General features: G+C 41.6%; 1 long non-coding RNA gene across 1 annotated transcript; it reads left to right on the top strand.

Annotated features, from left to right (window-relative positions):
- The first annotated feature begins 69,796 nt into the window (after nt 1–69,796).
- Nucleotides 69,797–115,108, top strand: LOC120394429. Its single transcript, XR_005592289.1, has 3 exons — nt 69,797–69,929; nt 91,959–91,979; nt 115,087–115,108. It is a non-coding gene; the product is annotated as an uncharacterized LOC120394429 (long non-coding RNA).
- Nucleotides 115,109–126,708: the final 11,600 nt, after the last annotated feature.

Here is a 126,708-nt window from a genome sequence, read left to right as displayed (position 1 = left end):
TGATAGACCCAAGGATCTCAATATGTTTAGTTTAACAATGGGAAGCTTAAGGCGTGATTTGATCCCTGTTTATAAGTAACTACATGGGGAACATCTATTTGATCATGGGTTCTTCAATCTAGTACACAAAGATCTAACACAATTCATTGGCTGGAAGTTGAAGCTAGACAAATATAGCCTGGAAATAAAACATCATAGGAGTAATTAAGTATTGGAACAATTTATCGATGCTTGTGGTGGATTCTCCCTCACTGGATGTTTTTATAAAATATCTGTTATAGTTCAAACAAGAATTATTTTGGGGAAGTTCCCTGGACACTGTTATACAGGAGGGCAGACTAGATGATCACAGTTGTCATTTTGGCCTTAGAATCAATGACTCTTTAGGTGCCTAAATACTGTTAATAATCTGTCCCTCTCTATCTTAGTTCCCATCTGTAAGATGGAGATACTACTACTTCCTTGTCTCACAGGGGTGTTAGGAAGATGAATACATTAAATATGCAAAAAGAACAGGAGTACTTGTGGCACCTTAGAGACTAACAAATTTATTTGAGCATAAGCTTTCATGGGCTACAGCCCACTTCTTTGGATGCATAGACTGGAACATATATTGAGGAGATATATATACACATACAGAGATCAGAAAAGGTGGGAGTTGTCTTACCAACTCTGAGAGGCCAATTAAGTAAGAGGAAAAAAACTTTTGAAGTGATAATCAAGATAGCCCAGTACAGACAGTTTGATAAGAAGTGTGAGAATACTTACAAGGGGAGATAGATTCAAAGTTTGTAATGGCTCAGCCATTCCCAGTCCCTATTTAAGCCTAAATTGATTGTATCTAGTTTGCATATCAATTCCAGCTCAGCAGTTTCTCATTGAGTCTGTTTTGAAGCTTTTCTGTTGCAAAATTGCCAGCCGCAGGTCTGTCATTGAATGACCAGACAGGTTAAAGTGTTCTCCTACTGGTTTTTGAGTGTTATGATTCCTGATGTCAGATTTGTGTCCATTAATTCTTTTGCGTAGAGACTGTCCGGTTTGGCATATATATGATGGCATATATCACATTGGTAGATAGACCTTCACAGACAAGGTCAGCTCCCAGACAGCTGCACTCTGCAGCACGGTACGGGGAGGAGGTGACCAGCTCTCTGTGGAGAAAGAAGTAGTTCGGGACTATTTAGAAAAGCTGGACGAGCACAAGTCCATGGGGCCGGATGCGCTGCATCTGAGGGTGCTAAAGGAGTTGGCCGATGAGATTGCAGAGCCATTGGCCATTATCTTTGAAAGATCATGGCAATTGGGGAGGTCCCGGATGACTGGAAAAAAGCTAATGTAGTGCCCATCTTTAAAAAAGGGAAGAAGGAAGATCCAGGGAACTACAGGCCAGTCAGTCTCACCTAAGTCCCTGGAAAAATCATGCAGCAGGTCCTCAAAGAATCAATTTTGAACCACTTAAAGGAGGGGAAAGTGATCAGGAACAGTCAGCATGGATTCACCAAGGGCAAGTCATGCCTGACTAACCTAATTGCCTTCTATGATGAGATAACCGGCTCTGTGGATGAGGGGAAAGCAGTGGATGTGCTGTTTCTGGACTTTAGCAAAGCTTTTGATACAGTCTCCCACAGTATTCTTGCCAGCAAGTTAAAGAAGTATGGGCTGGATGAATGGACAGTAAGGTGGATAGAAAACTGGCTAGATGGTCGGGCTCAACGGGTAGTGATAAATGGTTCCATGTCTAGTTGGCAGCCGGTATCAAGTGGAGTGCCCCAAGGGTCGGTGCTGGGGCTGGTTTTATTCAATATCTTCATTAACGATCTGGAGGATGGTGTGGACTGCATACTCTGCAAGTTTGGTGATGAAACTCAACTGGGAGGAGTGGTTGATACACTGGAGGGTAGGGATAGGATACAGAGGGACCTAGACAAATTAGAGGATTGGGCCAAAAGAAATATGATGAGGTTCAACAAGGACAAGTGCAGAGTCCTGCACTTGGGACGGCAGAATCCCATGCACTGCTACAGTCTAGGGACCGAATGGCTGGGCAGCAGTTCTGCAGAAAAGGACCTAGGGGTTACGGTGGATGAAAAGCTGAATATGAGTCAGCAGTGTGCCCTTGTTGCCAAGAAGGCTAATGGCATTTTGAGTTGTATAAGTAGGGGCATTTCCAGCAGATCGAGGGATGTGATCATTCCCCTCTACTCAGCACTGGTGAGGCCTCATTTGGAGTACTGTGTCCAGTTTGGGGCCCCACACTACAAGAAGGATGTGGATAAATTGGAGAGAGTCCAGCAGAGGGCAACAAAAATGATTAGGGGGCTGGAGCACATGCCTTATGAGGAGAGGCTGAGGGAACTGGGATTGTTTAGCCTGCAGAAGAGAAGAATGAGGGGGGATTTGATAGCTGCTTTCAACTACCTGAAAGGGGTTTCCAGGGAGGATGGATCTAGACTGTTCTCAGTGGTAGAAGATGACAGAACAAGGAGTAATGGTCTCAAATTGCAGAGGGGGAGGTTTAGGTTGGACATTAGGAAAAACTTTTTCACTAGTAGGGTGGTGAGGAACTGGAATGCGTTACCTAGGGAGGTGGTGGAATCTCCTTCCTTAGAGGTCTTTAAGGTCAGGCTTGACAAAGCCCTGGCTGGGATGATTTAGTTGGGTTTGGTCCTGCTTTGAGCAGGGGGTTGGACTAGATGACCTCCTGAGGTCCCTTCCAACCCTGAGATTCTATGATTCTATATGCAGGTGAATGAGCCCTTGCTACTCTGAAACCTGACATTAAATATGGTGAGGTGCTCAGATATTATGGTAATTTGGACCAAATAGGTACCTAAGTCATCTAGATGTCTTTTTTATTGTCTTAGATTAATAATGAATACAATTTGTTTCTTGTAATTGAAAAACTGTATTTAGATCAGGGGTAGGCAACCTATGGCACGTGTGCCAAAGGCACGTGAGCTGAATTTCAGTGGCACTCACACTGCCCGGGTCCTGGCCACTGCTCTGGGGGCTCTGCATTTTAATTTAATTTTAAAATGACTCTTCTTAAACATTTATTACTTTACATACAACAATAGTTTAGTTATATATTATAGACTTATAAAAAGAGACCTTCAAAATGTTAAAATGTATTACTAGCACATATGACCTTAAATCAGAGTAAGATAAATGAAGACTCAGCACACTTCTGAAAGGTGCCGACCCTGATTTAGATGTTGGAATACCTGATAACACTGGCTTCCTGAATATCAAAATCTGGACAAACTTTTTCTTTAACATTTTTTAGGTTTATTTTTATTTTATGTCCAGAATTTCGATTTATATTTTATTTATACGGTAATAAAGCAGTCTAAATTTGCAAAGCTCAATCAGAACATTTTAAAAGATGTATTTATTATATTTCCATATTATATTATATTTATTCATGAGGTATCCCATTGCTGGTAAGTATGTTTATTAACTTTTTGGCTGTGCTGTATTCTCTCTCTTCTTCCATTTACCTACTACTATGAATAACTATGGGAGAAGTGACACAAATTTCTTCTTACAGTGCAGGCTGATAGTCAGCAGCATCCCAGTATATGTCCTCTGGATCTTGTCTCCTGTAAAGAATGAAAGCACATGAGCAATGAAGTCTGGTAGCCGCTTTCTCCAATTTTTTTAATATTTCCAACACGATGGAAAATGACTGGGCGCTGAAATTTAGTGACCAGTGATTGCTATAGCATGGAAGCTACACCCAGAAGAGATACATATGCTCCTGATTTTATAAAAGGTAAAGTTAGTGCAATCCTGCAAGAAAATGCCTTTGAGCTCCCTCCAATAAAACAGATACAATCTCGCTTCTTCAAGTATCTATTCCTTCTCCTCACATTCCAGTTACTCTGTGCATTCCTTGGCACCAAGCTTTGTTTGTTATGCTTATTTAATACATGGGTGGAGAAAAATAATATGTTAGAAAACAAGGAAATTCCTACAGCAGGAATTATTAGCAATATCCAGTTAGGTTTACAGATGCTATTCCTCACACCCAAGACTTCCTATGACAAATGTTAAAGTTCAAAATGTCTACATGAGCATATTAGTTCTCTCTCATTTCACAGTGTAGTTCTGTACTTTAAAAGTGACTAAGTCAAACCGTTATTGTGCAGTTTAATGATTCTCTCAAAGCTTTCAGGATTGAATTGACTTGATTCATGAGAATAGAGCCCCCACGCAAGTGTTAGACCTGCAAACTCACTATGAAATCAAAATCAAGCTCATGCACAATCTTCAGTAACCCCTGACACAAATGACACGTTATAGATGTGGAAGTTAAGAGCACACACCTCTACACCCATGATTGTGCAAGTAGAACTTGGAGTTAACAATTCTGTTGAAGATACCCAAGAATGCAATCTTGGTATCTTCTTTAAAAAAACAAACAAACTGAAAAACGGCATAACTATGCAGGCAGGAATGGAAAAACATGAATACATTGAAGGAACTGAACCTGCTAAATAAGGCATTGAAGATATCACAGTCTCTTTTCTGAATGATTTTAAGGTTTCAGTTGACAATTTGTGGGACAATTTTGAAAAGCATCTAATTTATGTGAACTTAAGTTGTATTGACTTCTCAATAGGACATATAGAACTCTAAAGCTACTTATGTCCTTTTGCTATCCTCACTCCCATTCTCACTCATTGGAGCCAGTGAAACACATATCTATCTCTCCTAAATCGGGGGTGGGCAAACTTTGGCCCAAGGGCCACATCTGGGTACACATGGAAATTGTATGGCGGGCCATGAATGCTCATGGAATTGGGGTGGTGGGGGGGGAGGGCCTGGCTAGGGGTGTGGACTCTGGTGGGGCTGGGGATGAGGGGGCTGGAGGTACAGGAATCATAGAAACATCTAGGGGCTTGGAAGCAACCTCAGGAGGTTATCTAGTCCAACCCCGCTGGCCCAAAGCAGGACCAATTCCCAACTAAATCATCCCAGCCAGGGCTTTGGTCAAGCCTGACCTTAAAAACCTCTAAGGAAGGAGATTCCACCACCTCCCCAAGGCTGCAATCCTTCCTTCCAGCAAGCCTCACCACCTTCCTAGTGAAACTGTGTTTCCTAACATTCAATCCTCAAACCTCCCCACTGCAATCTTCTGGAGACCATTACCCTTGTTCTGTCATCTGCTACCACTGGGAGAACAGCCTAGATCAGGGGTGGCAAACTTCTTTGGCCCAACGGCACACATCTGGTTGGGGAAATTGCTTGGCAGGGGATGGGGGTAGGGGTTGGGGTCTAGGCAGAGTGGGGTTGTGGGAGTGTGTGTGCAGGAAGTAAACAGGCAAGGGGTTGGGGCAGAGGAGGGGTGTGTGTGCATGAGGGGACCCAGAGAAGGGGGTTAGGTGAAGGAGGGTGGAGGCAGGAGGGGCTCAGGTCAGGGCTGAGGTGCAGGAGGGGTGCAGGAGGGGTGCGGGCGGAGGCTCAGGGCAGGAGGCACCGCTACCCAGAGCGGCTCCGGGATGGCAGCGGTACGCACTGGAGCCAGAGCCGGGCAGACTCCTGGCCTGCCTCTGCCTGCCCCACTCCCCAGCCACTCCCCCTGTGCCATGCCATCCCTGGCTGTCCCTTATGCGTGACAAGCTGCTGGGGTACATGCCACTCAAAGTTTCCGGGAGCCACACAGAGCAGGAGTTCAAGGATTAAAACGTCTGAGGGCCGGATGCATCCCCATGCCATAGTTTGCCCATTCCTGTCCTGTAATGCATCATTCTTTTCTACCTGCCACTTAACACATCTATTTAGAATCCCTGATATATGACAATTTATGCGCAAGAATTCTCTTTCTCTCTTACCTTGTATTTCTGCATGTGTTTTAATTATACCTGAAAAGAGAAATAACATTACTGTGTAATCCTAGCAAAAGTGAAGGGGAAAATTTCCTCACCCCCAATCACATATGGTGTTTCTTCCCTTTGATCTGTTTCAAGCTCACACTAACCCAAAACTCCCCATTGACTACAGTGGGGATTACTTTAGCTGATTTCATATTAAAGGCTAGTCAATGTACTTGATAGGAGCAGGTGAAATGACTCATTATTAATAACAATCATTATGTGGACTCAGAGTCACAGAAGGGACTCTAGTCACACCTAATTGCCACATTAGGGTTGCCTTCCAAATCCCAGAAACCACTGATTCACAAAGTCCCCTGCTCAGCTACCACAGAACCCTGTATGTAGCCATAAACTCACTAGGGTGCCCAAGTTTTTCCAGTAAAATTCCTCAGAGGCCCATGTTTCTGTCTCTGGGCACATGGAACTGCTTATTCACTCTAGGTATCTGGGGTAGCTAACTACTGGGAAAGTGGATACAAAAATGGAGGGAAGACAGGAATTCTCTGCCTGGACTTAATATTGCAGGGTCCAAGCCAGTAAGTGTGCCTGCAGTGCTCACTCTACTGCATCAGACACCTGAAAGCAAGCTCAAACAAAGCAGACATGGTGGACAGGCCTTCCTTCATAATAAGTTTAGTTCAGTGGTTGATGGCGAGTGCTGGCTCCAGGGTTGCCCAGAGGGGGGCAAGTGGGCAATTTGCTCCCACCCCAGACCCGGGCAGGGCCCCCACGAGAGTTTTCAGGGGCCTCCTGGAGCGGGGTCCTCTCACTCGCCTCCGGGAGCCCTGGAAAACTCCTCACAGGGCCTGGGCCCCCAGAGCTTTCCATCAGCAGGTCTTGGCGGTGGGGAGTCCTTCCGCCCGCCGCCGAATTACTGGGCCGAGGACCCGGCCGCCAGCAGGTGCCCAGTCTTATGGCGGTAATTTGGGCAGCGGGGCACCTGCTGAAGCCCTCTCAGGGCACTTCGGGTGGTGGGTCCCCATGAGCGGAAGTGACCCCTGCCGCTGTAAAGCACCCCAGACCCCAGAATCCTCTAGGTGGCCCTGGCATTGGCTCAAGACTCACTTTGTTTAAGGGAGAAAACAGATTTGAACTGGGCTCCGCCTCTTCTCAGGTGAGGGAAGCAACTAACTATTGAGCTGCAGGATAGCTTCTGATATGGACCTCTCTCAGTCTCTCCTACTGAAGCTGTTCCAGTGTCTAATCTAATGAGAGAATCGACAGGGTCAGGTGGACTGGATCCTGGGGCTCCTGGCAGCCTGGAGGGAGTGCTCTAACCAACATGGGTACAAAGGCATTTTTAGCTTTATTTACTCTCGCTTCTCTGCCCCAGTTACTCTTTGTTTATCCACAGGAAACAGATTAAACAGGGGAGATTTGTGGAGCCCTCAACAGCAGAGAATAGCTTTATAGGTGCCCAGTGGTTAGGGCACTCACCTCACAGGTGGCAGATCTCTGTGCTCTTTCTCTTCTGACTACGATGTAGAGTAGAGATTGAACAAAAGGGTTTCCCCAGATCCCTGATGAGCACCTAAACCACTGGGCTACGTGGTTGCAAGGGAGGTCCCCTTGGCTTCATTGTAAAATGGGCATCGATGCCAAACACCAAGAGTGGATCTTGGCAGCTAAGAATCCCAAGCAGAGAGGGGATGCTATCACACACCCCTCAGCTTCATATATCTCATTGGCTAGCTTCTAGGTAGGGAGCTGTTGGAGCATGCTGGCTTCTCATATGGGAGCCCATTCCTATGCACCTCTCACCCACCTTGATTCATTGCACACGTGGGGGAGCCTGGGCCCTACACCCAGACTTAGTTAATCTCTAAAGTAGATTTTCCAGGCACCTAAAAGTGCTAGGTGCCAGGACAGCATCACCACACCCACCTTCGTGAATCTAGCCCTCTGAGGGTTTTGCCTCTTTTTGACCAATGACTAGTTTATGAATCTGATTCCAATTTCTTACATTTTTGAAAGAGTGATTTGCCAAATAATTTGGATGAGTAATTTTCTAGCGTATTGGCTATTTGTTAATTGTTTACATTTTAACTATTCACTATTTGTTTTGTGATGTGCAAGCTGAGGACAGGACAGGCCAGATCCACAAAAGGATTCTTTAAAAGCCTGACTGCCACTTTTGGTGAGTAAGTCCAACCTTGGTGCCACTCGAGACTGTCGAACGCTTTTTCTCAGCTTCTGCCTAACTCCTGCAGGCACCCCAGAAAACCCAAGTGCCTGAGTTTCGCATTATGAAAGCTCACCAGACCTGCTGCTGACTCTCAGGGACTACCATGGATTGGAAAGGTTAATCAAGCATGCATGAGTGTTTTACTAGTTTGGGACCTTTGCCACTATTGACAGCAATCACTACCTGGTAGGGGTTGGTGTCTGAAATCACATTATTTGCTTACATTTGTATTGCTTCATTTGTGAGATGTCCATCACTATGCCATACTTTTTACTTTGTACACACAAATCACTCTCTGTCCCATATGCAGTGGTTTTAAAACAATTATTCAGGTTCTATTATTCCAAGAGGCTCTTCACTGCAAAGATGTAAAGCATTTAAAGATTTCAAAGCATGCAATTTTAATGAAGGTTTTGAACAACTGCCTGTACAGACACAAACACTGATCATTACCATCACCTATTGTTACCTGGTTTTTCCAAAATGTAACCACCAAAAGTAGACCAGGACAGAAAGAATTGTGTAATTCCAAATACTTCAATATAACCACAAACCCTAAAAGAAATTGTACATGTATCAGCCCCAAAAGACAATAGAATGACAAAGAATAAATCACAAAAGAGAAATTCTGGAAAAGGATACTATTAATAGTGGGTGAAATTTCAGCAAATTTAATAGACTTTGGAGCATATGAATGTGGAAAATGGTTTCTAAGTTACAGAAGATTATTTTGCAAATGTTACCATCAAGACACATTAGCTTGAACTAGGAAGCAGGAATATTTGGGGACAAGTATGAATACAGTGGTGAAATTAAGTATGACGTTAACTTTTTAGCAGCCACATTTTGGGCAGAAGTGGATGAGGAAATATGAGCTCAAGGAGGCCAGAGAAGAGGTAGTTTTCTACCTATTTAGTTGTTTGCAAACATGTCTGCTACAGACAATTGGCTTATCAGTTCTTTCTGTTAAAGCTATGGTTGATCCAGTGCACAATTAGACTGAGCAAGGATTGGGTTGTGTTACTGAGTCCATATAACAGCAGGAAGGACATAATACAGTTTATAATTACAATATTGATGGGGTAAACAGGACTTAATGTTTATATGACAAACTTTTCTGTGATATTTATTACCTTTAGCTTCACAATAAGGACCTTTTTGAAGCAGCTCAGACATTTCAGTCTAATTATTACTATCTATTTCTGAGGCGTTTCTTTCAATCAAATAGTGTTTGGTGTTGTGACACCAGAACATGCTTAATTTGTACATTTCTCATTTGTCTCATGACAAAAGTCATATGGGCCCAGGAGGGTGTTAACATTCTGCTATGCTCACCCCAGGCCTCACTACTGAATGTCTCTAAGCACGTCTTAACTCCCATAGGATTATAATATGTCTTCCTCCATTATTCCTCATGCAAGGATACTGGCAATGTTTGAGTTTGACCTGTGTTTCTAAACTTATGCACTCAGCCTTGTGTAATGTAAGGAGAAGACTTATGTTCGGGGTTAGGGGAAGGGATTTGTCTGTACATTTTAGAGATGGGATTTGTATACTCTGAGGGCCACATCTGGAGACAATGGGTGAAGTGATGTATGTGAGCCTAACAAAGTCTTACTGGGCCAGATGTAAGACAGCAGAATTACTCTACATTTACAGAGGTTGTGAGTGGGAAGAAAACATGGCCCATATTTTGCTATAAAGGAAATGTGCCAACTACATTTAATAATCTACTCCCTTCCCTTTGGACTAAGTTACAGGATAAAATTCAGCACTCTGACCATGGCTAGCCAGGTCCTTGTCACAGTCTACTTTCTAACTAATAAAATTGCTTTTAGGACCAGGGACAGAGGGGAGGCATCTCATGTGTCCATTATTCAGGGTTGCAAGGCCTGGTCCAGCTCCTGGTGCAGGTTAGAGAACCTCAAGCTGTGCCCCTAGTATAAAGGCCTCTGTGGGACTTTGCAGGAACAGAGAGAGGCTGGGGTACAGATCCACCCATACCACACCCCTCACATCTTCAATCTTCCTCTTCTGGCCTAGGCCCTGCCCACACTGAAGCACCAAGGTATTTTAATTCCTCTTTACTTGAATAAAGATCCCCAAATATTGTAAAATCGTAGAAGAAGAACTATAATCACTTACCATAGGAAGCAGAAAAGCCTTTGAAATCTGTGGAAAGGATGCAAAACATCTGAAAAATTACTATCATAATCTGAAATCCTTACAGAAACAGGATTGGAACCCACCATGTCATGTGAGTAAGCATGTGCCCGAGTCTTTTGTGCTTGAGGCAGATCATACAGTAGGAGCACAGTTAGACTATCTACATTACACACAATGCCTGGGTCTGTGGGACCCAGGCTTGTGGACTCAGTATTTCCAAGCTCTGTGCTTTAGCATCCACACTGCATTGTAAACCAGGGTTTACAATTGCTGGACCCAAGTCTCACGGCTGTGCTAAAATGTCCATCTTGCACTACGCAGACCTTCTGACTCAAGCTGTGAGCTGCGGCCACAATGGAAAATAACAAGACTTGGACCTGAGTCACTGTGGCACTTGGGCTCTGACCTGCCACAGTAGCAGGGTCCTAGGACCCAGGTCCTGAACGCTTGATGTCCCAAGTTAGCCTGATTTGTGTCTAGTCAGGATAAAGGCTTGGGCTCAAACCTGAGTCAGAGCCTGGGTTTAGTGTGCAGTGTAGACACACCTTACAGGCAATTTTACTTTGAGGAATGAGGAGAGGCACAGAAAATTGTCTTGTGAGGAGAATTTCAATGGCACAAAGGGGAGTTAGGTATCCAACTTCGGTTAAAAGTCCCATGTTTCCTATTTACTTTCAGTAAGTTGCTTTTATGATCATGCCTCAGAACTAATGTGTGTGAGCTACGGTCATAAGCTGCTTAGCAGATTAAGATCATATAGGCCACTTATTGAAAATAAATAACCTCCACAATTCCCCAAAGGCTGAGGCCGCTTTTGCTATTGTCGCTCAGCCCAGATCAGAACCTGAGTTCTGTTGGACCTCGCTCCTCAGGGATCCCACAGAAACATTCCACTTCTGTATGCAGCTCAAATCCCTTTATAATCCTGCTTCCTTCCTTGTAGTTGGAATAGCCCACTTGTGCCTTTCCCAATTACTCCCAGCTGGGTCTGCCTCTCCAAGCACAGTCATTCTCAGGAAGTGGCCATTTTCACTCACACTGGAATTTTCAAAAAGAAATTAAAGGATATGGGTGCTGAAATCCACTGAAAGTCAATCGGATTTGGGAGCCTTTAGGCTCCTTTGGAATCCCAGCCTCATGTTGGTGTAGTGTCTAGCATGGTGGGTTCACAATACAAATAATAAATCAACTCACCCACCCCCAAATAGTTTCCAAAAATGCAAATGGACCCACCAAAAGGAAAATGGAGTAAGTGGAAAACAAAAATCCAAATGGAAAGACCTGCTCTCCTTTCTACTCTGGGGCAGAAAATAGAACATGGATTCCTGCGGCAATCTGGAAAGAACCCATATAACATTCATACCAGCAAGGTTCACAAAACCCTCCTGGCAGCATAACCCAGTGGTCCCCACCTCCATTCTTTTAGAGAAGATCCCAGAAGGAGTCACACTGAATAATTAGGGGTGGGGACTGATGCTAAGAGCCCCTTGCCCAGAATCTGGCTGCAGTAAGTGTTCTGCACACCACTTTGCAGGGTTCTGCCCATCAGACTCTGCAGGGCAGGACTGGTTATGGCAGCTTTGGAGACTTCTGGGTACTTTGTAACAGCAGGCACCTTGTAATTGGCTGATTTTGTTTTTTACAATGTGCAATTCTGCACCATGCAAACACTTGCCTGTATGCTTAATTTGAAGTCAATGAGACAACTGAATGCATAAAATTAAGCATGTGAGTAAGTGTGTGCAGGAATGGGGTCTTACACCATAAATTCCTCAGTGCAGGTTTTTTTACAGCACCAAGATGAATTGGGCCTGCATCTGACTGTAGCCTTTGAAAGGTAACACAACATAGGTGTTAAGCAACAGTAGGGGAGCCTACAATTAAAGGGGAATATTGCCCCAGCATCTAGGAGAGAAGGAATGAAAACCGGCTTAGCCCCCAGCTAAACAAAGTGAAGACATCTGGTCAGTCAGGTTCCTCCTGTGATAAAATACAAAACACAAGTACAAAATATTCCATACAAAAGGCATCTTCTATCTTCAGTTGAGTCCTTAGTTAAAATGGTTCAACAAGAAGGAGAAAATGATTGTTTTGAAATGTGGATTTGAAACAAAAATACTCTGTTTCAATTTTTGTTTTGGCATTTCTGAATTAAAATCTTTCATTTCAGGAATTTTTTGATATTTCAACTTTTCATCCCTGACAGGATGAAAATAAATGTGAAAATATCAGAATTTTTCACGGGATGAACATTTCATTTTCCTGTCAGCTTCTAGTCTCAAGGTCTGACCAATATTGCCATCTATTCCCAGGCACATATGGAGTATTCACTTTTTGTAGACCAGTGATAGACTTAGGAGAGTGCAGAGTAACGTTATACACCAAAGACTTCTTTCCTGAAATTCCAAAGCTGAGATTTTCTCATGAGCCAAAGGGAGTTTGATGTCAATTCCCAGTGAACTGGATTTGAACATTTATGATCCTTATCATAAAATCATAGAAGATTAGGGTTGCAAGAGTCCTCAGGAATTCATCCAGTCCAAACTCCTGCTCAAAGAATGAGCAACCCCAAATAAATCATCCCAGCCAGGGCTTTGTCAAGCCAGGCCTTAAAAACCTCTAGGATGGAGATTCCACCACCTCCCTAGGTAACCCATTCCAGTGCTTCACCACCTGCCTAATGAAATAATGTTTCCTAATATCCAACCACACTGGAACTTGAGATTATTGCTTCTTGTTCTGTCATCTGCCACCACTAAGAACAGCCTAGCTCCATCCTCTATGGAACCCCCCTTCAGGTAGTTGAAGGCTGCTATCAAATCCCCCTTCACTCTTCTCTTCTGCAGACTAAGTAAGCGCAGTTCCCTGAGTCTCTCCTCGTAAGTCATGTGCCCCAGCCCACTAATCATTTTCGTTGCCCTCTGCTGGACTCTCTCAAATTTGTCCACATCCTTTCTATAGTGGGGGCCCCAAACTGGACACAATACTCCAGGTATGGCCTCACCAATGCTGAATAGAGGGGAATAATCACTTCCCTCGATGTGCTGGCAATACTCCTACTAATGCAACTCAATATTGCCGTTAGCCTTCTCGGCAACAATTCATATCCAGCTTGGCAACAATTCATATCCAGCTTCTCGTCCCAAGGTCCTTTTCTGCAGAACTGCTCCTTATCAAGTCAGTCCCCAGCCTGTAGCAGTGAACTGGATTCTTCAGTCCTAAGTTCAGTAATTCCCAGCATAAAAAAAGTACATATGAAAATAATCAAATTCAGAAGACCTTGTATATAAAGATGTGCTATTTCTTAAATTATTATTTCTAAATAATGTTAACATGAAGAAAACAGAAATGTACTCACTTGGATTACATGAGATCATTAATAACTTTCTATAAATATTGTGATTTTAGTGTCTTACCTGTTAAGTACTGAGGGGCACTTAGACGTGAGTTATTAACTTGATTATTTTCATTCTTGTACTGATACATACAGGACAATTCTTCCGAGCTGTCTGTGGATACTTTATAATTAAAGTCATATGCATATTGCTTTTCCTGCATTGGTAGGACTGCAATTTCTACCCCATCTTTACAAAAAATAACACGGGTGAAACGAAACAATGAAGGTATGTTACATTTAATGACAACTGTGTCCCCTTCCTGCCTGGACAACTTGTAGAAATATCTCAGGAGCAGGGAGATCTCCTAAGAGGAAAATTACAATACATTACATTAGAAACACTTCAGGTCAAATTCTTTCCTGGTAGATAGTTGGCTCATTATATTTCTGTAAGCAGAAAGTCTGAAGACTTAAAAACATTCCAAGTGCAAATGGACAACTATTTCTGTTGGCTGATGTTGTTTTAGTGGTTGATTAGACAGAGAGAGGATAATGGAATAATAATGGTGGAATAAACTCAGGGAAAAGGATTGAATCTTCTAATTTTCCATAGAGACAACTGAAGCCATACAACCCCATACAAGGTGAGGAGGACAAGAGATGATTAAGGCAACTTGCTGAAGCTGTAAGCACCTCCAGAGAGGTATTGTTCCCTAGGGTGGTTTGCATACACTAGCACAAACTGGGCTTTGGGTACAAGAAGGCTGACTTTTAAACTGACACGGGATCTTCTTTTTGATCCAGCAAATGGACATGAACTTTTTTCCAAGGAGGAGACGGAGGCAATCCTGTAAAGGATTGGAAGGACTTTGGCTTACTAGGGCCACCTAAGAAGGATGAGTGATGCCTGGTATGTTCAGTGTGTGTTTAAATAGGTTTATTATATTTGTTGTTTTTTCTGCAATGCTTTCATGTTAAGAATACATGTGCTTGCTTAGAAGGAGCTGTGTGGTACCTTGTAACTGCAGGCAAGACACTGTCATAGGCCTTGGAGAAAAAGCAAAGCATATTGACTGGTCAGTCGGCCGACTGGCTTGCTGGGGATATAAAGCAGAGAGCTGTGCAGCCTTAACCCCCCCTGGTCAGAATGCAGTAGGACAAGGTCCTCACCCAGACAGAGGTGATGGCACCTACAATCTTACTCCTTCCCCTCCCCTTGCCAATCTATCTATACAATACCTGAACTGGCTGTCCCTCCCTGCCCCATTTAAAGGTCTAATCCTGTAAACATTTACTAACAAGTTCAATGGAACCACTCATGGTAGTAATGCTAGATGTTTCCAGGATCAGGGCCTGTGTTTGTAAAATGTCATGTATATTTGCTTTACATAGGACCAGATTTTTCAAACATGCTCAGGCCCAGTTGTCAAGTTCTCAGCAACCACAACTGGGGCCAGATTTTCACAAGAGCTCTGCCAATGTGCACCCAATGTGTAGAGCTCATTTTAAATGAGGAATGGATCCTCCAAGGTGCTAAACTCAATATATGCCCCTTGAAATTCAGATGATTTTTGTGTTGCTCAGCAATTTACACTGTCAGGCCATGAATTAGTACTTAAGGGAATGAGTCTGGCTCCCAGGAAAGTCACTGTGAATTTTGCAATTAAATTCCCAGTCAATGGGAACGGACACATTGATGAAATGTGTTCATATTATCCTTGCTCTGTGATTCCAGTGAAGTTAGGTCCACTTGTGTGACAGAAATTGGGGAATCAGGGACTTCTTTGGCAAAAAGATGTGACAATCTGTTTAACAAAGTTTATATATTAAAAAGATTTCCAGACCTATTTGTTGAGAACTCCAGCATGATTTAATGAGTTAAGATATATCCTGAAGTATGAGTGAGCAGATGTTGCATGCATTGTTTCTAAGACTAAGATAATTTGAAATTGTAGAGATCTAAAACAGTTTTCCCATACTGAAGTGAGCTGCATATTGTAGTTAGAGTTCTCAATCTTCATTGATGCACAGAAAGCAGCTGGGGAAAGTAATCAGAGTGTGTCATAGCTAATGTTAAAGCGTAAAATAGGTGAGCCATTTTTAACAATACAGAGAACTTGTTTGAGCCAAACCAAAATCATGTAAAATGTCATTTTAAAAGTCAGAGCCAGAAAACAATTAAAGCCTGTCTTATTCTTTCCCTCTATAGAAACCTTGGAAAAGCTGCTGTTTCCGGGCAGGTAGAAGCTTCTATGGTGCAGAATTGTGATAGATTAAAGATTAACCATGTTTGGTTTGCATTTTCTCAAAATCTGTTTGGTTTGTATTTTCTCCAAAATTCAGAAACTCTTCTCAAATGTTTTATAAAACACCCCAAAATAGTGTTAACTTCACCAATAGCCCAGGCCAAATCTTGACTTCGCTGCCCAGGCAAAATGCTCACTGGATCAAATTCAGATGGTTTATCCTAGATGCACACATGACCTATTTTGGAGATACTTTGTTTAGAGCTAAATGCAGCAAACTTTTCAACTGTTAAAGCAATTGAAGTTAGCTAGAGGAATCTTTAAATTAAATAAAACAAGAAACAAAACCAAACCTCCTAAGTATTCATTTTAATCTAATTTTTAATTCCTAACTAGTACACAGAATTACATGTAACTTCCCAGAAAATTCAGACTGTCCACCAAGCATTTGTCTACAAAATAAAAATATTGTTTGTTCCTGTTTTTTTAGCAGTGACATGGGAGCTATGCAACATTTTAAGTGCCTTTGTAGATGGGGCTGAATCCAGGTTAATCATTTTTGAGTGCAGATGAAGCCTAAAGTAAGTCGTGAATGTTTGCTTAAGATGCATCTTCCTCCTTATACATACTGAGGCATTAAGCTTCTACTATAACTACCAAGCACTAATGACATCCTCATGCTAAATGGATATGCCCAGCCTTAGAAGGTGCCAGGTACTTCTCAATTCCCTGCAGCCTGCAGGATTGAGTCCTAAATAATGTGCATTCTGAGGGAGCGTAAACCCACAGAGTACCTTGCTCCTTGAACACAGACAAGAGTCCCACTTGAAGCTAAGAGGAAGTCAGGTCCAGGGCTTTTCCTTGTATTTAACTTTTGAATGGTGCTTTCCTAAGTGGAATAACTTAACTTTTACACTGAGCTGCTCTCCATCCTTAATAAAATGCCTTATGTAGCACTGTGGTCTTCCTATTCCATTCTATCCCTGAACCAGACTTTTTACATGTTTTGTTTGCTGTATTGTTACATTTCTCACTCTGGTTATACAGTGCAAACACTCACACACAGAAAGCTGCACATTTCTTGGCTTTTTGTAAGATGAATACCTTTAAAATGAATAAAGTAGTTCTTAGTAGAAAAAATGCAGGGCCAAATAGTGGTTTCCATTATATGGATTTGTAATCAAAGTTACAGGTTCTTGAGTACTAAGTATAGATAGGTAATGTTGTATATTTGTAAAGGCCTCTCTTTCCTGATAGAAACAGGAATTGGGTTGATTGACTCAGACTTGCTGGGTCCATCTAGGCCCAGCATCCTATCTCTAACAGTAGCCAGTGCCAGACACTTCAGAAGAAGCTGTGTTTGCTATTTTTAAATCAGGAGATCCAGATAAATTGGTATCCAAGAGTTTTAAAAGTGTCATCAGAGGAGCTTCACTGGACCATTAATGTTGATTTTCAATTAATCTTGGTGCACCAGGAATGTTCCAGAAGACTGGAAGAAAGCTAATGTAGTGCTAATATTTTAAAAAAGTGCTAATGGGATGACCTGGGTAATTATAGGTCTGTCAGTCTGACATCAATCCTGGGCAAGATAATGGAGAGGCTGATGCAGGATTCAATTAATAAAGAATAAAAGGAAGATAAGATAATTAGTGCCAATAAACATGATCTTATGGAAAATGGATTCTGTCAAACTAATTTGATATCTTTTTATGGTGAATTATAAGTTTGAATGATAAAGGTAATACTGTTGATGGAAATATTTAGACTTCTGTAAAGCATATGACTTTGGTACTGCATGCCATTTTGATTACAAAACTATAAACTATAAAATAACATGGCACACATTAACTGGATTAAAAATCTAGCTAACCGATAGGTCTCAAAATTTAACTACACAGTGAATCATCATTGAATGGGTGTGTTTCTGGTGGGCTCCCTCAGGGATCAGCTCCATCTGGCCATTTAACATTGTTATCAATGACCAGGAAAAAATATAAAATCATCACTGGTAAATTTCAGATGACACAAAAATTGGGAGAGTGGCAAATAATGAAGAGGACAGATCACTCCGATACAGAGCAATCTGGATTGCTTGGTAAGCTGGATGCAACCATTTTAATATGGCTAAATGTAAATGTATATAATCTAAGGAACAGCAGATATGTAGCCATAGTACAGGGTGGTGAAGCCCAGTCCTGGGGAAGCAACAACTCTGGAGAAAGATTTACTGGGGTTGTGGTGGATAATAAGCTGAACATGAGCTCCCCATGGGAGCCTGTGGCCAAAAGGATTGATGTAATGTTGGGATGCATAAACTTGAGTACAGTGGAGGTTATTTTACCTCCTGTATTTGGAGGTGGTGTGACCACTGCTGGAATGCTTTGCATCCAGTTCTAGTGTCCACAATTGGAGGGAAGGATGTAGATAAATTGGAGAGAGGTTCAGAGAAGAGCCACTACAATGATTAAAGGAGTAGAAACCTACTTGAAATGGCAGAGACTCAAGGAGCTCCATCTTTAGTTTAGTTTAACAAAGAGAAGGTTAAGAGAGGGGACAATCAAAGTCTATAAGAACATACAGAGAGGGACCAACTATTTAGTAATGGACTCTTCAATCCAGCAGTAAAGGGTCTAACACAGTCCAATGGCTGATAGTTGAAGCTAGACAAATTCAGACTGGAAATCAGGTGTTAATTTTAACAGGGTAATTAACAATTGGAACAATTTCACCAAGAGTTGTGAGGCATTCGTCACTGACAATTTTAAAATCAAGATTGGATGTTTTTTCTAAAAGATCTGCTCTAGGATTTATTTTTGGGGAACTTCTATGCCTGTGCTCTGCAAGAAAGTCAGATGAGATGATCACAATGAATCTATTAACTCCTAGCAGATGTGGGATAACCTGACCCCACCCCACCCTTATAAAGGCTCTATCCTGGTTAGAGATTGGCTTAAGACCTGTAGGATGAGATTTAATATCCTCTCCAAAATATTTGCTAGTGTTAATTATGGTAACTCTGGATAGTCTTATTATCCATATAAATGTCAATCCTTTTTGAATCTAGACAAGTTTTGGCCTCAATGATTTCCTATGGCAATGAGTTCCACAGTCTTACAATATGTTGTGTGAATAATTAGGTCTCTCTCAGTTATTCACAAATAACTTTGTCATCTGCAAATTTTGTTTACCTCACTACTTATCGGCCATTCCAGATCATAAATAAATATATTAAAAAACATTGGACCCAGTTCGAACTTTGAAGTAACCTTTGCTGTGTTAGTACCTTTGTCATGATGAAAATTGACCATTTAATTCTACTTTTTGCTTTCTTTCGGTCAGTTTTTGATATATTGCTATGCTTTGCTCTCACTTTATGACCATTTACCTGCTATAGTGGCCTCCTGTGAGGACTTTGTCAGAGCCTGTTAAAGTCTAAATAAATTATGCCAACTGGCTGCCTTTATCCATTAAATTATTGACACATTCAAGAATTCAAAGAGACTGATGAATCACAATTTTCCTTTGCAGAAACCATACTAGTTAAACCATGATCTTCTAAGAATTTTAGTAGTCTGTTTTAATTATCCTTTCAACCAAATAGCTAGGTGATGTAAATATGTAAAGCTAACTGGTCTATAACTCCCCAATTCATCACTAAAGCCTTTTGTTAAACATTTACTACCTTCAATCCCTGGAACACTGTTTTGAAGGAGATGTTGCATATATTTGTTCACAGTGCAGACACACTTCATATCTAAGCTACTTAGAGCTCTTGGAAGTAAAAATACATCAGACTATCTTAAAATACTCACAGCAAAGCCAGAGACCCAGCAATGGAATCATTGGAAGAATCAGAGATAAATTCAGTCTTGAAATTATGCAGATGTTTCTGCTGCTCAGGATGTAGGCTAGAAGTCCAGCTTCTCTTTGCTCTGAGCCTCCTTTAGTGGGGTGGATTTCAGAGAACGGCAGTAGAAGTAAGTCTAAATTGAGTGGCCATATGCTCTTTAGTCTGTGGGTATAGTAGTTGCTGACAGTCTGCTCTGAGTTTCCTTTTGCTCCTTAGGGTCAGACCGACAGGTTGGTGTTGCTCTGTCTTGCTGTTTGTCCTCTTCTGCTACAGCTCCTGCTCTGTGCCACTGCTCTATGTATAATATGCTTATTCTACTCTGTGCCAAACCAGAGCTAAAGCATCCTAATTTACTCTGCAAAACAAAAACTATTTTACTGCAATATTAAAGTTGAAAACGAGTTTTTGCCTTCATAGGCAATAGGTGTCTATGATGAATGGAGAGCTGGTGAAATTGTGACATCATAAAGAGAAACAAATTGTAATTGAGCTAATAAGGGAAAAGATTTATAGTCAAACTGCTTTAAAAATTGTTTGTGGCATGCCCATTTGATTTCAAGGACTAAATAAATAAGAGGGTATAATTTTCAAAAGCACCTAAGTGACTTAGAAATTTTCCCATTTTTGAGAGTGACTTAGATACTTAGTTCTCGCTAGCGGTTTTGGGTGTCTCATTTTTTGGGGTCCCAACATGAGACACCTTCAAGGAAACTGATTTTCAGAAAGTGCTGATCACTCACCCCCGATGTTGAAATACTCCATCACAAATTATTTCCTCTGGTGAGAAACACCCTGCAATGCATAGCAAATTAGGTTTATTTTATTAAAATTAGTAAATTATGAAATTTGGCTTTTAAATGGAAAATAGGCTCCAAATTCCTGTATGCAGAGATGATGCTTCTTTCCATAATAATAAGAAAACTTAAGGAGTGGAATGATTCGTGCTTTCGTGCAAGAGGTTGTGATAATTGGTACACCATTAGTGTAACATACTGAATAACCCAATATATAAGGAAACAGGCATTATGGTAAATTTAAGACTGAGTCAGCGCCCAATAAAGTCACTAGAAAGACTTCCATTAACTTCAGTGAGCATTGGATCAGAGCTGGTGGTTGGATAGTTTAGACCTATTTTAAAATACTTTAATGGCCATATGAGATTTTCTGTTTTTCAAAATATATTGCTCTGTCAGATAAGGCTTGGCTTGAAAAGCATGAGTAAAATTTCTTTGAATTTAGTTTCTTATTTTTGTAAACTAAATGTGTGTATTAGCGTCTTATCCATGAAGAAGGCATTCATTTATTGGATTAGGGCCAAAGAAGAGGTTTAGACTCTGACAAAGAGCCTATTCCTGCTCTCAATGAAGTCAAAGAAAGTTTTGCCATTGACTTCAGTGGGTACAGGTTGGGCCTTGATTCAGGAAGCCAGCAGCTGCCATTCTCATAGGTCAGGAAGATCATGTTTACAGGTGTAATATGTAGTGAAATTTATTGTATTTTAAGTGATAATTGAATGTAGCCAGTGTGTGAAACTCAAGTTTCTCAGGGCAAAATATATAGAGTTGATTTAATAGACAAAAGCTAAAATATTTTGATTCCAAATAAGCGTCATGATGTCTCATGTGAGTTACCTATAGGTACATTATACTTCCATTGTCCTCTATGAGCTGGACTCTCTGTCCACATTACATCTCTAATAGCAGCAAAGAGTCCTGTGGCACTTTATAGACTAATAGATGTATTGGGCATGAGCTTTTGTGGGTGAATACTCACTTTGTCGGATTCACCCATGAAGCTCATGCTCCAATACGTCTGTTAGTCTATAAGGTGCCACAGGACTCTTTGCTGCTTTTACAGATCCTGACTAACACGGCTACCCCTCTGATACATCTCTAATGAGGCACCAGGTACTCTTATGATCTACCCCCTTCCCTCACCAAGAGCGGAGACCATGCTGCGTCTCAGGTTTAGTCTCAAAAGAAGCCTGGTCCAAGGAGGATAAAGGATCGGGGAGGCACACAGACTACAATTCCATGAGGCACCACAGCACCATTTGGAATAAAAATATTTCAATTTTCTGTATTTTGACAAAACATCAACATTTTCCAGAGACAGCAGATACTCTTTGCAGAAAAAAAAGAAAGTTTTTTTTTAAAACCCAATTTTCTATCATAAACCATTTTGATTGAGAATTTTCTGTCAGCCCTCATCCCTTCTCAATGTACAAGGAGTTAGTGTCAACGATTCCTTCAGAATAGTCTGAAAAGTGAGAGGAAAATGCCAAACAAAATATTTTAGCCAGGGCAACAAAAAATCTTCACTTACAAATCTCCTGTAAGCAGTGAATCTGTTCTGTATAAGGAAGATGGTCAATATCCCAGTTACTCTGTGCATGTGCTTGGAGGCATGAGTGGAAGGGCATGGGGCAAAGTGCCCTCTGTATTATGCGGCTGCTAGCAGGGTCTGAAGCATCCTCATGGCTACCAAGTTCAGGGAGGCCCCCTACACAGTGGGATATCTCCTGGGGACATTCTTAACCACTTTAAGGTCCTTTATGTAGCCAGAAATGCCTAATGGAAACCAGTTTCCATGTGGCGACCCCACCAATAACTCAACCTCTATCCTCACCCCATCTTCATCCTTCTGACAACAAAACTGCCACTCCCTTGACCCTGACCCAGATTTTCAGTCACACTCAGGTCTGTCAGCCAGCAGTGCACTTAACTTGTTTAGCAGCCATTTGCTCTGTTGACACAGGATAATCGATGAGGAATTCCTCCTGCTTCACTCAAAGTCCCAGATTGGGCCTCTAAGGAGGCACAAGTATCAACACCTTCCACACCCATCCACACAATTCTGTGTGGGCTACAGCCTTCTAAAAATACTCATCCTCTTTCCATCAGGATTCCCTCAATCACCTTTGTACCAAGGCATAAGGCCTCAGGTGTCTCTCAGCTCCCCAGTTCTCCTGTGAAGGGAACTCAGCCAGTGCCATTCCAGACTCCAGTGAATCTCCAGAGAGACCTTCCCCAGGACTTTCTTATCCCAGCATCTCCTTAAGCTTCAGTCTTTATGTGAGAAGGCTGTCTCTTATAGAAACCCAGCCCTATGATACCTGCCATGGGAAAACCCCCTCTCACTTCCCCACAGCCTGGCACAGCTCTCCCTCCTGCAGGAGCAAGAGGACTTTTTGAGTAGGGGATGGTGGAGATGGTGCATCCAACACTGTTCCCACAGGAGGGATGGGAGAGGAAGGAACAGAAGATGCCCAGAAGCTCAGGAAGCTCTGCTCCCTTCACACTCTTCGCCCTCACTCTTCTCTATTCCACAACACTAGGCCAGGGAGGAGGTGCAGAGACCCTGGAGTTGCCCCTCCCTCATGTTTGGAAAGGGAGCTGTAGAGACCTCACAAGTGCAGCAGAAGCAGAGGTGTGCCTGGGGGGCAAGGAGCATGCGTGGATGCAGAACTGATGTGAGTCTGAGGCAGATGTAGAAGCAGGGAAGAAAATTAATTTATGTGGCTTCGGGGGGAACAGAATTAATTAACTGATATTTTGGGGGTGGGCTGGGGTGAAGCAGAAAGCTGTGCACCAGCAGTCAATACTTTGTGCAAATGAGTGCATTTTATCTGATTTGGATCCTTTACTGAGTGCTCCTGTACAAGGTAGTAAAAGAATCTGGCACATATAGACTAACAAGTTTTGCAGCATGAGCTTGTGGGTGAATACCCACTTCTTCGGATGCTTGCATCCGAAGAAGTGGGTATTCACTCACGAAAGCTCATGCTAAACTTCTGTTAGTCTAAGGTGCCACAAGATCTTTGCTCTTCTACAGAACCAGACTAACACGGCTACCCCTCTGATACTGTACAAGGGGTGAAATTGGTCTCACTCTATAAATTTGTGAAAGTTGGCAACATTGCACTAGTCACACAAGCATTGGGGGTGAGAAGAGGGAATTTAAAAAAATCTGAAGACACCCTCCAAATCACAATTTAGTCTCTTTAAAAACATCTCATCATTTTTGGGTGACTTTCATGAACTCTTTGGAGTCTAACTCTTGATCTTTCTGGGGTGGCATATTGACTTCCACATTATGAGATACTGAACATTCTCCTCACTGGCCTGACCACAAAGACTGTGCTGTTGAGATGATTTGCTTGAGGGAGATTTTTGTCTCATTGCAAAGCACACAACACAACACAACTGTAAATACGTATGAACTGAGCCTAAGCTGATGTAATGCTGTAATTATGATGACTATCTATGGACACAATTTATTTCACAATAGTTCACATTCAGCGAGGTGGTCACAAAAACCACAGGATGTGGTTAGAGTAAAATAAAAAGTGCATGAGAACCAGTGAAGAAACCTGTTTCCTGCCTGTCCATAATAGCCTCAGTTACTCCCCTCAACGCACTCACATTCAGGTTTCTGTGCTAGCAGCAGAGAAGATAATTTGATGGACTGTCCTGTCTATTTATTTTCTGATTCACATCTGCTTGCTCATAGTCACTGTTTGAGAAGGAACCAACCTTTCTTCCTTGAAATCCATTTCTAAAACTCATCTTCCTGGAAGCCTGTAACACTTACTCTCACAACAGCTATAGTTACACACCAGTCAGAGAACAGATTTTTAAAAATCTAATCAAAGGTCATGGAAAAAAATAAAAAAAAATACTACTAAACTTCACTGTTTTAGCACTTTGATATTATTCTATCCTATCCAAAACCCTGAGCTGTAGCTTGTCTATTTAGATAGTAAGTATTTAGCAGCAGGAACTATGACTTCACACTCATAGGTTTGCAGATATTCAGGTAAGAAGGAACCATTAGATCATCTAGACTGAGCTCTTGTATATCACAGGCCACAGATTTTCACACACTTACCCCTGTACTCAGCCACATAACTTATGTTTGGCTAAAGCATCTTCCAGAGAGGCAGCCTGGATGTCTGGATCTGAAGACATGAAGAGATGGAGACTCCACCACTTCCCCGTGCAGTTTGTTCCAATGGTAAATCAGCCTCACCGTTAAATGTCTGTGCCTTTGCATTTGTCTGGTTTAACTTCCAACCACTGGTTCTTGTTTTGCCTTTCTCCACTAATTTAAAGAGTCCTTTCTACCCGGTATTTTCTCCCCATAAAGATACTTCTACACTGCAATTAAATTACCTCGATCTGCTTTTGATACATTTTTTTGCCCTCAAATAATTTTGGTGGCTCTTTCTGTACCCTCTCCAATTTTTCAACAGCCTTTTAAAAATATATATACCCTCGAACTGTATGCAATGTTCAGATATCAATCTCACCAATGCTGTATACAGAGTTAAAATTACCTCCCTTGATTATGCATCAAGGATTGTATTAGCCCTTTTTGCCACAGCATCACAGGAGCTCAGGTTGAGTTGTTTTTTCCACTATGACTCCTGCACACATTTCTGAGCCCTGCTTCCAGGATCCAGTCCCCCATTCTGTAGCTATGGCTTGCATTCCTTGTTGCATTTGGCTATATTAAAAAGCATTTTGTTTGAATGGACCCAGTTTACCAAGTGATCAAGAGCACTCTGAATGAGTGCATTGTCCTCATCATTATTTAACACTACACCAATTTTTGTGTTAGTCACAACTTTTACTTTATACTATCTTTAAATACCATAGAACAATCATGGTTCTAAATAAATACATGTTTTATTTCCCTTAATATCCTTATAAAAATTCCTGGTCTTTTTTTTTTTTTTTAACTTTCTTCTTTTTTTATGTTTAGTTTTTGTTTTCTCTCCCCACTGGAAAGGTAGTGAGGGAAAATTAATTGTTTTGAGTTTAAATGTCTTGTGCAAAATTGAAATTCTTCTTGGAGTTCTTGTCTCTATGTGTCATCTACTTTAAATTGCACATGTGTGCCAGGTTCCTGAGACCACAGATTTTTCCCACCAGTACCCCTTTGGTCTGCACATGCATCTTAGCTTTACTTGTGCATCATTCCAAAGGTATGAAGTGCAGTGTGAGACTAACCACAAGGCCAGTTCTTCTCACCACCCTTTGTTTGAGATGGGTTGTTAGTGGTGGATTCTCTGTAACTTGAAGACTTTAAATCATGATTTGAGCATTTCAGTAACTCAGCCAGAGGTTATGAGTCCACTACAGGAGTGAGTGGGTGAGGTTCTGTGGCCTGTAATGTGCAGGAGATCAAACTAGATGATCATGATTACCCTTCTGGCCTTAAACTCTATGAGTCTATACATCCTCAGATTAGCATGGAAAGCTTAGTTTACTCTTGATAGCATCCTAGGTTAATATTAAGAGTTTTAGCTTTTGTATAAATGTATAATTAGTACAGAGTCAGCTTTGTATTGTTAGCAAAGGATTTCAGTAGGATACAGCCAGGGTAAAATTATGAAGGAAAGAATAAACAGAATCACTAAGAGAAGGAGGACAAATGTCCTCCCAAGTCCTTGTCATAGAAGAGGTGAAGATTTCCTTCACAATCCATGCATAGTGAGACTCCATGTGCTGGTATGGGAACAGCTGGAGTCCCTGAGAAGCACAGTAATGGCACTTCAGCAAGTAAGAATAAGGGCCATTTGGTGATCCTACTACTGAGTCTAGCAGTACAGGGCCGTTTGTGGTACCTACATGTCTGGAACCAAGTGATTGGATGCGGACGATGTTAGGATATAGATATTCAGGCCTGTCTGTAAAGGCCTGTACTTTAAGAATTTAGGTGTATTCTTAGCACTTAGCTAGTTATAGAGGTATAAAAGAAAGACTCAAAATCACTGTCTGTCTGTGTAATGGCCTTCTCTTACTGTGACAGTCTGAGGCCTGGTTTTTCGGCTAAGCAGCAGAGGCAGCCATAAGCTGCTCTGCCCGAGTGTCTTAGCTCCTAGACTCTTTATTGCTCTGCTCAGACTGAGTGCTGTTCGGCCCAGCATAGAGGGCCTTAGCTCCACAAGCAGCTAATTTACCCGTTTAATAGATTGCCACTCTAAGGGCGTGACAGGGAGAAGGCGTGGCTTCCCTCTGAGATTGACGGGAAGGGACAGCCATGCACACCTACAGTAAGGTTGCAGCAAAGTTTTGCAGAACAAGGCATTTCTTCTGCAGGGATAAATGGGTGCAAAAATGTATCTATGCATTTACTATAGGGTATGCAGTAAGTCCACATACAGCTTTTCAGCTCAGCTGAGTTAAAGGTATTCCAATAAAATAATAAAACATGCCTGCCAATAAACGTATGGTTGACTAGTACTGTTACAAAGCATAGAGCTGACAAGATCAGCTGATACTCATTAGCTCTTGTAGGTGGATTATGGCTGTTAGACTTTTGAACCTTCCCTCTATCTATGATGGCTGATAAATCTGTACTAATAATTTACAGAAGAGAAACTATTTTCTCAGTGACGACAGACACAGAAAAGACAAAAAACGTGAGTCTGAACTGCAACATTTTTAACATAATGCTGTTTTCTGTGGTACTTCCTATATGCTGTTGTTTAAGTTCTTGTGTTATCTGTTCCTGTCCTGATACTTGAGAATCAACAACATTCCTTTTAGTCGGAGGGTCTCCTTCTCTCTCACACTCCATTGAATTAACTGGATTCTGGAGCTTCTGTTAGTAATTCTTGGAGCATTTCTGCCTATTTCTGAATCTTAATTTAAAACTTCTGGAGATAATTCTGTGGAACCCTCCACAACTGCCAAAGCTAGCTAAGCCAGGAAAAAGCCCAAAGATTTTGATAGTGACCTTGATTTATTTTTTAGTTTACAAGTCATTATTTCCCCCATTATATAGGAATAGGAGTTTCCAGGCCAGATCAGACTAGGTCTGGGGTCGGCAACCTTTCAGAAGTGGTGTGCCGAGTCTTCATTTATTCACTCTAAGGTTTTGCGTGCCAGTAATACATTTTAATGTTTTTAAAAGGTCTCTTTCTATAAGCCTAAAATATATAACTAAACTATTATTGTATGTAAAGTAAATAAGGTTTTAAAAATGTTTAAGAAACTTCATTTAAAATTAAATTAAAATGCAGAGCCCCCCGGACCAGTGGCCAGGACCCAGGCAGTGTGAGTGCCACTGAAAATCAGTTTGGGTACCGCCTTCGGCACCCGTGCCATAGGTTGCCTACCCCTGGACTAGGTGTTCATCTATTCTAGTATCCTGTCTCTGACAACGGATTAGCTTACCCCCCATCAGTTAGTGCTTGACTTGTGAATTTATGATCTCATTATCCATATGTGTCTAATCATAATCCTACTAAGCATTTGGCCTTAGTGACATCATGTGTTGGTGAATGCAACAGTCAATGATTTCCTCTTCTTCAGCCACTATTAAACGTTTAATTCAGGCTATTTTCCAACAGTTTTTATTGTTAAAGCTGCATTATGATTGAACAGTGCTGACATCATAAGTAAGGTTGCAGTAGAGCTTTGCAGAAAAAGGCATTTCTTCCCCAAATGTACCTGTGCATTTACTGCAGGATAGGTAAGGCTCCATGCAACTTTTCAGCGTAGGTGACGTAAAGATCATCCAATAAAATAATGAAACATTCCTGGGAATAAACTTCCAGTTTACTGGAACTGTTATAAAGCGCATGTCTGACAAAATAAATGGTTAATCACCAAAATGGTGTAATGACCATATAGGAACAAAAATTACTTCCTGTTCTGCATCCAGTGGGTCCCCTTTGTTCCACCTTTCACCAATACTTAACTCTCTTTTTCTTTCCCTGATCATTAACTTTGAGATGTGCCTCCCTTAACATCTTGACTCCATTCCAATATAATTACTAGTCTCTCTTAAGAACACAAGAGCTGCCATACTGGGTCAGACCATGGTCCATCTTACCTACTATCCTACAGTGGCCTGTACCAAAGCCTCAGAGGAAGTGTACATAATAGCGCAGTTTTGTAGTGATCCACCTGTCTTCTCTTCTTGGCAGAGAGTCAGAAGTTTAGGGTTGCCCCATTCATGGGGTTGGATCCATGACCATCTTGGCTAATAACCATTCATGGACCTATATTCCATGAACTTATTTGAACCAGTTAAAATTTTGGCCATCACAGCATCCCCTTGCAATGAGTTCCACAGGTTAGTTGTACATTGTGTGAAAAAGTACTTCCTCTTGTTCATATTAAACCTGGCTGCCTATTAGTCAGAGGACCTCCTTTTTATTTATTATTATGTGAAAGGGTAAATAACAATTCTCTGTTCACTTGTTCCACACCATCGATGATTTTATAGACCTCTATCATATCCCCCCTTTAATCATCTTTTTTCTAAGATGAACAAAACAAACGTCTTTTTAGTCTCTCATTGTATGGAAGCCATTCCAAACCCTTAAAAATCTTTGTTGCCTTTCTCTAAATATTTGCTGATTCCACTATATACTTTTTGAGATGCGGCAACCAGAACTGGGCACAGTATACATGGTATGGGCACACCATTTATTTATATAGTGGCACTGTGATATTGTGTATATATATTTACTACCCCTTTCCTAATAGTTTCTAACATACTGTTAGCCCTTTTGACCGCTGCCATGCATTGAATGCAATTTTTCAGATAATTATCCCGAGTGACTTTGAGACCTTTCTAGGCTGGTAACTGCTAATTTAGAATCTAGCATTATATATTATTATTTTTTCCAATTTGAATTACTTTGAACTTATCAACAATGTATTTCATCTGCCATTTTTTTACCCAGTCACTAGTTTTGTGAGATCCTTTGTAACTTCTTGCAGTCTGCTTTGGACTTAACTATCTTGAATAATTTTGAATCATATGCAAACTTTGCCACTTCACTGTTCACCACCTTTTCCAGATCATTAATGAATATGTTGACCAGCACAGGTCCCAGTGCAAATCGTTGGGTTATCCCATAATTTACCTCTCTCCACTGTGAAAACTGACCATTTAGTACAACCCTTTGTTTCCTATCTTTTACCAGTTATTGATCCATGAGAGGACTTTCCTTCTCATCCCATCACTACTTAAGTTCTGTAAAAGCCTTTGGAGAGGACCTTTTCAAAAGCTTTTGAAAATCCAAGTACAGTCCATCTTCCACATATCCCATCTAGTTGTCCTCTGTTTCCTTGTGGTCTCCTCTGTCCTCAAAAACTTTCAATCCTAACTGCTTTTCCAGCAACTAACCCATCACTCTCCACCATTTCCTGTCCATTTTTGGTTCATCTTGCCTGTTTCCACTGCCTCAAGTTACTCTCTTCCATTGCTCTCTCCTTGATCTCCATTCCACCAAAATTGCTCTTAACAAAGTCACTTATGACCTCTTTCTAGCCAAGTCTAAATGCCTTTTTCTTATTTTGCTAATAGGCATTATATTATCTTCAGCAATTTAAAGTCTTGTGTGTATGGGGGCATCCACTAAACTTAATTCAAATTAACTAAAGGTGTGAATTTGAAGTTGATTAGCTAAACTTTGTTAAATCCCTGTGTGGACACCCTCATTCAGAATTAAAGTGACCTTAAAATGTTAAAATAATTAATTAATGTGACCAACAGAAGCTGATGATATTGAGCATATTCCTTGGTTTAATTCATATCTTAAGCTATGAAATTTAACTAACTAACCAACTAACTAACTAAATGGTGGCAATTCATTGCTGACATGAATGTTGTACTTCCTTGGAGTTGTACTTCTGCTTTTCTGTTGTTATATTTCACAATAATTGTTACACTCCTCAAATTATATTCTCTTTTGCCCAATTTAGAATAAAAATAATTTTGCAGACGTCATCCAAGACGAAAATGGTAAGTGTGTTTTTTGGAACATACACATACCAAGGCCTCAATTCAGCAAACCATCCCTAGTTGGCAAAGCACTTAAGCACATGCTTAACATAAAGTATGTGCTTAAGTTCTTTGTTCATTTGGGCCCAAAATAGGAATATTCTATGACATAATTTATTAACTCACTGCCCTTTGCTGCAGAAATGAAGACTTGGGTCTTTCACATGAGTTTATAGCATTATAACTGATCCCACAGTTTCAAAACAAATAAAATGGGTGTTTCCTTAATTTTTTTCCATTTTCAATTTTTTTTGAAAAATTAAATATTTAATTGAAAACAATATTTTCCAGATGAGAATTTCATTATCAATGACATATTTTCTGATAAAAAATGTGTTCTACAAGCTCTAAAGGTGAGCATGTGCCTATAGCTAAATTGATTTCTAACGATTTCTGGGAGACTGCTAGGCCTTTGCATCAATCTATCTTACAGTTTTCTACACTGTGGTATGTGAATACCTTCCATGTAAAATCCATAGCAATAGCAAAATCCCTAGTAGATATCATTGAATTTCTGTTACTTCTCCCTTTTGGGGGGTAAAAAAGCTGCTCGATGTAGTGTGTGTGTGTATATATATATATATAATTTTGTTATTAAATTTTATTCAGGAGATTTTGAGGTTTATTTGTTTCAGATTTTTTGTTCGTGTTTGCTTTTGTTAGCTTCTTTGTCTTGTTTTTGCTTGGTTGTTTTTTACTTGATTTTTTGGGGGTTAAATGGTGGTGTTAGTACTGGGAATGGCATTCTTCTCATGGAAAGGCCTTTTCAAAGAGGAAGATTTTCAGCCTTTCCTGAAAATGGTCAGACTCTGGATGCACCCAATCTCCTCTGGAAGTTCATTCCATAGCTGGATCCACTCAGCTGCAAGTAGTTGTATCCAGTTTTCACATGCTTCATTTTTGCAATGTGATCTACATTGTCCCAAAGGAGCTCAGTTGTCATAGACTCATAGCAGTTCAGAGATCAAAATTTGGTCCTTAATGGATCTGGGGCTTGATCATATGGTTAATCTCCCAATGCCTGATGGGGCAAAAACATTGTCGCAGATGGTTTTGGGTACATGTCGTCAGTCGCCCCTCCTTCCTTGAAAGCAATGGCTGTCAATCATTTCACACCTTTTTTTCTGGGTTACCCATGCAGATGCCATACCACACCACAGCAAGCACGGAACCCATTCAGCTCACCGTCATGCACTTTAAAAGCTCGCTGATGCTGTTTGCTGACTAGGTCAGACCTCAGCGCAACCAACATTCCCATTGTTATTGCTGCTTGCTGTGTGCTCCATAATATCTGTTAGAGTAAGGAGGAGAGGTTTATGGCGGGGTGGGAAGTTGAGGCAAATCGCCTGGTGTCCAATTTTGAGCAGCTAGAGACCAAGGCGATTAGAAGAGCACAGCAAGGCGCTCTGTGCATCAGAGAGGCTTTGAAAACCAGTTTCATGACTGGCCAGGCTATGGTGTGACAGTTGTGTGTGTTTCTCCTTGATGCAACCCCACCCCTTTGTTGATTTTAATTCCCTGTAAGCCAACCACCCTTGCCCTTTCGAAATAAAGTAAGTATTGTTTTGAAACTATGCATTCTTTCTTTATTAATTACAAAAAAATGAGATAACGGACAAGGTAGCCCACGTGAGGTGGGGGAGGAGGGAAGGGCATGGCCACATTGCTTATTGTAGCCACACTAAAAATCAACTGTTTGAAGACAGCCTACTGTTGCTTGGGCCATCCTCTGGAGTGGAGTGGCTGGGTGCCGGAGCCTCCCACCACATTCTTGGGCATCTGGGTGAGGAGGCTATGGAACATGGGGAGGAGAGTAGGCGATTATACAGTGGATGCAGCGGAGGTCTGTGCTCTTGCTGTCTTTCCTCAGCATCACGTCCTGCCTCCGCTCTTCGTGCTCACTTAATTCTTTCCTGGCTTCTGCCACTGAATGCTTCCATGCATTAAGCTGTGATCATAAGCATGAGCTCATAAAACATGTCATCATGAGTGCGTTTTTTTGTCTTCTAATCTGCGATAACCTCAGGGAAGGAGACAATAGGGGGAATGTAGAAACATTCTACACTCTATGATTCTGGGGGGTCTGCATGGTCACCTGTGCTGCTGAGTGCTGCTGAGTTCACCACGCTGACCAAACAGGAAATTAAATTCAAAAGTTCCCAGAGTTTTTCTTGTGTACCTGTCTAGTGCATCGGAGTAAAAAGTGCTGACCAAAGCGGTCACATTGAAGCACTCTGGGATAGCTCGGAGGCCAGTACTGTTGATTTGTATCCACACTACCCCAAATTCAATCCAGCAAGGTTGATTTTAGCACTAATCCCTCGTTGGGGAGGAGTATAGAAGTCAATTTTAAGAGCCCTTTAAGTCGATGGAACGGGGTTGGTTGTGTGGATTCATTTTAAAATCGACCTAATGTGGCTAAATTCAACCTAGCCCCATAGTGTAGACCAGGCCTATGACTATTAATTTTCAGATTAATTGCAGCAATACAAATATCACATTTTGCATTCACATACAGGTTGCTGATACAGAATTTTCAGTGTGAAAAGAATGTTATGTGGTCATGCTGCAAATTTCAAACTGGTTGGTTAGATCCAGATTACCACAGAACCTGCATTATAAGTCAGTGAAACAAAGGAAGGGAAAGCAATGAGATAAAGTGTATTTTTTATGAAATAAAAATGAATATGGAGTTGTTTTAACCTCTCACTTGCAGTTACTTTGTAATGGAATATCATGGGTTGTTAAGCTTGTTTTTCTTTCTCTCTCTATTAATATAAAGGACCGGATTGTGTCACTTTTCTCATTCTGTCCATGTAAAATATGCAAGAAAGAAAATCGACAAGCAGGTCGTTCAGGTAAGGGAGACTGCATGGTGCATGATTCTGACTGTGGGTAAATTACCAGAATGTAAATGATGCTGACAACTGCTGTTTGCTGATGCTCCATATTCCCACTAATGCAGAACGTCCCACTGAACTTGTATTCAAAAGTTAGTTTATTTGCCTTCTCCATGACCCGTTCATTGTAAATTTTCTCCAGTCAGACAGAGGACCAAACTGTGATGCAATTACTCCAGGTCTCTCAAGTGACAAGTGCACTTGGGTCTGACTATTTGTGGCCATTTAATCCTACTGTTTCTTATGAATGTCCCACTGTAGATTGGACTTTAACAAGTCCAGTCAAGACATCAAACTGCATCCCATAAACAACATCACTGATGTCTGATTTGTAGTTCCATGGGCTGCACTCCTATAGGCCAATAATATTTTTGCAGTTTTGCGCTAGAAGCTGCCTTTATCCAGGTTCATAGCATGGACCACTTGCTTGAATGTCTGAATTAATCTTTCTACTAAACCCATGATGGCAGGATGGAAAGGAGCTGATGGCATGGCTGGTGGCTTATTTGATACTATGTTTTTAACAAATAGTTGGAATGCTTTGGAATTGAATTGAGTCTAATTGTCATTTATGATGTGTTCAGGAATTTCTGTCCTTGAGAAGGAATCTTAATGCTCCCACCCTTTGGGCTGAACTAGTTGAATTCACACAGAATAATTCAGGCCATTTAGAATAGCTCCCACTACTGTCAAAAAGATGCTTCATAAATGGTCTCGTGTTGTCTATATGGATTTTCTGCTGACAGGGTAGCTGGTCAATCCCAAGGATATTATGGAGCATATTTAGGCCTGAGTTTCATTTGATGAAAATATTGTCATTGTTTTGCTATTTCCTCTATTTGTTTGACAATCTTTGACTACCACACACAACTCCTGTCAAAGTCTTTAATTTTTGCAAATCCCAAATGGCCTTTGTGTAATTCTTTTAGTATGTGTGACTCATCAAAATCGCATGCACTTTAGCGCCTACTGGATCATTTTTAGTTTTATGTTATACCATGGGATTTGTCATTGGGAAGGGTTCAGTTTGCACCCTATAGAACATATTGACTGTCTCTGATTCCACATCAGAATCCATACCTACCTCTTCCAATGTCCAGAGTAAAAGTGAGCTGTATTTGCTGTTGCTAACCTTGAACTTAGTATCAGAAGAGTGAGTGCCAAGAGTATCACCCATGTTAGTAACCAAGCCTTAGTCATTGCCAGGATTCCTTTCTTTGGGTTAATAATTGAAATTAGTGGTTGGCACTCTATAACCAGTCAATCATTTCCAATACAGAGATTGGGGAAACTTTTCAACTACCCAGACTAAACTCAGAACATAGTTCTATTCTGCAAAGGTGAGAGATCTATAAGCAAAGACAGTCTTTGAGTACAATCTTTCCTCACTGCTCCCATTGCGTAACTTTAAAGGTAAAGATGTATTGTATCGTGTAAGGACCATTTTAGATGGTATGACCTTCTTGGCCTCACCAATCGGCTTGATGCACTGTGTGGACCAACACCATTTCTGTCCATTGTGCCACAGCTCATTTAGGAGCTATAACACTGTTGCTGTAATAGGCAAGAATCTGCGGTAATAGCTGACCAGCCCCAGAAAGTAGTGTCATTGTGATACATTTTGTGTTTGGGGCACCTTAAAGACAGTTTCAGCTTTATCTTGTGATTTATACAAACCACATTTATGGATGGTATGGCCACAATACATAACTGAGTTGGGGGGGTGGCATTTCCCCATGTTTGCTCTGAGCCTATACTCAGACAGTGCCTTTAGGAGGTTTCCAAGGTGCTTTTTGCCATTAGTACAAATGACCAGTTTATTATCCAAGTAACACTGACTAGCAGGAATGCCATGTAGCACCTGATATGTGGCTCACTGCCAAACAGCAGGTGTGGACATTAATCTAAACACCAACCTTTTATATTGGAATAACCCCCTGTGTGTGTATTTCTTGTCACTATCTTCAATCTTCAATAGGTTCGGGCTTGGTCAGTCTGGAGAAATGCCTCCTACCAGCTAATGAAGCAAGTATATCTCTAGTCTAGGTAAAATATACTGATCCTCAGGCAATATTGCATTGTGAGACTGTTTCCAACAATGAATTCACCTAAGGCTAGATTCACAATGGGGATTTAGGGGTTGTAATGCCTGACATTTAGACACCTTGCTGCTCAGTGAAACTTATAGCTCAGTTAGGCACCCAGGATCCCGATGCAATGCCTGGTCAGAGCTGGATGCCTAAAAAGGATTCACAGAAGCCAGCAGCAGAGTGGTAGACTGACTCTATACCCGAATGCTTAGGGCTTGTGCCTTCAAAATAAGAGTTAATAACAATTTACTTGTTTTGTTTTTTTTTCTTCAGAAAAGGCTGACCTGGCTTATGCACTTAATTCAAAGGAGTCTAGATTTTAAGGCCAGAAATGCCCGCTGTATCTGTCTGACCTCCTGTAGTCACAGACCACCAACACCACTCAGCACCTGCACACTAAACCCACCAACCAAAATTAGAGCAATATATTACAGCCCCCAGAAGACCACACTATTATGTGCCACAGACAAAGAATAGGAGGGACCCAAGTGTGCCAGTGTCAAAAACCCTGCAGTTGCAGGAAATGATTAAGTGAAAAATACCCTGGTAATTCTGGCAAGTGCACCCTGCATCCTACACCTCCACATGTTGCAGAGGAAGGTGAACCCCCAGCATCCCCCAGTCACAGTCAAACTGACCTATGGGAAAATTCATTCCTGACCCCACTCATAGTGATCACTTAGAGTCTGAGCTTGTGAGCAAGAACCAGCCAACCAAGCTCCTGAGAGAGAGAATGCTCAGTGCCGCCTCAGAGCCAATCACACCCAATGTCCCATCTCTAGCCATGGCCATCCCTCATGTTTGAGAGGAAAGAGACCAGCCCCATCCCCTCCCCAGAATATGCTGTGGGGAAATCCCTTCCTGACTGCTACAGGTGGCCAGCTGAAACCCTGAAGCATGAGCTTTTAGGAACATAACACGTACATCGGAAGTGAGCCCCAGAGCAGCTTTCTTAAAACTAATTATGTTATTTGCCCCTCCAACTTCTTTTGGGAGGCTTTTCACCCTTCTGATGGTTAGAAACCTTCTTATAATTTCCATCCTGAATATTTCAATGGCCAGTTTATATCCATTTGTTCTTGTGCCAACATTGTCCTTTAGCTTAAGTAGGTCTTCACCGACCCTGGTGTTCACTTCCTTAATGTATTTATAGACAGCAATAAGATCCCTTCTCAGTCTTCTTTTTGCTAGGGAAAACAAGACAAGCTTCTTCAGTTTCCTTTCATATGATAAGTCCTTCATTCCTTGATCATCCTAGTAGCCCTTCTCTGTACTTGTTCCAATTTATATTAATCTTTCTTGAACCTGGGTGACCAAAACTCTGCACAGTATTCCAGATGATGTCTTATCAGTGCCTTGTACAACAGCATGAATACTTCTCTCTCTCCTGGAAATGCCTCACCTGATGCATCCTAGAATTGCATTTGCCTTTTTTCACTGCTACATCATGTTGGTGGCTCATAGTCATCATATATTTGGCCCACATACCCAAATCTCTCTTGTCCTCTGTCATTTTCAACTAATGAGCCTGTAGCTTATAGCAGAAATTGTTATTATTAGATCCTAAGTACATGGTCTTTCAGTTTGCATTATTCAATTTTATCCCTTTTCTGTCACTCCTGTCCTCAAATTCTTTTAGTTCTTCCTGTGTAATATTCCAAATCCTCCTCTTTATTGATGATGCTGTGATGGATCGGACTGCCCTTCCAGGGTGCCATAGTGGGGTTCCACTAAGCCCACCTGTTCCACCAGCCTGGGCTCCTCACCCTGTCCTGCTACACACACACACACACACACACATATGTAGAGCCACACCCAGCTGCAAAAGGACACATACACTGACATCAGCTCTGTATGGGAAGATTCAGCTCAGGGATTGCCCAGTACTCAAGTGCACATCCCCTCTGGAGTATAAACCCAAAATTATGAAGTTCACTCCTCTCTCAATGTAGAAGAAGATATGCACAACTTATTACATAATTATTACATAGTCAATATTCCTAACTTCAGATGCAGAAATCATACATACATACAAATTAGATAATTATATTAAGTAGATAATAACCTCCAATGATACCTCACATGATCCATCTTGCATAAAACATATCTAAGTTATGCCATATTCATATTATAAGCATATCTTTGTGAAGAATATGGGGCATAGCATCACAGATGGCTCCCAACCTTGTATCATCAGCAGATTTCAATATCAAGTGAGATTGGTCCCAAGACCAATCCTTCAGGAACACCATTAGTAACCTCCCTGAAGTACAATAGTTCTCCTTTCAGCACAACCCATTGCCTTCTCCCTTTTAGTCAGTTTCATATCCACTTACAATTTTTGTACTAACTCCCATATTTTCTAATTTTACGAATAATTTCCCATGTGTTACCATGTCAAATACTTGACTGAAGTCCAAGTATAGAGCTACTTCCCTTCTTTTATTTAAATTATCAGTTATGTTCTCAAAGAAGAAAATCAGGTTAGTCTGGCCTGATCTACATTTGATAATCCCATATTGCATTACATCCACTTTTCCATTTACCTCCATGAATTTCATTATTATTTCCTTCACAATTTATTTTAAAGCCTTGCATACTAATGCTGTAAGCCTGGTAGGTCTGTAATTGCCTGGATCTCTTTTTTCCTCCTTTCTTAAATATAAGTATTATATTAGCTATTCTCCAGTCATATGATGCTACCTTCAAAAAGATTTTTTTTAAAACTCCTTGCTACTGGGTTGGCAATCTCATTTGCCAGTTCTTTCAGTATTCTGGGATGGAAATTATCTGGTCTCCCTGATTTGAGAACATTAAGCTTTTTAAACTTTTCTTCAACATCAGATGTAATATTTTTAATTTGTATGCATGCATTTCAATCAGCCATCCTGCCTACATGCCCACATTCCATGTTAACTTCCTTAGTGAAAACTGAGGCAAAGTATTATTTTAGGTTTTGGGCCATGTCTAGGTTATTTTTAATCTCCTCCCCATCCACACTGCATATCAACCCAAACTCACCCTTCCTTATTCTCTTTATTTATACAACTAAAAAACCTCTTATGATTTATTTTAAGTTTCTTAGCAAGAGCTAATTCATCTTGACTTTTTAGCAAGTCTCACTTTATTCCTACATTTTCTAACCTCTAAGATGTAGCTTTCTTTGCTGGTCTATTCCTTTTTTCTATTCTCTATAGGCTTTCTGCTTAGTCTGGATAAACTTTTTGAGGTGGTTAGTAGGGCTGTCTATTAATCACAGTTAACTCATGCGATTAACTCAAAAAAAATAATTGTGATTAATCACAGTTTTAATCACACTGTTAAACAAAGGAATACCAATTTAAATGTATTACATATTTTTCTATATTTTCACATATATTGTATTCTGTGTTGTAATTGAAATCAAAGTGTATATTATTTTATTACAAATATTTGTACTGTAAAAATGATAAACAAAAGATATAGTATTTTTCAATTCATCTCATACAAATACTGTAGTGCAATTTCTTTGTTGCGAAAGTGCAACTTACAAATGTAGATTTTTTTTGTTACATAACTGCACTCAAAAACAAAACAATGTAAAACTTCAGAGCCTACAAGTCCACTCAGTCCTACTTCTTGTTCAGCCAATTGCTAAGACAAACAATTTTGTTTACATTTACAGGAAATAATGATGCCCTCTTCTTATTTACAATGTCACCAGAAAGTGAGAACAGGTATTTTTGCATGGCACTTTTGTAGCCAGCATTGCAAGATATTTATGTGCCAGATATGCTAAACATTCGTGTGCCTCTTCATGTTTTGGAGGACATGCTTCCATGCTGATGCTCGTTAAAAAAAAAAAAAGGGTTAACTAAATTTGTGACCGAACATTGGGGGGAGAATTGTATGTCCCCTGCTCTGTTTTACCTGCATTCTGCCATATATTTTCTGTTATACCAGTCTTGGATGATGAGCCAACATATGTTGTTCATTTTAAGAACACTTTCACTGCAGATTTCACTAAATGCAAAGTAGGTACCAATGTGAGATTTCAAAAGAAAGCTAGATCACTCATTTAACTAATTATCTTAATTGCCCAAGCTCTGTTCTTTTGAAATTGCCTGGTTTTGATTATCCTTCCATTTAATTTAAACTGAATCAATTTGTGATTGCTCAAGCCAAGGTTATTTTCTAGGGTCAGCTCTTTTATGATGTATTCACTACTTACCATCACTAGGTCTAAAATTGCATCACCTTTTGTTGATTCAGTGACAATTTGATGAAGAAATCTGTCATCTATCACACAGGAATAACCGGACCCTATCAGTATTAGTAGCATTTATTCTCCAGTCTGTATCCAGGAAGTGAAAAACTCCCATTGTGACATAATTCCCAAAAAAGTATTTATCTTTCTAATAATATTAATGAGATCTCTAGCCATATCCAAGACTGACTTTGGAGGTCTATAACAGATCCCTAACACTGTCCCAATAGAACATTTTTTATAATCCTCTTCCAAAGTGATTTTAACCCAAACAGATCCCATTTTGTCCATATTGCCACTTATTTCTTTACCGTTTACCACTTCATTGATGTTCAGTGCTATTCCACCACCTTTATTCTTATTCCTATCTTTCCTAGACAGTACATATCCTTCAATACCTGTATTTCAGCCATGAGCCATATTCCACCATGTTTCTGTAACCCCTATAATAACCAGTTTGATGTCCTACACAAGTCATTCGAATTCCTCCATTTGATTGCCCAGATTTCTTGAATTCATGTACAAGCATTTCTGTTTCCCTAAGACCTCTCCCACTCTTCTTTCGGCTTAGGTACAGTCCTGTCCCTAAGTGTAAACCCTACGTGGCTATTACTCAATCACTATTTGTACACCTCATACAAATACTGTAGTGCAATTTCTTTGTTGCGAAAGTGCAACTTACAAAAAAGGATTTATTTTGGGAATGTTCTGTGGTCTATTATCATAGAATCATAGAAGACTAGAGTTGGAAGCGACCTCAGGAGGTCATCTAGTCCAATCCTGTGTTCAAAGCAGAACCAACACCAATTAAATCATCCCAGCCAAGGCTCTGTCAAGCTGGGCTTAAAAAAAACCTCTAAGGAAGGAGATTCCACCACCTCCCTAGGTAACCCATTCCAGTGATTCACCACCATCCTAGTGAAATAGTGTTTCCTAATATTCAACCTAGACCATTGAAATGACTATATAACATATATTATACAGGAGGTCAGACTAGATGATCACAATGGTCCCTTCTGGCCCTGGAATCTAGGAATTGCTTAAGATTCAGCCATGGAGATGGTGATGTCATGTAGTTCCCTCTTCTTGTCTGGTCTGCTCAAAACATATTTCAGGTTCAAGAAAAAATAAGGCTTAGTGGTAAATGCCAAGGCTAAGTCAAGACTGTCTAGGGGCCCAAGGGGCATGTGAAGTTTGAGTAAGACAACATGCATATAGGTCTTCATTACTTCACATACATTTCTCTAAATCTGAGCATTGTTTGGGGAAATACATGATACTTTGTTTTGGAAAAGCTGATTCAGCATCACTGCAAAGGTATATTGATCACAGGCTCCTGTAGGAGATCTCTGGTAGCATCTAGGCCCAGTTGGGTTCTAAGGAACACGTTTGACAATGTGGAGAGGGGTGGAGTTGTGATCCAGAGACCCAATTGAAGAATGGCTGGGTTGCAGAATCCCATCACTGAGTGAACTGGAGGTACGGGTATACAGATTTATGTCTGCTCTCTGCCTTTTTTCCCTTGGCACGTGATTAAAAAGGAAAAAAATTGAATGACAGGAAAGCAGTTTTTCCTTTGAAACAATTGCAGGTTTGCCCTGTGTTCACACCAGTACTGTTTTAAACTTTTTCAGTTGCAATGCCTTCTGGTTCCCTCTCATACAGTTCCCCAAACACCCTCAACCAGCAATGGATTCTGAGAGATTAAGAAAGGGCCTGAAAAGGGGCTGCCTGCCTAGGGGCCATGACACATGCTAATAGATCCTGATGTTGGCTCAGGGCCTTCATTTGTTGGTATATTCAAAAAAATGTGCATCCCTTATGCTGAAATATTTATTTGTCCTTTTTTAGTATCATTGACACCAGTGCATAATGGTAAGTTTATTCATTGCTGGAATTTACATGCAGGGCTCTAGCGTAGATGTAACCTGAGTGTGAATATTCACTTCAGGAGATTTGTATGCTCTGCACATTAGCACTTTCGTCCCACCTTTGACTACAAGTATCGGGTCACAAGAGGAATTATTTCAGTAGTGTGAATGGTGCAGGCAATTTTGAGGAAGTTCAGTACCCCAAAAATATATTCAATCCATACATCATTGCACATGTGTCAGTCTCAGGACATGAAGAATCTGGAGGGCATCTGAGTCGAGGAGGTGAACATGGTCAGCAATGCAGATTGCATATTGTTGAGAGAGATAGACAGTAGGATTTCAGGAGATGAGAGGTAGAACTTTTGGCCTAAGGTGCTAAATGACTTTCTCTCTCCTGCCCAGCACCACTCTTTTAGACACTGTGCCCCTTGGTTCTTCCCCTGGAGAAGTGTGGTTCTCTACCCCCAGTTCATGTTTGCCCCATTCTAAAAGCACAAATCAAAGCCTCCATTCTAATTACTTTGAAAAAGTGCATATATTGAAATGGTCTTTGATTTTGTTTTGTTCTGTTTTCAAGAGGAACTCCAGAGGAGAAATGGTGAGTTTTCACTTATTTCTGAATATTTATTATTTTAGTTGTATTATTTTTAATTATTAGGGAAGCACTTCTCATGGTTCCATAGCAAGGACTGAGTTGAATTTTGCACCTAAAGCAGGGATTCGGCCACTTTATTATTGATCAGTTTGATTTAATCTACAAACACTACTGTGAACTGCAGAAATTATGGATATTCCATAAAAACATCGCTACAGGATGATTTAAGGTTATTGATGTCTTAACTATGCATTTTCATCCTTTAAGATGTTTGGATTTCTCTTAAATTAAACCTAAACTATTTCTTAAATTTGCAGTGCTTGTTTTGACATTCCTGTAATGTGTTAAACTATGGTTATATCTACTTTTCTTCTTAACTCCAATTCAGCACAGTTTTTTTGAGGGAGAGGCAGGGGAAATACTGCTTGCACTCAAGCAAAATAATACTCTTGAAGTGATATCTTACCAGTTTGCCCTATCTGCTCCATAATGTGTTTATTTTCCATTGAATTGTAAGCAAAATGTAAAGTGAAATGCCTGGTGTCTAGATTATTTCATAGGAAGAGGATAAAATAGCAATGAATATTTCTGATAAACATTGAGTAATTTTGTTATTATATAAGGCCAGATTGCTATACTGATTTTTTTTTAATGTATAATCTGATTATATTCAATAGTGATGTAGACAATTGATAAGGTAAACATGAAGTAAAAGTGAATATCTCTGGTTCAGGATAATAAATGTGAATATTTAAAACATATCAGTAACAAAAGCAATCCTAGCAACAGTATGGGACAGTTACCACATGGAAATGGTAAAATCATCATGATACTGGCCCAGAATGAGTGTTCAATATATATTGGTCTTCTCTGTTTGCAAAGAAGTTGCATGACATATTCACATGACACAATGGCAATACATTCCTTTCTATTCCAACAGTAACTAAGAAAAATGTTAAACACCTTACGATCTTGTTAAACATTTTTTAAATCAACAGGTCTGGATAACATCCACTCAAGTATTTTAAAAGAGAAGGCCAAGGAGCTCTGGGCCATTGATGTTAATTTTTAAATAAACCTTCAAATTCTGCGGAAGTTCCAGAGGACTGGGAAAAAAGCCAGTATCTTGCCAATATATTAAAACGATGAACAGATAATCATGTTAATTCCAGGGAAAATAATGGAAAAGATGATATGGGATTCAATTAACAAATAATTAAGAAATTTAAATAAATACCAATAAACATGATTTCTTGAGTACTGGTTTTTATCAAATTAAAAAGATATTGGGTTTTGATGATATTACAAATTAGATTGATAAAGGTAACTGTGTTGATGTAGTATATTTAGACACCTGCAAGGCTGATGACTTATGTTAATCTGATTTTTTTTAAAGAGTAGCACTTCTCAAAGTTAATGTATCACATATTGAATTGATTAAAATCTGGCTAATTGACAGATCCCAAAACATATTTGTAAATGAGGAATGATCATAAACTGGATTGCTTCTAGAACAGTCTCTGAGGGATTGATTCCCAGCCTAACACTGGTCAATTTTTTTTCCAATTATCTGGAAGAAAATTCAAAATCATTGCTGATAAAGTTCGCTGAAGTTTATCAAAGTTTGGTATAGTGGTAAATAAAAATAAGAACAAAGCACTTATATAGAGAGCGAGCTGGATTGCTTGATAAACTGGGTGTATTGAAATAACAAGGATACACATCTAGGAACAAAGTTTGCAGATCACACTGACAGGATGAGGAAATGTAGCCCGGAAAGCAGTGATTCTTATTATTTAGTATATGTGCTGCAGTAGTAGCTAGAATCCTCTGTCATGGACCACGCCCCTGTTGTGCCTCGACCAGAACAAAAAGGCAGTCCCTGACCCAAACAGCTTACAGTCTAAGTATAAGACAAGAGGTAACAGAGGAATACATAGAGACAGACACGAGGACACAAGGAACCAATGGGATAGTAGTGGTCAGCATGATAAACATTGGTCTCACTCTCAGCACACAAGCTGCTTAAATGTTGTCAAGTGTTTTTTAGACATTGCAAAAGATTCTTAAGGAGGGTTTTGAGGGAGGATACTGCAGATGTTCACAGGGAGCCTCTCCCAAGGGTGAGGGGCAGTGTGGGAGAAAGTATGGAGATGCTTAACTCAAAATTTCACAGATGTGCAAGGAAGGTTGGCACCATCAGCTGACTGGAGGAGGAAGTCAGCTTCTTTATGGTGAATGGGCTCTGTGGGGAAAGGCTGTGAATTCAATTAGATTCTGTATGATGCTATAGTGAGCTAAGGGTGGTATGCAAGGGAGGGATGATATAGCCAAAGCAACAAATTAGGAAAATGATCTTTACAGCAGCATTCTAAATGGATATGAGCACAGGAAGATGGGATTTGTTGGGTTGGAAAGGAGGATATCGAGTAATCAAAATGATGATGGCCTGGGCCGGAATATTAGCTATGTGGACAGACAGAAAAGGCTATTTCATAGAAATGTTCTGAAGAAAGAATCAGAAAGATTTGGATGCAGCCCAGATATGAGTATCTACATAGAAGGACACGTGAAAGTTGATGCCCAGATTATGGGCCAGAATGATTAGAAGGATGGTTCTTTTGTTCACAGTGATGGAGAAAAGATGGAGTGGAAGGGGATTGGGGGAACAGATGAAGAGCTCTGTTTTGGCCATGTTGAGTTTAAACTGACATCTGGACATACAAAATGAAAAATCAGAGCGGTACTATTTCAGTTTTGACAGGAGACAGTTCTGGAGTACAGAGGTAGATCTGTTGAGTTATAAGCATAAGGTAATAGTACAGTTTTGTTTTGTGGATTAGATTACTCAGAAACTAAGAGCAGAGGAAGAAGAGAAGTGGACCAAGAAGAAAACCCATGGACCCCCCTTCCCAAAAGTTGGGGGTGGGATAGTGCCAGAGAAGGAGCCATTAGAGATGTCAGAGGAAAACTAGGAAAGAATGGAGTCACAAAAGCCAAGAAAGGGCAAGATTTTGAGAAGAGCATGGTTGACTGTATTGAAGGAGGCTGACACGTCAAGGGGGATGAGGCTGGATCACTAGTTCTGAGCTTTCACCTGGAGGAGGTCATTAAGGGCTTTAGTGAGAAACATTTCCATGCAGGAGGTGGAAATCAGATAGAAGACAGCTTAGGATGGAACTGGAGAGGAATTCCAGACGGAGACTGTAAACAACATGTTCAATGACCTTAGAGATGAAAGGGAGAAGAGACATGGGCCAGTAGCTGGAGAGGCAAGTGGGGATAAAGGAGTTTCTTTGTTTTGTTTTTTTTAATATGGAAGAGATTAAAACATGTTCATATTCTGTGAAGCCAGGGAAGAGTGTGTTAAAGTGAAGAGTAATTGTGAAATGAACATGGGCACAATGAATATCAGGACATGGAATGGGATGGGCTCACTGGGACAAGTGGAAGGGTTAGAGGAGGCGATCAGATGGGAAACTTCTGCATTTGTGTCAGGGAGAAGGAAAAGACAGTTGTAGGAAGGGAATGGAAAGGCAAAGTCAGAATAGGGGAGGTGGAAGGGAAGGAGAACAGAGTGGAGGAGAAGGGTAGTCGGGTAGTCAGGTAGAGGGGAAGGGGAAAGTCACATTCTATTTTGTCAGTTTTCTTTTCTAAAGACCAACAAATTCTTGTGCAGAGAAAAGTATAGGCAGTGCAGGGCAGAAGGTGTGAGGAGATGGCTGAAAGTCAGCTGGGGTTATGGGTGTGTGGGAGTCAATCAGGGTAGAGATGTAAAGTTGTTGGCTAGGAAGATGTCAGAACTGAAGAAAGAGAAAACAAGTTTGTAGTGGAGGAAGCTGGTTTTGTCACAGGATTCCCACCAGACTCTCCACGGCAGGAGTGGAGGAAGTAGATGTGGTGATCTTGGGCAGGGGGTTGGCAGAGGGGTTTTGTAATGGGAGAGCAGAGCAAAAGAGTCAAGAGTGGAGGAGAGTGAAGCATGGAGAGAATCAACACCATATCGGTGGAGGAAAGGTCAGGAGAAGAGGGCTGAGAGCAAGAAGAAGTCACCAGCACTGATGGATTGGAAGCCACATAAGAGTCAGGTGACAGAGTGAGAGGGAGAGGGCAGAGGTCAAAGAAAGAGAACTCAGCAACACAAAGATTAGAGAGATCAGTGCTTAGTGACAACTTGGCCAATGAATACCCTTTTGGTGAGTGAGTGGATTAACTTGGGATGTAGATTAAAGGAGGAGGTGAGTGTGAGGAACCATCTGGCTTAGATTTCAAATGGGCCATCAACATGAAAGTTGAAGTCACCAAAAAGATTGTGAAGAGAGGAAGAGAGAGAACCAGGAGTCAAAAGATTAAAGGAAGGCTGGTGGGGATGAGCTGGGTGGACAGTAAATGACAGGAACATGGAGGCAGAGAGGAGAGAAGCATCAGACACAGTGCTGTTCAAAATAGGAGAAGGAGTGGGTCAGAGGAGGAGGGAGGGTTTGGAAGTGGCAGGAATGAGAGGGGAGAAGCCCAAGACCCTGCCATACAGGTTGGGGAGTGTGAGAGGAGAGGCCTCCATGAAACAGGAAAGCTGCAGGGGTAGTGCCAGACGAAGGGGTCCAAATCTCTGTGAGAGCCAGGAGATGGAGGGAGTGAGATATGAAGAGGTTGTAGCTGGCTGTGATCTTTTCAGAGATGGAATGGGCATTCCAGAGTCAGCAACAGAAGGGAAGGGGAAGGGGTGGGGAAGATGGGTAAAATGCCTGAGGTTAGAAATGGTGGGGTGAGAGGGGGCAGAGTGGTTGGTGAGAAGGGTATGGGAAATGGAAAGAGAAACAGAGCTGGGGCAGATGGCACCAGATGGGAGGAGAATAATACAGATCTGGGACATAGATTTCCGCTGGTAGGAGGAGAAGGGAGATTGGGGTGAAGAAGGGAAGAGGACTAGTAAGAGTTACTGACAACTGTAGAGTGGTGAAATGGAGCCAGTGGTGGGAAAGGGAAAAGAGGAGACTGGAGGAAAGAGGAGGAGGGTGAATGCTATTAGGGAAGGGTGTGATGAGCAACATGAATGAGTGGCAGATGGAGAGGATTACAAACAAATTCAGCAATGGATAATCAATGGGAACCAATAAGATCAATGGCAGAATACCATCTACACCCTGTAATGTTGAGACCCAGAACACCTGCAATTAGTTACAGATTCTGTAGGTCAGTGATCTCTAGTAGTTGCAGTGTGAGGACATAAACGTAAAGAGCCATGCTTGAAGCAGTAACTAGAGAAGTCCCTTTCTTTACTAGGATCCCCCTGCAATACACCCTGGTCCTCTCTGGTTACTATGGAGGACCAGGAACTCTAGAATCACTCCAAATCTCCCTTTCTCTATAAGAAAATATTAAAATTAAGATTATAAATCATTGTGTATATATGCAACAATTCAAAATAAACTTCAAGTTCCTTAAAATTATTTACATTGATATGTCCCCTTACTAGTTGTTTTTAAATAGTCCTGAGCAATGTTTCAAAGATAAAATTTTTGAGGGGGTCTGATGAATCTTTCAGACCATGTTCTCACTTCTGTTGAGTTTGTGCATAGAGTTCCCCATGGAGAGCGATCACTTTCTGAAAGAGTACATGTAGGTCACAGATCTTCTCTTTGTTGTGTTGGGGAAATAATGAAGATGAACCCTATTCTTCCAGTGAAGTCCTTCTGTAATCTCCTTTAGGTAGGATCTGGGAGTTTCCAAATGTCTCAGAGGTTTTGAGCTACATTTTATTCCCTGGTCTTAGTTGAAGTAGTGCTTTAGTTCTGTGCTAAATATTTAAGTTTTGTTGCTGATGAATTTTTATTTCAGCATTCCATTTTTGAAAGTCCTTCACATAGGCCACTTTGGTTTAAATTGTATTAGTGCAACAGATAGGGCATCTTTAGTCATATTCCTGTCAGAAGTTATGCTGGAGATAGCCCAGGTTCAAGCCGTGTTGATGGATATGTTAGTAGTGCCTTATTTTTGCAGAAGTCTTTTAAAAGTCTGCACTACTCTCTTCACTCTTGTTGCTCTGGGGGCACTATGGAGAACTAATATGGTGTTCAAAATTGATGTTTCATGCAAATGCTAGATGTGTTTCAGAGGTAAATTGAGGCCCATTAACCGAGGTGAGGACTTTAGGAACTCCATGTCTAGCAAATATTTAATTTCTGGATGACCTGTGCCGGCAAAGTCTGTGTAAGTATAGCCAAGTCAATGTACCTGGAGAAATAATCAACAACAATAATGTTTGTATGTCCTTTCTGTAAAAACAAATCTGTTGCCCAGGTCTGTCAGGTAGCTTTTTAGAGAGTAATGGCCTTCCATTTATAATTACTTTTTCAAAGTGCATATTATTGAAATGATCTTTGTTTTTGTTTTTAAGAGGAACTCCAGAGGAGAAATGGTGAGTTTGCATTGATTATTGATACTTACTTTATTCAGCTTTCTGGGGCTATAAGCCCATCTAAGTAAATCTGGTATACGAGTTACCTGTAATTACAGCATTGGAATGTTGGGAGTAACATGAGAAATGATTCTTCCCAGGAGCAATTCAGCAGAGATGAGTCAGGAAGCATGGACGGAGGAATGGATTAGGCCAAGGGTCCCCAATGCAGTGCCCGTGGGCGCCATGGTGCCCGCTGGGGCATCTAAGTGCACCCGCGTACTGGCCAGCAGATGAGCATCTGCCAAAATGCCACTGAATTTCGGAGGCATTTCGGCGGCAACACCTCTGGATTATGCTGCTTGTTGGTGGCATTTCGGTGGATGCTCGTCCGCCACCATAGTCCTTCATCTGGCACCCGCCAGATGAAAAAGGTTGGGGACCACTGAATTAGGCAGATCTATGGCTCCATAGCCCTACAACTGGTCAGCTGAACCTTTTAAAGGGCTGAGGTAAATCAATGGTTTTCTACCTTTCCAGACTACTATATCCCTTTCAGGAGTCTGATTTGTCTTGTGTACCCCAAGTTTCACCTACTTGCCACAAAATTAGACATAAAAATACAAAAGTGTCACAGCACACTATTACTGAACAATTGCTTACTTTCTCATCTTGTCTGTATGAAATTTTAGTTTGTACTGACTTCACTAGTGCTTTTTATGTATACTGTTGCAAAACCAGGCAAATATCTAGATGAGTTGATGTAACCCTGGAAGACCTCTGTGTACCCTTGGGAGCACGCATACCCCTGGTGAGAACCACGGATGTAAATTACTCCTCCACTCTCCTGCCCAGCACAGCCCTGGGAGACACTGTGCCCTTTGGTTCTTCTCCTGGAGAGGTGTGGTTCTCCACCCCCACTGTATATATTCTCCATGCTAAAAGCACAATCTAGACCTCAAGTTGTAATTAGTTTGAAAAAGTGCACATATTGAAATGTTCTTTGCTCATTGAGGTGTTTGTTTGTTTGTTTGTTTGTTTGTTTGTTTGTTTTTAAAGAGGAATTCCAGAGGACAGTTGGTGAGTTTGCATTGATTTCTGACCCTTTCTGTTCTCAGATTTGCAGGGTAAGTAAATGCGGTATATGAGCTGCCTGTAATTATAGCATTGGAATTTTGGGAACAGCATCTGAAATTATTCCTCCCAGGAGCAATTCAGCAGAGATGAGTAAAGAAGCATGGAGGGAGGAATGGATTAGGCAGATCCACGTCTCCTTAACCCTACAAGTGGTCATCTGAACCTTTTTAAAGGGATGATATAAATGACTCCTTCATCTCTCCTGCCCAGCACACCCCTGGGAGACACTGTGTCCCTTTGTTCTTCCCCTAGAGAGGTGTGGTTCTCCAACCCCACTCCATGTACGTTCCATGCTAAAAGCATAATCTAGCCCTCCATTTATAATTATTTTGAAAAAGTTCAAATATTGAAATCTTCTCTGTGTATTTTTTTTGAAGAGGCACTCCAGAGGAGAAATGGTGAGTTTGCATTGATTTCTGAATATTTGTTATTCTATTATATAATTTTTGTTGTTATGGAAGCACTTCTCATGGTTTCATAGAAAAGAATGAGTTGACTTTGGCAGCTGAGGCAAGGATTCAACCACTTAGGGCTGGTCTACACTTGGGCGGGGGCGGGTCGATCTAAGATACGCAACTTCAGCTACGTCAATAGCGTAACTGAAGTCAAAGTATCTTAGATCGATTTACCTCTCGTCCTCACGGCACAGGATCGACATTCGCGGCTCCCTCTGTCAACTCCGCTACCGCCGTTCGTGCTGGTGGAGTTCTGGAGTCAACGGGAGCGCATTCAGGGATCGATATATCACGTCTAGATGAGACACGATATATCGATCCCCGAGAAATCGATCGCTACCTGCTAATACGGCGGGTAGTCTAGACATACCCTTGGATACTGATTTGTTTGGTTTAAGTTGGGACTACAACTACTACTGTGAACTAATCAGAAATGTGTGGTTATTTCACATTAATATATAATTGAGCTAAGGTTGTCTGAGTGTCTTAACTGAACATTTTCATCCTTAAAGTCTTTGCATGTCTCTTAAATTAAACCTTAACTCTGAATTTCTTGGATTTGCAACATGTTTTGGAGATTAAAACATTTCTGTAACATATTTGAGCCTCAAACTACTGATATCTACTTTCATTCTTAACTTCAAGTTAAAATAGTGTCATGGCTGGATCATGGGCAGTCAGACCTAGTGGTCAGAGCAAGAATGCATGGTCAAAAAGACAGGAGTTTAGGAGTCAGGCCAGGTCAGGATGCCAGGAAATAGGGTAGGGGTAGGAAGCAGAAGTCATGCAGTACAGAAGAGAGTGGAGCCTAGTTGTTCAGAGAGTTTCCTGTTCCTGCTGTTGTCTTAAGTAGGGCCAGCCAGCCGCCAGCTGCATTGGGACTCTGCCAACACAACTGCAAGAGCAGAGATAAACTTAGGTTGTACTTCCTGGGTCCCAGCCAGGGCCAGCTCCAGGCACCAGCCTACCAAGCACGTGATTGGGGTGACACCTTGGGAGGGGGCAGCGATCGGGGTTTGTTTTTGTTGTTTTTGGTTTGGCCAGGTGGCGCTGGGGGGGGGGGGAACTTGGGCGGTGTGATGCGACGCGGCACTGGGGGGGCAGGGACTTGGGCAGTGTGACGCGGCGCTGTGGGGGCGGGGACTTGGGCGGTGCGACGCGACGCTCGGGGAGGGGTCAGGCGGTGCTTGCGGGGGCAGGGCGGCACTCTTTTTTTTTTGCTTGGGGCGGCAAAAATATTAGAGCCGGCCCTGGTCCCAGCTACACAAGCCCTCACATGAAAAGCTGGAGTCTGGCTGAACCTAGAAATCCTGCAGATCCACATTTGAAACCCATGAGTCATAACACATAGGTACATCCCAGGGAAAAAGCACTTGCACTCAAGCATAATAATATTCTTGAGGGATATTTTACTTGACTGCTCTGCACTGGGAATGTGGGAATTTTAATATTTTTATGAACTGTATGTGTAACTCAGGGTACCTTCCCATTCTTTCTTGCTGTGAAGTGTGGGGAAAAGAGTTATTCTCTTCCCTGGTGCAAGAGAGACAAGAGCTAATGGGGTGGGGGCTGGGAGTGCTGAATCACATCAGTCTGTCTGGCTTGAAATGAGGCATCATAACACTGAAAAAGATTTTGTGGTAATGGTGGATAATCAGCTGAACATGAGCTCCTAGTGTGATGCTGTGGCCAAAAGAGCTAATACGAAACTTGGATGCATAAACAGGGGGATCAGAATAGGAATCAAGAGGTTATTTTACCTCTATACTTGGCACTGGTGTGACAGTTGCTGGAATACTGTGTCCAATTCTGGCACCCACCGGTCAAGAAGGATGTTGATAAATTAGAGAGAGTTGTAATCTGGGCACCTAAACTGTCCTGCTGCTCATAGAGCTGTGACTACGCTATTTTTAGTGTCATAACTCGACCAGGGCTAGCCCACAAGTACATCTACCAAGAAGGAAATTTCGCCATTAACTTCATTGTAGACATACCAGTTGAGTTAATATTGTCTGCACAAGATTTGTGTGCTCCTCATTTTCATCCCACCTTTGGCTGGGTTTATAGGGCCACAAGAGGAAATTTTTAGTAGCATGGGTGGTGCAGGCATTTTTGAGGAAGTTCGGCACCCCCAAAATATACTCATAATCCATTCACTATTGCGCACTTCCCAATTTTAGGGTATGAAGATACTGGAGGGCATCTCAGTTGGGAAGATGAGCAGGGTCACCAGTGGAGATTGCATATGGTTGAGAGAGACTGACACTGGGGTTTGAGCAGATGAGAGTTAGAAATTTTGGCCTAAGCTGCTAAGTATTAAATTGTCTCCAACCATTGCTGTACAGATCCAGATAAGCAAATCTGGTCTTTGAGCTGCCTGTAATCACAACATTGGAATTATGGGATCATGAGAGCAACATCTGAGATGATTCCTCCCAGGAGCAATTTGGTGGAGATGGGTAAAGATGAGTGGGAATATGCACGGAATAGGCAGACCTGGGGCACCACATCCCTATCACTTTGTATACATTGCTCCCTTTCGTCTTCTGCCCAGCACAACCCTGGAAGATACTGTGTCCCTTTGTTCTTCCCTGGAGAGGTGTGGTTGTCCACCACCACGTCATGTATGCTTCATGCTAAAAGCACAGTCTAGCCCTTCATTTATAATTACCTTTTTAAAAGTGCATGTGATTGAAATGGTTTTGTTTTTCTTTTGTTTTTAAGAGGAACTCATGATGGCAAATGGTGAGTTTGCATTAATTTCTGAATATGTATTACTTTATCTGTATTATTTTTATTATTATGGAAACACTTCTCCTGCAAATCACTTGTCACTTCGACAGCAAAGAGTGAGGTGAATTTGGCACTTAAAACTGGGATTCAACCAATTTGTTACTGATGAATTTGAGTTAATCTGGAACTAGAAAAACTAGTGTGAACAGTAGAAATGTATGGGTATTTCACATCAGCATCACTACAGGATGTAGTTGAGATTGCGTGGTTTCCTTAATTGAGCATTTTCATCCCTTAAGATGTATGCATTTCTTTTAAGTTAAACCTTAACTCTGAATTTCTTGTATTTTCAGTGCTTGGATTTGGGGTTACAACATTCCTGTGATGCATTTGAGTCTTAATTTTCTGACATCTACTTTCATTGTTAACTCCAATTTAATGTATTTTTTCCCTGGGAAAAATACTGCTCACACTTAAGCAAAATAACATTCTTAAAGACAATCACTATCTTACTGGATTGCTCTATGCCCCCCGTAATGTTTATTGTCCATTGACTTGTAGGCAAAATGTGAAGTGAAATGCCTGATATCTAAATTATTTCACAGAAAGTGGATGAATTATGAGGGAATATTTCTGATAAACTTTGAGTAAAATTGGTATTCCATGAGGCTAGATTTCTATTCTGAATATTTTTATACATTTTTATGAATACAGGACATTAGTTCTAGTAGCATAGCTGGGAGTGGGGGTTAGGAGGAGAACTGTGAAAAACATTCATAGTGAACATATTCATTGATTTTACCCCTTCATTTACTTCACAAATTGTCTCTGAACATCTCCAATCATTTCTTTGCTTTTCAAAATTGTTCTATGAATGTTTTGTATGAGCATATCGGCAGAGAGATGAACTTAACTCGTTAATTGGGATGGTAGAATCAGACATAATGTTTAACGGGAAACATAATAATGCTCAGGGATTAGTGTGATATTTTTATCTCTATATATTGCCTCCTTCATCCACTCAAGAAAAAAAAGAAAAAAGAAAAAAGAAAGGCCTGATCCTGCTGCCATTGTAGGAGTGTTTCCTACCCTCTTCCCTGGCTTTTTAAAAGTGCCATTATAATTCCTAACATCTATGAGCCCAATTCTGCCACATTCACTCACACTCACCTTATGCTGGGTCGATTCTGATACCCTTATTCAAATCGAGTAGTTCTTGGAAGCAGTCTTTCCTGAATCCCCACTTCTGGCCTTCACGCCCCCACCAACCTCTCCAAGCTCATAATCAGAAACAAGCTCCCCAAAGACCAGGAGACACCAACTCAAAGCAGAAACAGACCTGTCCAGAACATCAGATACAAAAGTTGCAGACTTATCGCCACTTCTACAATGATCAATCCTCCCCCTGCCCCAGCACACTTTTCAAGATCCATGAGTCCTACGCATGCCAATCACAACATGTGGTGTACCTCATCCAGTGCACTAAATGCCCCACTAACACATATGTGGGTGAAACCAGACAATCACTCCATTCTTGAATGAATTAACACTGGAAAATGATAAAAGACATCATGTCACCTGTGGGCAAACACTTTTCACAAAATAATGGCTCTGTATCTGACCTATTAGTCCTTATCCTCTAAGTAAACCTGCACAACACTTCAAAAGATGAGCTTGAGAGCCTAAATGCATAACTCTGCTAGACATTAAAAATCATGGCCTGAAGAGAAACACTGTATATATGGCTTATTACAGCAGTTAAGTCCAAAGCAGATTGTAAAGAGTTATACAAAAATCTCACAAAACTGAGTGACTGGGTAATAAAATGGCAGATGAAATCCAATATTGATAAATGCAAAGTAATGTATATTGGAAAACATAATTCCAACTATACATACAAAATGATGGGGTCTAAACTGGATGTTACTACTCAAGAAAGATTTTGGAGTCATTGTGGATATTTCTTTTAAAACAACTGCCTAATGAGCAGTGGCAGTCAAAAAAGCTAATTGAATGTTAAGAATCATTAGGAAAGGGATAGATACTAAGATAGAAAATATCATAATGCCACTATAGAAATCCATGGTATGCCCACATCTTGAATAACACATGCAGTTCTGTTTTCCCCATCTCAAAACAGGTATATTAGAATTGGAAAAGTTACAGAGAAGGGCAACAAAAATGATTAGGGATCTAGAACAGCTTCTGTATGAGGAGAGATTAAAAAAAAACCTGTCAATAAGATGATGAAGGGGCGATATGATAGAGGACTATAAAATTTTGAATGGTTGGAGAAAGTGAATAAGGAAGTGTTATTTACTCCTTCACAGAACATAAGAACAACAGGGCACCCCATGAAATTAATAGGCAGCTGGTTTAAAACAAACAAAAGGAAATATTTCTTCACACAATGCACAGTCAGCCTGTAGAACGCGTTGCCAAGGGATGTTATGAAGGCCAAAACTATAATGTGGTTTGTTAGAGGGCTTTCCCTTCACCCTCCCACTTCCCTGGATCTTGTCACATAGGCAGAAGACCAGAAGTGCGAAGCTCAAACAAAGCAATGTTTATTGGGGTTAGTTTCCAAGAAAGCATATTCTGAAGCCCTTCTCACCAGTCAGGCTTATCTCTATATGCTGACAGAGTCTGTTCCCCAGTGTTCTGCTCCCAGCTCTGATGCCGCAAAGCATTTATCCCGCATCCCCCTTCCTAGCGCTGACACCTCAGAGCGTTTACCTCGTGTCCCCCTTCCCAACTCTGACACCACAGACTCTTGCCACTGTCCCTGTTCCCCATTCCCTGTTCCCGTTCCCCCCCTTAGCAAATATGATTCCAATCCCCCCCACTTCCTGTTTGACCCCAGTTTATATATTAATATTCTCAGCTATACCTTATCCATTTTACTGAAATTTAACTAACCAATCCAAACATACTGTACCATAATTCTCTAATCAATTTTATCCCACTACCCTAATTAAGTTACACCTAGCAAAATTAATTATACATCAGACAGAAACAATTAGAGAACCAGACAGATTAACAATAGAAAAGTGGGGCCTTAAAGATAAAACAATACAGAAAAGAGGGTTTCACAACCATAACAATTGATAAGTGATTTCTTGCCAGACGGGATGCTATCAGTTTTCTTTAACCATCTTAAGATCTGTTTCTTTATTTGGTGGCGAAGGGCACTATCAGCCCAATAGCACCTTATTTCAGTGTGACTGGTTTGGAATGTGAGGGAGTGACTGTACGCTTCCCAGCTTATGGCTGCCCCTGCTGCTTAGCCAAAGGCCTTAGCCTAAGAACAAGGCCTCAGACTATCCTAGTGAGAGATGGCCCATACATAGGCGGACTGTGATTCTGGCTCTTTGTTTTCATACCCCTGTAACTAGCTAAGTGATAAAAATACACGTATGTTCTTAAAGTATAGGCCTTTACAGGCAGGCCAGAATATCTATATTCTAACATGGTTCAGAAAAGAACTAGATAAGTTAATGGAGGATAGTCCATCAATGGTGTGTTGCTTAGGTTGGTAGATATTGAATGGTATCTGGATACTTCCTAGCAGGTAAATGGATGAAGTTAGGGTGCCAGTTATTTGTGCGTATTTCTGGGGTTGGCATGCTGGATGGTGTTGGGTTTGGGTGGGTGCTAGATGTCTGGGAGTGCTAGGATTGGTAAGTATGTGTTATCTGGGAGAGATGCAGAGGTCTGTCGGAGGGCTATCTGCTAAGGAACTGGTGGTTGGGGTCTTGCAGGAGGACAGGTGTCTGAGGGTTGGCTAAGGGGTAGGAGTCTGACTAGGGTCTCTCCAGGCATCTGGATTGTGGAGCAGAATGTTCCTAGAGATCTGAGGTCTCTTTGAAGGACAGAGCCTCTAGGATTTCTTTCTGGGTCTGGAGTCTGACTGGAAGGCATGGAGACTTCTGGAGTCTGGCGGGGGCAGCCTGGAGATAGTACTGAGCTCCCTCACTGTCACATGACATTCTGGACACATAGGGCTTGTGTACACTGCAGTTAGACATCCACAGCTGGCCTGTGCCCACTAACTCAGGCTAAGGGGCTCTTTAAATATGGTGTAAACATTCAGGCTCAGGCTGGAGCCTGGGCTCTAAGGCCCTGTGAGGTGGGAGAGTCCTAGAGTTCGGACTGAAGCCTAAGCCTGAATGTCAACAACACAATTAAACAGCCCCTTAAACAATCCCCAGCTGGGGGGGGGGTCTAATCGCAATGTAGACATAACCCTTGGGTCCCAGGAGTTAGGCAGCTAAATGTGAATCACCTGCTTGGAAACTTTGTCTGAGCATAACAAAGGTTCTGCCTCTCTTGCAGGCATGCGGAATCCAAAATGAACCATTTCGTGCTATAGCATGTTCAATAATGTTTCCTTTGTGTTTTTATTTACAGAATTATTGAAGAAATATTTTCACAAAGGTGAGAATAAAAAAGAAAAAAATATTAAAAATAAATAGCTGGGAAAACTCTAGCTTCCAAGCAAATGCTTATTAGAAAGCACTAACAGGGAGCTAACTCTTAATCATTGTTGTTTAGGACAGGGTTCTTACTCATCAAATTATCTTACTCTTGAAATATTGGTGGTAACTGTAAGAACTGAGAAGTAACTCCAAACTTCGGCCAAGCTTTAAAAAATTAGGATAAAAATGTTAATTGTGGTGTTTAACTCAATGGAACAGAATTAATCAGCCAAATTCAGCCCTTATATAAAATAGGGAGCTGGTGAAACAATAGATGGCTGAATATTGAAATACATGAGAGGCTGAAATAAACGGTGTAATCTGTAAAATAACAAGATTCTCAACATGCATTAATCATGGCAGAGAACTTCTTTAAACCCAGAAATTGCATCTATGCAAGCTAAACTGATTTAATCTAGGCTTAAACTGACGAAAAAGTATCAACATACAGAGTTGCACTCATTTAATTAAATTGTTTTAACATAGTCACATAGCTATAGTCACATCACATTTCATAGCATGTTCGACCCTGGGATCAACTTGGATTTCCTGTCTGTTGTGAATAAAAACTCGTGATTGTTTTTATTTAAATCAGATTTTTTTAAAAATTTAAATTGGATTTTTTTTAAAATTTAAAATTTAAAATTTAAATTGGATTTTTAATTTAAATTCATTTTTTCCTTTTTTTAAAATGTCTATTTAAAATTAAATTTGAAATTATGCCAACCTATATGAAGGCCTAAATTAAAATAATTTAAATTCACTAAAAATCTATAAAGCCGAACATGTTTCTGGCTGAAGTTTTAAAGACCATCAAACCACCAAAACGGTGAAAGTCACTGGCTAAGCACCATGAAGTGCTTGCTGAAGTGCTAAACCACTTTTTCACAGTAGTAACCTTTTCTGCAGCTACAGAGAGCATTCTCTGCATTTCAGTTTATACAACTAGTTCAGTTCAGCTCATTCAAAGTGAAGAAGCCAACTGGGAGTTGAAAAAGCAGGAAAGATAGTTTTTCTCTTCCAATCTATGAATACAAACTTGTGCTAGAAGATGAGATTCACTGATTCTAACATCTCAAAGAACATGGGCCCAGCTTTTTAAAGGTATTTAGGTGTTGGTGTGCTTAGCAATGCAAGCTAACTGATCCAGGAGCTTAAATCTGATTTTCAGAAGGGCTATCCTAGGGGAGGGATAGCTCAGTAGTTTTTGCATTGGCCTATTAAACCCAGTGTTGTGAGTTCAATCCTTGAGGGAGCCATTTCAGGATTAGTCCTGCTTTGAGCACAGGGTTAGACTAGATGATCTCCTGAGGTTCCCTTCCAACCCTAGTAATCTATAGTTTAGGAGCCAATATCCCACTGACAGTCATATTACTTATAAAAATGATATTTCAGTTCCTAAACCAATTTGGTATTGCTGAGCACAGGAATACCTAGCTACCTTTAAAAAGCTGGGCTGTGAAGACCAAAACCAATCAGTTCAATTCACTAACTAATCCTTCTTATTACTAGTCTTATTTGTATTATCATTGCTTGCAAGATCCCTAGTCATAACCAGGATATAATACTTTCTTTTTTTAATAATCAGTTAGTTTTAAAAACAAAATATGTTTTGATAAACATTTTTTCTTATGCATCTGGGGCTTAAGGTACTTTATATTTAACTAATCAAAAACATTTTTACAGTGCTATTTTTGTGAATTTTTAATTAAATTCTAATTTCCATCTAGAGGTCGTTACAAACCCTGAGTAATAATATAATAATCTAGTAAATAAGAAATGCTTCATTCATTATTTCCAAACATTGAGAAAAAATGAAGTATCTGAAAAAATGTTTGTTAAGCTATGTAATTGCTCAAATAAAAGTATATAGACATAGTGTTCATCCCTTTGGTTAGCAAAAAGAAATACCGAATTTTGTGTAAAGGCTATAGTTAGAGTGAAATCAAGATGTTTTAATGGTTACTAAGAAAAGAGAATCAATCTTTCTTTAGGAAAAGAAAAAGTTCAAATGCAAAACAAGATTAAAAGCAAAAATTTAAAAAAAGGTTACCTGCTTGCTGGTTTAAATCATGATTAAAATCAGTGTTTTAAATTGCTTTGATTTGAATCATCTTAAAGCAGGTGCAACTCCACTTTAGAAAAAACACAAAGCCTTTCACACCCAATGTATATATATCATGAAAAAGAGTGGGGGTGGAATGCAAAGTCCAAAAATGTGTGGTTAAAAAAAAAAATTCTTGCAAGCCATTTTAAAACAAGTGGAAGAAAATAACCCACAAATTGCAAAATTAGTTCAGAAATGAGAAAAGGGTGTTTTAGAATTTATATTTGGGAAAAAAAACCCTACATGATATACTTTAGATTTAAAGGTCTTTTATGTTATGTTTGTATTCTTTTTCTTCAAAAGAAAATCAGTGTTTGTAATCCTTAATAACCAGAAGTAGCTCATCTGAGACTTTGTAGATGCAGAGTAAATATTGCATGTTAACATTTCTTCTTTTAAATAAAAAGGATACCTCCCTCTTACTAGACAGTGCACAGACAGAATCATATTCTGTTTTGGAGGCTTCAAGAGTCTGGAGGCTTGTGCAGTGAAGACTTTTTCCTTTTTTTCCAGAAGCTGATGTCACTCTAGACCTTGACACAGCTCATCCTAGACTGGAAGTTTCTGAAGGAGGGAAGTGTGTGAGGGACACAGGAGCTGTTAGAAACGTGCCAAACAATGAGAAGAGATTTGACTCCCAGATATTTGTGCTGGCATCTGAAGGTTTTGCATCTGGAAAACATTACTGGGAAGTGGACACTGGGAAGAAAAGTAACTGGGAATTGGGGGTGGCCCGTGAAGATGTGTGTAGAAAAGGGAAGATCACTCTGTCCCCAAAGAATGGCTACTGGGTCATAGGATTAACAGATGGGAAAGATTATTGGGCTCGCACAGATCCCTGGACCCGTTTAACAGTGAGTGGAAAACCAAGTAAGATTGGGATGTTCCTGGACATGTCAGCAGGAAAGTTGTCATTTTATAACGTTGACGGCAAATTTGTTTTTTACACTTTTACTGGTAACTTTGAAGAGAAACTTTATCCCTTCTTCTCTACAGGCTCTGCTGTTACAAGAGACACTGAGCCACTGAAAATCTCCGGTTTTGAAAAACAGTAGATTCTCTAAGACAGGTCGAGTGAAATCTAAACCCAGCAATCAAACAGTAACATTTGGGGACTGACTACTCTTCACTTACCTGTTTGCTCTGCCTTGACACCTTCTGTATTCTCTCAGATGGTGCCAACTGCTCTTGGGGAATTCTCTCTAAGCTAGGTCCCAGTTTTATCCTAACTGGTCTCCCTCTATTTATCTCCTGGGTCAGCTCCAGGCACCAGCAGAAGAAGCACATGCCTGGGGTAGCTCATGTTAAGGGGCAGCATTCCGTCCATTCTTGGGGCAGCACAGTCCGGCCGCCTTTGGGCGGCAAAAATGGTAGAGCCGGCCCTGTTCATCTCAAATTATCCCAGTCCATCAAGTTAATATAAAATGAGTCAAGCAGCCCTTAAGCTCCAGTCTTCCTTTGTCTCCCTGTCAGTTTCTTAGAGGCAGCTTGGCACAGGTTCTGGTGCCCCTCCACTATCCCAGGCTGTTCAGCCTTCTCATCTCTCTCTGTTCTCCCTCCTTTATCACTGGACTTGTTTTCCTGATTGGTCCCAACTGTGGGTGCAGGCCTCCATGACTGGCTGTTCTGGCAGCTGTGCTGGAGTGTGGTGAGCTTGGCTGGTAAGGCTGTTTGTCCTCTCCCGTCCACTGGTGCTCAGTATGGGAAAGATGATGCTGACTTTTAACTCCTGTTGCCTGTTTCTTTCTTTTTTTCGGTTTGTCTCACCGACTGAAAATGTTTTCAGGCTCCCTCATCCTTGCTCCCCAAACAAATATTTTGATATAAAAATCTTTAACATGGCAGAACAGTTTAGGTCTGATTCTAATCACAGTGGGACCTAAACTTACTCCCTGGCCCAATACCTAAGCAATAACTAAAAATGGAACCCCTCCCTCTCCATAGTAGAGAGAAAACAAGGGGTATATTCATGCTACTGCACTCACCATAATCAACCATGTAGCCTTTTTGTCCCTATCCCTTCCCCATTATTAGCTTCTCTGAATCTAAATACTATTATTAAGGCTATCATTTGGTCATGGAGCTTGTGGAAGTCACGGAATCCATGACTTCCACAGGCCTCCATGACTTCAGGCCACAGCAGCTTGGAGCTGCAGGGTACCCCCACCACCCATGGTGGCTGGGAGCTGCTGGGTACCCCTGTCATGAGGAGTGTCGGGGGGCCCACAGCTTCCCAGCTGCTGTGGGCAGCAGGGGATCTCTGACAGCTCCTCAACCACCGCTACTGGCAGGGGAATCCCCTGGAGCTCCTCACTACCAGCAGGTGGCGGGGGGATCCCCCACAGATCCCCAGCTGTCACAGATGGGGGGAATCCCCCAGCGCTCCCCAGTGTCCGTGGGTGGGGGGAATCTCCTGGAGCTCCCCACTCCTCTCGAGCGGCAGGGGGTCTCCAGCAGTTCTTCAGCTGCTGCTGCCAGCGGGGGAATCCCCCAGAGCTCCCCAGTCCCCACGCGGTGGGGGATCCCCCGCAGCTCCCCAGCCACTATGGGCAGGGGTACCTCCCAGCTCTCAGCTCCCAGCCACGGGGCCGGAGCAAGGGCTGCAGCTTCCAGCCACAGTAGGTCAGGGTGCTCTCCATTTTGTCATGGATATTTATAATAAAAGTCAGGGACAGGTCATGGCTTCCCTGAATATTTATTTATTGCCCGTGACATAGCCATGACTTTTACTAAAAATGCCCATGACTAAATCGTAGCCTTAACTATTATTACAGAATATCACCCAAAGAACTACATGTGTAAATTCATGTATGATCCAATTTTCAACGGAAACTCTAAAATATTATACAGCAGATGAGCTAGCAGTCTACGGTCATGTACACAGCTGGCTGATTTTAAGTTATTGTGTTATTAATATTTATTATAGTGGACCTCCAGGTCTGCTTTAGCTAAGTTTAAAACCTGTTTCCTATTTAAAAATTGACAATTGTAAGTGCTCTAAAATCCAGTTACTCAGGTTGCCTTGAAATTTGATTTGCCTGATGGGGATATGAGGGAGAGTTAGTGAACCAAATTTAGTGTCCTTTAACTTAGGGATTCCTAAGATACAGTCCCCTGGAAAAGAAACAAGCTTTCCAAAGGTGTGCACTCCCTGAACTCTGTATTTCCTGGTTTTCAGAGGTTTCACTTTCAGGGATTTGACTGTGTGATGCCAAGGCAATCTTCACTCCACCCTCATTGAACGCTGGCCCATAGCAGACATACATGCTCTTCCTTTGCAGACAGTGCACATCACTCAGGGAAATGGGCACATGACAAAGTTAAGCTATGCTTAAGTGGTCTGCTTGATTGGGACCCATGTGACTTGCCTCAGGACTCTGTGATGGAGCTGAGACCTGAACAAGGTTTGAACTTTGCAGATCTTGACTTTCTGAAAGGACACAAGATACATCCATCTTCATTCTGTGTTAATGAAGTTCTTTTGTTAGTGTATTTATAGTTCTGTAGTGCCTAGAAACCTTAAGAAAAATTAAAGCTCTGCCATGCTATGTACTGTAAATACACATAGTAAGAGACAGCCCCTGCCCAAACAAGAGATTGCAATCTAACTAGACAAGACAGGAAATGGATGGAAGGACATTTACCTTTTTATCATTTTACAGTAGAGGAACTAAGGTCAAAAGACCTTTAAGCCCTGATCCAACAAAGCTCTCAGGCATATGCTTAAATAGACACGTGTCCTCAGTGACACTATTCACAAACTGAAAATTAACCATGTGCTTACCTGCTCTGATTGATTGGGAACTAAGTAAGTTGCCTAAGGAGTCTGGGATGGAGCTGAGAACTGAACTCACATCTCTTTAGACCAATTTCAGTGCCTTGACCCAAAACTAATCTTCCTCTGTTTGTTTGAACAAGATTACCTGACAAATGTTTGCATTTTTCTTTTAATGAAATATTTCTAAAAATGTGAGAGGTTTCTTTTCTTTTTCTTTTTTTTTTACTATTTGAGCAGTTGTCAAGTGAATAGCTTGCTTATTTTTCCATTAATTATCAAATGCATTATTTATGATTTTTTGTTCATTATTCACCCAGGCACAATCATATATGTAATGGCCCAGGACAATCTCTCTTATGCACGGCCAGAATGGGAGCTATATCCCCTATAGGACAGATGCAAGAGAAAGATAAACAGGAAAGGAACAAAAGTGCATTGAGGGGGTGAAGGTGATGGTGTAAGGAAGCAGACAGGTGGGATGTGTGGGAGGGGCTGTGACTGGTACAGTGTTTCAATACCTGACCTATATTCATACTGATCTATCACGTGCACTCCCTCTCTTGCACAGCTACCGCCTATGACAAAGAAAAATGCAATCTGAACAGAAAGGCAATTGAGGGAAAGGAACCTCTAGCCACAGACAACCAATTCCCCACAAACACCCTTCTCCTTCATACTTCTGTCAGTTACATACAGGACAGCAAAGCACCCCCTGGTGATAGGGATGGGCGGAGATAAATATGGATATATAAGTGTAATGCTTTATGGGATCATTTAAGATGTTGGGCACTAGGACATTTTATTCTTAAAATTATTAATGTTGGCAGTGAAGAGAAAGAAGAAAAGGTGGGACAAATCTTATTGATCTCTGTTAATGCCTATTCAGGGATGTGATCCCCATTGTTTTAGTCACAGGTGGTTTTTAGCATCCTTTGGGACACAAACATTAGAGATGAGCAAAATACTTACTTATTCATTATGAACATTTTATTGATATAAAAAGGAAAAGGAAAAGAAAAGCAAGCACAACACAATGTTTATTTTTGTTGCAATTTCTGCTGCATGTCTCCCTTGTGTAGAGCTTTGGTACAGAGATTACACAATAAACGGTCCCTGTTTCTATGTAAGTTAAGAACAAAGTATATCATTATCTCAATCAGTAGTGCATCCTGACTTAATATATCATCTTGTATCATATAATATATCATAGACAACTAAAACAATTTAATAGACGGGCAAAGGGATGTTGTTTAATGCTCCTGTTAAGTTTAGCATGGAAAACAGCAAAGAATTTATAAATAAACAGAGGCAAATGATCTTAACTAAGGTTACGTCTATACTGCAGAGTTTTGTCACCAAATGTTATGCCACTTTAATTAAAGCATTTTAATTAAACCGTAATTGCATGCTCACACTATGCTCCTTGTATTGGCAGAGGGCATCCACACTAGCAGCTCTTGCGTCAACACAGAGAACAGTGCATTGTGGGTAGCTATCCCACTGTGCAGCTGGCTGCAGGATGCTTTGGGAAGAGTTTGCAATGCCTCATGGAGCAGGTACAGCGTCACATTATGCAGGTTTCTAAATTGCATTGTTCCAAAAAATCTGGTGTTTAACAAAAGCAATTTTTAGTACCTTATTTACAATATCATTTAACTATCTAATTAAAATCTTTACAAGAATAAATCATCCCTTGACAATGTTTTTACAAACATCATCTCACCAATACTTTTGAAATCTGGGTGAACGATCACATGACAAAAGTTCACGGCTGGAAGATTGCTTCCTCTTAATCCTGTGTTGTAGTTTCTATGTTTTTGCCATTTCAGGCCTACTCTACAAAGTTATGTCAACACAAGCGACCTTGTATCAACCTAGCTGCATATGTAAACATTTAAATTTGTCCGCTACTGATATAAATACCCCATTATGCCAACATAGTAACACCAGCACTCCAAGCATTGCTGAGCTATGGTCAATATACCGAGATTGACTCAGCACTATTGAAGACGCTGCACTACCTGTGTCACTCCTAACAGTCCTCCAGCAGATGTCTCACAATGGTTGACACTGTACACTCTGGTCACAATTGTTAACTCCACTGCACAGGGGTCACGCAGACTGAAGGATCCTCTCCCCTTAAAGCCCTGCAAATGTTTGAAATGTTTTTTCTTGATTGCCCAATTTGGTGAGCACACCTAGTAGCTCTCCATTGTTGGGTGCATCTGCCTAACTGCCCATGCCAGAGGTGCTCTGCCTTGGAATAGATATTGGATCTGCTGAGCCTGTGGGGAGAAGAGGCTGTGTAAGCACAGCTACAGGCCAGCCATAGAAATGTCAACATCTATGAGCAGATTGCACAGGGGATGGAGAAGAAGGGCTACAAAAAGGATTAACAGCAGTACCACGTGAAAGCAAAGGAACTGTACCAGGCATAGCAGAAGGCTAGGAAGGCCAACAGTCAATCCGGTGCTGGACAGAAAACCTGCCACTTTTACTAGCTGCATGCCATACTTGGGAGAGAACCCACCCACCCATCACTGTGTATACCTCCGAAGAACCCAAGCTACAGACCCCTGGTGTAACCAGTGAGGATCAGGATGAGGATAGGGGATATGTAACTCGGGGGGGGGGCAGCTATGCCAGGAGCCAGGACCTGTTTGAGATGGGACACTAGATGGGGAGGGCTCTGCGTTACTGCAGAGAACTTTTTTCCCAGGTGTCTGACTAGTGGCTCTCACCCACATGCTCAAGGTGTAACCGATCACCATATTTGAGTCCGAGAAGGAAATTTCCCTCTGGGTCAGACTGGCAGAGACCCTGCAGTATGGGACATGGGTCACTTTCAGGTTTACACTAGTGCAAATGATGGATTGTCTGTAACTTGAAATCTTTAAAAGATGATCTGAGGACTTCAGTAACTCAGCCAGAAGTTAGGAGTCTATTATAGGGGTAGGCAGGTGAGGTTCTGTGGCCTGCAGTGTCCAGGAGGTCAGACTAGATGATCATGATGGCCCCTTCTAGCCAATGGTTCTATGGGGAGGACATGTTCAATGAAATCCTGCAAGCCAGTGCTACATCAGACTGTGAGCACAAGGCATGGAGGGTAAACACTTCTGACTGTCTGGAGAAGGAAAGAGTGGTGAGAAGACAGACCAAGGTGTCCCAGCAGGAAAGGGAGAGGGAGATGCACCAGGACATGATGGGGCTTCTCTGGTAGCAAAACGCTGATGCTGCAGACTCTTGTGGACCTACAGATTCATTGATCCTGGGCTTGCCTCCCTTTGCAGTCCATGGAGAACTCCACTGCAGCACTTCCCTGCACCCCCCTCATCATTCTATGTGGTATCAGGGGCTACAGAGCTGCTCCTCCTACTCCACCCCACAAGACTTTAAGGACAACCGCAGCTTCACGTACACTAATCTATGAAAGCCACAGTTATTGTATGTGTAGGTAAAATGGACATGAATCTTCTTTCCCCTTGATACGTTCCATTTTATTAATTTATTAAGTTTTTAATGTACTTTCTTTTAAATTGCATTTTTTTTTCTTTTCACCTATTTTGTTACTGAATAAAATGCTATTATTTGGAAAATATTTCATCTTTATTGGTTCACAACATAGGCTACAGCTTACTCAGTTACTTCTTACTGTACAATGTGACACAATTCATAGGATCAGAGACACAGTGAAATAATGATAAAAGTACAGCAAGCACCACAAAAATAATAAGTGCAGTGACAGTGTTATATTCATACATGTACACCAAGCACCACACAATTCCTAACAGCAGGGCCAGGTAGACCACAGTACAACACAGTGCGTCACTGTGGCTCACTGTTAAACTAATTCTTCAAAGCCTCTCTGAGCTGTATTTCTCCATGCTGAACTGTTCTAATAGCCCTTGTGTCTGGCTGTTCTAACTCAGTATTCGGCCTCCACCCTGATGGCAACTTTCCCCCCTTTGCTTCACAGCTATTATGCAGGACAGAGCAGGCAGCTATAACCACTAGGATATTTGCCTTATTGAGATCCAATCTTTTGAGTAAACCACATCAGAATCTCTTCATTCTACCAAAAATTCATTCTCCTGTCATTCTGCACCTGCTGAGCTGGTTGTTGAATGTTTCTTTGGGGCTGTCAATGTGGCCAGTGTATGAGTCCATGACCCTGGGGAATGAGCGGGTAGGTTGGGTCCCCCAGGATCACAATTGGTATATCAACATTACCAGTGGTAATCCACAAGCCAGGAAAGATAGTCTCTGCTTGTAGCTTTCTGAAAATCCCTGGGTTTTCAAAGATGTGAGTATCATGCACCCTCCCTGACCAGCTTGCACTGATATCAGTGAAGTGCCCCCAGTGATCCACCGATGTTTGCATAATCATAGAAAAGTAGCCCTTTCTCTTGATGTACTCTGTGGTAAGGTGGGCTGGTGCCAAAATAGGGGTATGTGTCCTCTATCACCCCACCACAGTTCAGGAACCCCATTGTTGCAAATCCATCCATGATTTCCTGCACATTGCCTAGAATCATAGTCCTCCATAGCAGGAGATGATTAATGACCCTTGAATTGTTTTTCTCTATGTACTTCAGCAACTTGTCCATAAAGGAATTGTCCACGAAAAAATCATTGTTGCGGTACTTCCTGTAGATCTGCAAATACAAGATAATCATGTGTCCTATATTTGCAACGTTCATGGGAATGATGCAGATTTTTGTGGTATCCATACTTCTGTCAGAGATAGTGGACATCGGAAAATGCCACACAAGTTTGTGGGATTTTTAAACAATGCATGAAAATTATGGGATGTGGATGGCCTCATTGGATGAAGAAGTTGCATGATGGGAATTCAACCTCAAGCTCCCAGAGATTCCTGCATGACTCATTTCTACCCCACAACACATTATGAAAAGTTCCCAAAAGGCATTGCATCAGACAGTGATGTGTGGCGCACTGGGTACCTACCCATGGTGCAATGCACTCTGCATTAACATGAGCCCTTCTGGTGAGTATGTGCAGTACCATTGCAAGCAATACACAGAAGATATATTAACTTAGATGGTTATATGCTGACATAACTTGTATTAACCAACATTTGTAACGTAGACATGGATGTAGGCTGTTCCTAAGGGAAGAGAGAAACAAAGTGTTTCCTGCAGCAGTTTCATTATATAATTTGGAAATTGTAAACACATTCACATAGAGATGTCTGGGACACTGGCATAAGAATGTAACAACAGCCATTCTGGGTCAAAACAATGGTCCATCTGGATCAGTATCCTGTCTTCCAATGGTAGCCAGTCCCAGGTGCTTCCGAGGGAATGAACAGAACAGGGAAATTATCAAGTGATCCATCCCCTGTCATCCACTCCCATATTCTTGCAGTCAGAGTTTAGGGATTGCATTCTTGACTATCTTGGCTAATAGCCATTGATGGACATATCCTCCAGGATCTTATCTAATTATTTTTTGATAACTGTTATAGTTTTGGCTTTCATGACATCCTCTGGCAATGAATTCCACAGGTTGACTATGTGTTGCTTGAAGAAGTACATTCTTATGTTTGTTTGAAATCTGCTGCCTATTAATTCCATTGGGTGACCCATGGTTCTTGTGGTATGTGAAGGGGTAAATAACCTTTCTCTATTCACTGTTTGCTTATCATTCACGATTTTATAGACCTCTATCATATTTCCCCTTACTCATCTCTTTTCCAAGCTGAACAGTCCTAGTCTTTTTAATCTTTCCATATATATGGAAACTGTTCTATACCCTGTCACTGCACCTTTTCCAATTCTAATCTATTATTTTTTTGAGATAAGAATACCAGAACTACATGTGGTATTCAATGTGTGGGTGTACCGTGGAGTCATATTTTGGTATTATGATACTTCCTGTCTTATTATCTATCCCTTCCCTGAAGGTTCCTTACATTCTATTAACTTTTTGACTGCTGCCGCACATTGAGCAGATGTTTTAAGAGAACTCTCTATGATGGCTATTTCATTACAGCAAATTGAAATTTTGTCATGGAAATTTTTGATTTTGTGGAAATCCCATTTGTTCTGAATTCTTACCACTTTATTTGATTTAGATCAAATGTACCTTCACAGTTAAAGAGCAAGTTCACATAATACCCATGCTGTATAGATGGTGTGTTATTAAAATTACAAATTGTCACTTTAAATTTTATGTTTTTTTTCTGGTCCCGCTGCCAACATGGAGCTCTGAGTGGCAGTGTGCAATCTGGGTCCTCAGCAATCAGTCTGTCAGGACAGTCTGGATCAGGATCGGTTGAGTTGTTCCTCTCTGCCTTAGGTAGCAGTCTGCTTGGTCTATTTCTGTGTTTGCTTTTGAGTGTTAAATTTCTGGATTCAAAGAAATAAAGTAGTCTTATGTTGCAACTGTCTAGCAAGAGGATTGTTTCTTTCTAATTCTGTGTATGTATGCTGTGAACATAACAGGGAAAGCCTTGCTTTTTTAACCTTTGGACTTTTCTACATTCCAGCTGCAGTGAGTGAAACTAGTACATCGATTTTCTAGAAAGGAGACTGGTTTCTGTTTTAAAGAGAGAATAGAGTGAGTTCCGATCAAAGCTCTTACTCAACGGGAAATTTCAGAAGGTGCTCACAGGGATTGTGATTAACTTCAGAGTGAAAATGTGAGTCAATATTCATTTTTTTTCTAAATAAGGCTTTGTTACTTTGCTACAAATTGTAAGTTTTGTTGCTGAAGTTTCTGTCTTATAGGGTTATTCTACCAGCCTATCAGTCAGCGAAAGGATGGTATCTACAAAAAATTGAGTTTGATCAAAGAGGCAATCAAGTCTAATAAACCTTTAATAATGGGTAACTTTTAATTAACCACAAACTGGACAAATTAAAAAAAGTGACAAGGTTTAGAGTACAAAAGAGGAGAGACAATTCTTGTACCATACAGAGTAACACACACATACAACAAAGTGAGCACATAGACAAAGGGTCCTTCGGAAACTAGAAATCAAGTTCAAGCAAAGGCTGTGTAGTAAAGGAACATAAAAAACGTCAGATAAAATATCCTGTATGTACAGGTTATTCAGTAATGGCTATTAAGGGCTCTTCCACCCTGTCAGCTCCAACATGGCAATTGTTATTTTCCTGTGTCTCCTTGAGCATGTTTAACTTTTCCCCTTGTCCTGATACATAAATAACAATATTGACTATTTTTGCAGGAGTGTCTCGAGTATTTTTTCCATCACACCCACTGAGGGCTTGATGTGTTTAAAATATCCTCCAATTTAGGTAGCAAATGACACTTGCTGCCTTTTTCTTCATATCTTATTATAAATAGGTGAATTTTTAAAATGTAATTTCATTCTGGATTTTCTGTCAATTTGCTTAATTTTACTTGTTTAATTTCTGTTTGTCCAATTAAAGATCAGATGGGCACCATCAGCCTGTCAACAAGAGCTAAGTGATTTTTATTTTTTCTTCAGGGCAACTGAAGCAGTTGGCAAATTCAGGTTGAATTTGGTGAATAGTTTTTGCTGAAAAAAATGGTTTACAATTTTCTGAAAAAGTTGAAATGTTTTGTTTTGACTTTTTGTAAATGAAACATTTTAACCTTTCATTTCAAATTGCTCTTTCATCTAAATATTAATGAGGTTTAATTAAAACAAGACAGTAAAACACCCAAAAAACTAAATGAAGCATTGTGTTTAATTTGAATTGGGGGGAGGGTGTTTCAGACAGAAAATTGAAAAATCTATTATTCATTCAGTTCTATTATCACTATTAATTGCAGATTTAAAAAAAGTGCCATCTCATTTATAAAATGATATAAATTAAAATAATAATTCTTATTAATAAAACAGTGGTATAAGTTTGTTTGAAACTATAGAGAAATAAAAGAAAAAAATAAGATCTCTGTCCTGATCAGGGCAAACAACCCAAAGTTGTTTTGAGAACCTAAAATAAACGATTTCTGTCAATAAGTAGCCCATATAAAGGAGATGGACCAGAGGGAGGCTATACATTTTCCTTCATTCAGAAAAGGCTGCCTAAGGCCTCATGATCACAACTTTTATTTGATCACTTGAAGAAAGAGCTAATGATTTTTTATATATACATGATATGAAACATGCAGACCACAATATTGTTCTCCTTCAAATTCCTCCTTCAAAAAACTCAAGGGTAGTTCAGCACCCAGGGAGCTGACATCACAATCATCTAATTGTTTCCTTGTGTTCCACATGCCCCCCCCCCAACCCAAGTTTTTGTTTCATTCATTTGTTTTCTCTTGGTTCATACTTAGAGTGTAAACCTGTTTGGACAGGTATTTTATTTTGTTAAATATGTGTGTATGCTGCGTAGCTCTGTCAGGCTGTTGCTAGGTTGAGCACAGTTCAAATAATATATGTAGCAGATAAAAAGTGGGGATTGTGGTATCCCTAATTTATTAAATAATAATAATATTAATACGTTATGAAGGCACATTGAATGTATAGATTCATAGACTCCAAGGCTGGAAGGGACTGCTTTGTTCATCTCTTGTGCAAACAGGCCAGAGAATTTCACTTTCTGTTTCCAGCATTGGCCCTAACACAGTTGAGCTGGAGCAGATTTTTTAGAAAGAGAGATTCAGGTTTGATTTAAAGTATCCAAGGGAGGGAATACGAGTGATTGGGTCAGCTCCCCATACCCCAGAAGCTATGGGCACCTGTCCCAATGATTAATTACCTTCATTATTCAAATTTTGCATCTTAGCTCCTGCTGGAACATTTCTGGCTTGAATTTAGAGCAACTGAATGTTTTTTTATGCCTCTGACTGACAGATTAAAGAGCCACCAAATGTTAGATATCTTCACTCTCTCTCGGTATTTGCAGACCAGGAACAAGTTATTTATAGGTGTATGTCATGGTAGAGCCTAGGAGGCCCAGGCATGGCCAAGGACCCCATTGTGCTAGGGGCTGTACATTATTTAGGGCCAAGGAGCCCCAGTCATGGATCAGGACCACATTGTGCCCAGCACTGAACAAACACAAAACAAAAAGAGGTTCCCGAAAGAGGTTATATTCTAAATAGACAAGACTGACAAGGATGAGGAAGGGGAAGAACATACAAGAAAAGCAAACAAAGATAGCAGCAAACAGCATGTTAATGCTATAATTGTGTGTGTGTGTTTAGTTTAGTTAGGAGGGAGATCAGCTACAAAGCAGAGGGAGGGGGGGACTCCCTCAGGGAACTGATGGGCAGGAACCCCTGGGAGAATAAAATGAGGGGGAAAGGAGTCCAGGAGAGCCTTATGGAGGTTACAGGAACAAAGCATCCTGATCAAACACAGGAGAAGTTGACCCAGACTGTGGGGAAGATCACTGAGGTGATCAAATCTGCCAAATAAGCGCAGGACCCACCAACGTAGAGGAGGAACTTTGTCACAATATATAAAGATTCCATAGGTACTTAGCAAAATATGCTTCATAAAGCACTTTCTGTTACAGGAAAACAGGTATATATAGATTTATATCTGCATTTATTGCAGCTATGGTGTACAGTTTCCGTGTTCTATTTTCTATAAGTGTTCATATAAAGATCACACAAACCTCTGAGGTATATAGGCAATAAAACAGGGCGTTCCTAATGTTAAGTAATGAAATATGTCAGGAAAATGTTTGTAGTTGATAAGAATAGTTATCAAAAACAGGTCTGACCACATAAATTAGAGCATAGTCCTTTATGGGCAAAGTCTGCTTGCTATCTTCTCTGCAGTAAGTTAGGGCACTCTCTGCACTGGAACTGGAGCAATCCCACTGGGTCTAGGACCGGATGTGGGCAGAAAGGAGAGCACAAGCAATCTGTCTTCTTATTGTCCTGTGTAGCAGTGGGGAAAATTGTCCCTTTGCAAACAACTGTTTAGAAATTAACTGATACATACTGTCCTTCTCCTAGGCTCTCTCCCTCCCTATCTATCAAGTTACCTATTTGGCTTCCACCAGGGTACTACCCTGATCATGTCCCATATATTTAAACATGGAAATTGCAATTCTCTTCCTCCTTTCCCACACTGTGGCATTACTAGGTTTTAGGGATATTCATTTATTCTGCATGTGTAGGTGTTGGGGGTGTAAGTGAGTTTGTTGTGTGTCTCTATGTGCATGAAGAAGTTATTGTGGAAAATCTATGGCAAATAATGGAGTTTTACATTTAGTGGGTTCTGCGCTCATGCTTCTCTCCTGTCAGTATGAGTTCCATACCTTAGAGCTGGCTTCAATGGAAATTTTCTTTCATCAACTCAGGAGACTTCCTCTGTTAGCGGATAGTTTCATGGCTCCAGTAGATAATAGAAATGATCAGCTGGTCATGGTGGAAAGGGAGGGGATTTCTAGTCTGTTCTGTTAAGGGTTCCATACCAGACCCATCACCCTAGTATCCAAGGGCCTTGGGTACGATTGGGACAGTTGTGTGGAGCCTTGCATATCTGGATAAGCACCTTGAATTTGTCTGTATTCATTACAGAGCCAACCCACAAAGCAGACCACTGAATGAATGTTGACTTTTTTTTTTTTGGCTAAGAGGGTGGGCTGTAGCATTTTGTAGGAAGTTGCTGGAAATTGGTGTGAGAGATACTGCAACTGCAGGCAATATCTTTGAGGACCATATTGTATGAACATATGATTTCTTTATGCATCACTGAGAGCCAGGAATTGTACGGAATGCCAGGAACTAAAACAATGAGGTGGGGGAGGTGATGAAGGTGAATCACTCAGGTTGCAAACCTCTTCAGGGAGATACCTCATGCAGGAGAGACTCCCCTATACTGACAAACTGAGTTTTGACCAACAGACAAAGAAATGGCTTTGGGCAGCATACAAAGATTGAGTTTCAACAGAAACAGGGCCTTCATTCTGATCCAGCAAACAGACAAGACCTTCTGTCCAAGGGTGGGGAGGGCAAGTTTGGCTTACTGAGGCCCCATAAGACAGATTGGTGACCTGTGGTAAGATTTTCAGCATGCATCTAGGAACTTATCTGTAATTCTCTGTAATGTTTTTACCCTAAGAACAAGTGTGTTTTGATTTGTGAAGGCTGGTCGGTCACTGCTATACATTGTGGTAGCCTGTGGAAAGGTGAAGCACAGGTGCTGGACCCTGGGCAGACCTGCGGAGGAAATCACAGTGAGGTGCAGAGGGACCACAAGCTTGAAATCACAGTCTGGTGGGAGAGAGGTGCAGGTTTCTGCCTGAGCGAGGTGATGGCTGGGAGCCTGAAAACCCTAAGTGGATGCCCTCCTGGAGGACCACAAATTTGGTTCAAATCTGCAGTTAACTCTGAAAAAGTTACCCTGTTTTTTGAGGTCCCTTTGTAACTCTTTGCTGTCTGCTTTGGACTTACCTATCTTGAGTAATTTTGTATCATCTGCAAATTTTGCCACCTCATTGTTCATCCCCTTTTCCAAATCATTTATGAATATATTACACAGGTCTGGTCCCAGTGTAGCTCCTTGGGGGACCTGGCTATTTACCTCTCTTCATTGTGAAAACTGACCATTTATTAGCACCTTTTGTTTCCTATCTTTAACCAGTTATTAATCCATGAGGGGACCATCCTCCTCATCCCTGACTGCTTACATACTTAAGAGCCTTTGGTGAGGGATCTTATCAAAGGTTTTCTGAAAGTCCAAGTACAGTCTATCCACTGTCTCACCCTTGTCCACATGTTTGTTGAGCCCCTCCAAGAATTCTAACATGATACAGTCACATGATTTCCTTTTTAAAAAACATGTTGTCAGTTGCCCAACAGATCATGTTAATCTGTGTGTCTGATAATTCTGTTCTTTCTTATAGTTTCATATCACAGTTAGTTCTGCAGTTTCATATTTGACTTCCTTCAGAACCCCAGGGTGAATACCATCTTGTCCTGGTGAATTATTGCAGTTTAATTTATCAATTTGTTCCAAAACTTCCTTTCTTGACTTCTCAATCTGAGACAGTTCCTCAGATTTGTCACCTAAAAATTATGACTCAGGTGTGGTAATCTTCCTCACATTATCTGGAGTAAAGACTGATGCAAACAATTCATTTAGCTTTTCCACAACATCATCTTCTTCCTTGGATGGTCCTCTAGCAAGTTGATTGTCCAGTGGCACAACTAATCATTTGACAGGCTTTCTACTTCTGATGTACTTTAAAAAATTGCTGTTAGTTTCTGTGTATTTTGCTAGTTCTTTTTTGGCCTGCCTAATTATGCTTTTATACTGAACTTGCCAGAGTTTATGCTCTTTTTGATTTTCCTCACTAGAATTTGGCTTCCAAGTTTTAAAGGATTTTTTTTTACTTCTAAGCACCATTTTTATTCTATTATTATTATTTATTATTATTATTATTATTATTATTATTATTATTATGCTGTTTAGCCATGATGGAATTGTTTTGTCTTTTTACTATTTGTTGTTGTTGTTTTAATTTTGGGTAAACATTTACTTTGAGCCTCCACTATGGTGTTTTTAAAAAAAGTTTCCATGAAGCTTGCAGGTACTTCACTCTTGTGTCTGTTCCTTTTAATTCCCTTTTTGAAGTTAAATGCTATTGTGTTGAATTTCTTTGGCATTTCCCCCCCACAAAGATGTTAAATGTCATTGCATTATGGTTGCTATTTCTGAGAAGTTCAGCTATTTTCATCTCTTGGACCAGAACCTGTGGTTCACTTAGGATTAAATTAATAATTGCCTGTCCCCATGTGGGTTCCAGGACTAGCTGCTCCAAGAAGTGGTCATTAATGGTGTCTAGACATTTTATTTCTGCATCCTATCCTGAGATGTTTTCTGTTTTTGTAGCCTCTCTAATCTCCCTGATCATTTCACAGTCACCATCATCATGCTAGTCTGGTGGTTGTAGTATATTCCTACTGCTATACTCTTATTATTCAAGCATGGAATATCTATCCATAAAGATTCTATGGATAGACCTTTGGATGCAAAGTAAACAAAATCTTGGCAAAGTGCTATGAGTTTAAGGACCACATCATCTGGAAGATCAACATAGACTGCCAGTGTTGATGTCTCTGATGCTCCAATAATCCAGACCATCAAATTGTAAAATTCAATTGGCATGGGAGACTTTGCAGCCTCAACTGTTAAATCAACTGATGTTGGTGGCCAGGGACAACTCATTCCAGGACTGTCATCCGACGTGTTCTTGATGCTCACTGGAGCATTGTATAAAGTCCTTGTCTTAAATATAAAGGGAAGGGTAACCACATTTCTGTATACAGTACTATAAAATCTGTCCTGGCCAGAGGCACAAAATCCTTTTACCTGTAAAGGGTTAAGAAGCTCAAGTAACCTGGCTGGCACCTGACCAATAGGACCAATAAGGGGACAAGATACTTTTAAATCTGGGAGGGCAGGGGGAAGGCTTTGTTCTGTCTGTTCCATGTGAATCTTGCCAGAGACAAATCAAGAAAGCAAGCAATCCAACTCCTATAGAATTAGTAAGTACTAGCAAGGGAATGCATTAGATTATCTTTTGTTTTGGTTTGTAATTTTCTCTGTGCCAAGGGGAAGGTGTATTCCTGGTTTTTCTTTTTGTAACTAGAGGGAAATCCTTTGTCTTTTAAATCTAATTGCCCTGTAAAATTATCTTCCATTCTAATTTTACAGAGGTGCTTCTTTTACCCTTTTTCTTTCTAATAAAGTTCTGTTGTTTTTTTTTAAGAAACTGATGGGGTTTTTAGTGTCCTAAAAATCCCAAGGTTGGTCTGTGCTTATCTTGTTTATTCTCAAGAAAAGTGGGGTGTAGGGATTGGGGGGATACTCGGGGGGAGATAGGGCTTCAAGTAGCCCTCCCTAAAGGTTTGTTTAAATCACTTGGTGATGACAGCATTTACCTAATCCAAGGTACAAGCTAAAATGTGTGCCTTGTGGAAGTTTTAACCTAAGCTGATAAAAAATAAGTGTAGGGGGTCTTTCACGTGAGTCCCCACATCTGTACCCTAAAGTCCAGAGTGGGGAGAGAACTCTGACATGGTGGAAAAGGTGGGATCTTTTGAGCCAGAGATCAGTTTGAACCAGAAGCACAGACCTAAGGAGTTTTTTTTTTCTCTCTTTGCCTGGAGGCAGAGGTGTTAGCTTACAGCCAGATAATTTACAAGGAGGTTTCTTTTTTCTTTCTAGCTCTTGGGTAAGCTAGGCAAGCAGGAGCTAGGATGGCAAAACACAATGTCCAACAAAAACTAGAAATAGCTAAATTTGAAGCTGAAAAGAGACAAAAAATCATGACAGACAAATAGCTTTAAAACTCTTGGAGGCGGAAATGGAGGTGAAATGCTTGGAGGTGGAGGCAGAGAAGCACCACTTGGAGATGGAGGTGAAGAAGCACCTTTTGGAGGCAGAGGCGAAACGCTTGGAGACGGAGTTAGTGCTGAAGTGCTTAGATCTGGAAAGAGTTAAAATGGGTCTCCCGGAAAACTTTAACAATCCTTCCCCTAAAATCCACAAATGGAAGTGACTATGTCCACAGTATGATGAATCTAGTAATATTGCTGAATATTTCCTCACCTTTGAGAGACTGTGCACACTCCATGCAATTCCTGATGATCACAAGATGACCACACTGGTAGCAAAATTGACTGGAAGAGCTCTGGACAAGCTGATGCCTATTGAGGAGGCTTCTGACTATGGTAAATTTAAGAATTGAGATTTAAAACAATTTCAAGTTATACCTGAAATGTACAAAGTAAAATTTACAGCCCTTAAGAGAGGGCCTGGACTAAGTAATGTGGCTTATGTAAACCAAATAAAGGATCTGTTAGATAAATGGGTCAATGGCAGAGGTTTAACTAGCTTTAAAGGAATGTGTGATTTAATTACTCAGGAACAATTCCTGAATATGATCAATGATGATATGAAACAGTGTTTATGGGATAAAAAAATGGACTAAGCAGAAAGTCTTAGTTTCTGATGCTGATCAATACTAGCAGACCCAGACTGCCAGAGAGGCGGGGCAAATCAGAATAACATGAGTGGAGGAAGCAGAGAGGAACAACCCTGGTTGCAGTTTGAGTGCATACCAGAAGGAACACCCTCAGGCCACACCCAAGGCCACAGCCCAAGGCCCCAACTACACCCCGAGGAAAACCCCAGACATTTTATCATTCTACCACACCATTCTTCAGCAACCCACCTCGCCCCAGTGACCAGTCAGCTGGATGATGTTTTAAATGTAATGAGCTGGGGCATGTAAAGGCCAACTGCCCCAAGAACACCAACAGATTACAGTTCATAGCACCGGGGTCACACCAAAGGTCCTCATGCTCAAATGCCTCCCAGATACTCTCAGAGTGAAGGAAAACTGTGAGTGTTGGCAGGAAGAAGGTTACAGCATGGAGGGACACTAAAACACAAGTGGCTCTTCACCAGTCCTTAGTGGACCCCAGCTTAATCAACCCAGATGTCCAAGTGATGATTCATCCCTTCAAGTCAAAAGAGTTTGACTTGCCTAGAGCCAAGTTGCCTGTCTAGTACAAAGGCTGGTCATAAATGTGGACTTTTGCAGTCTATGATAATTATCCCGTTCCCATGCTGCTGGGGGAAGACTTGGCCAGTCATGTAAAGCTAGCCAAGAGGGTGGGAATGGTCACCCGCAGCCAGGCTTCATCTTCACACCTAGCTCTGTCCCTGAGCCTTTTACAAGGGCCCATCCTGTGTTACCCAAGACCCAGACTGAGGTGATGGAACTAGACCCCATGCCCATGTCTGCAGCTGCAGTAGTGGATCCAGTCTCAGAGACCCAGACAGATCTAGTCCCAGAACCGGAATTAGCGGAACAACCAGCACCAGAACCATTGCCAGCACTGAATCCAGTACTTGCAACCCTGTCTGGAACCCCAACACCAGAGGGCACCACAGACCCTGCACTGGTAGCAGCAAATAAACCTACACAAAAGGCTCAGTTGGAGCCTAAACTCCAACATAGTGCAGTGGAGAGCGGTTCACAGTCAACAGAAACAGCCCCATCCCCTACATTGCTTCTAGAGGGATCAAGCCCAAGTCCACAATCCAATGAGAAACTGATGTCTCCAGCATCAAGGGAACAGTTCCAGGTCAAACAGAAAGCAAATAAAAGCCACCAGGGAGCTTGAATGGCGGCACGGAGCAACCCATCCCCTTTCAGCTATTCTAATCTATTCCTTTTTTGTGGTAGAAACTTTTATACAAGGAAACTCTTTCTGGTGGGCACCAGAAAGACTGGCATCCTCAAAAACAGTTGGTAGTTCCAACGAAGTACCAGGTAAAGCTCTTGATCTTAGCCCACAATCATCCTAGTGGTCAGGCTGGGGTGAACAAAACCAAAGACTGTTTGGGGAAGTCCTTCCACTGGGAAGGAATGGGCAAAATGTTTCTGTCTATGTCCGGTCTTGTAAGGTATGCCAAAGAGTGGAAAAACCTCAAGACCAGGTCAAAGCCACTCTCCAACCGCTCCCCCTAATTAAGGTTCTAGTTCAGCAAGTAGCTGTGAATATTCTGGTTCCTTTTTCGAAAAAGGCACCCAGAGGAAAGCAGTACCATACTGACTTTCATAGATTTTGCCACCCGATGGCCAGAACCAGTAGCTCTAAGCAACACCAGGGCTAAAAGTGTGTGCCAGGCGTTGAACATTTTTGCCATGGTAAAAACTAATTTCCTGGCAGGAACCATAAAAAGCCTTTTAAAAGCTCATAGGGTAAACCACTTGGTTGCCACCCCTTACCACCATCAAACAAATGGCCTGGTGGAAAAGTTTAATAAAACTTTGGGGGCCATAATACATACATTCATAAATAAGCACTTCAATAATTAAACCTAGTGTTGCAGCAGTTGTGCTTTGGCTAGAGAGCTGTACCACATCCCAGTTTAGGGTTTTCGCTATTTAAACTTCTGTATGGCCACAATGTTAAGGGGCCATTACGGTTGGTGAATCAGCAATGGAAGGGGTTTATGACTTCTCCAGAAACTAACATTCTAAACTTTTTAAACAACCTCCAAAACACCCTCCAAACCTCTTTAGCCCTTGCTAAAAAAAACCTAAAAAAATGCTCAAAAAAAGCAAAATGACTGGTATAATAAACATGCCAAAAAGTGTTCCTTCAAAGTAGGGGACCAGGTCATGGTCTTAAAGGTGCTCCAGGCCCATAACACTGGTCTACAATTTTTGAGAAGTCATCTGCTTCAGAGATAAAATGTTCTATTTATTATGTATTTTGATGTGCTGAATTCAAATATGACAATTAAAACAACTGATTGGCTACTGTTTCTAAGATATTTAAGTTTTTACATTTTATGTCTAGGTATATTGTGTAGATAGTAGAGTTTTAATCATAAATTGTAAACCTAGGTCTTTTCATGTGTTTATGGTTGCTTTACATGATAATATTTCACCTGTCCTGTTTATGTAACACTTTAAAAATCAGCAAAAGGGTTATCTAACTAAAATTTATTATGAAACAAAAAGCAAAAAAACTATTACGTACATAGTTTAGTCCTATCCAGTGTCTACTCAACGCTTCTTGGCTTGTCTCTTGTATTCATTAAATGGAGCATCTCTTGTCACTGTTCAGCAATAGTCTGCAAGCATTGATGGGCTCCATTTGCCCTGATAGCGTTTCTCCATTGTTGCAATGTCCTGGTGAAATCGCTCGCCGTGCTCGTCGCTCACTGCTCCGCAGTTCGGTGGAAAAAAGTCTAGATGAGAGTGCAAAAAATGTATCTTTAGTGACATGTTGCAACCAAGGCTTTTGTATGCCTTGAGGAGGTTTTCCACCAACAACCTGTAGTTGTCTGCCTTGTTGTTTCCGAGAAAATTTATGCCACTAACTGGAAGGCTTTCCATGCCATCTTTTCCTTGCCACGCAGTGCATGGTCAAATGCATCATCTCAAAGAAGTTCACGAATCTGAGGACCAACAAAGACACCTTCCTTTGTCTTAGCTTCACTTAACCTTGGAAATTTTCCATGGAGGTACTTGAAAGCTGCTTGTGTTTTGTCAATAGCCTTGACAAAGTTCTTCATCAGACCCAGCTTGATGTGTAAGGGTGGTAACAAAATCTTCCTTGATTCAACAAGTGGTGGATGCTGAACACTTTTCCTCCCAGGCTCCAATGACTGTCGGAGTGGCCAATCTTTCTTGATGTAGTGGGAATCTCTTGCACGACTATCCCATTCACAGAGAAAACAGCAGTACTTTGTGTATCCAGTCTGCAGACCAAGCAAGAGAGCAACAACCTTCAAATCGCCACAAAGCTGCCACTGATGTTGGTCATAGTTTATGCACCTCAAAAGTTGTTTCATGTTGTTATAGGTTTCCTTCATATGGACTGCATGACCAACTGGAATTGATGGCAAAACATTGCCATTATGCAGTAAAACAGCTTTAAGACTCGTCTTCGATGAATCAATGAACAGTCTCCACTCATCTGGATTGTGAACGATGTTGAAGGCTGCCATCACACCATCGATGTTGTTGCAGGCTACAAGATCACCTTCCGTGAAGAAGAATGGGACAAGATCCTTTTGACAGTCACGGAACATGGAAACCCTAACATCACCTGCCATGAGATTCCACTGCTGTAGTCTGGAGCTCAAAAGCTCTGCCTTACTCTTGGGTAGTTCCAAATCCCTGACAAGGTCATTCAGTTCACCTTGTGTTATGAGGTGTGGTTCAGAGGAGGAGGATGGGAGAAAATGTGGGTCCTGTGACATTGATGGCTCAGGAGCAGAAGTTTCATCCTCTTCCTCTTCCTCTTCCTCTTCCTCGTCTGACTCAGGTGAGAATGATTGTGGTGCATCAGGAACTGGCAGTCCTTCTCCGTGGGGTACTGGGCGTATAGCTGATGGAATGTTTGGATAATGCACAGTCCACTTTTTCTTCTTTGACACACCTTTCCCAACTGGAGGCACCATGCAGAAGTAACAATTGCTGGTATGATCTGTTGGCTCTCTCCAAATCATTGGCACAGCAAAAGGCATAGATTTCCTTTTCCTGTTCAACCACTGGCGAAGATTTGTTGCACAAGTGTTGCAGCATTTGTGGTGCAAAAGTCACTTCACCACAAACATAGCAAAAGTTATCTGCACTGTTCACACAAGTACGAGGCATCAACAAGGACAAGTGCAGAGTCCTGCACTTAGGACGGAAGAATCCCATGCACTGCTACAGACTAGGGACCGAATGGCTGGGCAGCAGTTCTGCAGAGAAGGACCTAGGGGTTACGGTGGATGAAAAGCTGAATATGAGTCAACAGTGTGCCCTTGTTGCCAAGAAGGCTAATGGCATTTTGGGTTGTATAAGTAGGGGCATTTCCAGCAGATCGAGGGATGTGATCATTCCCCTCTATTCAGCACTGTTGAGGCCTGATTTGGAGTACTGTGTCCAGTTTTGGGCCCCACACTGCAAGAAGAATGTGGGTAAATTGGAGAGAGTCCAGCGGAGGGCAACAAAAATGATTAGGGGGCTGGAGCACATGACTTATGAGGAGAGGCTGAGGGAACTGGGATTATTTAGTCTGCAGAAGAGAAGAATGAGGGGGGATTTGATAGCAGCTTTCAACTACCTGAAAGGGGGTTCCAAAGAGGATGGATCTAGACTGTTCTCAGTGGTAGAAGATGACAGAACAAGGAGTAATGGTCTCAAGTTGCAGAGGGGGAGGTTTAGGTTGGACATTAGGAAAAACTTTTTCACTAGTAGGGTGGTGAAGAACTGGAATGGGTTACCTAGGGAGGTGGTGGAATCTCCTTCCTTGGAGGTTTTTAAGGTCAGGCTTGACAAAGCCATGGCTGGGATGATTTAGTTGGGTTTGGTCCTGCTTTGAGCAGGGGTTTGGACTAGATGACCTCCTGAGGTCCCTTCCAACCCTGAGATTCTATGATTCTATGATTCTATGATCTCTGCTCACTTTGGCTAAACAGAAATGTGTCCCTTTGCAAAATCAAACACTGACAAATAAGAGAGCATGACACTGTATGATTTCTAGAACTGATATAGGGCAATTTGTTCAGCAGAGTGATGTAAGCTTCGTTATGATTGCATCATCCATGACTTCTATGAATAACATAATGCAATTCATATCATGGATGATGCAATACCAGCTTCAGATTGCATCATTCATTGTTTTGCCTAAAAAGCAAGTATTGTCCAAACCCAGTCATAGATTTATTCATAGATCCAGTCAAAGATGTATTTTAGTCATTTCTGGTTTAAATTGAGATCCCTTCCCTTTATAACTCACTTATCCTCCGCCGTTCCCAAGTCAAGGGTCGTATATACTGACCCAATAGCATATCTTGAAAACTACAGCCAATCAACAATTTTAAGCATCATTTTCATTCTCAGTGACCCAGAATTAGTAAAGTTGGACTACATTTATTTCAGAAGTATTCTGGCTGTAGAGCAGTGTAAGATGGAAGTGTCCTGGGAAGGGCCATTCACGGTCCAAAAGCGCCTGGGAGTTGTTAACTATCTCATAGCAACCCTACCTCAAATCTAAAGCCTAAGGTGTACAATGTTAATTCTCTAAAGCCCCTTTATTCCCCCCCCCCAAATTAAAGGTTTGTCAGTTTATAGACCAGGAAGAAAATGACGCTAAGTGGCCTAAAGGTGTCTACTACAAAGAAAAAAGTAATGGTGGCATAAAAACAGTAAACCTCTCCATAATCCTTGGATGTATGCAGCAGCAGCAAATCAAAAAGCTGTGCGCCAGCTTCGCACCAATGTTCTCAGCCACCCCAGGATGGACTGAATGGGCATACCACTCCATTAACACAGGTACTGCTCACCCAATTAGAGCTCAACCTTACTCCTCAAGCTAAAACTGCTATAAAATGGAAAATCCAAAATATGCTACAAATGGGTGTAATCCGCCCCTCTAACAGTGCATGGGCATCTCCAGTGGTTGTAGTTCCCAAACCAAATGGAAAAATACATTTTTGCATAACTACCGTAAGCTAAATGCTGTAACTCGCCCAAACAACTATCTAATGCCAAGCATAAATAAACTATTAAAAAAAACTGGGATGTGTCCAGTTCATCTCTACCTTAAACTTAACCAAGGAGTGCTGGCAGGTACCGCTAAATAAATCTGCCAAAAACAAGTCAGCCTTCATCACCCATGTCCAGCTATATAAATTTAATGTGCTCCCTTTCGGGCTGCAAAATGCACCCAGCATCTTCCAAAACTTGTAAATGGTCTCCTAGCAAAATTTAAAAATATGCAATCACACTCCTTAACAATGTGTCCATTTTTCTAATTCATGGGCAAAACACCTAAAGCTTTACAAAAAGTCTTCAAGCGTGTAAAAAAGGCAAAACTAACTGTCAAGCTAAAAAGTATCAAATAGGCCTAAACAAAGTAACTTACCTTAAACACCAGGTGGGTCAAAAAAATATCAACCCCCTACAGGCCAATGTAAATACTATCCAAAAGTGGCCTGTCCTAAAGTAAAAAACAAACAGGTCCAATCCTTCTTAGGCTTGGCCAAATATTACAGGCAATTTATACTGCACTACAGCCAAATTGCTGCCCCACTAACAAACCTAACCAAGAAAACCAGCCAAATGCAGTTCAATAAACTAAAAAGTGTCAAAAGGCCTTTAACCAGCTTAAAGCAACACTCATGTCTAACCCTGTGCTAAGGGCTCCAAACTTTAACAGTTCCTAGTAACCACATATGCATCCAAGCGTGGTATAAAAGCAATTTTTATGCAAAATAAATAAATAAATAAATAAATAAATAAAATAAAAATAAAAATTCCATCCTGTTGTATTTCTCAGCAAAAAAACTGTCTAAAAAAAAGCCACTGGTCAATCAGAAAAAAATAATGTTACGCCATTGTGTATGCTCTAAAAAAGCAATGCCCATATGAAGTAACTTAGCTGGCACCTAACCAATAAGGGGACAAGATACTTTCAAATGCGGGGGGGGGGAGGGGGCGCTTTTTACTGTCTGTTCCGTGTGGATCTTGCCAGAAGCAAATCAAGAAAGCAAGCAATCCAACGCCTATAGAATTATTAAGTACTAGCAAGGAAATGTGTTAGATTATCTTTTGTTTTGGCTTGTAATTTTCTCTGTGCTGAGGGGAAGGTGTATTCCTGGTTTTTCTTTTTGTAACTTTAAGGTTTTGCCTAAAGGGAAATCCTCTGTGTTTTAAATCTAATTGCCCTGTAAAATTATCTTCCATTCTAATTTTACAGAGGTGCTTCTTTTACTCTTTTTCTTTGTAATAAAGTTCTGTTTTTTTTAAGAAACTGTTGGGATTTTTAGTATCCTAAATATCCCAAGGTTGGTCTGTGGTCACCTTGTTTATTCTCAAGCCTCCCCAGGAAAGGGGATGTAGGGCTTGGGGGGATATTGGGGGGAGATAGGGCTCCAAGTGGCCCTCTCTAAAGGTTTGTTTAAATCACTTGGTGGTGGCAGTGTTTACCTAATCCAAGGTACAAGGAAAAATGTGTGCCTTGGGGAAGTTTTTACCCTAAGCTGGTAAAAATAAGCTTAGGGGTCTTTCACGTGGGTCCCCACATCTGTACTCTAAAGTCCAGAGTGGGGTGGGAACCCTAACGGTTCTATTTTACTGAAAATCAGGAGCTGATGTACTTACTTTTGATGATCTATGGGGTGGTAGATCAGCTTGTGGTTGACAATGAATTCTCTCTTCTTAACTCACAATTGTCTCTGTATCTGTTCTTGCCTCTGATTGATAAAGAAGTCTATTGATAAACCTAATTGTTAATAGTGTGGCAACATACACTATCTCACTATCATTATTGTGGTGTAGTGCATCACAGATGAGCTGAGGGAAGTCATATTTCAGGGTGTTAACTTGGTAATGAAAAAAATGCATAATTTCTAAAAACAGGTTTCTTCACAGAGACAATAATTATTTTTATAAGGCATAAGTCTTGCTACTGTGTTTTAAATGTATACTTTCATATTGTATTCAAGATTTATATACACCAACAGGTTAGGAAAATGCTGTGATGCTTACATTTCTATTTGTCTTTACCGTGATTTTGCCTAAATGATTATGAAAATTTCTACCTATACAATGTATCACATACCTGTTGTTGGCTGTGTGTATGTTCCCTTTCTGTGCTGCTCCAGCAGACCTTGATCAAACTGCCCAAGAACACCACAGACTTGGTTCAGCAGCGAGGGCACTTGGCCAGGTTTATTGTCGATGAAGCATGGTTATAGCTCCCCATCATAGGTGTGGACTCCGTGGGTGCTACGGGGATGGAGCACCCATGGGAAAAAAATGGTGGGTGCTGAGCATCCATCAGCAGCACCCCTACCAGAACCTTCCACTCCCCCAAGCACCTCGCCTGCTGCCTGTAGGTGGGCCCTGATGATCAGCACCTCCCCTTCCCATCCAGCTCCTACTGCCCGCCACGCATCAGCTGTTCTGCGGTATCAAGAGGTGCTGGGAGGGAGGGTGGGAGGAGTAAGAGTGCAGTGTACTAGGAGGAGGGGCAGAACTGGAGGGGGAAGGGGTGGGAGGGAAGGAAGAGGCGGGATGGGAGCAGAGTGGGGGTGGGAAGAAGCAGGGTGGGGATACGGCCTTAGGGGAAGGGGTGGAGTGGGTGTGGAGCCTAGGTGAAGCTGAGGGGGAGCATCCCCCGGCAGATTAGAAACTCAGCACCTATGCACCCCATAGATTCTACAGGGATAATAAGACATGTATGCCCATTACAATGGACCTGCTCAGTGAGTGCCAGGACTTTCTGCTCTCCCCTAGGCCAGATAAAGACACCCGCTCTGTGATCCTCTTTTATACACTGATACAAACAAGTTACGTATTGCCCTTCTGATGTGGTTAGTTACCACCCTTTATCTCGTATATGTTGGTTCAATCGAAACATCTCTAGCCATCACTCTGTCCTCCTGACCTTATCTTTAGGAGAGGTCAATGTGTCCCTGGATCATCTTCGGAGAGTGTGTTTATACCATAACTTGGTATCAAAGTGTTCTGGTACCACCCTTCTGGAATGTGTTTATGTGAGTGTCCTGTGCCTAACATTTCTTAGGAGTGTTTGCATTTTTGCAATGCCAGCCCTGTTCTTGTGAAGTTCATGTATCAGATAGTGAGCCTGAAAGCAGGCATCTGCTTTGTAACAGGGCCTGATTTTTGCTCATGGCCTGACTCTTGTTATCTTTGCTTTATATCAGCAGGACCTGACGTTAGTTTAGACCAGAGGTCAGCAACGTATGGCACGCGTGTCAAAAATGGCACGCGAGCCAATTTTTAATGGCATGCGGCTGCCTGCTGGGACTCTGCTTGCCATTAAAAATCCTGCGGACGCGGCAAGCCGCGGGGTTCGCGGTCCCGGACTGGAGTGCTGACCGAGTGCAGCAAGCCACCGGCCCCTCCCCCGCCTTCCCCCAAACTCCTGCCGCCGCGCACGCAGTGCTCTGGGGGCCGGGGCTGCGCTCTCCCGTGGGGCAGCGTTTGGGTACGTGGAAAAGTAAAGACGCTCCCCACGCATCTGGAGCCCTGCTGCCGCGCGCACAGCGCTCTGAGGGGCGGACCAGGGCTGGGCTGCGCGCGCGGCGGCGGCAGGGCTCCAGATGAGTGGGGAGTCTCGCGGTAAGGGGGCTGGGAGGGGTGGGTAAGGGGTGGGGGCAGTCAAGGGACAGGGAGCAGGGGTTGGATTGGTGGGTGGGATCCTGGGGAGGTGGTTAGGGGCGGGGACTCTGGAAGGCAGTCAAGGAGCGGGGGTTGGATGGGGCATGGGAGTCCCGGGGTCCGTTTGCGAGTGGATAGGGGTCAGGGCAGTCAGGGGACCGGGAGCAAGGAGGGTCCAGGGGAGCAATTAGGGTGGGGGGGTCTCTGGAGGGGGTGGTCAGGGGACAAGGAGCTAGGGGGATTGGATGAGTCGGGAGTTCTGGGGGGGCTGTCAGGAGGCAGGGGTGTGGAGAGGGGTTGGGGTAAGCAGGGAGCAGGGGGGGTTGTATGGGTCCAGAGTTCTGGGGGTCCTGTCAGGGGGCAGGGAGCGGATAGATAGGCATGGGAGTCCAGGGGGTCTGTCTGGGTGTGGGGGTGTGGATAAGGGCTGGGGCAGTCAGGGGACAGGTAGGGGGTAGGATCCTAGGGGGGAAGTCAGGGGACAAGGGGCAGGGAGGCTTAGATAGGGGGTGGGGTCCCAGGAGGGGGTAGTTGGGACAAGGAGCGGTGGAGGGTTGGGGGTTCTGGGGGGCAGTCACCCAGCCCTCTGCTCTGAGCCTTGACCCCCCCACACACACACCCAGTTCTCTGCCCTGAGCCCTGCACCCCCACGCCACCCCAGGCCCTGGCCCTGAGCCCTGTACCATCTGGCCCTCTGTTGACTCCTTCACACCCCTCCCCATGACCCCAGCCCTGACTCTGGCACCCCCACATATACCCAGCCCCCCTACCCTGACACCTGCACCGCCTCACATGCCCCCAGTCCTCTGCCCTGACTCTTGCACCATCCACATCCCCAGCTCCCCCACATCCCATGCACCCTGCACATCCCCACTCCCACCCTGAGCACCAACGGGAGTCACATTCCCACCTGCACCCCTCACACCAAATGGGAGCTGCCCAGGTAAGTGCCCCCACAACCCAAACCTCCTGCCCCAGCCCTGAGCCCCCTCCTTCATTGTAGCTCCTGGCCAGACCCTTCACCCCAAGCCCTGTGCTCAGTGCACTCCCACCGTCAGCTCAGTGCAGAGAGAGGAAGAGAATGGGCCAGAACCAAGGAGAAGGTAGGTACCCACTATATGTGGGCAGGGCCAGGACCCCAGACCGGCAGCGGGCTGAGCGGGTCCGGCAGCCAAGATCCCCGCTGGCAGCAGCTGGAGGCAGAACCCTGAGTAGCAGTGGGCTGAGCTGCTCAGCCCACAGCCAGTCTGGGGTCCCTGCTGCTGGCCCCGCACAGCCTGCTGCCGGTCTGGCTGCCAGATCCTTCCCAGCTGGGGTCCCAGCCACAGGCCACACTCAGCCCACTGCCGGTCTAGGTGAACAACCCCAGACCCAGCAGTAGGCTGAGCGGGCCAGTGGCGTAAGATCAACATTTTAATTTAATTTTAAATGAAGCTTCTTAAACATTTTGAAAACCTTGTTTATTTTACAATACAACACTAGTTTGTTATATTATATATAGACTTGTTTTTTAGAAGGTCTCTCTCTACATTAAAATGTATTACCGTCACGCAAAACCTTAAATTAGAGTGAATAAATGAAGACTTGGCACACCACTTCTGAAAGGTTCCCGACCTTATGACTTACATCAGACACCTTATACCAGGCCTTACTGTTTAATTTCTCAGTTTGTTCCAAAACCTCCTTTAATGACACCTCAACCTGGGACAGTTTCTCACATTTAGCAATAGAGAGTCCTGTGGCACCGTTAAGACTAACAGATGTATTGGCGCATAAGCTTTCATGGGTGAATCCCCACTTCGTCAGACGCATGCAGCTTATGCTCCAATACATCTGTTAGTCTTAAAGGTGCCATAGGACTCTCCATTGCTTACAGATCCAGACTACATGGCTACCACTCTGATACTTTCTCACATTTGTCACCTAAAAAGAATGGTTCAGGTTTGGGAATCAACCTCACATCCTCATCCGTTAAGACTGCTGCAAAGAATTCATTTAGTTTCTCCTCAATGGCCATATCATCCTTGAGTGCTCCTTTAACATATCGATCGTCCAGTGGCCCGACTGGTTGTTTAGCAGGCTTCCTGCTTCTGATGTACTTAAAAACATTTTTTGCTATTACTTTTGAGTCTTTGGCTAGCTGTTCTTCACATTCTTTTTTGGCCTTCCGAATTATATTTTATACTTCATTTGCCAGAGTTTATGCTTCTTTCTATTTTCCTCACTAGGATTTAACTTCCACTTTTTAAAGGATGCCTTTTTGCCTTTCCCAGCTTCTTTTACTTTGTTGTTTAGCCACGGTAGCACGTATTTGGTTCTCTTACTAAGTTTTTTAATTTGGGGTATACATTTAAGTTGAGCCTCTGTTATGGTGGCTTTTAAAAGTTTCCATGTGACTTACAGGGATTTCACTTTTAGCGCTGTACCTTTTAATTTCTGTTTAACTAACTTCCTCATTTTTGTGTAGTCCCCCTCTCTGAAATTAAATGCTACAGTGCTGGGCTGCTGTGGTGTTTTCCCTGCCACAGGGATATTAAAATTAATTGTATTATGATTAGTATTACCAAGTGGTCTAGCTAGATTCACCTCTTGGACCTGATCCTGTGCTCCACTTAGGACTAAATCAAGAATTGCCTCTCCTCTGGTGGGTTCCAGGACTAGCTGCTCCAAGAAACAGTCATGTAAGGTGTCAAGAAACTTTATTTCTGCATCCCATGCTGAGGTATCACATACCCAGTCAATATGGGGATAGTTGAAATCCCCCATTATTATTGAATTTTTAATTTTAATAGCCTCTCTAATCTCCCTGAGCATTTCATAGTCATTATCACCATCCTGGTCAGGAGGTTAGTAATATAACCCTACTGCTATATTCTTGGTATTAGATCATTGAATTACTATCCATAGAGATTCAATGGTACAGTTTGGTTCATTTAAGATTTTTACTTCATTTGATTCTATGCTTTCTTTCACATATAGTGCCACTCTCCCACCAGCACGGCCTGTTCTGTCCTTCAGATATATTTTGTACTCTGGTATTACTATGTCCCATTGATTATCCTCATTCCAATAATTATGAACTGTCTTGGGACCAGATTAGGGAAAATATTGAAGAAATTATAGGTGCCAAAATTGGTTGACAGCCAGATAACTTTAGATGTGCCATTACAGAAGACTGCAGAGTTTCTTGTGGAGAACGTTTAATACATGGTCTCAGTTTATTTCCATATGCGCTATCATAAGGCCAGAAGGGACCATTGCGGTCATCCGTGATGACTTCCCGTACAGTGAAGGCCAGAGACTTTCCCAGAATAATAAATAATTCTTAGAGTACATCTTTTAGAAAAACATCCAATCCTGATTTAAAAATGGTCAGTGGTGGTGAATTCACCATGACCCTTGTTAAATTTTTCAAATGGTTAATTACTCGCACCATTAAAAATTTACACCTTATTTCCAGTCTGAATGTATCTATCTTTTTTTTTTTATATTGAGAGACAAACTAATATAGAGCAGAAGCTGCATTCAGAGAACCAATGAGCCCTCAGGAATTCAAATAATTTGCAACTGCTATACTGATTGATTGAAAAATTCCCAGGACTAAACTTCCACCAAAATCTTGGAATTCCATCTGTGAAATTCAGACTTACATAGTGAATAAAAGTATCAGAGGGGTAGCCATGTTAGTCTGGATCTGTAAAAGCAGCAAAGAGTCCTGTTGCACCTTATAGACTAACAGATGTATTGGAGCATGAGCTTTTGTGGGTGAATACATCTGATGAAGTGGGTATTCACCCATGAAAGCTCATGCTCCAATATGTCTGTTAGTCTATAAGGTGCCACAGGACTCCTTGCTGCTTTTATAGTGAATAATAAAATGTCTGAGAACATGAGAACCTTAAACTGATTCATCTGGTGCTTGAGATGTGTCAGAACATTACTGTACTATAACTTTTGTTAGTATTGATCGTTTCATATAGCAAACATTTTAGATGCTGAATAAGTGCCTTGTTTATAGCTTTTTTGTAATTAAACAATATGTATATGTTTTTCTCTTTCAGAAAAGCCAAAGATGGGAAATAGTAAGTATTGTTCTATGCATTGATTTCCGAAGTTGAATTGATGTGATGAGTGCTCCATCATCCATTTCTGTACCATACATTACCTGCTTCTCTGACTTCCGTTCAGAAATATTTGCTATATTTAAAGCATTTTATTAAACCTCACTACCACTGGCCATTTGGATGATGGAATACATTCCATGATACAAGGTTAACTAAGAGGCTTTGTTTCTCCATTGTGTGTAAAACATGGATTATATAGGGTGGTATGACCATAGTGCTTGGAGGGGCCTCACTGAGATTCCTAAATCAAGACAAACCACAAAAGATGGGGTAGGTGATTCCCAAAACAGGTGATTTATTCTAATAATTAGATTCACCAACTAGCAACAAAACACTTTCTATAACATCTTACTGGTTACCAACAAGTCGTAAAATGCATTTCCCTTAAGCAATCCAGCCCTGAGCCACCCAGACAGCCAAGTCAAATATGGCGAGGACTACTTAAAATCCTTTTCACCATATATAAAGTTATACCAATCCCAAGGGATTGGACACATTAGCCACCAGGTCAATGAATATTTCAGACTTTACCCAAATCACATGCTTACAGCCAATTCTTATTAACCAAACTAAGATTTATTAAAAAGAAAAGAGAGTGATTATATTTAAAAGATCATTATACATACAGATATGAATAAAATTCTTAGGTCAGTTTCATAATAGAGATGGTGAAGTGCTGACCTGCAAAAAGTTCTTTCAGAATCAATTCCATAAATTATAACCCAATAGGCAGTCCATGTGCAGAATCTGTGTAAATTCTTCCATGAGAAATAGCAGGGAAATCAAGAGCACACCTGGAGACCTCAGTCTTGTGACTTGAAACCTCCTCTGATAAGTTCAAGCAGACTTGAGATAAAAAAATATCAGGTCCCAAAGTTCTTTTATAGATCTCTGGCAAGTTGTGATAACCTCTCGACAGCAGGTAACACAAGCACTAATAAGGTACATTGTTGCTTTGAACAGTCAAGTCCTATTTTCTGTGTATACGCAGATAATTAATTGCACTGATTAGCATAAGGCCATTAACCATCCAAAGGTTCATGTGTAGTTTACTACAAACTTCAAAGAGAAATAAAGACAATTATATTATTATTCCATGGTTCATCTAATTGCTAATATTCCCTTTTGATCTCTGAATCGTTAGAATCCAGTTTTCACAGGGGGTTGTGTAGCTTGTTGCTTTGCGTGGACTGATACACAGAACCAACAGAGTGCTGCATGCAGCTTCAAGATCTCAAGTGCACACACAAGCAAGTGTTTAGAACTCTGGAATCCAGGGGACAGTACACTCAGGGTGGGTTAAATGGTGGCAGTGTAAATGTCCATTAGATAAGTTTAATGTACTATTGTAAACCACCTTTGTTAATTAATTTATTGAACTGCCCCCTGCTGATTTAAATTAGTGGTGACATTTAACCTCAGTCTGTTATATCATGCGCTTTACACCAACAAGAGAAATCTCATCTACGTTGCATATTTTGGCAAGTGCTCCTTCACCAGGGGACTAAATCACCTTACTCACTAGTATATGAGAGCTTGCAACACTGATTATCACCCACACATTGGTAATGGCAGGGAGCATTCAGAAATCAGAAGACAGGCCAAAAACATGATTTATATAAATGTTGTTGTGCACATTCCCTCTTCACTTTGCTGCATGACACTCTGTTTTGTTTGTTTTTTCTGGGCTCAAATAAAGAGAAAAAAGGTAAGATTGCATTGACTTTTCAACAGTCACAAGCAAAACTATTGTTATACAACAAAAACGGTCCCAGGTGTTTTTGATCCTGCTTCTACTTCAGCCTTTCCCACTACATTAGTTAACGGGGATGTGTTATTTATTAGTAGATGCATTTTCTAATAATTTCTTGAAAATGCCCTTAAACAATCCACCATATCTGGAAAATATATGCACACACTGAAAACATTTTTTTTTATTATGCAGATGCATCCAAAATTTTGTTGTTAAGAAAAAAAGTGCATATTTGCTGAATGTGACTCTGTTACTATCAGCTAGTGTTGTCAGACATTGGTTAAAATATGATCAGATTTTGCCCCCCATTGGTTGGGTAACACTGCACTCCTGGGAGTGGTGGAGGTCTGCAGCAGATGTAGAACTAGTTTCAGTTTTTGTACCTCATGATGGAGTTTGGAATCCCAGTTGCAGGGAGAGAGGGGGGACTCAGAGTTTCTGTAGGCTTGATGTGGATTTTGCACTAGAATTTCATGCTGTGAGAGTCTGCAGGGTTTCTGGTGAGGGGAGCGGGGTCAGACTAGGGCTCGAGGGGGAGGGTAGAATGTGAAGTCTAGGCCATGGGGGCTGAGGAATGCTTGTGTAACAAATTTTTATAGTGGGGATTGCATCTTGTCCAAAACAATGTCTGTGAGAAAACTGTAAAGATGATTTGTGATTTTTAAGAACATACATAAGAACATAAGAACGGCCGTACCACGTCAGACCAAAAGGTTCATCTAGCCCAGTATCTGTCTACCGACAGTGGCCAATGCCAGGTGCCCCAGAGGGAGTGAACCTAACAGGCAATGATCAAGTGATCTCTCGCCTGCCATCCATCTCCATCCTCTGATGAACAAAGGCTAGAGACAGCATTCTTACCCATCCTGGCTAATAGCCATTTATGGACTTAGCCACCATGAATTTATCCAGTCCCCTTTTAAACATTGTTATAGTCCTAGCCTTCACAACATCCTCAGGTAAGGAGTTTCACAAGTTGACTGTGCGCTGCGTGAAGAAGAACTTCCTTTTATTTGTTTTAAACCTGCTGCCTATTAATTTCATTTGGTGACCCCTAGGTCTTGTATTATGGGAATAAGTAAATAAATTTTCATTATCCACTTGCTCAACATCACTCCTGATTTTATATACCTCTATCATATCCCCCCTTAGTCTTCTCTTTTCCAAGCTGAAGAGTCCTAGGCTCTTTAATCTTTCCTCATATGGGACTCTCTCCAAACCCCTAATCATTTTAGTTGCCCTTTTCTGAACCTTTTCTACTGCTAGAATATATTTTTTAAGGTGAGGAGACCACATCTGTACACAGTATTCGAGATGTGGGCGTACCATGGATTTATATAAGGGCAATAATATATTCTCCGTCTTCTTCTCTATCCCCTTTTTAATGATTCCTAACATCCTGTTTGCTTTTTTGACCGCCACTGCACACTGCGTGGACATCTTCAGAGAACTATCCACGATGACGCCAAAATCATTTTCCTGACTCGTTGTAGCTAAATTAGCCCCCATCATATTGTATCTATAGTTGGGGTTATTTTTTCCAATGTGCATTACTTTACATTTATCCACATTCAATTTTATTTGCCATTTTGTTGCCCAATCGCTTAGTTTTGTGAGATCTTTTTGAAGTTCTTCACAATCTGCTTTGGTCTTAACTATCTTCAGTACTTTTGTACCATCTGCAAACTTTGCCACCTCACTGTTTACCCCTTTCTCCAGATGATTTATGAATAAATGGAATAGGATTGGTCCTAGGACTGACCCTTGGGGAACCCACTAGTTACCCCTCTCTATTCTGAGAATTTACCATTATTTCCTACCCTTTGTTCCCTGTCTTTTAACCAGTTCTCAATCCGTGAAAGGACCTTCTCTTTTACCCCATGACAGCTTAATTTACGGAAGAGCCTTTGGTGAGGGACCTTGTCAAAGGCTTTCTGGAAATCTAAGTACACTATGTCCACCGTATCCCCCTTGTCCACATGTTTGTTGACCCCTTCAAAGAACTCTAATAGATTAGTAAGACACGATTTCCCTTTACAGAAACCATGTTGACTATTGCTCAACAGTTTATGTTTTTCTATGTGTCTGACAATTTTATTTTAAACTATTGTTTCAACTAATTTGCCCGGTACCGACGTTCGACTTACCGGTCTGTAATTGCCGGGATCACCTTTAGAGAGCTTTTTAAATACTGGCATTAGATTAGCTAACTTCCAGTCATTGGGTACCGAAGCCGATTTCAAGGACAGGTTACAAATCTTAGTTAATAGTTCTGCAACTTCACATTTGAGTTCTTTCAGAACTCTTGGCTGAATGCCATCTGGTCCCGGTGACTTGTTAATGTTGAATTTATCAATTAATTCCAAAACCTCCTCTAGTGACACTTCAATCTGTGACAGTTCCTCAGATTTGTCACCTACAAAAGCCAACTCAGGTTTGGGAATCTCTCTAACATCCTCAGCCGTGAAGACTGAAGCAAAGAATCCATTTAGTTTCTCCGCAATGACATTATCATATTTAAGCGCTCCTTTTGTATCTCGATCGTCAAGGGGCCCCACTGGTTGTTTAGCAGACTTCCTGCTTCTGATGTATTTAAAAAACATTTTGTTTTTACCTTTGGAGTTTTTGGCTAGCCGTTCTTCAAACTCCTCTTTGGCTTTTCTTATTACACTCTTGCACTTAATTTGGCAGTGTTTATGCTCCTTTCTATTTACCACACTAGGATTTGACTTCCACTTTTAAAGGAAGTCTTTTTATCTCTCATTGCTTCTTTTATATTGTTGTTAAGCCATGGTTGCTCTTTTTTAGGTCTTTTACTGTGTTTCTTAATATGGGGTATACATTGAACTCTGGCATACATTGGGCCTCTGTTATGGTGTCTTTAAAAAGTGCCCATGCAGCTTGCAGGGATTCACTTTAGTCACTGTACCTTTTAACTTTTGTTTAACTAACCCCCTCATTTTTGTATAGTTCCCCCATTTGAAATTAAATGCCACAGTGTTGGGCTGTTGAGATGTTCTTCCCACCACAGGGATGTTGAATGCTATTGTATTATGGTCACTATTTCTAAGCGGTCCTGCTATAGTTACCTCTTGGACCAGCTCCTGCGCTCCACTCGGGATTAAATCTAGAGTTGCCTCTCCCCTTGTGGGTTCCCGTACCAGCTACTCCATGAAGCAGTCATTTAAAGTATCGAGAAATTTTATCTCTGCATTTCGTCCTGAAGTGAAATGTTCCCAGTCAATATGAGGATAATTGAAATCCCCCACTATTATTGAGTTCTTAATTTTGATAGCCTCTCTAATTTCCCTTAGCATTTCATCATCACTATTACTGTCCTGGTCAGGTGGTCGATAACACTGGTCTACAATTTTTGAAAAGTCGTCTGCTTCAGAGATAAAATGTGCTATTTATTATGTATTTTGATGTGCTGAATTCAAATATGACAATTAAAACAACTGGCTACTGTTTCTAAGACATTTAAGTTTTTACATTTTATGTCTATGTATATTGTGTAGATAGTAGAGTTTTAATCATAAATTGTAAACCTAGGTCTTTTCATGTGTTTATGGTTGCTTTACATGATAATATTTCACCTGTCCTGTTTATGTAACACTTTAAAAATCGGCAAAAGGGTTATCTAACTAAAATTTATTATGAAACAAAAGGCAAAAAACTATTATGTACATAGTTTAGTCCTATCCAGTGTCTACTCAACGCTTCTTGGCTTGTCTCTTGTATTCATTAAATGGAGCATCTCTTGTCACTGTCCAGCAATAGTCTGCAAGCATTGATGGGCTCCATTTGCCCTGATAGCGTTTCTCCATTGTTGCAATGTGCTGGTGAAATCGCTCGCCGTGCTCGTCGCTCACTGCTCCGCAGTTCGGTGGAAAAAAATCTAGATGAGAGTGCAAAAAATGTATCTTTAGTGCCATGTTGCAACCAAGGCTTTTGTATGCCTTGAGGAGGTTTTCCACCAACAACCTGTAGTTGTCTGCCTTGTTGTTTCCGAGAAAATTTATTGCCACTAACTGGAAGGCTTTCCATGCTGTCTTTTCCTTGCCACGCAGTGCATGGTCAAATGCATCATCTCAAAGAAGTTAACGAATCTGAGGACCAACAAAACACCTTCCTTTGTCTTAGCTTCACTTAACCTTGGAAATTTTCCACGGAGGTACTTGAAAGCTGCTTGTGTTTTGTCAATGGCCTTGACAAAGTTCTTCATCAGACCCAGCTTGATGTGTAAGGGTGGTAACAAAATCTTCCTTGATTCAACAAGTGGTGGATGCTGAACACTTTTCCTCCCAGGCTCCAATGACTGTCGGAGTGGCCAATCTTTCTTGATGTAGTGGGAATCTCTTGCACGATTATCCCATTTGCAGAGAAAACAGCAGTACTTTGTGTATCCAGTCTGCAGACCAAGCAAGAGAGCAACAACCTTCAAATCGCCACAAAGCTGCCACTGATGTTGGTCATAGTTTATGCCCCTCAAAAGTTGTTTCATGTTGTCATAGGTTTCCTTCATATGGACTGCATGACCAACTGGAATTGATGGCAAAACATTGTCATTATGCAGTAAAACAGCTTTAAGACTCGTCTTCGATGAATCAATGAACAGTCTCCACTCATCTGGATCGTGAACGATGTTGAGGGCTGCCATCACACCATCGATGTTGTTGTAGGCTATAAGATCTCCTTCCATGAAGAAGAATGGGACACGATCCTTTTGACGGTCACGGAACATGGAAACCCTAACATCACCTGCCAGGAGATTCCACTGCTGTAGTCTGGAGCCCAACAGCTCTGCCTTACTCTTGGGTAGTTCCAAATCCCTGACAAGGTCATTCAGTTCACCTTGTGTTATGAGGTGTGGTTCAGAGGAGGAGGATGGGAGAAAATGTGGGTCCTGTGACATTGATGGTTCAGGAGCAGAAGTTTCATCCTCTTCCTCTTCCTCGTCTGACTCAAGTGAGAATGATTCTGGTGCATCAGGAACCGGCAGTCCTTCTCTGTGGGGTACTGGGCGTATAGCTGATGGAATGTTTGGATAATGCACAGTCCACTTTTTCTTCTTTGACACACCTTTCCCAACTGGAGGCACCATGCAGAAGTAACAATTGCTGGTATGATCTGTTGGCTCTCTCCAAATCATTGGCAGAGCAAAGGCATAGATTTCCTTTTCCTGTTCAACCACTGGCGAAGATTTGTTGCACAAGTGTTGCAGCATATGTGTGGGGCCCACCTCTTGTCCTGATCTCCAATTTTTCAGCCAAAATAAAGGTGATAGGCTTTCTTAATCATAGTGGTTATACTGCGCTTTTGTGATGCAAAAGTCACTTCACCACAAACATAGCAGATGTTATCTGCACTGTTCACACAAGTACGAGGCATCTCTGCTCACTTTGATTTTGCAAAGGGACACATTTCTGTTTAGCCAAACACTGACAAATAAGAGAGCACAACACTGTATGATTTCTAGAGCTGATATAGGGCAATTTGTTCAGCAGAGTGATGTAAGCTTCGTTATGATTACATCATCCATGACTTCTAGGAATAACATGATGCAATTCATATCATGTATGACGCAATACCAGCTTCAGATTGCATCATTCATTGTTTTGCCTAAAAGCAAGTACTGTCCAAAGCCAGTCCTAGATTTATTCATAGATAGAGTCAAAGATGTATTTTAGTCATTTCTGGTTTCAATTGAGATCCCTTCCCTTTATAACTCACTTATCCTCCACTATTCCCAAGTCAAGGGTCGTATATACTGACCCAATAGCATAACTTGAAAACTAGAGCCAATCAACAATTTTAAGCATCATTTTCTTTCTCAGTGACCCAGAGTTAGTAAAGTTTGACTACATTTATTTCAGAAGCATTTTGGCTGTAGAGCAGTGTAATAGATCCTAATGTTATTTTTTTATTAGAGCATGACATTTCTATCCATAGAGATTCTATGGAACATGTGGATTCACTTAAGATTTTTACTTCATTTGAATCTACATTTTCTTTCACATATAGTGCCACTCCTCCCCCTGCACGACCTGTTCTGTCCTTCTGTTATATTTTGTACCCTGGAATGATTGTGTCCCATTGATTGCTCTCAGTTCACCAGGTTTCTGTGATGCCTATTATATCAATATCCTCCTTTAACACAAGGCACTCTAGTTCACCCATCTTATTATTTAGACTTCTAGCATTTGTGTACAAGCACTTTAAAAACTTGTCCCTTTTTATTTGTCTGCCCTTTTCTGATGTGCCAGATTCTTTTTTATGTGACTGTTTATCATCTGATCCAGCCCTTACATTATCCTCTTCTGTCCTCTGCTCCTGACTATAACCTGGAGATTCTCTATCATCAGACTCTCCAATAAGAGAAGTCTGTGTCCAATCCACATGCTCCTCTGTAGCAGTCGGCTTTCCCCCATGTCCTAATTTAAAAATTGCTCTACAACCTTTTTAATGCTTAGTGCCAGCAGTCTGGTTCCACTTTGGTTTAGGTGGAGCCCATCTCTCCTGTATAGGCTCCCCCCATCACAGACGTTTCCCCAGTTCCTAATGAATGTGAACCCTCCTCTGTACACCATCATCTCATCCACGCATTGAGACTCTGAAGCTCTGCCTGCCTACCTGGCCCTGCGCGTGGAACTGGGAGCATTTCTGAGAATGCCACCATAGAGGTCCTGGATTTCAGTCTCTTCCCTAGCAGCCTAAATTTGGCTTCCAGGACATATCTCCTACCCTTCCCTATGTCATTGGTACCTACATGTACCACGACCACCGGCTCCTCCCCAGCACTACACATAAGTCTGTCTAGATGCCTCGAGAGATCCACAACCTTCGCACCAGGCAGGCAAGTCACCATACAGTTCTCCCAGTCATCACAAACCCAGCTAGCTACGTTTCTAATGATCAAATCTCCCATTACTAACACCTGCCTTTTCCTAGAAACTGGAGTTTCCTCCCCTGGAGAGGTAACCTCAGTGCAAGAGGCAACCTCAGCACCATCTGGAAGGAGGGTCCCAACTATGAGAAGGTTTCCCTTTGCTCCCATTGACTTTTCTGCTTCCCTAGGCCTTTCTTCCTCCTCAACAGCTGTCTGACCAGAGGTGGGACAATTCTACAGTGTCCCGGAAAGCCTCATCAGCATATCTGTCTGCCTCTCTTCACTCCTCCAGTTCCACCACCCTGGCCTCCAAAGTCCATACATGGTCTCTGAGGGCCAGGAGCTCCTTTCACCGAATGCACACATACGCCACCCACCCACAGGGCAGGTAATCATACATGCTACACTCAGTGCAATAAACTGGATAGCCCCCACCATGGAAGAAGCTCCAGGGTTCAGTTACGAATATCCTCATTGCTGATCTTGTCCTGACACTTGATATGAAGCAGCTGGCAAAAATAACAAGAATCAAAAATGTCAACGTGTCTCTCTTCTGCCTTCCTAAGAGTCCATGTTTCACTACAGTAGAGTTGATATAACCTGGTTCTATAGATACATGAGAGTACACGTCTTTTGAATATTCTCCAGCACTGTCTGTGACACTTCCCAAGTTCTGGAACTACATCAGCTGGATATCTATTATGTGGGAGTTGTGGACTGATCAAATTCCTGATGTCTGATTTGGGTTGCTCAATCACTTATATGTAAGTTTAGACAAATCTCTTTTGACTGTTTTTCACCTTTCCAGCCCTAAAAGACTGCTGAGTGCCTCTGCATGTGTGTGTGTGTGGGGGGGGGAGGAAGTGCCTATAAAGGGGACAAGAACAATTTTATTTTAATAAACAAAAACCAGAAATTTCAGTACGATTGTTAGTGGGGGCTTGAGGCAGTTTTATTTAGCTTAGAAAGAGGAGTCTAGACAGAGTGAACTGAACCCTAGCTACTGCCATTGGCACCTGCCAGAAAAGTTACATTTTATTTTGCATATATAACTGATCCCTTAATGCAACATTTAAACACTCTCTATGTATAGTTGGGGTTATTTTTCCCAATGTGTATTACTTTACATTTATCCACATTAAATTTCATTTGCCATTTTGTTGCCCAATCACTTAGTTTTGTGAGATCTTTTTGAAGTTCTTCACAATCTGCTTTGGTCTTAACTATCTTGAGCAGTTTAGTATCATCTGCAAACTTTGCCACCTCACTGTTTACCCCTTTCTGCAGATCATTTATGAATAAATTGAATAGGATTGGTCCTAGGACTGACCCTTGGGGAACACCACAAGTTACCGCTCTCTATTCTGAGAATTTACCATTTATTCCTACCCTTTGTTCCCTGTCTTTTAACTAGTTCTCAATCCATGAAAGGACCTTCCCTTTTATCCCGTGACCGCTTAATTTACGTAAGAGCCTTTGGTGAGGGACCTTGTCAAAGGCTTTCTGGAAATCTAAGTACACTATGTCCAATGGATCCCCCTTGTCCACATGTTTGTTGACCCCTTCAAAGAACTCTAATAGATTGGTAAGACATGATTTCCCTTTACAGAAACCATGTTGACTATTGCACAACAGTTGATGTTTTTCTATGTGTCTGACAATTTTATTTTTAACTATTGTTTCGACTAATTTGCCCGGTATTGACGTTAGACTTACCGGTCTGTAATTGTCGGGATCACCTCTAGAGCCCTTTTTAAATATTGGCGTTACATTAGCTAACTTCCAGTCATTGGGTACTGAAGCCGATTTAAAGGACAGGTTATAAACCTTAGTTAATAGTTCCGCACTTCACATTTGAGTTCTTTCAGAACTCTTTGGTGAATGCCATCTGGTCCCTGTTACTTGTTAATGTTGAGTTTATCAATTAATTCCAAAACCTCCTCGAGTGACACTTCAATCTGTGACAGTTCCTCAGATTTGTCACCTACAGAAGCCATCTTAGGTTTGAAAATCTCCCTAACAACCTCAGCCGTGAAGACTGAAGCAAAGCATCCATTTAGTTTCTCTGCAATTATCGTCTTTAAGCTCTCCTTTTGTATCTCGATCGTCAAGGGGCCCCACTGGTTGTTTAGCAGACTTCCTGCTTCTGATGTACTTAAAAAACATTTTGTTATTACCTTTCGAGTTTTTGGCTAGCCTTTCTTCAGACTCCTCTTTGGCGTTTCTTATTATACTCTTGCACTTAATTTGGCAGTGTTTATGCTCCTTTCTATTTGCCACACTAGGATTTGACTTCCACTTTTAAAGGAAGTCTTTTATCTCTCACTGCTTCTTTTACATTGTTGTTAAGCCACGGTGGCTCTTTTTTAGGTCTTTTACTGTGTTTCTTAATTTGGGGTATACACTGAAGTTGGGCCTCTATTATAGTGTCTTTAAAAAGCGCCCATGCAGCTTACAGGGATTCACTTTAGTCACTGTACCTTTTAACTTTTGTTTAACTAACTCCCTTATTTTTGTATAGTTCCCCTTTTGAAATTAAATGCCACAGTGGTGGGCTGTTGAGATGTTCTTCCCACCACAGGGATGTTGAATGCTATTGTATTATGGTCACTATTTCCAAGCGGTCCAGCTATAGTTACCTCTTGGACCAGCTCCTGCACTCCACTCAGGATTAAATTTAGAGTTGCCTCTCCCTTTGTGGGTTCCCGTATCAGCTGCTCCATGAAGCAGTCATTTAAAGTATTGAGAAATTTTATCTCTGCATTTTATCCTGAAGTGAAATGTTCCCAGTCAATATGGGGATAACTGAAATCCCCCACTATTATTGAGTTCTTAATTTTGATAGCCTCTCTAATTTCCTTAGCATTTCATCATCACTATTACTGTCCTGGTCAGGTGGTCGATAATAGATCCCTAATGTTATATTTTATTAGAGCATGACATTTCAATCCATAGAGATTCTATGGAACATGTGGATTCGCTTAAGATTTTTACTTCATTTGAATCTACATTTTCTTTCACATATAGTGCCACTCCTCCCCCTGCACGACCTGTTCTGTCCTTCCGTTATATTTTGTACCCTGGAATGATTGTGTCCCATTGAATGCTCTCAGTTCACCAGGTTTCTGTGATGCCTATTATATCAATATCCTCCTTTAACACAAGGCACTCTAGTTCACCCATCTTATTATTGAGACTTCTAGCATTTGTGTACAAGCACTATAAAAACGTGTCCCTGTTTATTTCTCTGCCCTTTTCTGATGTGCCAGATTCTTTTTTATGTGACTGTTTATCATCTGATCCGGCCCTTACATTGTCCTCTTCCGTCCTCTGCTGCTGACTATAACCTGGAGATTCTCTATCATCAGACTCTCCCCTAAGAGAAGTCTGTGTCCGATCCACATGCTCCTCTGCAGCAGATGGCTTTCCCCCACGTCCTGGTTTAAAAACTGCTCTACAACCTTTTTAATGTTTAGTGCCAGCAGTCTGGTTCCACTTTGGTTTAGGTGGAGCCCATCTCTCCTGTATAGGCTCCCGATCCCAGAAGTTTCCCAGTTCTTAATGAACGTAAACCCTCCTCTCTACACTATCGTCTCATCCACGCATTGAGACTCTGAAGCTCTGCCTGCCTACCCGGCCCTGCGCATGGAACTGGGAGCATTTCTGAGAATGCCACCATAGAGGTCCTGGATTTTAGTCTGTTCCTAGCAGCCTAAATTTGGCTTCCAGGACATCTCTCCTACCCTTCCCTATGGCATTGGTTCCTACATGTACCACGACCACCGGCTCCTCCCCAGCACTACACATAAGTCTATCTAGATGCCTCGAGAGATCCGCAACCTTCGTACCAGGCAGGCAAGTCACCATACGGTTCTCCTGGTCATCACAAACCCAGCTATCTACGTTTCTAATGATCGAATCTCCCATTACTAACACTTCCCTTTTCCTGGCAACTGGAGTTCCCTCCTGGAGAGGTAACCTCGGTGCGAGAGGCAATCCCAGATCCATCTGGAAGGAGGGTCCCAACTATGGGAAGGTTTCCCTCTGCTCCCTTTGACTGCTCTGCTTCCTGGGCCTTTCTTCCTCCTCAACAGCGCAGGGGCTGTCTGACCGGAGGTGGGACAATTCTACAGTATCCCAGAAAGCCTCATCAACATACCTCTCCGCCTCTTTTAGCTCCTCCAGTTCTACCACCTTGGCCTCCAAAGTCCGTACGTGGTCTCTCAGGGCCAGGAGCACCTTACACTGACTGCACACATACGCCACATGCCCACAGGGCAGGTAATCATACATGCTACACTCAGTGCAATAAACTGGATAGCCCCCACTATGCAGCTGGGCTTCTGCCTGCATTGTCTCCTAGTTAATGAAAGGGTGGTTTAAAGAAAGGGGTTTTGAATGTAGTTTGGTTTATAGGTTTTATGGGGACTAACAGGGCACAAATAGGACTGACAAGGACCCCGCTGCCTTCCCACTCCCCTTCTAAACTCCCTTGCGAAACTCCCTGTTAGCAGCCCCTGGTTGCTTGTGCGCAGCTTTATAAAGCCCTGGCCTGAGTGAATGCCCCACCCACTGATTAAGGCTCAGCCAATTACCAGAGGCTTCTAGCTTTCATACCTTCCTCTGAAGCTCACAGCCTCCAACTGCCAGCCACAGCACAGGGTCCTTCAAACAACCAACCAAACAAACAGACTGAGAAACATAAGCTCAGCACACAGCAAATAACCCCCAAACACAAACAAACACACACTACAGACAGTCACTTACCCCACAGATTTGCTCCTCCTTCACCTGGAGAACTCCCTTGAAAAACTCCCTGTTAGCACCCCCTGTTTCTTTCAGACCAAGTCAAGAAATGGAGGGTAAGTTTCCATTGCTTTCTGAACATTGTCACCACACAGAATAACGCTCTAGCAGGAGATACTGTATAGTTACTTTCAAAAGTCATAGCTCAACAGGAAGCAAGAGTCATTTGTTTTCTGCTGTATTTTCTTTCTACCCAGATTAGTTCACAGGCAACTAATTAGGAAATGTGTGGCCTGTGGGGGTGAGGGGCAGATTCTGTCTGGCCTTTGTGCAAGTGCCTGCACCCCTACGTCCCAACCCCCCTGCGCCAACCCTGATCCCCTCACTCCTTCTGAATCTATTGGTCCAAGCCTGGAGCACTATCCTGCACCCCAAGTCCCTCATCGCCAGCCCCATCCCAGAGCCTGCATCCCCAGATGGAGTCCTCACCCTCCCACCCCGCACTCCAACCCCCTGCCCCAGTCCAGATCTCCCAACCCTTAACTCTTTATTTCTGGCCCCACCCCAGAGCCCTCATCCTCTCCCACACCCCAACCCCCAATTTTGTGAACATTCATGCCCACCATACAATTTCTATACCCAGATGTGGCCCTGAGGTCCAAATGTTTGCCCACCGCTGTAATACAGTGTAGGGTTTGCTACATCACATTCCACAAATCTTGTCCGGTATTTGGCCTCAGGTAGATTTGGTTGCAAATGGCATTTTTTCTGCAGAAAATTTCACCTCTGTACACTACATCTCCTATGATGAACCATGGTGTCTCCTCTTGGTGAGGGGAGATTCTGCATGATGGTCTCACTGGCCATGGTGCATCTTGGGATATATCATCCAGGTGTGTAGCCCAGACCATATAAGAGATTGAAGGTATGAGATATCCATATCACAACTCACTCAAATTTTCCACCAAAATTTCAATTATCAGCTAAAACCAAACCTTTTTGGTTTTGCGTGTAGTTTTGAATCAACCCTTTCTGTGTTAAGCAGTGCTTTTTTTAAAACCAAACCTAATTTTGTTGAAAACACAATGTTCCACTGAAAGCCAGTTTCAGAACAGAATGTTTGACCACTAACAAATGTGAACTCCTGGATCACTATCCAGTCTTACCATGGAGTCACAGAGAGTCCCTTAGATATTCCAGTCCCTCTTGCCACCGAGACAAATTGAACTTTGTGCTAAAAGGTCACTTAAATAAAAAAAAATCATATCATATTAGATTGCTGCCAGTCCTAAGAGACCAGTCACTTACCCCATATGAATTGGAACTCTAGGTCTTGCAACGAAGACAACACTGGTAACCAAGTCAATAGCAAACTAACTAAAGGTTTATTAGCTAAGAAAAAGGAAATGAGAGTTATTGAGAGGTTAAAGAAGGTAAAATATAATGCACAAGTGAGTCACAGTTTGTATTTCTAAATGGTGGCAATGATGCAGCATACTGACTGATTTACTGCTATAGCTCATACTGAAAGTCCTGGCCTCAAATCTCATTCTTGGCCCATGTGGTAGTGTTGTTATGGACTACTTTTTATGTATGTTTTATTTTCAGTCTAATTATGAGCACACACTCCCAATAATAGAGATCTGGACTTTTTAATTACCTGAAAAGTGTCATACAAATATATGGGATAATATACAAAGTTATTTTTAAATACTCATTTTTTCAAAATAAACATAGTTTTATTTAACATGTTAATAAAATATCCTGGTCATTGTAATTGTTAATTAGTATTAATTATAATTATTTATAATTATTTTATTTATTGCCAGGGCCCAGAGTTGATGAGAGCCAGAGTCAGGGTAAGTGCAAGTGTCTTTTATACACAGGTTATAGTATATCTTCATTTGCAAATACACAGGGCAGGACTCTGGTCTTCACAGTGTATGTACCTCATTGACATCACATTCTGGGGTAGATTCTATTCAGCTAATCAGCAGAGTAAAGGGGTCATAGGAGATTCCCCTTTCTGCCCCCCTTGCATACGGCATGCACCTGGGGCAGGCAAAAGTGCAACTGCTCACGGCAAACGAATGTTGAGTAAATAAACGAGAGTATTCACATTGCAAACTACAGCTGGCCAAAAAACCTGCATTTTCAACTAAAAATGGCTTTTCAACAGAAGTGAAAAATTGTGAGAAAAGTTTTCACTCTGCCCAGATATTTTTTGGATTTCTTGATGAAGCATGCAAAGCCAAATTCACTTTTCAAATGTTTTTAGGTTTATTTAGTTTTCTTCTACTTTTCTTCCCCCTCTGCCCCGCCTCCTTTCTGAGGGAGAAAACCAATTTTTTCCTTTCTTTTCAATCTTTTTTTTGTTTGAAAATAACTAAAAATGTTCACAGAAAAGAATTAACATTTTTTGACTAGCTCTGCTGGAAACAAGCAAACAAACAAAAAAAGTACTGCAGCATGGAATTCTTGTTCTTTCAGAATGAAGTGCACCTTCTGAATAGTGTCTGGATAAAACCTTCCACCAGCGGTCACTGCTAACAAAAAGTAGATGGTGCTAGCCAGAAGTGCAACCTCAGTGTAGCCTCCATCAGCCTGGCTTCTGTATAGCTCCATCCAACTTCCATTGTATCATGTAATGCCTTTCTCTGCTAATGGGAACACCTTCCTCAGTCTAGCAGAGGAAGGTGTAACATGATCTAGGGTTACAAGCTAAAGCTAGACAAATTCAGACTGGAAATAATTAGTAAATTTTTAATGGTGAGGGTAATTAACCATTGGAAAAAATTTACCAAGGGTCTCTAGGAACTATTTTGGTGGAGTTCTGTGGCCTGTCTTATCCCAGGATTCAGGATATATAATCACAATGGTCTCTTCTGACGTTAGAATCTAGGAATCTGCCGTAGTCTACAAGTACCATTGGCTTTGATTCTTGCATTTTCTTATTTCTGTACTTAGAATATTTTATAAATTACCAAACATTGTCTTGGTTTTGATTATTACATTATTTCTGTATGCTATGGAGAGAAAATTGGAATTATAGGGTTAAAAACATGGGTTTCTTTTTGTTTTTGTTTTTCAGGAAAGCTCCAGAAAGAAAAAGGTTCATTTCCATTGACTTCTGTTGCTTGGAAGATGCCTGGTTGTGTAATATTTGAGGAATATGTTTTGGGGGACAAGAACCCATGTGAATACAAGAGAGATTGATGATTGTCAGTGTGTTGATGAAAAGAGACTAGCAGATGGGAGTGATGGGTTGTGAGCAGTTTCCATGAGAAGACAAGGAGTCTGTAGAGTTTCCATGCTGAGAGAAGGTTTGGAATTTCCTCTTCATGGGGTGAGGTTTATTCAGAGGCCTGTCATGGCTGACAGATGAGTCTGGTTGGATACTGAGCATGGGGATAGCATTTGGGAGTTTCTGACAATGCAATATGTGGGGTATTTCATATTGAAGGCTTCAGAAGTGGTTACAATATAATATTTGTGTGTATTTGTTAACCCATTACACACATAATCACACACACACACGAGTCTGTTAGTCTACAAGGTGCCACAGGATTCTTTGCTGCTTTTACAGATCCAGACTAACACGGCTACCCCTCTGATACTTGAGCCGTTTAGTACCATCTGCAAACTTTGCCACCTCTTTGTTTACCCCTTTCTCCAGATCATTTATGAATAAATTGAATAGGATTGGTCCTAGGACTGACCCTTGGGGAACACCACTAGTTACCCTCTCTATTCTGAGAATTTACCATTAATTCCTACCCTTTGTTCCCTGTCCTTTAACCAGTTCTCAATCCATGAAAGGAACTTCCCTTTTATCCCATGACAGCTTAATTTACGTAAGAGCCTTTGGTGAGGGACCTTGTCAAATGCTTTCTGGAAATCTAAGTACACTATGTCCACTGGATCCCCCTTGTCCACATGTTTGTTGACCCCTTCAAAGAACTCTAATAGCTAAAACCAAACCTTTTGGTTTTGCGTGTATTTTGAATCAACACTTTCTGTGTTAGATTGCTGCCAGTCCTAAGAGACCAGTCACTTACCCCATATGAATTGGAACTCTAGGTCTTGCAACGAAGACAACACTGGTAACCAAGTCAATAGCAAACTAACTAAAGGTTTATTAGCTAAGAAAAAGGAAATGAGAGTTATTGAGAGGTTAAAGAAGGTAAAATATAATGCACAAGTGAGTCACAGTTTGTATTTCTAAATGGTGGCAATGATGCAGCATACTGACTGATTTACTGCTATAGCTCATACTGAAAGTCCTGGCCTCAAATCTCATTCTTGGCCCATGTGGTAGTGTTGTTATGGACTACTTTTTATGTATGTTTTAATTTTAAGTCTAATTATGAGCACACACTCCCAATAATAGAGATCTGGACTTTTTAATTACCTGAAAAGTGTCATACAAATATATGGGATAATATACAAAGTTATTTTTAAATACTCATTTTTTCAAAATAAACATAGTTTTATTTAACATGTTAATAAAATATCCTGGTCATTGTAATTGTTAATTAGTATTAATTATAATTATTTATAATTATTTTATTTATTGCCAGGGCCCAGAGTTGATGAGAGCCAGAGTCAGGGTAAGTGCAAGTGTCTTTTATACACAGGTTATAGTATATCTTCATACTGAAGCACTGAAGCATCTTCATCTTCAGACTGAAGCAAAGAATCCATTTAGTTTCTCCGCAATGACTTTATCGTCTTTAAACGCTCCTTTTGTATTTTGATCTTCAAGGGGCCCCACTGGTTGTTTAGCTGGCTTCCTGCTTCTGATGTACTTAAAAAACATTTTGTTATTACCTTTGGAGTTTTTGGCTAGCCGTTCTTCAAACTCCTCTTTGGCTTTTCTTATTACACTCTTGCACTTAAGTTGGCAGTGTTTGTGCTGCTGTCTATTTGCCTCACTAGGATTTGACTTCCACTTTTTAAAGGAAGTCTTTTTATCTCTCACTGCTTCTTTTACATGGTTATTAAGCCACGGTGGCTCTTTTTTAGTTCTTTTACTGTTTTTCTTAATTTGGGGTATACATTGAAGTTGGGCCTCTATTATGGTGTCTTTAAAAAGGGCCCATGCAACTTGCAGGGATTTCACTTTAGTCACTGTACCTTTTAACTTTTGTCTAACTAACCCCCTCATTTTTGTATAGTTCCCCCTTTTGAAATTAAATGCCATAGTGTTGGGCAGTTGAGGTGTTCTTCCCACCAGAGGGATGTTGAATGCTATTGTATTATGGTCACTATTTCTAAGCGGTCCTGCTATAGTTACCTCTTGGACCAGCTCCTGCGCTCCACTCAGGATTAAATCTAGAGTTGCCTCTCCTTGTGGGTTCCGCGTACCAGCTGCTCCATGAAGCAGTCATTTAAAGTATCGAGAAATTTTATCTCTGCATTTCGTCCTGAAGTGAAATGTTCCCAGTCAATATGGGGATAATTGAAATCCCCCACTATTATTGGGTTCCTAATTTTGATAGCCTCTCTAATTTCCCTCAGCATTTCATCATCACTATTACTGTCCTGGTCAGGTGGTCGATAATAGATCCCTAATGTTATATTTTACTAGAGCATGAAATTTCTATCCATAGAGATTCTATGGAACATATGGATTTGCTTAAGATTTTTACTTCATTTGAATCTACACTTTCTTTCACATATAGTGCCACTCCTCCCCCTGCACTACCTGTTCTGTCCTTTCGATATATTTTGTACCCCGGAATGATTGTGTCCCATTGATTGCTCTCAGTCCACCAGGTTTCTGTGATGCCTATTATATCTATATCCTCCTTTATCACAAGGCACTGTAGTTCACCCATCTTGTTATTTAGACTTCTGGCATTTGTGTACAAGCACTTTAAAAACTTGTCCCTGTTTATTAGTCTGCCTTTTCTGATGTGCCAGATTATTTTTTATGTGACTGTTTATCATCTGATCCGGCCCTTACATTATACTCTTCAGTCCTCTGTGTCTCGGGTAGTAGACCCTGTTCCAGGTGGTCAATCAGGCGATTCAGCAACACTCGTGCAAGGATCTTACCTGCGCTGGAAAGCAGTGATATTCCTCTATGATTATCGCAGACTTTTCGATTTCCTTTCCTCTTGTAGGGGTGTACGATGGACGCATCTTTCAATTCCTGAGGAATGGACCCTTGATTCCAGAAGGACTGGAACAGCTGAGTGAGTTTGTCGACAAGCATTGCACCACCGTCCTTATAGACTTCCGCTGGAATCGCGTCAGATCCTGGGGCCTTGCCACTAAACAGCTGGCTGATGGCCTGTAGGGTTTCAGTCTCTGATGGTGGAACATCCAGGCTGTAGTTGATATCCGCCTGGGGCATTCTGTCAATCGCCTCGTTATTGATGGAAGATGGGCTGTTCAGTACGGATTGGAAATGCTCAGCCCAACGCTGTAGAATCAGAGTCTTTTCAGTAATGAGAATTACACCATCTTCCGCAAAGAGCGTGGCACTTTGGACATGATCTTCGCAGTTCGACAGCTCCAAGAGAAGTGTGAAGAGCAGAATCGTGAATTGTACACCATCTTTGTGGATCTTACCAAGGCTTTTGACACTGTCAGTTGCGAAGGTCTGTGGCGCATCATGTCGAAGTTTGGGTGCCCTGACAGATTTATCCTGATGGTACGTCAGTTCCATGACTGCATGACGGCTCGTGTTCTGGACGATGGAGAAGCTTCAGAGGCCTTTTCCATCACAAACGGCGTCAAGCAAGGGTGTGTTGGCACCGACCCTGTTCAGCATAATGTTTTCAGCCATGCTGTCAGACGCCTTTCAGAACAGTTCCTTGGGAGTCAGCCTGAGATATAGGACTGATGGGAAACTGTTCAACCTGCAAAGACTCCAGGCTGTCACCAAGATAAAGGAGACTGTGCTACGAGACCTCCTTTTTGCTGACGACTGTGCCCTGAATGCTGGATCAGAGCAGGAAATGCAAGCCAGCATGGACAAATTCGCAGCAGCATGCGACAACTTCGGCCTCCTCATCAACATAAAGAAAACCGAAGTGATGTACCAGCCAGCTCCGAAAGCCCAACACCAAGAGCCCACCATCACAGTGAAGGGACAAAAGCTGCAAGCAGTGGACCAATCTACATACCTTGGCAGCACCCTCTCCCGCGCAGTGACAATTGACATTGAGGTCAACTGCAGAATCGCCAAGGCAAGTTCTGCATTCGGTGGACTGCTGACCAACGTGTGGGATCGCTGTGGAATAAGCCTTGCTACAAAGCTTAAAGTCTACCGAGCAGTAGTGCTAACTACCCTGATGTATGCCAGTGAGACTTGGACTGTATACAAGAGGCACGCTAGGCAACTGAACCACTTCCACACGACTTGCCTCCGCAGACTTCTGAGGATCCGGTGGCAGGATAAGGTGCCAGACACAGAAGTCCTCTCCAGAGCAGGCCTGCCATCAGTTTACACTCTGCTTATGAAAGCCCAGACACACTGGGCAGGCCATGTTGTAAGGATGCCAGACCACCGCATCTCCAAACAGCTCTTCTATGATGAGCTGTCTCAAGGAAAGTGATCGCACGGGGGACAAAAGAAGTGATACAAAGACACGCTGAAAGCCTCTCTCAAGTCCCTGGATATCGACATCACCTCCTGGGAAACCCTGGCACAAGACCGATCGACATGGCATACGCTGATCCACCAAGGCTGCCAGACATCTGAAGCCAGAAGGATAACCATAGCACAAGAGAAGCGAGCACTCCGTAAAGCCAGAGCTGCAAATGCTGTAACAGTGGTGTCCACACATGTCTGCCCGACATGTGGCAGAACATTCCGTGCCCGTATTGGCCTTACCAGCCACCTGCGGACGCACCGTGGACAGCTCACAACCTGCTAGATGTCAAAGTCTTCTTCGAAAACGATGGACGAACATCATCAGTCCTCTGATCCTGTCTATAACCTAGAGATTCTCTATCATCCGACTCTCCCCTAAGAGAAGTCTGTGTCCGATCCACACGCTCCTCTGCATCAGTCGGCTTTTCCCCATCTCCTAGTTTAAAACTGCTCTACAACCTTTTAATGTTTAGTGCCAGCAGTCTGGTTCTGCTTTGGTTTAGGTGGAGCCCATCTCTCCTGTATAGGCTCCTCCCATCCCAGACGTTTCCCCAGTTCCTAATGAATGTGAACCCCTCCTCTGTACACCATCATCTCATCCACGCATTGAGACTCTGAAGCTCTGCCTGCCTACCTGGCCCTGCGTGTGGAACTGGGAGCATTTCTGAGAATGCCACCATAGAGGTCCTGGATTTCAGTCTCTTCCCTAGCAGCCTAAATTTGGCTTCCAGGACATCTCTCCTACCCTTCCCTATGTCATTGGTACCTACATGGACCACGACCATAGGCTCCTCCCCAGCACTACACATAAGTCTGTCTAGATGCCTCGAGAAATCCGCAACCTTCGCACCAGGCAGGCAAGTCACCATACGGTTCTCCCGGTCATCACAGACCCAGCTATCTACGTTTCTAATAACCAAATCTCCCATTACTAACACCTGCCTTTTCCTAGAAACTGGAGTTCCCTCCCCTTTGCGCTACATTGCACAGTCAGGTGGTGTTCTGCAGATATGAATAAAATTCTTAGGTCAGTTTCATAATAGAGATGGTGAAGTGCTGACCTGCAAAAAGTTCTTTCAGAATCAATTCCATAAATTATAACCCAATAGGCAGTCCATGTGCAGAATCTGTGTAAATTCTTCCATGAGAAATAGCAGGGAAATCAAGAGCACACCTGGAGACCTCAGTCTTGTGACTTGAAACCTCCTCTGATAAGTTCAAGCAGACTTGAGATAAAAAAATATCAGGTCCCAAAGTTCTTTTATAGATCTCTGGCAAGTTGTGATAACCTCTCGACAGCAGGTAACACAAGCACTAATAAGGTACATTGTTGCTTTGAACAGTCAAGTCCTATTTTCTGTGTATACGCAGATAATTAATTGCACTGATTAGCATAAGGCCATTAACCATCCAAAGGTTCATGTGTAGTTTACTACAAACTTCAAAGAGAAATAAAGACAATTATATTATTATTCCATGGTTCATCTAATTGCTAATATTCCCTTTTGATCTCTGAATCGTTAGAATCCAGTTTTCACAGGGGGTTGTGTAGCTTGTTGCTTTGCGTGGACTGATACACAGAACCAACAGAGTGCTGCATGCAGCTTCAAGATCTCCAAGTGCACGCACACAAGCAAGTGTTTAGAACTCTGGAATCCAGGGGACAGTACACTCAGGGGTGGGTTAAATGGTGGCAGTGTAAATGTCCATTAGATAAGTTTAATGTACTATTGTAAACCACCTTTGTTAATTAATTTATTGAACTGCCCCCTGCTGATTTAAATTAGTGGTGACATTTAACCTCAGTCTGTTATATCATGCGCTTTACACCAACAAGAGAAATCTCATCTACGTTGCATATTTTGGCAAGTGCTCCTTCACCAGGGGACTAAATCACCTTACTCACTAGTATATGAGAGCTTGCAACACTGATTATCACCCACACATTGGTAATGGCAGGGAGCATTCAGAAATCAGAAGACAGGCCAAAAACATGATTTATATAAATGTTGTTGTGCACAGTCCCTCTTCACTTTGCTGCATGACACTCTGTTTTGTTTGTTTTTTCTAGGCTCAAATAAAGAGAAAAAAGGTAAGATTGCATTGACTTTTCAACAGTCACAAGCAAAACTATTGTTATACAACAAAAACGGTCCCAGGTGTTTTTGATCCTGCTTCTACTTCAGCCTTTCCCACTACATTAGTTAACGGGGATGTGTTATTTATTAGTAGATGCATTTTCTAATAATTTCTTGAAAATGCCCTTAAACAATCCACCATATCTGGAAAATATATGCACACACTGAAAACATTTTTTTTTATTATGCAGATGCATCCAAAATTTTGTTGTTAAGAAAAAAAGTGCATATTTGCTGAATGTGACTCTGTTACTATCAGCTAGTGTTGTCAGACATTGGTTAAAATATGATCAGATTTTGCCCCCCATTGGTTGGGTAACACTGCACTCCTGGGAGTGGTGGAGGTCTGCAGCAGATGTAGAATTAGTTTCAGTTTTTGTACCTCATGATGGAGTTTGGAATCCCAGTTGCAGGGAGAGAGGGGGGACTCAGAGTTTCTGTAGGCTTGATGTGGATTTTGCACTATAATTTCATGCTGTGAGAGTCTGCAGGGTTTCTGGTGAGGGGAGCGGGGTCAGACTAGGGCTCGAGGGGGAGGGTAGAATGTGAAGTCTAGGCCATGGGGGCTGAGGAATGCTTGTGTAACAAATTTTTATAGTGGGGATTGCATCTTGTCCAAAACAATGTCTGTGAGAAAACTGTAAAGATGATTTGTGAGTTTTATGAACATACATAAGAACATAAGAACGGCCGTGCACGCGTCAGACCAAAAAGGTTCATCTAGCCCAGTATCTGTCTACCGACAGTGGCCAATGCCAGGTGCCCCAGAGGAGTGAACCTAACAGGCAATGATCAAGTGATCTCTCGCCTGCCATCCATCTCCATCCTCTGATGAACAAAGGCTAGAGACAGCATTCTTACCCATCCTGGCTAATAGCCATTTATGGACTTAGCCACCATGAATTTATCCAGTCCCCTTTTAAACATTGTTATAGTCCTAGCCTTCACAACATCCTCAGGTAAGGAGTTTCACAAGTTGACTGTGCGCTGCGTGAAGAAGAACTTCCTTTTATTTGTTTTAAACCTGCTGCCTATTAATTTCATTTGGTGACCCCTAGGTCTTGTATTATGGGAATAAGTAAATAAATTTTCATTATCCACTTGCTCAACATCACTCCTGATTTTATATACCTCTATCATATCCCCCCTTAGTCTTCTCTTTTCCAAGCTGAAGAGTCCTAGGCTCTTTAATCTTTCCTCATATGGGACTCTCTCCAAACCCCTAATCATTTTAGTTGCCCTTTTCTGAACCTTTTCTACTGCTAGAATATATTTTTTAAGGTGAGGAGACCACATCTGTACACAGTATTCGAGATGTGGGCGTACCATGGATTTATATAAGGGCAATAATATATTCTCCGTCTTCTTCTCTATCCCCTTTTTAATGATTCCTAACATCCTGTTTGCTTTTTTGACCGCCACTGCACACTGCGTGGACATCTTCAGAGAACTATCCACGATGACGCCAAAATCGTTTTCCTGACTCGTTGTAGCTAAATTAGCCCCCATCATATTGTATCTATAGTTGGGGTTATTTTTTCCAATGTGCATTACTTTACATTTATCCACATTCAATTTCATTTGCCATTTTGTTGCCCAATCGCTTAGTTTTGTGAGATCTTTTTGAAGTTCTTCACAATCTGCTTTGGTCTTAACTATCTTCAGTACTTTTGTACCATCTGCAAACTTTGCCACCTCACTGTTTACCCCTTTCTCCAGATGATTTATGAATAAATGGAATAGGATTGGTCCTAGGACTGACCCTTGGGGAACACCACTAGTTACCCCTCTCTATTCTGAGAATTTACCATTATTTCCTACCCTTTGTTCCCTGTCTTTTAACCAGTTCTCAATCCGTGAAAGGACCTTCTCTTTTACCCCATGACAGCTTAATTTACGTAAGAGCCTTTGGTGAGGGACCTTGTCAAAGGCTTTCTGGAAATCTAAGTACACTATGTCCACCGTATCCCCCTTGTCCACATGTTTGTTGACCCCTTCAAAGAACTCTAATAGATTAGTAAGACACGATTTCCCTTTACAGAAACCATGTTGACTATTGCTCAACAGTTTATGTTTTTCTATGTGTCTGACAATTTTATTTTAAACTATTGTTTCGACTAATTTGCCCGGTACCGACGTTCGACTTACCGGTCTGTAATTGCCGGGATCACCTTTAGAGCGCTTTTTAAATACTGGCATTAGATTAGCTAACTTCCAGTCATTGGGTACCGAAGCCGATTTCAAGGACAGGTTACAAATCTTAGTTAATAGTTCTGCAACTTCACATTTGAGTTCTTTCAGAACTCTTGGCTGAATGCCATCTGGTCCCGGTGACTTGTTAATGTTGAATTTATCAATTAATTCCAAAACCTCCTCTAGTGACACTTCAATCTGTGACAGTTCCTCAGATTTGTCACCTACAAAAGTCAACTCAGGTTTGGGAATCTCTCTAACATCCTCAGCCGTGAAGACCGAAGCAAAGAATCCATTTAGTTTCTCCGCAATGACATTATCATATTTAAGCGCTCCTTTTGTATCTCGATCGTCAAGGGGCCCCACTGGTTGTTTAGCAGACTTCCTGCTTCTGATGTATTTAAAAAACATTTTGTTTTTACCTTTGGAGTTTTTGGCTAGCCGTTCTTCAAACTCCTCTTTGGCTTTTCTTATTACACTCTTGCACTTAATTTGGCAGTGTTTATGCTCCTTTCTATTTACCACACTAGGATTTGACTTCCACTTTTAAAGGAAGTCTTTTTATCTCTCATTGCTTCTTTTATATTGTTGTTAAGCCATGGTTGCTCTTTTTTAGGTCTTTTACTGTGTTTCTTAATATGGGGTATACATTGAACTCTGGCATACATTGGGCCTCTGTTATGGTGTCTTTAAAAAGTGCCCATGCAGCTTGCAGGGATTCACTTTAGTCACTGTACCTTTTAACTTTTGTTTAACTAACCCCCTCATTTTTGTATAGTTCCCCCATTTGAAATTAAATGCCACAGTGTTGGGCTGTTGAGATGTTCTTCCCACCACAGGGATGTTGAATGCTATTGTATTATGGTCACTATTTCTAAGCGGTCCTGCTATAGTTACCTCTTGGACCAGCTCCTGCGCTCCACTCGGGATTAAATCTAGAGTTGCCTCTCCTTGTGGGTTCCCGTACCAGCTACTCCATGAAGCAGTCATTTAAAGTATCGAGAAATTTTATCTCTGCATTTCGTCCTGAAGTGAAATGTTCCCAGTCAATATGAGGATAATTGAAATCCCCCACTATTATTGAGTTCTTAATTTTGATAGCCTCTCTAATTTCCCTTAGCATTTCATCATCACTATTACTGTCCTGGTCAGGTGGTCGATAACACTGGTCTACAATTTTGAAAAGTCGTCTGCTTCAGAGATAAAATGTGCTATTTATTATGTATTTTGATGTGCTGAATTCAAATATGACAATTAAAACAACTGGCTACTGTTTCTAAGACATTTAAGTTTTTACATTTTATGTCTATGTATATTGTGTAGATAGTAGAGTTTTAATCATAAATTGTAAACCTAGGTCTTTTCATGTGTTTATGGTTGCTTTACATGATAATATTTCACCTGTCCTGTTTATGTAACACTTTAAAAATCGGCAAAAGGGTTATCTAACTAAAATTTATTATGAAACAAAAGGCAAAAAACTATTATGTACATAGTTTAGTCCTATCCAGTGTCTACTCAACGCTTCTTGGCTTGTCTCTTGTATTCATTAAATGGAGCATCTCTTGTCACTGTCCAGCAATAGTCTGCAAGTATTGATGGGCTCCATTTGCCCTGATAGCGTTTCTCCATTGTTGCAATGTGCTGGTGAAATCGCTCGCCGTGCTCGTCGCTCACTGCTCCGCAGTTCGGTGGAAAAAAATCTAGATGAGAGTGCAAAAAATGTATCTTTAGTGCCATGTTGCAACCAAGGCTTTTGTATGCCTTGAGGAGGTTTTCCACCAACAACCTGTAGTTGTCTGCCTTGTTGTTTCCGAGAAAATTTATTGCCACTAACTGGAAGGCTTTCCATGCTGTCTTTTCCTTGCCACGCAGTGCATGGTCAAATGCATCATCTCAAAGAAGTTAACGAATCTGAGGACCAACAAAACACCTTCCTTTGTCTTAGCTTCACTTAACCTTGGAAATTTTCCGCGGAGGTACTTGAAAGCTGCTTGTGTTTTGTCAATGGCCTTGACAAAGTTCTTCATCAGACCCAACTTGATGTGTAAGGGTGCTAACAAAATCTTCCTTGATTCAACAAGTGGTGGATGCTGAACACTTTTCCTCCCAGGCTCCAATGACTGTCGGAGTGGCCAATCTTTCTTGATGTAGTGGGAATCTCTTGCACGATTATCCCATTTGCAGAGAAAACAGCAGTACTTTGTGTATCCAGTCTGCAGACCAAGCAAGAGAGCAACAACCTTCAAATCGCCACAAAGCTGCCACTGATGTTGGTCATAGTTTATGCCCCTCAAAAGTTGTTTCATGTTGTCATAGGTTTCCTTCATATGGACTGCATGACCAACTGGAATTGATGGCAAAACATTGTCATTATGCAGTAAAACAGCTTTAAGACTCGTCTTCGATGAATCAATGAACAGTCTCCACTCATCTGGATCGTGAACGATGTTGAGGGCTGCCATCACACCATCGATGTTGTTGTAGGCTATAAGATCTCCTTCCATGAAGAAGAATGGGACACGATCCTTTTGACGGTCACGGAACATGGAAACCCTAACATCACCTGCCAGGAGATTCCACTGCTGTAGTCTGGAGCCCAACAGCTCTGCCTTACTCTTGGGTAGTTCCAAATCCCTGACAAGGTCATTCAGTTCACCTTGTGTTATGAGGTGTGGTTCAGAGGAGGAGGATGGGAGAAAATGTGGGTCCTGTGACATTGATGGTTCAGGAGCAGAAGTTTCATCCTCTTCCTCTTCCTCGTCTGACTCAAGTGAGAATGATTCTGGTGCATCAGGAACCGGCAGTCCTTCTCTGTGGGGTACTGGGCGTATAGCTGATGGAATGTTTGGATAATGCACAGTCCACTTTTTCTTCTTTGACACACCTTTCCCAACTGGAGGCACCATGCAGAAGTAACAATTGCTGGTATGATCTGTTGGCTCTCTCCAAATCATTGGCAGAGCAAAAGGCATAGATTTCCTTTTCCTGTTCAACCACTGGCGAAGATTTGTTGCACAAGTGTTGCAGCATATGTGTGGGGCCCACCTCTTGTCCTGATCTCCAATTTTTCAGCCAAAATAAAGGTGATAGGCTTTCTTAATCATAGTGGTTATACTGCGCTTTTGTGATGCAAAAGTCACTTCACCACAAACATAGCAGATGTTATCTGCACTGTTCACACAAGTACGAGGCATCTCTGCTCACTTTGATTTTGCAAAGGGACACATTTCTGTTTAGCCAAACACTGACAAATAAGAGAGCACAACACTGTATGATTTCTAGAGCTGATATAGGGCAATTTGTTCAGCAGAGTGATGTAAGCTTCGTTATGATTACATCATCCATGACTTCTAGGAATAACATGATGCAATTCATATCATGTATGACGCAATACCAGCTTCAGATTGCATCATTCATTGTTTTGCCTAAAAGCAAGTACTGTCCAAAGCCAGTCCTAGATTTATTCATAGATAGAGTCAAAGATGTATTTTAGTCATTTCTGGTTTCAATTGAGATCCCTTCCCTTTATAACTCACTTATCCTCCACTATTCCCAAGTCAAGGGTCGTATATACTGACCCAATAGCATAACTTGAAAACTAGAGCCAATCAACAATTTTAAGCATCATTTTCTTTCTCAGTGACCCAGAGTTAGTAAAGTTTGACTACATTTATTTCAGAAGCATTTTGGCTGTAGAGCAGTGTAATAGATCCCTAATGTTATTTTTTTATTAGAGCATGACATTTCTATCCATAGAGATTCTATGGAACATGTGGATTCACTTAAGATTTTTACTTCATTTGAATCTACATTTTCTTTCACATATAGTGCCACTCCTCCCCCTGCACGACCTGTTCTGTCCTTCTGTTATATTTTGTACCCTGGAATGATTGTGTCCCATTGATTGCTCTCAGTTCACCAGGTTTCTGTGATGCCTATTATATCAATATCCTCCTTTAACACAAGGCACTCTAGTTCACCCATCTTATTATTTAGACTTCTAGCATTTGTGTACAAGCACTTTAAAAACTTGTCCCTTTTTATTTGTCTGCCCTTTTCTGATGTGCCAGATTCTTTTTTATGTGACTGTTTATCATCTGATCCAGCCCTTACATTATCCTCTTCTGTCCTCTGCTCCTGACTATAACCTGGAGATTCTCTATCATCAGACTCTCCAATAAGAGAAGTCTGTGTCCAATCCACATGCTCCTCTGTAGCAGTCGGCTTTCCCCCATGTCCTAATTTAAAATTGCTCTACAACCTTTTTAATGCTTAGTGCCAGCAGTCTGGTTCCACTTTGGTTTAGGTGGAGCCCATCTCTCCTGTATAGGCTCCCCCCATCACAGACGTTTCCCCAGTTCCTAATGAATGTGAACCCCTCCTCTGTACACCATCATCTCATCCACGCATTGAGACTCTGAAGCTCTGCCTGCCTACCTGGCCCTGCGCGTGGAACTGGGAGCATTTCTGAGAATGCCACCATAGAGGTCCTGGATTTCAGTCTCTTCCTAGCAGCCTAAATTTGGCTTCCAGGACATATCTCCTACCCTTCCCTATGTCATTGGTACCTACATGTACCACGACCACCGGCTCCTCCCCAGCACTACACATAAGTCTGTCTAGATGCCTCGAGAGATCCACAACCTTCGCACCAGGCAGGCAAGTCACCATACAGTTCTCCCAGTCATCACAAACCCAGCTAGCTACGTTTCTAATGATCAAATCTCCCATTACTAACACCTGCCTTTTCCTAGAAACTGGAGTTTCCTCCCCTGGAGAGGTAACCTCAGTGCAAGAGGCAACCTCAGCACCATCTGGAAGGAGGGTCCCAACTATGAGAAGGTTTCCTTTGCTCCCATTGACTTTTCTGCTTCCCTAGGCCTTTCTTCCTCCTCAACAGCTGTCTGACCAGAGGTGGGACAATTCTACAGTGTCCCGGAAAGCCTCATCAGCATATCTATCTGCCTCTCTTCACTCCTCCAGTTCCACCACCCTGGCCTCCAAAGTCCATACATGGTCTCTGAGGGCCAGGAGCTCCTTTCACCGAATGCACACATACGCCACCCACCCACAGGGCAGGTAATCATACATGCTACACTCAGTGCAATAAACTGGATAGCCCCCACCATGGAAGAAGCTCCAGGGTTCAGTTACGAATATCCTCATTGCTGATCTTGTCCTGACACTTGATATGAAGCAGCTGGCAAAAATAACAAGAATCAAAAATGTCAACGTGTCTCTCTTCTGCCTTCCTAAGAGTCCATGTTTCACTACAGTAGAGTTGATATAACCTGGTTCTATAGATACATGAGAGTACACGTCTTTTGAATATTCTCCAGCACTGTCTGTGACACTTCCCAAGTTCTGGAACTACATCAGCTGGATATCTATTATGTGGGAGTTGTGGACTGATCAAATTCCTGATGTCTGATTTGGGTTGCTCAATCACTTATATGTAAGTTTAGACAAATCTCTTTTGACTGTTTTTCACCTTTCCAGCCCTAAAAGACTGCTGAGTGCCTCTGCATGTGTGTGTGTGTGGGGGGGGGAGGAAGTGCCTATAAAGGGGACAAGAACAATTTTATTTTAATAAACAAAAACCAGAAATTTCAGTACGATTGTTAGTGGGGGCTTGAGGCAGTTTTATTTAGCTTAGAAAGAGAAGTCTAGACAGAGTGAACTGAACCCTAGCTACTGCCATTGGCACCTGCCAGAAAAGTTACATTTTATTTTGCATATATAACTGATCCCTTAATGCAACATTTAAACACTCTCTATGTATAGTTGGGGTTATTTTTCCCAATGTGTATTACTTTACATTTATCCACATTAAATTTCATTTGCCATTTTGTTGCCCAATCACTTAGTTTTGTGAGATCTTTTTGAAGTTCTTCACAATCTGCTTTGGTCTTAACTATCTTGAGCAGTTTAGTATCATCTGCAAACTTTGCCACCTCACTGTTTACCCCTTTCTGCAGATCATTTATGAATAAATTGAATAGGATTGGTCCTAGGACTGACCCTTGGGGAACACCACAAGTTACCGCTCTCTATTCTGAGAATTTACCATTTATTCCTACCCTTTGTTCCCTGTCTTTTAACTAGTTCTCAATCCATGAAAGGACCTTCCCTTTTATCCCGTGACCGCTTAATTTACGTAAGAGCCTTTGGTGAGGGACCTTGTCAAAGGCTTTCTGGAAATCTAAGTACACTATGTCCAATGGATCCCCCTTGTCCACATGTTTGTTGACCCCTTCAAAGAACTCTAATAGATTGGTAAGACATGATTTCCCTTTACAGAAACCATGTTGACTATTGCACAACAGTTGATGTTTTTCTATGTGTCTGACAATTTTATTTTTAACTATTGTTTCGACTAATTTGCCCGGTATTGACGTTAGACTTACCGGTCTGTAATTGTCGGGATCACCTCTAGAGCCCTTTTTAAATATTGGCGTTACATTAGCTAACTTCCAGTCATTGGGTACTGAAGCCGATTTAAAGGACAGGTTATAAACCTTAGTTAATAGTTCCGCAACTTCACATTTGAGTTCTTTCAGAACTCTTGGGTGAATGCCATCTGGTCCCGGTGACTTGTTAATGTTGAGTTTATCAATTAATTCCAAAACCTCCTCTAGTGACACTTCAATCTGTGACAGTTCCTCAGATTTGTCACCTACAGAAGCCATCTTAGGTTTGAAAATCTCCCTAACAACCTCAGCCGTGAAGACTGAAGCAAAGCATCCATTTAGTTTCTCTGCAATTATCGTCTTTAAGCTCTCCTTTTGTATCTCGATCGTCAAGGGGCCCCACTGGTTGTTTAGCAGACTTCCTGCTTCTGATGTACTTAAAAAACATTTTGTTATTACCTTTCGAGTTTTTGGCTAGCCTTTCTTCAGACTCCTCTTTGGCGTTTCTTATTATACTCTTGCACTTAATTTGGCAGTGTTTATGCTCCTTTCTATTTGCCACACTAGGATTTGACTTCCACTTTTTAAAGGAAGTCTTTTTATCTCTCACTGCTTCTTTTACATTGTTGTTAAGCCACGGTGGCTCTTTTTTAGGTCTTTTACTGTGTTTCTTAATTTGGGGTATACACTGAAGTTGGGCCTCTATTATAGTGTCTTTAAAAAGCGCCCATGCAGCTTACAGGGATTCACTTTAGTCACTGTACCTTTTAACTTTTGTTTAACTAACTCCCTTATTTTTGTATAGTTCCCCCTTTTGAAATTAAATGCCACAGTGTTGGGCTGTTGAGATGTTCTTCCCACCACAGGGATGTTGAATGCTATTGTATTATGGTCACTATTTCCAAGCGGTCCAGCTATAGTTACCTCTTGGACCAGCTCCTGCACTCCACTCAGGATTAAATTTAGAGTTGCCTCTCCCTTTGTGGGTTCCCGTATCAGCTGCTCCATGAAGCAGTCATTTAAAGTATTGAGAAATTTTATCTCTGCATTTTATCCTGAAGTGAAATGTTCCCAGTCAATATGGGGATAACTGAAATCCCCCACTATTATTGAGTTCTTAATTTTGATAGCCTCTCTAATTTCCCTTAGCATTTCATCATCACTATTACTGTCCTGGTCAGGTGGTCGATAATAGATCCCTAATGTTATATTTTTATTAGAGCATGACATTTCAATCCATAGAGATTCTATGGAACATGTGGATTCGCTTAAGATTTTTACTTCATTTGAATCTACATTTTCTTTCACATATAGTGCCACTCCTCCCCCTGCACGACCTGTTCTGTCCTTCCGTTATATTTTGTACCCTGGAATGATTGTGTCCCATTGAATGCTCTCAGTTCACCAGGTTTCTGTGATGCCTATTATATCAATATCCTCCTTTAACACAAGGCACTCTAGTTCACCCATCTTATTATTGAGACTTCTAGCATTTGTGTACAAGCACTATAAAAACGTGTCCCTGTTTATTTCTCTGCCCTTTTCTGATGTGCCAGATTCTTTTTTATGTGACTGTTTATCATCTGATCCGGCCCTTACATTGTCCTCTTCCGTCCTCTGCTGCTGACTATAACCTGGAGATTCTCTATCATCAGACTCTCCCCTAAGAGAAGTCTGTGTCCGATCCACATGCTCCTCTGCAGCAGATGGCTTTCCCCCACGTCCTGGTTTAAAAACTGCTCTACAACCTTTTTAATGTTTAGTGCCAGCAGTCTGGTTCCACTTTGGTTTAGGTGGAGCCCATCTCTCCTGTATAGGCTCCCCCGATCCCAGAAGTTTCCCCAGTTCTTAATGAACGTAAACCCCTCCTCTCTACACTATCGTCTCATCCACGCATTGAGACTCTGAAGCTCTGCCTGCCTACCCGGCCCTGCGCATGGAACTGGGAGCATTTCTGAGAATGCCACCATAGAGGTCCTGGATTTTAGTCTGTTCCCTAGCAGCCTAAATTTGGCTTCCAGGACATCTCTCCTACCCTTCCCTATGGCATTGGTTCCTACATGTACCACGACCACCGGCTCCTCCCCAGCACTACACATAAGTCTATCTAGATGCCTCGAGAGATCCGCAACCTTCGTACCAGGCAGGCAAGTCACCATACGGTTCTCCTGGTCATCACAAACCCAGCTATCTACGTTTCTAATGATCGAATCTCCCATTACTAACACTTCCCTTTTCCTGGCAACTGGAGTTCCCTCCCCTGGAGAGGTAACCTCGGTGCGAGAGGCAATCCCAGATCCATCTGGAAGGAGGGTCCCAACTATGGGAAGGTTTCCCTCTGCTCCCTTTGACTGCTCTGCTTCCCTGGGCCTTTCTTCCTCCTCAACAGCGCAGGGGCTGTCTGACCGGAGGTGGGACAATTCTACAGTATCCCAGAAAGCCTCATCAACATACCTCTCCGCCTCTTTTAGCTCCTCCAGTTCTACCACCTTGGCCTCCAAAGTCCGTACGTGGTCTCTCAGGGCCAGGAGCACCTTACACTGACTGCACACATACGCCACATGCCCACAGGGCAGGTAATCATACATGCTACACTCAGTGCAATAAACTGGATAGCCCCCACTATGCAGCTGGGCTTCTGCCTGCATTGTCTCCTAGTTAATGAAAGGGTGGTTTAAAGAAAGGGGTTTTGAATGTAGTTTGGTTTATAGGTTTTATGGGGACTAACAGGGCACAAATAGGACTGACAAGGGACCCCCGCTGCCTTCCCACTCCCCTTCTAAACTCCCTTGCGAAACTCCTGTTAGCAGCCCCTGGTTGCTTGTGCGCAGCTTTATAAAGCCCTGGCCTGAGTGAATGCCCCACCCACTGATTAAGGCTCAGCCAATTACCAGAGGCTTCTAGCTTTCATACCTTCCTCTGAAGCTCACAGCCTCCAACTGCCAGCCA

This window comes from Mauremys reevesii, unplaced genomic scaffold (assembly GCF_016161935.1).
Source record: "Mauremys reevesii isolate NIE-2019 unplaced genomic scaffold, ASM1616193v1 Contig59, whole genome shotgun sequence".
Lineage (NCBI taxonomy): Eukaryota > Metazoa > Chordata > Testudines > Geoemydidae > Mauremys > Mauremys reevesii.
This window is presented reverse-complemented; position numbering and strand designations above follow the sequence as displayed.